Source organism: Kryptolebias marmoratus, linkage group LG14, assembly GCF_001649575.2.
Source record: "Kryptolebias marmoratus isolate JLee-2015 linkage group LG14, ASM164957v2, whole genome shotgun sequence".
Lineage (NCBI taxonomy): Eukaryota > Metazoa > Chordata > Actinopteri > Cyprinodontiformes > Rivulidae > Kryptolebias > Kryptolebias marmoratus.
In genome coordinates, this window is record NC_051443.1 from 13,420,372 (window position 1) to 13,561,051 (window position 140,680).

Genomic DNA, 140,680 nt, shown 5'->3' on the forward strand with positions numbered 1-140,680 from the left:
TGTACCATGGAGGGGAACTGGTCCGTACACTTCCCTCCTTCACCCAGGGTGACACCATCACCTGCATCCTGGACATGGAGGCTCACACCATATCATTTGCTAAAAATGACAAGGTTTGACCAGATATTTAGGCAATGATTGTGGCTTTCCTCAAATTAACTGGTGTTTTCAAACAATTTAAATATTGTTCTTAATTTTTTTTCTTTTTAGGAGCCAAAGTTGGCATTTGAAGGTGTGGTTGCCTCTGAATTGTACCCATGTGTGTTATTCTATAGCAGCAATCCTGGAGAGAAGGTGCTTTATATCCTCTGCAAATAAACATATATGTTTTCAAACTCAAATAATGTGTCATGGGAAAACCGTAACATCCCTTTTAGTAATAACATTTGTGCTCGCAAGCTTTGCACACACACCCTGACTTAATTACGGCACTGTTTACAGTGAAACAAGTTCATAATGATTGTGTGGAAAGATTACCAACAGCGATGTCTTTTACAGGTGGCACTGCGTGACCTGCAAATGAGGGGCATGCCCAGTAATCTCCTTCCTGGGGAGCCTCTCTGCAGCCCTCAGACCACTGTGCTGCTGGAGTCAACAGTGCAGCTCCTGCGGAGGCTCCATCAGTGTGAAAACTGGTCCTCACATATTAACCAGCACATCCTTTCCCACCTGGAGCTCCTTGGTGTTCTGCTGAGAGGAGATGATTCGGGAAGCCTTAAGGACTCAGGTCAAAGACACAGACATTTGTCACTGTGACATGTTTAACCTATTGTTTTAAAAGTTTTTAAACAAATGACTAGTTTTAAAATATTTATTTATTCTTGCAATGATTTTTTTGCTAGTCATCATTAATATTCTAGGATTAAGATACAAAAGAGAAACAAGGCAGAAAGAAAAATGCATCAACTATATCTTACCAGATTTACCTGATCAAGTGTGGCTTAAATCTGATATTTACCTGGTCAGATTGGCACTTTTGTCTGTTTTAAGCTTATCCAGCTTCACGGGCAAAAGTACAATCATATGAAACTGTTAAATTATACTCTATGGACATTGCTGATTTTTTTCCCCAACTTATTTGAACAAGTAAATATTCAGTACTTTGTACCACTAGATAAAGGTAGTATACTCAGACAGCGATAAGAAAAATTGCAACAGAAAGCAAAATGTCAGTGAAAGTGTGACATTTAAATACAAATTTATTATTTTGAAAAAGTTTTTTTTTATTTATAGACTCCCTAGATAATTGTCTAACTGTCTGTAACATTGACTTCCTGAAATTTCTTAAATCTGCCTTGACTTCAGCAAGGAACTTGATGTGAATGGTTGTCTGTCTTGTTTCACTCTGTGATGGAGATAATTGGTCAGTGGTTCTTCTCAGCCTAATGTCAAACGCTCCACTAAAAGAAGCCATCTGCTGTCAAACCTAAAGTCTATGCTGATGTGCCTTTGAGTGCAATACCACCAATAGCCACAAGGGGGTAGTTCTGAAACATTTCTGCTTTCAAAACCCGAGTTTGAATGATCAGTTAGATTCACTCCCTCTAATTAGTGTGGTGATGATTCTTCTGAAATTAGTTTAATAGATGAATCTTGTAAAAAAAAAAAAGCACTTTTGTCAAGTAAGCTTTTAACTATCCCTCTTAAGCTCAATCCTCTTGCATAAGCATGTCTTCTGGCTCCAGAAAAGCTGAAAAAAATTAAAAATTAATAGTTTCAAACAGAGTTTGTTGAGTTGTTTATATACTGTACAGGAATATTAATAATTAAACCTAAATTAGAATGAATTTTGTCTCGTAATTCCCTGTGAAAATTAAGCTTCAGAATATAAACAGCTGGCACAAAAAACAGATGGAGGAAACAGACGGTGACTAAGGTCTAAATATTACACCTTATTTAGATGTAGTATACTGAGTCCTGATGTGTCATTTGAAAATAAAACAGATAACTAGTAATATTTAGAAAACACATTCTTAAGATCCTAGTCTTTTTAAATAGATAAATTAATATTTTTCTTTGGTTTTCACTTTTAAATCCACCTGCAGGCCTTGGTCCTCCACACGCTGAGAAGGAAGACAAAGACAAGGAGATGTCCGGGGAAGAAACCAGGGAGCTGCTGGCTCACTGTCAGTCCCTGTCAGATGCTAAGCTGGCTGTTCTCTGCACTGAAGTGTGGCCGGTCCTGGCTCTCATCGGAGGAGTTGACAGTGGTCTCCGTGCCGGAGGTGTGTGCCGGCACAAGCCCAGTGGGCGTCGGGCCATTCTGCTCGGGGTCCTGAAGGAAGGAAGCTCTTTGGCCAAGCTTCAGTGGGAGGAGCCGGATCTCTCTGTCAGGTATCATAAACTTACATACATCTACTCCTAATTTCAAATGTCCTTGCATTTGTTTCTTAAATTACTATTCTCATTAACCCCCATCAAACTATTCTATATTTCAAATTTTCTCATCTCGGTCTTTTCAGCATGGAATTACTCTAATTCGTTTCTGTTAATGTTTTTAATTTTTTCTGTGATTTTTTTTTTTTTCTAACATTTTGCTTTATTTTCATCATTCACCCTCCTGATCTTGCTTTCTTCTTGCTTCTTCCTCTTCATTCTCGAATCCATAAACCCTCGTTGAATTCTCCCCCGATGTCACTCCATGCTGTATCTGTGGGTTCTTCCCATCATTCCCAATAACTAAGCTCCATGAATTCTTGGTCACCCAGCGACACGCCGATCGTCTCACTGGAGCCCTGGGACACTTCCTGCTGTGATGTCACCCGCCTCGGAGGCCTCAAGCCAGCGGTGCTGTTAGATCTGATTTATTTGATGGGGCTGCTGGAGGAGGAGGGCTGGGTGGGGGCTCACCCACCTCCCAGAAGAAAATACTCTGAAGAGATTCTGAAAGAGGATGAGAAACAGTGCTGCCTGGATGAAGCTGTAGCAGATGATGGAAGGTGGCTGTCTGAAGATGAAAGAAAGAAGGTGAAGGATCAGAAAGTTGAGACGGACCAGTTTCCATCGGCTCCATCACCCCACAACGCCTCAAAAACAGCTGACTCTCAGGAGTTGCACCCTCCCCAAACATCCCAGACCTCCAAAATAGATGCCCTTGCACTTGAAATGAGAGCAGTTAGGGTCTCGTATCTTCTTACTGGAGGTTTGAAAACTCTGACTGTCATTTTTACCTGTGAGAAGCTTTCCGATTTGCTTTTAGTGCCTAAACATGATCCTCCAGTCCCGTCAGCGAATCCCCTTTCCAGCCCCACTCCTGACCAGGTAAAGAACAATGGAAAGCAATGGGATGAAAATGCTGAGCTGCGGTCAGTGCTGCAGTATGTGGTGCAGAGCATGGTGAAATGGGCAGTGAGACCCTGTCCCATCAAACAAACTGTGACTCTTCCTGACTTGGAGAGAGCTCAAGTCATGATATACAAGGGAGCCCTGAAGAGACTGCAGGTGGACAAAGAGCAAAAAGGTAACAAGATTGTTTAATATTCTATAAACACTTTATTTTAGTTTAGTCTCCATGTTGCAAAGAGAAAGTTGGACTTTTTAAGCTGCAAATATGTAAGTATTTATTTATTAAACATTACTAAAAGAAGTTGACATGCAGAATTTAAATGTTTTGTTTCTAGACTCAGAATTTGCTTTTTAACTACAGAGTCACCAAGACTGCTCTAAGATGCATCAATCCACTTTGCTTTGCAGAATCAGGCCGTCACTTGTCCTCTCAGTCCATTTCCAAGTCCTCCAGCTCAGTGTCCTTGTACAGTGCAGGATCAGAAGGCACTGCCATCTTTGGCCAATCGAACAGAGTCTCTGCCTCGTCCTCTAACACCGACTTGGCATCCTCTCTGCCAACAAACCTGCAGGCGGATGGTCTTGAGAATTTTAACCCCTTTCTTCCCATCAGCCTCCTACAGTGAGTATACAATGAAGACTGTAAATTATTTTGATATGATTTAATGTTTGAGGATTTTAGACCATAATGGTGGTCCAGTGCATTTTGAGAAACATATTGAATGGCCACAAAAGCATCACTTAGTTATCACTGTTACTGATTGCTACAGATCTAAATCTATTGGCAGCAGTGGCAATTCTGAAGTCCAGGGAATGGGTGAGTTAGGAATCACTGTATATCAAAACAGAGTGAAAAAGGTTTAACTCTGTCTTTAACTTGGGCTGCAGCCATCTGCTTGTATTTCTAACCCAGCCATCTGACTTTAATGTCAGTTAGTGTCTTTTCTCTTTTTGTCATAAAATTGACATGGACAGATGCCTTCAAGGGAGGAGGTTTAATCCCTGTGTGACCAGGAACGTAGCTTCACTTGCTTGTTACATTTAATTTTTTTAATCATACCTGTTGAATATGAACAGGCTCAGAACAAGAATAAACTTTATAGATGATATCTCCGCACCAAAATTGATTTAACTTATAGAGATACCTGCTTGGAATTTTGGAAATTTTAAGCAATAAATCAGATCAAAATTGAACATCTGACTATTCAGTATCTCACGTTTTATGAGAATAAAAACACAACAATGTTGAATGGTCCCGCTTTCATTGTGTTATTACTTTATACAACTTTATCTCCACCTCCTTTAGGCACATGGTGCTAACTCGGTTCCCTACACTTACGGGCCTGGTTAGCGCTCCCCCAGTGTTGCACCCTTGCTTCAGCTTTGCCAGCTCTGCTTCTTGCGATGCCTTCACAGAACAGCAGACTAGCTTCATGGAACCGGGTCCGAGCAGCACACAGGCCAGAAGCAGCCTGGGTAAGAGCAAGGCCAGAAGTTTTAATAAGAAAGGTGGAGGGCATGCCAGAAACACACAAGGACTTAAGGAAACTAAAATAAAAAATCTTCCATCATAATAAATACATCCTGATTTAATGGTATTTATACACTGTTTAGTGTCTTGAAGAGAATAACCTTGCTAGTGACTTCATTTGTTTAGGTAGGCTCAGCATTTAACAACCTTTTGCTCCATGCTGGCTTCAGTCTGAAATTTCGATAAATTTAAACTGAAAATCAAACTAATTGTGTTCTGCATTACAGTAAGATATTAGGTAGATGAAAAGTAACTGAATGAAAATTGACTCCTGCATGATCTTAAATGTTAAATCACAGGAAGTCTGCCACTCAAAACAGCATGTGTTTTGATCTGCTGTTGACACAAATGCATGCGTACAATCAGATGCTTGAATGGCACAGTTTTTGTCGTTAATTAAGTTGGTGTCACTTTGAATCATTTTAGAAAATTCACAGAATTAAAAATCTCTGTTTATTAAAATAACATAGGAGTAATAGGCTACTTAACTTGTTTTTGATTGTTTATTGAGAATTAAAAGCTAAATTGAAGTGATTGGAGGCTCAAAATAATTTCAGACTTATTAAAAATAACCATAAATATTGGCAATAAATGGTATTAAATATTATATCTTATTTATCTCCTAAATTCTGTAATAGCAAACATTTCAAACTGGAATTGTGGACTTGGTTTTGTTTGTTTCTTGGTTTTTGTGTACATTTTTATTTTCTCCTTAACCACCAGAACGGACACAAATGTTTGTCACCAGTCGCTTGCTAGAAATGGGATTCACTATGAGACATATCTACTGGGCCATGGAGGTGGCAGGTACTGCTTTATGTGTTGTATCTGTTGCCACTTTTTGCTTCATGTGCTTTATTTTTTTTTTACATTTCCTATCCATTGTGTTCATACATTCCAGTACAATTTGGAAAAATTAAAGGTTTTGTATTTATTAGTTTTCAGACTTCAGCTCCGAGTTGTCGACTGTAGAACAAAGAATAAGTTGTGCTGAATATTTTGAAAATATCTTAGATCGATATAATTAGTCGTACATGTTTTTACAAATTTATAAGCCAGCTGACTTGTCAAATCAAGTATATAATCTTACTATTTCACAGCATGTCCAAAATAAGAATAAAGTGCATGTAAATTGGTGAAAATATGTGATTTTTAATTTTTTTTAAAAATGCTTACACATTATGATGATACAAACAGGCTATGTCTTGGTATCATCTTTTTTTGTACAAATCTCAGCCCGGTCCTCTGGGGGTGATGATTTAAAAACATCCCACTTCCTGATCCATCTTTTACCTTTGAACTCTTCCCTGTGGTCCCTCCCAGATGTAGCAGGTGATTTGGACTCTCAAACCATCGAGGTGTTAGCCAGCTGGATGCTGGAGCACCCCCTGACCGATGACCAGCAGGCAGCAGAGTTACCGAGACCCGAGGGTGCTGCTGAGACCCCATCCCCAGACGGACCGGAGACGGTGCAATGTCCTGAACGCCCCACAAGCCAAACAAATGAAAGGTTTCAGAAGCAGCTTATATGTTATATTTATGTTTTACATTTCTACACTGTAGTTATTTTTGATGCTTTAATTACGCTGATGGTCTGTTTTGTTTACAGCCTGTTGCCAGGACTCGACTGGATAGAGAGGGAGAACTTCTTGGATGTCCACCTCACTAGAAACAGACCTCCCCCAGCACGGCGGCGGCGCTCGGGACCTACTCAGAGGACCTCCTTCAGAAGAGCAGGTCAGTCTCTACACAGAGACGGGAACAAAACAAACAAAAAGAACTCAGTTCTTGTTGAAAATAATCCATTAAATACACGTTCTCGTTTGGAACTATCAGACCTGCCATCGCCCAACCCCCTCCCTCAGCTGTTCCAGCAGCACACATCAGTCAGTGATTGGCCAGAGCAGGTGGAGTTCCATCCCTTCTCTGCTGAGGAGGAGTCAGAGTTGGGCTACATGGACGACCCGTACCATGAAGAAACGTACGAGGACCTGCTCACCCCTTCGTTCTTCAGTTTGGAGAGAGACACACTTCAGATTGTGGAGGTATCTAAATTTGATTACCCTAATGAATACATGTTGTAGCTTCAGCAAATGACTTCTGACAAGAAGCTTGCAGGCCTTATATATTTTAGGGCTTGCTTTGCTCATAGTCAGGTTTTTTAAATTATGTTCGGCACACACTTTTTCCTTCAGGCTGGAGAAGAACACAGTCAGATGGTGAAATGTGAGCTGTGCAACACCTTCACCCTGCAGTTTAACAATCACATAAAGCGGCGACACCCAGGCTGTGGACAGAGTGCTGCTCGCAAAGGCTACGACAGTACCGGTGCTTACGTGGACGTCTGGTTCAAAGGAGAGTGTGGCTCCAACTTCCCATTCTACCTCCTCTGCAGCTCCTGCCGGGAAAAGTATCTGGCTGCTAATACGAGCGATCCAAATTCCAAACATGAAAGGTACAGGAGATATACAGAGTGTTAGAAATACTGCAAGTAAAAGAAAATCAAGCGGCTAAGCTGTTTTTTTTCCCCCCCACATTTAAAATTTTTTTTTATCACTGTTGCATCCTGGTTTTGTTGCAGGATCAAAGGTCTGACATCTGATTTGATTGGCCAAATTGATAACACTTCAGATGGTAGGGAGGATCATATCAAAATTATTCAGTTTTTGTGCAGATGAGTCTTAAAGATTATTTTATATCATATTTTATGCTTCTACTCACCCAGACGACTGGGAAATGAGCCACCATGATCAGGAGGACACAGACAAATTGACAGGACTGGAGGATTTTGGGGTCCTACTGAGACCACTGGGGCTGACGGAAAAAAAGCTGATACCAGATCCCATTTTCTTCACTGAACCCGATCCACTTGGTGCTCTAGTTTACAGCTCATCCTGTCCTACAAGAGCTGCTTCCAAAGGTATTATTAATTTCTTTTTTTTGAAGTAACTATTTTTTTTATTATTGTTTTCTGAATGACATGCACAAAAAAATGTAAATATTTAAAATGGTTTGTTTTGTGTTTATAAAAAATCACATTAACTTAATTGTGAAGAAAGCATATTTTGACAGACATGTTTTTGTCACTAGGTGGTGCCCATGCTGACCAGAAGACTTGTCTGAGCCTCGGGCAGCAGGCGGTATCTTTGAGGGATTCACATGATCGACTGAAAGCTTTGCGGAGAGTCACGTCCACAGCGCAGATTCTGCTGGCGTACAGCATGGTGATGAGAGCTCTGTCTCAGACCGCCTCAAGGTGAATATTTGTACCACAATATCTGATTTATTTTTGTTCCAGCTGGTGGTTTAAGCCGTTCTCTTCCGTCTTCTTTTTCAGCGCATCAGTATGCAGCCAGTCTAACGGACTGGAGTCCTTGGGGCTGGCAGATATCCGTATCCTGGTGCGTCTGATGACTTTAGCTGCAGGGGGCAGAGCGCACACCTGTGTGGACAATCAGTCAGGCTGGAAGGGACTGGTGACGGAACGCAACAGCTCTACCTGCCTCAGCTTTCTGACTTCAGCCATCGGCAGCGTGGTGTCCCAAAATCCTGCTGCTTACAGGCAACTGGTGGAGATATGTACTCAGGTTAGGTTTCTTCTGTCAAAATGCAGATATTTTGGTTTTTGTAAGAACTTGATAGTGCAAGCTAAAATGTACATTAAAACCACAGTTAAAACATTTGACTTTTGGTTTAAAATTTGGGTAAAAAATGGTCATTTGTAACTTAGACTGTGTACTTGTATGGGGCCCAGAGTAACTATTACAGGCATTTAGCTGCTTTCCTCCTCAGGATATTGTAAATAGCAAATAAACTGATGTAAATTTAAGGTGACTGATCAGTGAGGCCTTACTTTAACATCTCAGGAACAAAACAGTTCGTTCATTCAAACAAAACAAAAAATGTGGTGCTTTTGGTGCAACAAATTCATTTTTTTCCCTCCGGTTATTATAAACAAAATGCAGTAGATGCAAAGTCTGAGTAAGTCGTTATATATAAACAAATTATCCTTTGTTCTCTTTGCATTTGAAGCAATGAGTAACTTTTTCCTGTCGTGTCCCACTTCAGATGCTGAACGTGCAGGAAAACAGATATGCATTTTAAAATTTTATTCTGTCATTCCATTATTTTACCTTTAGGACTTAATGACAGCAGCTACAGGGGTGAACATCGGAGCTATCACTGAACCGCCACAGAGAACAACTTTAACAACTGCGACTCAGGGAGTTATGCAGCAGAGAGGCTCCAGTGACCAGACGCCTCCAACGTTCCTGGTCACACAGCGTCTGGTGTCCCTGCTCACTGAGAAGAGCATTCACTGTTACAGCCCTGACAGAGCCGAACAAGAAACTAATGGTGAGAGTGACATACTTGGCTCATTTCATTATGCATAGTCGTTAATTTAAGTGTCATTGATCATTTGGCAATGTGTCTGTTTGGCCTAGATGAAGGAAACCAAGGCAGGTGTTCCTCATCTTTGCCTCCTTCCCCTTCACCTCATCTGAGTGCCAGAGTGGGCCCTCTGGAGCTGGCGAATGCATTAGCAGCATGCGTCCTGTCTGCAAGACTTACCAGTAAGCACCGACAATGGGCAGCACAGCAGCTGTTGAAAGCCTTGGCTGCTGCAGGGAGAGAAACTCTTAATCGGCCTCAAACATATAGCGACCTGGCTGGTGATTTGCGGAAATGTCCTCTTAAGAGACTCGAAGGACATTATAACAAAGTGAGTTTTCTTCGTCATGCCAAGAATTTGACCAATGGCTCATTTTTAATGGTTGACTTTTTCCTTTTCAATCACAAGTAATATAATACAAATTTAGCTTTTTTTTGTTGTTTGTGCAGGTTGCCAGCTGTTCCTGGAACAGTGAGCAGAGTTTGCTTGCAACATGCTCTCAGGATAAGGTGGTGCAGTTGTGGAGAATCAGCCAAAACACCGTAGAGTTACAGACCACCTTCTCCTGCATTGCCAGGTTATATCTGCATTATTTAGTATTGCTTTATACTTGCTTTACTGTTATGCTTGTTGTTAAATGATCTGATGTATCTGCTCACCATAAAAAATATGTTATAAAAAGTAAACAACACATTTCTGCGTTCTTGTAGTGAAAGTAACAAACATTAATGATTGTCTGGCAGAGTATTTGATATAACTAGTAATACATAGTTGTACGTGCAGTTGGAAATTCATTCATTTTCTCCTGTTGGTGCTTTGCAGCAAGGCGGACAGATCGAGCAGTGAAAGAGCTGCCAGATGTCAGCACATGTCTCCTGTGTACTGGAGCAGTGGGGGAAACTTTTTGGCTGCCCCTGAAAACAAACATATCAACATCATGAACATCAGAGGTCAGTTTGTTCATCTGTTAAAATTTTAGATTTGTCTTTGCTTTGTAGAGCGGAGAGGTCTTATTACATATCAGGTGTACAGTGGTTGTTATTATTATTGACGTTGTCACCTTTTATTTGCTTGCCTGTCAGGCTTTGTGGCAAAATTTAGAAGAAAAAGTACCTAATTATACTGAAACGTATATGGAACCTAAAATGTCAACTTCAGTTTTTAACAGCAAAACACCATGCATAGTAAATTAGTAACATTACCATTGGTAGTTAAAATTTGTGCAATTTGCATGCTGATGAGAACTTGTTCTGCGTTCTTCCTACCACGTTTCAGGGACTCTCTGTCACGTGGAAGCTCAGAGTTCTTGTGTCACAGCCCTTTGCTGGGCGCAGAGCTTTAGCTTGTATCTGTTGGACCAGTCTGCGGCCTACAAGGACAGAACTGCCGAGAGCCTGCTGGTGGGGCGGCTGGACGGCTCTCTCTGCTGGCTGCAAGTCACAGTGCAAGATCTGGACCTGCTGGTGAAGAGAACTGAGCTGAGCCACTGTTACAGGGAAGAGGGTGAGGAGACAGCTGCACACTCGTTAAAACCAAGCTGTTTATGTAAATTAGATAATGAACAATGTCGGAATAAACAAATTTGCTTCCTTGTTCAGTTAGAAGATTGGTAGGACTTATATCTGCTGCTTTTTTCTTGTATTTATACTAAAATAACTGCTTGCAAGGTCTAATTTTAGATTAACTATTAGGATAAAAGGCTCCTAAAGAAAGGGGAAAAATAGTATTGACTTGGATTGATCTCTTCAATTACTCAGCCCCCTACTGCGTAGCTTGGCACACAGAGGACAAGCCTTTTGCAGTGGGTTACACCAGTGGGAAGATCCTTCTGGCCACAGCTGAGACGTATGAGAACACACAGCCTGTAATTCTGTCACTCTTCCAGGTTTGTCACACACTTCACATTCACCGTAACTGCACTTTATCAAAAATCACTAACAACAACAAATAAACTATACTGATAGAAAGTTATCTAACAACTTAAAAATAAAATAAAAAATATTTACATGCAGTATGTACTCCAATCATTTAATTACTGTAGTACTTCCATAAAGCTACAACAGTAGTCTCAGGTCTTTTTGGGAATGACCACAAACTCTGGAAGTTTCTCTCATTCTTTTTCCCAACATTTTTCAAGCTTAAACAAGTTAATGAGATTTTCTTTGAATCCACTCAGGGGAAAAGGCTTAAAAAGATCTTAGTCTTTTCTTTTTGTTAAACAAAAATCATCTTTAATAAGTCACAGATATTTTGGAAGCTTAAGTGTTTGAAGATTTTCCATCAGCTTTTTATGAATTTCACACTATTAGGTCAACATGTTGTGAATTATCTTTCCTCAGCACAATGCTCTGTTATCTCTCATGTTTTATCCACCTTCTGAACCACATGGCATCATTTTGTTTTGACAGCGTACCTGTCCTTTGCTTCACTTTATAGGACAGTGTGAGTTCCCTAAAATGGGACCCCACTGGACACTTGCTGCTATGTTTGGGGAGGTCAGAGGTGGTGAAGATACTGGGACGCTCTGGGGGCACCTGGGTGACCCTGCACTCTCTTTACCACACCAGCACTGTTAATATTGCAGAATGGTGCCCACTAGCTGGCAGAGTGCCTAATCCTAGGCTTATGATGGCTGCGTGAGTTTAATTACCTCCTTTTTTTATTCTCACTCTGAATGGACAACCATTTTTTTGAAAAAATACTTGTAGCATTAAAATAAAAACCCCACCCTCTTATTATTCACACTAAAGTCTCTTTTTTTCACGTGTTTGTTGCATCTTCCTTTCTCTTCCTGTGTCTGTAGAGGTTGTCAGAATGGCTCTGTGTATGTTTGGACACTACCACAGGGTGGAACTACCGTATCTCTCCCAAACATACTGAACAGCCCCCCAAGCCAGGATAAAAACGAAGTCCACGTAGGTTTGGCTTTTCTGGTTGACATTTTCTTGCAGCCTTAATGCCACAAAAATCTTCAAACGTAGCTAGATTCATTCTCCAAGTTACTGTTGAAAATGTACTGATTTATAGGATCAAAAATAACCAATGAAATTACTTACTTCCTCTTTTTTTTCCAACAGGATGGGGCAAAGTGTGTCTTCGTACTTCATAGCCATATCACAGCAGTGAAGTCGCTTTCATTTTGTTCCAGTGGCCTGGCTCTGGTTTCTGGGGGGATAGGGGGGCTGCTCAACATTTGGTCTCTGCAGGTAGGAATATAACTTCACTGCTGCTGCACATCCTCACATAAAAATACACCAGTCACCACCTGTAATCATGTTCTGACTCTAGTGTGTGATAGTCAAAGGATTCGACTGTAATCTAACACACAAACTGTCCATGTTTCTGTTTCATACAGGATGGTTCAGTGTTACAGACAGCGACTGGACTGGGTTCAGTAGTCAGCGCTACCTGGATACCAAACTTAGGTGTAGCTGCTTGTTTTGGGAGGTCCAAGGTAACTTTAACCATTTATAGACCTAATATATATTTGTACTATTGCTTATTTATATGGCCATTGTCTTCCAGGATGTTTTGCTGATCTGCTGCACCCCTGACTGGATCAGTCAGAACCACGTGTTGGCCTCCTGCCGTATGGTCCTCAGAAGCCAGAACATCTTGGGCCTGAATCTGGCACCTTGTTTGGCCGTCTTCCTGGAGAGGCTGCCCTTGTTGTTGCAGGAGCAGTACAGCTATGAGCGGGTCATTACTGAGACTAAGTTTTAACATGGATTTAGATCTGCTTCGGGTTTCTTAGCTTAGACGTATTTGTGTGTGTTCTGTAAATGCAGAGCCACGTGGCAGCCGGCGATCAGCTCGTCCACAGTGCCTTCCTGCAGAGTCTGGCCTCCCTGGCTGTTGGTCTGTCCTTAGAGAAACATCTGTGCTCCTACCCACGACCCCCACACCACACCTGTCCTGATGCACAGTCCTGCCTGTCAGAGTGGAGCTGGCTACTCACCTATGCCACTACTGTCCGCAGTGCAGAGGCTATTGCCAATGGTTCTGCCTTCCCCGAATCCTTCGTTGTTTCTGAGTTCCAGGAGGAAGAAGACTGTAATGTCGTCAAAGCACTGGTGAGGGTTGATGTTTTGTAACTAATTTAATATATTAAAAACTATTCAGTTGTTTTAAACATGTAACTTGTCTTCCAGGACAATAGTAAGTGGAGTTTCAAGATGGATGAACAGCTGATGTCATGGGCCACGAGCAGGCCAGAGGTAAAAGCGACCGATTTCCCACAGTGATTTAAAAATGTTACATTAACTTTAATTTTCACATAAGTGTCTGTGTTTCCTAGGACTGGCAAGAGGGAGGTAAGAGTGAGGTGTACTTTTGGGGGAACGGGCGATATGGGCAGCTGGCAGGAATGGGAACAAACCTCATGATGCCTACATTGGCTCCATCTCTGTTACAGACGCAACAGGTACTTACTTTCTCACTCAGGATAATGTCTTTACAATAGCCACTGTTTTGTAATATTTATGTCCTTTTTAAGGTTGTGTGTGGTCAGAACTGTACATTTCTAGTCCAGTCCAATGGAACCGTTTTGGCTGTAGGCGAAGGACAATATGGTAGACTGGGCCAGGGAAACTCTGATGACCTCTTTGTTCCCACAATTATTTCTGCGTTTCAAGGTACATATTCATCAAAGGACTAAGAACGCAGCTAGTTGGTTATTCAGAATTATTTTTATTGTTTTCACTGACTTTGTGAATAAAAGAAAGGAACTTTTTTTTTTAAATTTTCACATAATTTAATCTGGTTGTGTCTATCGAATTAAGTCTAATTTTATTTTCTCCTTTTCTATTTAAATTGTGATTAACTGTCTGTCAAACCTGTGGGCAGGGTATGTGGTGACCCAGCTGGTGACATCTTGTGGTTCGGATGGACACTCGATGGCCCTGACTGAAACTGGGGAGGTGTTCAGTTGGGGAGACGGAGATTTTGGCAAACTGGGCCACGGCAACAGTGAAAGACAAAGAAGACCCAAACAGATCGAGGCCTTACAGGGAGAGGAGGTCATCCAGGTAAATTTCAGATTGGTGTTAAAACTTATTTTTAACTTCTTATCATAAACTGCTGGACCACAAAAGTCAAAAGTTTATTCCGTTAAAGGTTATCTATTTTGGTTGTTAAGTTTATCAGGTTTTGTAAAAATTTGGCTTGGATCAAAAGTCACATTTGTCTGCAGCAGATAAAGCAGTTCAGTGGCACTGTGCATGCAGTTTCAAACACTGATTCGCAACATGCTGCAGGGGGAAATTAAATCACTAAAATGATTTAACAAAGCAAAGCTGAATATAGTTTTATTGTTGTTACAAGTAGGGATGCCTCAAGTATAAAAAGTTGGAAATCACTACATTTATGTGCTCAACATCCAGCTGAATTATATTTTTTTGGTATTAGTCAGTTTTAGCTTCATGAGTTTTCTAAAAAAGAAAAAGTTTTTAACCCTTTATTTGCATCTCCAACATTTTTCAAATGAAAACAAATCAAGAGATCCAGGCACTATTGCTGCTTTAGTTTTTATTTAATTAGAGTTTGAAATATACTGTATATGAATATAACACTACTTTGATTATGCTTTGCCTTCTCTGCCCAGCTCGCTTGTGGCTTTCGGCACTCCGCTGTGGTCACAGCAGATGGGAAACTGTTCACCTTCGGCAGTGGCGAGTCGGGTCGTCTGGGTCTAAGGTCAACGTCTAACAAGATGCTGCCTGAAAGGGTGACTGCACTGGAGGGATATCATGTTGGACAAGTAGGCAATGAACATTCTGTGTTTTACATTTTAATAAATATTCTAGTGTTCCTCAGAGGGGAAAAAAATTAAAAATTACTTCCATTTCTCAGGTGTCGTGTGGTCTCAACCACACATTAGTGGTATCTTTGGATGGCATGTTTGTGTGGGCTTTTGGAGATGGGGATTATGGCAAATTAGGAACTGGTTCATCCACAGCAAAATACTACCCTCAGGTACGTTAACACTAACAAAGACTCACCCAGGAATCCCTAAAAGGAAATAGAGTTTGTTTATGTTAGTTTGTATCTAAATGCTAACCTGTAAGTGAAATTTAAAAAAAAAACACTGGAGAGTTTAATAGCCAACCTAATATAAACCCAATGCCTTTCTTTAGTAGAGCTTATGTTATACGTCGGTGAAGATGGAATGTTGTGTTTGGTTGTATTTATTTTTAGAAAGTGGAACAGCTTTGCAACAAGGGAATTAAGAAAGTTTGTTGCGGGACTCAGTTTTCTGTGGCTCTGGCCTGCGATGGACATGTTTACACGTTTGGACAAGGTACGTTTTATTGTGGAAAAAAAAAAGAAAATACGCAATTAGAATAAACATCATTAGACAACATTAGATGTTAAATAAAAGATTTACTCATTTTTAAACTGTAATTGAAATATTAGTCAAAAAATTTAATGTTTATTTGACTGAAGCAAAACATAAAAGCCATTCTATATATATGATAAATATTCAGCTGCTGAAATGTGGGAAGCACTTCTAGCTATGAGTAGAGCTTGTGCTTTGTTTGGCTTAAAAATACTATATATATTTTAAAAGTTATTAACACAAGGGTTTTTCTGAGTAAGCTCGGCTGGGAAAACTGAAAACTAAGTTTTTGTATATTGGTTATAAAAGTTTTCAGGTATTTTAAACAAAGCTTTGGGTCATAATGGGTTACGAAGCAAAGAATAATTTCAGTGGAATTTATAAAATCGCCTCATCGAAAAGGTTCTTGAAGACATTTGTGTACATTTAAAACTTATTAAATGCTTTGGCATACTTGTACAGACATTCTTTTTTTGTCTGCCACCAGATTCTTAATTTTTTTTTATTTTACCAACAAGACATTAAGACACATGAGTCAAAATCCTTTTACAGTTTTTTTTGACATCATTTTAAAATCTGCATACAGTCAATAAAATGTGATTATATTTTGTCTTTATTTTGTTGATCCTTTAGAGCGTCTGATTGGTCTGCCGGATTCCATGCTGAAGAATAAATCCACCCCCCAGGTGGTGCCGTCACTGGAGGGGTTGTTCATCGAGGACATCGCCGTTGGTTGTGAACACGTGCTGGCTCTGTCCGCCACTGGAGATGTTTACGCGTGGGGCTGCAACAGCGAGGGACAGGTAAGCTGCACGTTATCAGAAGATGAAGCGCTGAGGTGTTTTCTTGACTTGTGCGTCAGTGGGGCTTTTTTGACTGCATAGATTTATTTATTTTTGGTGTGTATTTCAGCTTGGTCTGGGGCACTCCAATCCAGTGAAGGAGCCGACACTCATCACTGCCCTCCAGGGTAAAAACATTCGGCAGATCTCAGCTGGCCGCTGCCACAGCTCAGCGTGGACAACCCCCACTACACTGATAAAAAGCTCAGGTACGGTCTTACAGTAACTGTGCACAAAAAAAACAAAACAAAACACTACGATCAATAAAAATGACAAACCTGTGGTTCTGTGTTTCCTTTCACTGACAGGTTGCTCTGGTCATATGCAGCTTGGCCTTCCCCAGGCCGTCCCTCCCCAGTACAACACTCTGAAAGACTGCAGCCCTGATGTCCTCAGCGTGCGTCTCAGGGTGCTCTACCACTTCTCTGATCTCATGTACAAATCCTGGAGGCTGCTCAACCTGGACACCAAGAACTCGGCATGTTTAATCTCATTGCTCTTCTTTAAATATAAACTCTTATTTGCTGCTTGGTAGTTTTTATTTTTCATCATTCTCCTCCCTTTTTTCATTCCTTTTCCCCCCTCTGTCCAGATGTCCACTTCACGCTATAGTTTAGGGACTGCAGCCATCATCCGAGGTGAACTCAGAGGGCTACTGTCACCCAAGGTCAACACTCTGCCTCTTGTGCGCTCAATCGGGAGGACAATGACCCAGGGCAAAACATATGGGCCGCAAATCACTGTGAAACGCATTTCCACCAGGTAAAGATCATGTTAGGTCTGTTGGCAATAAGGAATATCAAGCTTTTCTCGTGGCATTGTCATTTCCTCTCCTTGCGATATTTCTTTACGATTGAAATGTAATTTTAGTATTTTTGTTTTCTCCTCGGTTGATGTGTGCACCTTTAAAATCTACTCCCACAGAGGGCGTTCGAGCAAGCCCATCTTTGTGCAGATCGCGAAGCAAGTGGTGAACCTGAACCCCCTGGAGCTGCGGCTGCCGTCAAGAGCCTGGAAGGTGAAGCTGTTGGGGGAGGGAGCTGACGATGCTGGAGGAGTGTTTGATGACACTATTACTGAGATGTGTCAGGTAGGATTAAAAAGCACACCTCTGAGAGCCTCTGAGAGCATCACACTTTGCACTTTGGGTAAAGTGACCTGTTCTGATGTGTTTTGCTCCAGGAGCTGCAGTCTGGGGTGGTGGATCTCCTCATTCATACTCCCAATAGCTTTGCAGATGTGGGCTGCAACACTGACAGGTGTACCATTTTTAGTTCCTTTTCATAGTATCGAGCTTTCAACAATAATTATCCCCTCTAATGATATCTACATACCCTTTTAAGGTTCTTGCTTAATCCGGCGGCACACTCAGAGGATCACATGATCCAGTTTCGCTTTTTGGGTATCCTCATGGCGGTGGCCATACGCACCAAGAAGCCTTTGGACTTGCATCTTGCTCCGTGGGTGTGGAAACAGCTTTGTTCTATGCCACTGGGAGGACCTGACCTAGAAGAGGTGGACCTGCTCACCTACCGCACGCTTCAAGGCATTCTTCACCTGGAAAACAGTGGAATCACTGAAGATAATTTCCATGTGGTGAGAAGCTCTTAGAACTGAATTCTTGCATGCTCAATTAATTTTTTCCCCTTGTTTTTTCTTAACCTCACCTCCTTTTCTGTATTACCCCTCCACAGATGATCCCGTTGGATTCATTCATGGCCCACAGTGCCGATGGAAGGCTGGTACCTGTGGTTTCTGGAGGTCAGAACATCTCCCTAACCTTTACCAACCGGACTGAATACGTAGAGAGAGCTCTGGACTACAGACTACATGAGATGGATGCACAGGTTTGAGCAGCTTAAAGTTGTGGAACAATTTAAATGTAGTTAAAAACCATTTGAAGTAAGAACGTATAAAGCCTATGGAATACATTTAGAAGGGATCATTATTAACAAACTAAAAATTTTAATTTTACCAAATCAGATTTTTTGTTTGGTTGTTAAAAAAAAAAGCTAAATTATTCTGCTATGAAGCTCCATTATAACATTTATCCAAACTGACAATCAATTAGTTATTCAATAGATGCAGGTAGATCTGCAAAAAATACAAAAATTACAAAAAAGAAACAATAATATCAGATACGGTATGACAAATACATTTTCAGTACAAGTGTAACAAAAAAAGAAAAAAAGTAAGATTTGAAAAGTGTTGACATCATGCTACATGGGAAAAAAAATTACATTTTTAAAAATATTAGAGTATCACAAAAAAACTGTACTTAGCCCCCTTTTCCTCAGGTCTGATGGAAAGTGTTCAGATCCTTTAAGGTTCACTCAATTTAGTTTATTAAAATTGATTATAGTCATTTCTTTTATGACGGGGCACTAGTTATTCGCGATAACGAAACAAAAACAGTTGTTTGGAGTGGGCTGTTTATAAAGAAACAAAACCAGCAGATTTTCATATTCAGTTAAATAAGTGCTAAGATACTTTATTAGACCACTTTAACTAAACTGAGAACTCATGCTTCCTGTTTAGCCTGGTTAGGATGAAGTGTCCCAGTATCATCTGAGGCTGCTGTTGACAAAAGTTCACCAGCGATGTATTTAGTCAAGTATTTAAACACTTCTGTTAAAGGTACAGTTCAGTCTTTTAATTTTATTAAATTAAAAATATATCATAAAACTTTCCACCTCTAAGCAAATAAACCAACATATTTAGGTATTGAATTTTTTTTTAGGCATTTTAATTTGGAGTTACTTTAAATAAATGAACCTGTCTCATGTAGACAAAATTATTTTAGGAGATTGATGTCTGATTGATGTTGTTGTCTTGTCCTCAGAGGTTTCCGGGCTGAGCTTGTTCTGTTCTGTCCAGGTGGATGCAGTCCGAGAGGGCATGTCCACCATCATCCCCGTGCCCCTCCTCTCCCTGCTGACGGCGCAGCAGCTGGAGCAGCTGGTCTGCGGGCTGCCTGAGGTCTCTGTGGACATGCTGAAGAAGCTGGTGCGTTACCGCGACATCACCGAGAACCACCAGCTAATCGCCTGGTTCTGGCAGAGCCTGGAGGAGTTCACCAACGAGGAGCGGGTGCTTTTCCTGCGCTTTGTTTCTGGCAGGTCCCGGCTGCCTACCAACCCGGCTGATATCACACAGAAGTTCCAAATCATCAAGGTTGACAGGGTGAGCTCATCACAGAGATGCACGAATCCACATCTGTTTGGTTCTCATCCAGTTTCTGAATTTAACCGTTAGCACGGTTAGCATCTGTAACAGCAGACTCTGTGTGTCTTTCTTAGTTTGTACAGCCTATCTTGGCTTGAAGTTTCCCAACAGTATTCTAATATTTTAAATTCAACATGTTCCACTACAGATAAAAGGATAAAACAGAACAACTTTGCTGTAATCCCTTCCTTGTTGTCTGCAGAAGCTCCTTGTTGCTCCTCGATAGGCAGCCAGTCTCAGTTCTCATGAGTTCTCTCCTCAACTGTTTCATCCATGTCTCTAAATGTTTGCATTACACACATTACAATCTTGTTTTTCTCTGTCAACATTAAAACACTTTTAAAAGAGGACATCCTGAGCAAGCAGACTGCTCAGACTGAGCTGTATATCTGTCTGCAGGCTCAGGGATAAAAGCTCTGCCTGACTGTTTAAAGTAACTGGTAAACAAATACATCCGTTCATGTCGAGAAAACTACACAATATGTTTTCAATATCTGGTTGTGTCACATTGTTTTGGCTGTAAGCTTTACCATCTACTCTAAAATCAGTCCAAAATACAAACTGCAGCATCACAGGAGCCTGGAGTCTGGATCAGGGGTTGGATCAGTGACCTCGGCCAGATATCTCATCCAAGAATGACGTCATTATCAGGAGCCGATACCAATAATCCATCAGACCAGTCCCAACTCTAACCACAATGTGATACAACCATATAGGTGCTGTGCTGATAAATGCTATTAGTAAAATTGATTTTATTTTTGTCTTTGCTGCTGAACTTTAGCCCATCAATGGACTCCCTACTGCTCAGACCTGCTTCTTCCTGCTTCGCCTGCCCCCCTACACAAGCCAGGCCATCCTCTCTGAGCGTCTGCGGTACTCAATCCACAACTGTCCCTCCATTGATATGGACAACTACATGCTGACTCACAACACGGACCCAGCAGACAGCTCGGGCACGGAGGACTAACGCTACAGACGATACAGGGGTGATGAATGTATCTTTACTGATGCCATACACATTTTTGCACTGAACAGATTTTTATTTGCCAAACTTGTATGTTAGGGTACTGTTTATACGTTGGTCTATTTAAAGACATATTGTTTGATTTTTTTTTTTTTTCCAATCGCGCACGGGTGTTGTAATTATTGGAGTGCTACTACAGGGAAAAATAATTAGATTTTAAAATTATAGGCCACCGAGCTACAATAACAGTTTCTGTGCCTGTTTGTTTGAAAATATTTAATAAGTTATTGACTCACTTACTGTGGTCATTATTATTGTAAAATAAAGAGTGTTTAAATAAGGACTTTGGGAGGCGTTTACTCTTTATTTCTTCTTTTTTTTTGTCATACTGCAACATTTAGGTAAAGGAGTATTTAAACAAATTGTTCAGACCTATTAATTAAGCTTCATGCTGTTCGGTAATGGCCAATTATGTCATTATTATGTCCAGTTTAGCTAATACAGATATTCTTTTCTTCTACCTTGATAAAAAGCATCCCAGATTTTCTTTCAGTAATTTACTGTTTTCTGTAGTTCTGTTTTTGGTTTAGACCAGCAAAACTGTAGGTCAGCTATTACTCAAACTGAACTTAGATCTCTAAAACTGATGTCTAATGCAGGTAGGATACTGACTACAAAAATGTATTTATTCTTTATGTAACTTTTATTTTACCAGGCAAGACATTAAGAACAATTTCTTATTTACAGTGTCTTCTAAAACTACAAATACAAAAGGCTGAGCTTCAAGAACATACAGGAAAACTAACAGTAAAGCAGTAAAATGTATATACACACATAAAATGCTACAAAAACTGTATGAACAAGAGACATTTGCTCATCCAGGAGTTTTCAGTTTTACACTAGTTTACCCCTCAGATCCTGCCTTGGTCATTATTGAAACAAGCTTGTTTTTTGTTTTCTTATATTTGTTGAGTGAAGGCTTAGATTCTCATTCACAGAACTGGAAATTCTGATTATTTCTGAACTGAGGTCAGGCGTTAAACATCCCCCAAATAATAACCCTGCCCCGACTGATTCAGATCTTAAATATATTATCTAACTGGAAACCAAAGGTTTATTGTTTCGTTTATTTGTCTAGTTAAGTGAGTGTCATTTTAGGAGCCTGCAATAAGGGATAAGGGATCATTTTAAGAACATCTATTACAAAAATATATGAACCGTATAAATTCTTTATTCCAGTTCTATTTGAATATTTTCTTATTTCTTTAGATCACCTTAGCTAAATATCATTAGGTAGTTCTCCAAAAACAAACAATATTATCACTGAAAAACACTGAACTAGAATAAAATAGTGATAATAACCTGTTTGAGTCCCTCGTGCAGCATTTGTTTCTTGTACTGTTAGACTCAGCTGTTAATGAGATATCAAACTGTCCCTACAATGCCCTACAAGTGTTCATGTTTAGTTTTACTGAACTTCAGATCAGTAAGGACAAAGAAAAAAAAGATTGTAAAACTGTAGAAGACGCCTTCAGTCAGATGAAGAGTTCACATCTCGATGTGGAAATGGAAATAAAAGAACAAAAATAAATCTCTGAGCTTTCACGACTGTTACAACATTTCCAAAGCTGGTCAAAAATAGATTTTTATTAGCTCCAATTCGAGACGAAAGAGAAATTAACAACAGCTACAACTTCTCTATCATACAGAAAAGAGATCCTAACTCAAATCCCCGGAGTTTAATGTTGTCCTGAGTCAGCACAGCTGGTGTGTCTGCAATTTGTCGGCGCTGCTGAGACGTCTGCTGTGACCTTATTACCCATCTGCTTCGCTCTGAGCTTGTGTGACCAGTGAGGCAGAATTCAGCTTGCCGTCAGCAGCCTCGCAGCTTCTCCCGAGAAGCCTTTCCAGGTATAAATATAACGTCCATCTATCAACCTAACGGGTACACAAATGTGGGAAGGCAATAGCAGAAATAAAAAGTAAAAACAAAAAAAAAAAGAAAAGCCAGAGATGTTGGGGATTTGTTTCACAAATCTGGAGCAGCTTTATTTTATTTAGAGCCTGGAGTCTACAGGATGTGAAGCAGGTGTGAAGCTGGTATGTTGCATTAAATCCCATTCGTAGGCACAGGTGTCATTCAGGCAAGGGGGTGGACATGAGCACACGCAGAAATGTAATTAAGAACATCCCACATGGGAAAAAAAAATATCCAGACTGGAATTATACATCTGCTCAATTCAGGGTTCTTAATCTGGTCTAGATCTCGTTGCCTTAAAGGGATTATGCTGGGAAAAAAAGTCTTTACAAGGAATTTTCTGTACCAGTGACTTGTTAGATAAAGAAAAAAAAATCAATGCAAAAACCATTGCTGCATTAAAGTTGTATGTGTTTTGTTTGGGGTTTTTTTTCACCTCTGGAACATTTTTGTAAGAAGTTTCACAGGTGTGAAAAAAGATCTATTAGTATCTTAAATTCAGTGGCATAAATCTAACAAATAAGTGTGTGAAATTTTTGAAAAAGGGATAATCAAAAGTCTGCATTCACACGGTTTTGCTCCTTAATAATTCAAAATGGCAGCTTTAGATTTTTAATCAAGGAGAACCATTTGTTTTTCAAATGTTAAAGCAGCAATATCCGCTAACGCCACAGGAGGGCGATCTGATCATTTCACCAAACATTTACACTGAACAAGTTCAGGAGCTCTGATCAGCAGACATCATTTACACACACACACACACACACTCATATAGCTGACAATGCATACCGCTGTCAGCTAATCTCTGTCGCTCAGCTGATTTGATTGGAACAAACAGAAAACAACATGCTGGATGTTAAACATTAGGTGGTCAAATTACTCCACTAATACACCTGTTTGAACCCAAGCAACGCTGATTGTTTCTGGACTGAGCTGCAGCTGTAGGAGTCCCATTAAGGACTTTATACCTCCACCACAATTTCAGCTGCAACAGGAAACCACCTGCACAGAAAAAAAATCCCTGCTTGTCCTTTAAATAGGGCACTTCTATTAGTTTCAACTAATTCAGGGGGAAATTAAAGGAAAAGAATCAAAATTCAGAGAAACTTTTGGATCACTGATAAAGCATTCATTTATAGTTTTAGTCTTTATGTAGTTTCAATAAACTTCAGTTTGAATATGTCATTAAATGATTTAACAAACGTTAAGAAGTTAAAATGAGAAGGCAGGAGCACCGCTTACTTTAATCAGCATATCTGCGTTTGAGACGATCAGCTTATTTATTTTTGTAAATCACATTTTTCGATCACTTTCAGCCGTGTAATGTTGTGTTGTTTTGCCGTCATACAGCGTAGTATTTTAATGCAACAAATCTGAATTTCAAAGCAGGTTGCCTTTTGCTCCTCCAGTTGTTTTAAATGTGCATAAAAACTCATTTGAATTGACAGTGACGTAAAGATTTGTAAAATAGCGTTGACATGAACTGCTTTGACACTTTTTTAAAAATTGGAATGCTTTTAAGGCAGCAAGAATTGACTGTTTTCTTGGCCCTGCTCAGACTAGCCATTAGCTCATCAGAATCAAACTCTATTTCTCCAATCTGACATTAGAAAGAGCTACCTGTAGCAGGTAATTTCTTTTTTCTAGCCTGTCCTTTTCTTTATTTGATAGAGTGTTTAATATTACTTTTATTCACACAGAAAATAAATGTGTTTAATTTGTTTCCTTAGACTCCAAAACCTTCATGTTGATTGTCTCAAATTGACTTTTTAAATGAAAAAGTTACAATTTTACAAATCCTTTTTTTATGGGTTTTTGTTCTTATAGTTCTTCCTAGTTTAGGATCCTTGAACACAACAGGGTCTGAAAGAGAAATCTAAAGGTAAATATTTTAGCAAAACACTTGAGGCTGTATTTTTGGTTAGGAGAGCAGTTTATTTTTCATGGTTCTGGGGAGTGAGCCAGGTCTTTCCTTCCTACATTTTTAATTAGTCAAAGGAGGGTGTGACCTACATAGTCTCAATGAGGCAGAACAGGAATGTGACCGGTCACCTGATTCCCCTCCCACCACCCTCCACCACACTCCACCTGCTCGCATCCCGTACATCACCTCCACCGTCCTCCTCCCAAAATCAGAGAAGCTCATTCGGCCCGGGCGCAGAGTGGATGAGAGCAACTGTCGAAACAAGGGCACTCGGATGCGGGTCAGTGGACTGCAGGGATGCGATGTGTGCCCGGACTGTAAAAAAGGGTGGATTGTTTGAGTAAACTGGCTGCCACTGGCTCATCTCTTGTTACAGAGCAGGACAGCCTGGTGTTTGACCCATGTACCTGAGGCACACTTAAGACTCTGGTTTCAGGGGCTGATGTCATGCGGACGCCAGATGCGTGAGAGGCTGCTGTGACAGGGCGGCAGACAGGAAACAGGATGAACTGGAGGACGGGCGCACAGAATGTGTCTGATGGTCGAAATTATAGTGTCGGGCACCACGGAAAATTGGCATCTGGGCAAACACAGCTAAGCTTTTTTTGAAAAGAAATATTCTTATAATGTCATATACAAAAAAATAAAATAAAATCACCTTGATCTATTTTGATATTTCGTGGATAATTTTGCTCCCTCCCATGGCATGTCTTTGTACACTAAATTGATGAATTGCATTTAAAAAATGAAAACCCACTCAATCTACAAACCAAACATTTTTAAAATTGGAAATTGCCCACAGCCATGAAAGGCATGTGTGTTTGTTTTCTGTCTGTTAGCAAAATATCTCACAAACCACTGGATGGATTTTAGTAAAACTCTTAGTCAATAATCATTGAATAGACAACTAAAATTGATTAACTTTTGGAGTCCACCCATATTAAAATGGCTGGCACAGCTTCTCAACCTTAAAAAAAACCCATAAAACTGTCTAAAACTCAGTAAAGTTTACAGATATTGAGCTAAGATTTGCTGTGGTAGTAGGTGAGCATTGTCCCCAACATATACTCAGAGCACTACTTGTTGCATAGTATCTATGCTTAAAACTTTGGCATTACCTGTAGGTGTCAATCCTGTCTGGCTGTTAGCAAAATATCTCACAAACCACTGGATAGATTTTAATAAAAGTTGTAGTCAATAATCATCTAAAATTAATTAGCCTTTGGAAAAAAATGGGTGCCACAGCTAATCAGCTACCTTGTTGGTGTCAATCCTGTCTGGCTGTTAACAAAACATCTTGTGACCCACTGGGTGAAATTTAATGAACCTCTCAGAAAGTAATTATTGAATGGATATCTACAGCTCTTTAACTTTTGGTGTGGTAGTAGCTGAGAATCCCCCCAATACATTAGAGTCAGCCTTATCTATTTGTTAGCAAAATATCTTGTGAACCACTGGATGGATTTTAATAAAACTCTCAGAAAAGATACGGACATCTACAACTGATTAACTTTTGGACTCAACCTGATTGAAGATGGCCGCCACAGTTAACTGACCTTAGCCTACACAAAAATATTGTTTTTATACAATGAAAAATTATTTTACTGAACAAATTCTAGCAAGTTGTTTCCCTCCCATATTTATTTTAATAAATTCTACACATCAGCAGCTTTTATTAAAACCAAACGTTTCAGATTTTCTTCCTTATCAAAGATTTTTTTTTGAATCTTTTCAGTATATATATAGTTCTACTTCTACTTCTTAAACTCGAGGATTCTGGGCTTAGAAAAACATGTTCCTTAATGGCGGTTTTCCTTGAACAGCCCGAGGAATAAACAGCTGAGGTGTACAATGTGACTTACGGAGGATTTAAGTGGAAACCTGATCGGATAAATAATGCAACGGTGTCTGAGGAGCCAACGCAAGCTCTCGGGAATGATTGAAACGACGACTCTAACACTTCTATCAATATCAGGTGGACCTGTTTAATTTATCACATCAGGTAAATCCTTCTCTGCTTAGACATTTGGTTTAGTGTGGCTCAGGCTGTCCCCTCACAGCTTTGATCCTGACTGAAATATATCAACCGACCTGTTAGCTTCTAATAAACAAAGATTCAAGTCCAACACTTCGGTGCATAGCTAAATACTTACATGTATATCCCCACATGTTGTTCCTTTTGAGTGCTTTTGTTTTAAACAATGCAACAAAAATGTGCATTAAATTAAATACAACTCATGGGGAAAAATATCATTATATGTCAAGGACATCGTCTTAAACTATTTCCACCTATTGTAACTGAAGTTTGCATCATTGTAGAGCAGAATTAGAGCTTATTTTTAAAAAATAAATTTATCTGCACAGTAACATTTTAACCTGTGTATATAAGTTTTATAAACTTTATCCTTGGGAACATGGTGGCTCTATCACTGTACAAAAATACCTTGTCCTCATATTCCATGCAAAACTTGTCTATCAAAAAAAAATCAAAACAAATAACATCCCTGTTTACTAAATAAACTTTTCTCTGCAGATGTAAGGCTAGGATCAAGGCCATGGGAAGCAGGGGTCCTGAGGGTGCTGCTGCAATCTGATGGATGCATGTCCGAACGCACAGGTAATGAATTAAGGAAAAAAAAAGAAGATTAACAGATTTCTTTAGTGTTGCAGATGTTTACATTCCAAAGATACTTTGTTAATTTTGCTGATTTGCAGATCTGGTGTTTAAACCGGCGCTGGTTTCATGCATCTGTGGGCAAAACTTAACAACCGCCTAAAAAAGTGAGCAGATTAGCATTAGGTCATGATTTCAGTTTTATAGATACAGTCTGTCTTAATGATACGGCATATTATTCATTTCTATATTTAAATAGGACATGCTCTTCCAGTGGGCCTACCACTGCATATGTTTGGTATTATTATTATTGTATAAGGTCACACACGCTCAAAGCACCCTCCTCGGCTATGGACACTCTTAAAAGCATGAAGCATGTCGTAGTTATGTGTCATTTCAGACCAGAGGTGACATTTTTCTTTGACATCCACATTGTGATCAGGACGAGACGTGATCCAGCTGTAAGCTCAGCCCTCACCTGCTCCCTCATCGTTTTCTCGTGTTCTCTCGGATGAACTTGAACGCATCATCGTGTTCGTCGCGAGATTCGCTCAATGCCATTACCTCTGCGACACACTCATTTCTGCATGTGGGTCATCGGACAAATAATCCCATCTGAGGAGTGATTTTCAATCCGGTCTGGCTGTTGTATCGCGTGCAGAAGCAGATACAAAAACACCAGATGTTTTTTTTTTTGCCCCCCTTCTTTTCTTAATTTTTTTTTTTTTTTTAAATTTTACCTGCAGTCAGCCTCCTGAGAGTAAAAAGACTGGGACGTACAGTCAATTGGAACACAAAGCTACTCTTGTGTCTATTTTTTAAAAAAAGTTGTTGCAATTTCAAATGTGTTTCTGTCATAAACCCGAGGGTTTCTGTCCATAGAGCGAGACCAAGACCAAACACGGAGACAAGGATAACGGTAAGTGCATTTATTTACAGGTGGAGCCAAACCCAGATCCTCACAGTTTCGTGTATTTGGACACATGAAAAAAAAAAAGTTGTAATATAGCAGCACGTATTTACACAAACTAGTTTATAATATCAGTACAGAACAACGAAAGTGACAACTTGTCCCTGTTCGTAGGAGTAAAACCATCCTGGTTAAATTTTCCAACAAAAGGCTCTAAAGATTTCTGTGGAACTGTCAGAAAATGCTCTTTAAGTCTTTGTGTGGATGTCTAACATGTTTCTGGCTTACAACCCCTGCATTAGTTCTTCTGCTTACAGACAGTTTATTATCAATAGCTGGGTTTTTACCTCCCGTAGCTGGCAAACAGGCTCAGCATCCCGCAGCCAAAAGCCTGGCTGGCTGCTTCCAGAGGTGGGAAGCCAGTTCCAAACAACAGAGCTTTCATTTTCAATGAGTTATTGGTCAAGAACATCTGTGCAAGAGACCTCGGAGGAGCAGGGATTTCTTTCACCCCCCTCCCTCCTTCTCTCTGTCTCTCTCTTTTCTTGATTTTTTTTGTTAATGATGTTGAAATTGGGAATAATTTTGCATTCACTGTAAATACGAACATCTGTAAGGAGCCATCTGGCCATGCTGCTATCACATGGGGTTGACCATAATAAAACAAAGACCTAACACATAAAGAATATAGAGCAAACATGATTTAAGAACATTTCCAAATGCAAGAGGAGGGGTAAAATCTAAACACTAAGAAAAATCGCTTCCCGTCTGCGGCTCGCTTATCTCTAAAAAGAATGCCTTGATGCGTCTCAGAATATTATCTAGCGTTAGCTTTGAGGTGCTCAGATATATACTTTCTGGGACACCAAAAGCCCATAAATCTCCAGCATAAACACTGAACCAGAGAACTGATGACACAGGGGAAAGAGACCTAGTTAAACTCCGTGCGAGCCTAAAATACCAAACAAAGTAGGCCTGTATCATACAGTACAAGGCAGGCACCTGGGCTAGTTCACAAACTGTATGTTTCACACAAACATGAATGAACTTACAACTTCAGCTGTCGAGCAGCTTTCAGACGGAGTCTGCAGGGTAATTATTACACAGATCAAAACAGCTGCATGTCAGCTGTTTGAAGTCATTTATAAACCTTTGTAAATCTACACAACCTAAAGCTCCTTGTGAGCACGCTGCTTGAGCCTTTTAAAACAGCATACATTATAAAAAAGTCCATCTTTCACTCACTAAGCTAAGATATTCTCCAGATGTTCAAGGTAAAACAGAAACAAAAGGTAAACACACAAGAAATGGAATAAAAATCAGAGAGAACCGTTTCAAAAAATAACCAATTTCTCCAAACTGAGGTTGTTAAAAAAGCAGCACAAAAGATATTAATTGTTATAAACTTTCTGACAGGACCCCTCTTCAAATGATCTGAACTTCAAATGATCTGCCCTTTCAGGCAGTGACATTTAAAATGAATTATATACCTCAGCATTTTATTTCTAATATTCAACAGCTTTAAATGTAAACCTTTAGGGCCCTTGCAATATCACAAAATGTCACACTCAGAGTATGTGTTGAGGATGACTCTCAGCTAGTACCCCGTCAAATTTGAGCTTAATATCTGTGAAACGGACTAAATTATCACCATTTCGGTTTTTGCTAAAGTCAGGTGACGACGCTGGGAGCTGAAGACAGTTTTGGCCCAAAGAGCTGGAAAAATCCACGCTGAGCTGAGATTTGCTGAGAGATTTTCCTCTACCTATCAAATCTTGTGAATGTTTTTGCTTCCAGTTGAAATGAGGCCTGGAGTACAGAGAGCGTGCCAGAAATAAACTTTTAGTTCCGTTTTTTTATTTTTAAGCTTTCCAGGTGGGGTCTGACCGAGTGGCTGAAAGTCACTGCTAAATATTTCAGTTTTATTACACTAAATAAAATCCATATTACTGGATCTGTCTGTGAAAATACAATTTATCAGGCTGACCCACATAAGGCAACTTTGCATGCAGTTGTGCTGACATCATGATTCGATGGTGATATTTTAGGAAGGGTCTGTGATTTATCTCTAGCTGCCTGAGTAACTTCAGGATTAATCATTCAGTGAACTGTGCCTGGTGCACATCTAAAATCTGCAAGTGCAACAGCCTTTCTCCGTCCGTTCATGTTTATGTTCTGCTGGATGAAGGCAGAAATGGTGAAAAGTTCTTCAATCTGATAATTTTATTTCAGTTCAGTTGCACATATTTCTGGGATTGCCTTGATTCGGTTTATCACCATTTGAAGCTTCAGACTCCAAATAATAACTGTATGACTAGTGCTGATCAAAATCTAAGAATAATACAATTACAGTGCACAGAAAAAATATAAATAATAACTAGAGAAATCAAATTTTTGGCAAAAGTGCACTATGAATGCTGAGTGCTGAATGACTGATGAAATTTGCAGAAGAAGCTGAAACTCAGATGTTAAAGCTAAAAGAAGCAGAAGACCAGCTAAAATCTACAAGGAGCAAAATGCTAGCTATACATAGCAAAACACTAGCTAAAAGCAGCAAAAGGCCAGCTAAAAGTAACAAAACATCAGGACAAAGCACTGGGTAAAGCAGCAAAGGGCTACCTAAGAGCCAAAACCAACATAAAAATACAAAAGCAGAGTAAGTGTGCAAAAACAGATTTCAAAGAGAACATTGTTTTTGAAGGAACTGAAGAGACCTCAGTGAGGAAACTGTTTGTAAATAAAGTAAAATATTCTGATAAGTTTAAAAGTTACCCAGAAGTCATAGCACCCTCTGAATGAGCTGAACATATTGATATATGAATGTGTGTGAGTATGCAGGAGTAGTTCTATTGTAAATGAACCATATTAAAAAACTTTAAAACAGGTAAACAATAGTGTGAGTGCTGAATCAGCATTTACACAAGAAATGAGGTGCATTTATCTGACTGTGTTCAGACTGTGTCGTAATCTCTGAGATTTCGTCTCAGCTCAGATGGACTGTCCTTCCGCTGCACTTGAAGTGTCCGTGATCAAATCTTCTCCTGCTGCAGTGTTGCTCTGAGTGCTGTTCTAGGTTTACGCACAAGTGTCAGATGCACACAGATGCAAACTTAAGAGCTGCGGATAACACTTTTCCAAGGAGAATCCAGGTAATTTGGGCCTTAACGAGTTATTTACACTCAAGGAGACAGAGATGTGGGAACTATGAGATACTGTAATTATCACCACACACACAAAAAGAACCTGAAGAACGATGCATCATCAAAATGCAAATTTTTCTACTCACATCAAGAATTATGTAACACTGTACATGGAGCTGCAGTGGTAAATGAGAGCAGTTACTGGATTACCACGTAAAAATAAATGCAAATGCTTCACATGTCCAGCAGCGTCCCTCGGGATACGAACCCCTGTCTCTGCCTTCTAACCTGTTGTGACCTCTGACCCCAGCAGAGCCTCCCTGATTCATTATTATTGCCAACAGTCCTGTGTCCGTTCGCAGAAAAAAACTCACAAACCACTGAACGGGTCTTAATGAAACTCTCAGTTAGTCACCACTGGATGTACACCTAAGTGATGAACTTTTGAACTCAATCCAGTTCAAAATGGCTGCCAAATCTAATCAACCTTAGCAAACACAAAAATGGCTCAGTCAGTTCTATAGACAATGAGCTAAAATAGAGCATAAAAAACATGTTTCTCTTGTTGGAATCACACCAATTAGCTACAATTTACATAGTGCTTAAATATTTGCACATCTGTCTAAAAGTGTCTCTATCCTGAATGCATTTATGCACTTTATTATGTAAATTTTCCCAATGCATACACTTCAGTTTATGCACTTTGTCACATAATGTCTGAATGTTAATTTGAATGTTTCACATAAAGGACAATCTCTTGGAATGAAAGGACACCTCACTAATGAATATAAATTTTTGATCGACCGGAAACTGCAGGCTGTTTCAGATAAAAATCTTAGCCTCTAGCTGACCTCCGTGAATGCTTGCTGATGTATTGCTCAGCATGCTTTCTCCTGAATGACAGAAAATAAAGAACACAACCTCGGAAAATTAGGTTTTGCCAGCATAACAAAGTCCTATGATTCAATTTCTGTCCCTGCCTTTCTGTGTTGAGACAGGCACAGTTATCTAATAAAGTCAGGGCACGAAGAAAACATCATAAGATCACAAAAACAGTCAATACAACAAATTAGGTGCTCCAAAGTAGCTCCAATTATCAGCAATCAAAGTCATAAGAAGTATCAGATCAACAGATTTCTTGGAAAAATCTGAGCTCACATCAAAACCTATTCGTAAAAAAAAAAAAAAATCAAAACATTTTTGAGCCAAAAAAAGAAATATATATATTGCATATATTGCATAATGAGATAAAAAGTCATAGTACACAGCTGACCTTCCGGAGTAAAGATGCAGGCAGACAGACAGTGGATGGACCAGCAGCTGTACCAGATGTTACGCCACCTGCGTTATTAGTAGCATGGCAGAGACAAATAAAACATCGTGACATGCACCCTGTGTCCTTGTGTCGTTGTGTAAGTGTTAGTTAGCGGCATGAAGGAAGTTTGCTGAGACGGTGGACAGAAAGGCTTTCAGAAAGCAAATAGATTAGAGTGCCTTTGAGAAACGTGTACGACGCTCATCCGAGCGTGACGTGTGTAGCGATGTGTTTGTATAGATTTGTGTCAAAGTGATATGTCTGGCTGGCACAGTGTCACCAATTAATGTGATGTACGTGTGTATCAATCATGATATGTGTAGTGGTGGCTCTGTAACACGGCCCAGCCAGTTGTTTTTGTTTTCTTGTCCTGCAGGTTCTGCTGCACTCTGCAGAAAAATAAGATGCTTTAATTGTAGGGTTCCATCCCTACTTGAAGAGATAGTTCACATCTTTTGAAGGGTTATGAACAATTACTATCTTACCTGTTTTAGATCCTTGAACAACCTGAATTCTGAGAAACAATTTTTATTTTGTCCAAATGTCAGATTTCATTTATTTCCTTGTTTGTTTTTGTTGGAATTTGTGAGAAAAACTTAGTTTTCTTGTTTGGGAATTTGTTTAACATTTATATGCAGAGTATTTAATCACTGTGAGCGTTCTTTGATATATATTTATAGGGCTAACTATAGCACTATAATGCTGCTAGTAGCACTCCCAAATAACCCCAGAATTCAATGTAAATACCTGTGTAATGCAAAATTAACAGAGATTTCAAGACATAAAATAGTGTTTTCAGTTTTGATTCAATAAAACAATAGACTGACCTTCTGAAGAATCCACTTGTCTGCTAAGTGATGGATCCATAATACCTACAAACTTTAGATCCATCAGCTGCATGTTCTGGCTCTGAAACCTCATTTTCTCTAACCCTAACCCTAAGCCTCCTCATGGTTATAACATCAGTCAGTGTCTGTGTGCAGCTATGTTCCTCGCCCTCTCTGTCTCTGATGTACAGAGACAGTTTGCGTCCTCTGGAGCTGCAGCCCATTGGTATGAATTGATAGCTTTCTGCTGGTTGGGTTTTAGCTGCAGAGCTAAAGGTTTTTTTCACATGTGCTGTGCGGTCGTGTCGCCTCGCAGCAAGAAGGTGGAAGGTTCGCTTCCCGGCCTTTCTGGGTGGAGTTTGCACGTTCTCCCTGTGCACGAGTGGGTTTACTAAGGGTATTCTGGTGTCTTCCCACAGACCAAAACCATTTATGTTAGAATGATTGGTAACTCTAAATTGTCCCTAGGTGTGAGTGAGCGTGTGAACGGTCATTTGTCTTGTTTGTCTCTATGTGGCGCTGCGATGGACTGTTCAGGGTGTCCCCCGCCTCTCGCACAGTGACTGCTGGAAATAGACACCAGCTGCCCCATGAGCAGGAACGGAAAAAACGTGTAAAAGAAAATGAATGGATGGATGGATACACGGCTGCGTGTACTAAAGCAGGTGACTTTCTCCGAGGGCAGAGGCTGATCGACCAAAGAGATTTATTACAACCCTGCGAGAATAATGGATGATAGGATCATCTGCTGACCGAGAAGCTATCCACTCTTCTCAACAAACCGATGCATGTAAATTAAACATAAATATGCCTACAACATATCGGGTCGTTTTACTCAAAACAAAATGACCCATTTGGTTAAAACATTTATAAAAGCATAATACTGTCCTTCGAATGCTACATGTATTTTCATATTACAGACAAAGCTGAGGTATTATCACAGTTTTTGGCTGACAGCCTGCAGACTTCTGCGTGACCTTAGACAGCACCAGATGTAGCTCTGACATCTGACTCCTCCACATAACAGGACCTCATCAGTGAGTAGTCACCTCCCCCTCAGAAGCCAGGCAGATTAATTATCAAAATGGCCATTGCTTTGTACCAGTGAACAGATTAAAGCAATTTCCATAACTCACCCAGTTCTGTAAACATGGAATAACAGCTTTGTTGTCCCTGCAGGGAAAAGGTCTGAAAGCACTTATGTGTTACACTGAAAGCAGATCTACATCCTCTTGCAGTGTAAAAATATAACTAAAGTGAGAAAAGTTAAAACAGGTTTACTTTAACCCTCTAATTTATTTTAAGATGAATTTGAAAATGAAGCAGAATATCATGACTTGAATTACTGTGTCTCCAGCACATTTGACAAAAAAAAAAAGCATCAATTTTAAAATAAATAAATGAGAGAGCTGGTACTCAGCAAGAGCTTGTAATTATCCATACACTGATTAAAGTAGTTTTGATTATAAAGCAGTTCAGAACAAAGCTGGAAATGTGTTTATGTAGATCGAGGCTGATGATGTCTAATAGCTATCCAAATATTTAGCTGGGAGAATATCTACACAATGAATATTTTATCAAGCAAACAGGTGAAACAACTCCCAATGACCTGATGCAAAACCCTGATAAAGTCTAATAATCCACAAAAATAATTGAAGGGGGTGTGAAAAAGTCAAAGTCTGGCACCACTGCCTGTAATATTGGGCGAAACTGCTGAGGAGCAATGTCTGACACTTTTTCCAAGCCAGATATTCTACAATCCTGGCCAGCGCTGTGTCTGAGTGTCTGTGTGTGTCTGTGTGTGTTGGAGTCCTGCCATCTTGTCCTGTCCAGGTGTATAATCAGCTTGATTATGTTTGAAGGCCCAACAGTGCTGCTCACAGTCGATAAAGAATGACGACCTGAAACCAAACAGCCGCCTCTCAGAAGGCGTTTGCTCCGACCAGCTCCAGAAGCAAACTGGATTTATCATTTTTCACTTATTTATTAAAAAAAAAAAAAAAAAAAAAAATCTCAGCCATCGATCCATTTTTTATACAGCATCAAAAACAATATTGACCAATGCTAATAATTTTGATATCAATATTTGAGTCCTGGTTGATTTGTATAGCATGTAGCTTTGCAATGCATGAAAAAGAAGCATCTGTAGTTGACTCAATGAGTTATTGCTGATTATATATAGTTTATTTTTACTTCTGAACTAAAATTAAACAGATTTAAACATCTAATTATTTCATTGTCAATACATGTGTGCTTATGCTTACTGTGAGAAAGTGTAAAAAAGACTCAAATTAAAGAAACAAAGGTTTTGTTTTCAGCTTTATTTTCATTTTAAGGACATTGCTTGTAAGGAAAAAGAAATTCTTCCACAGAAATTTTTAATTTCCGGATTATTTTTATGCTTTATTTACACACCCAGGTTGCTCTGACGGTTGTTGGTTCCAGGTAAGTTACTGCAAAAACGGTGTGATCACATCATTTGATTTTAAAGACCATAGAGACCATCTTTGGTTTATTATTAGTGCATCAATCACAAGTATTTTTTACTCAGTAATGATTTGGCAGCTGTTCTCAAAGGTGATCTAAACTTGTTTAAACTGGCTAAACCTGCTTCACATAATGGATATGTTCACATCACAACCAATTCAACAACTTTTTCCCAGCTCATGCCAAATTGATGGCAATTTAATTAAATTTGTCCAGTAATCAAGGTAACAGACTACACCCCAGCTCATAATATAAGCTGGGATGTAAACATCTTATCAAGGGATTCCTAAACTACTCCCACAATAAAAAATCAGGCAGCTTGAGTGTTTTATTTGTAGACTGACAGCACCCACATGAATAGGAAAACACAGAGTCATTAAAATCCATTAAAACCAGATGTTCTAACAGTCACCCTGTAAACACAAACACTGAATCCTAAACACAGACTAAAGTGTTCTTCTCCTGTCGCACTATCTAGGGAAATAAGAGAATCTTGGATCCGAGACAAGACGAGAGGAACTTCGACACCTTGAGCCAACACTTGAAGTTAGCCGAATCGCACCGAAGTGTTGTAAAATGTTGGGCCTACTGATGTCACACCTCATGAGCTAAGTGACTCATTAGTGATGGAATCGTTAACTTGAGATCGAACTGAGGCACCCTGCCATCGTGAACCAATTAATTATTTATGAGGATGAGCTCAAAGGACTTAAACTTGGATTTAAAGCTTAGTGTAGTGCTTTTTCTTGCTCTAATGAGCACTGAAAAGGTACAGAATCAATGTAAACCACTGTTGCTTAATGTCACTATAATGTATTTTTACCAGCAGCAGCTTCTGTCCTTTTTTTAGATTTGATTTTCCAGCATTTTCTACCTTGGAGACACCCTACTGTGAACTGACACTTCACTCAAGAACAAGTGTTGCATTTAGTGGATCTTTAGCTGTGGGAATTCAAATTGAAGCACGATTTTCTTGCGGCTGCATCTGATCAAAACCACAACCTTTTGACTAAATTCTAATGTTCTCCCCCCGCAGAGATATTTCATTTCAATCATCAAAAGATCCAAGAAGCCCAAATCTGTTAAGCAGAAATTACATGTTTAATTGGGGACAGCTCCTTAAACTGGACACCACGTACTTTAAAAACCTGATTCTCACAGGTCAATTAAACTTTAAAGGATACTGATTGGATGGCCGTCACCAGGAGGTTCTTATCTCACCTCCTGAAAGACAGAGAACATCATAAATATTACATCCATTTAGACCGCTGCGACTTTCTAAACCAGGCTGGTGCACAAGTCTTCAACTGTTTTTAAATGGATTCGGTTTACAAATAAATAAACGAACAAACCCCTAGTCTACAAATAAAATAAAAGGGTTAGCGTTTCATGAAGGACTGAATATTGCCCACCATCTTTCATGCCAGAGTTTTAAAGTAAGATACTCTTATGTTCAGAAATAAAGGAGTTTTTAGCTGTTTTGGTCAAACCTTGGAAATAAAGTTATGTGAGATCTCACTCAATATAGTGAGATCTCACACGATGTTAGTTGGAACATTTGTTGCGACTAACTCTCAGCTACTATCACATCACACTCGGCTGAATTAGAGATGTTATTGTGTTGATAGAGCTGCAGTGGCCAGTTTGAATTGGGGTTACTTCAAAAGTTAATCAGTTGTAGACGAACATCCAGTGACTATTTTTAAATGTTTTATTAACATAATAAGAAGATAATTTGCCTTCATCACAGCCACAGGAAAAAACATTATAACCCGCCTTTTGCTTTTTCTTGGCAACCGAAATTGTTATTTTTCTTTATGCCCACAAGGATGTAAATTAGAAAAAAAAAAAAGTCTTGTTTTGTTTTCTTCCTGTGTCAGGTCCTCAAAAAGGTTTTTTGCTTAGTGCCAAACCAGATAAATTCAAGTCTATACTCAAAGATATGATCTTTGTGAAATCAAATATGACGATTTTATCGCATAAAAGTGCAAATATTCCAGGTAGTTTTATTAAACTCAGCTAATATTGCTACAGCGAGGTGGTAATTATCAAGGCACCTTGTTACTGCGACATATTTCTGAGCTTTGGCTCAATCTGCAAATTAGAAAAATGGCACATAATAAAGCAATAATGGTGAGCCTGAAGAGATAACCCTAAATGAGACACTCAAATCAATTTAAAACACAACTTGACAGCTCTGAGGTGACTCTTATTCATCTGTGAGCGTGTCTCTTGTCTCTTAATACGTTTCTCACAGTGGACATTTTGACATGTTGGAGCAGGAAAAGCACAGGTGTGACTAACAGTAATGATCCACTCAGCGGCTCCTCTAAGCTGCAGAGCAACTGGGGACCTGATCTGGATTGTGCAGAGCAACTAATGCTATTTAATTTTTTTTTTTTTTTTTTTTACAGTTTCAGCATTTTAAAATTAAACCTTATGGGAAAAGTACAGTTCTAAGACAGCATTGTCTTAGCCCACTATTACATGGAAGTTCTGCTCAGACGTTTGCAGTGGTGCGTGCTCGTTTCTATGCCTCCTCTTTGCTCACGTGTGAAATATATAATCAAACCTGAATGCTGTCGCTCTTCCAAGGTGAGGGCGCTGCGTGTGGTGGTGGGTAAAGCTGCAGGGAGCCTTTTTTTTCTCTTTGGGGAGCTTTAACCTTGCTGCTCTGCTGAGGCAGCAGAGCAAATCTCAAGGAAGCCTTGCTGCTATATGACAGGGCTGAGCTGCAGTCGCTGAGGAGGTAGCGGGAGGTTGGAAACTAAAAAAGGCATATATGGAAGGGGCCGCAGTGTCGCTGTTAAAATACAAGGCAAAAAAGAGGGGGGGATGGGGCAGATGATGGGAGAGGAAGAGGTGACGTCACAGGTTACACTCTGTGCTGCACTGCAACTTTTGACTTTATTTACCCAACTGTGGACAAGGAACACAGTGTATCCTCTTACCCTAAAACATTTGGATTTCATCCAGAGTAATTTATTCTTTTTTGTTCATTGCTCACACACACTCACACACACAAAAGCATGCAAACACACAGATGTAGTCCTGTCCGACTGCTTGACTGCAGCTGGCTGTTTTCTGTGCAGCCCGGTACTTCAGATCACCATGGATTACTAATGGATTTTCCCTCCAGCCATGAAAATCTCTGGCTTTCAACGTTTAGGCGATTTGACTTTTTGAAGCCTTAAATAAACATTTCGACTCCTCTTGTACTCAGCCAGTCAGGACATTGCCATTGTTTTACTCTGGTGTTTTAAATTGATAATAGCATGAACATGCAGCAATGCACACAATGTGATTTAAAACTTACTTCTGAAATAGTTATTTATATATTTTTTATTTATCCTAAGACTAAGTTGTTGTTTTTTTAAACAAAACAAGTCTATCTTGTCTATCTGTCCAAAATTTTAGAGAAGTATATATCAAATCCAATCAAACACCATACATACTATATATACACACACACACACACACTCACACACACACATATATATCAATGTTGATCTGCTAAGTGAATCTCTCAGGCAGCAGAAACCCAATGTGGAAGAGGACAAAGAGGAACCCTCATGGAAAAGATAAGCCCCTGCACGGCATGTACCACTGGCAGATTGAGGAAGTTGCTGATATCAACAAATCCTACCAGTGGCTAAAAAGGGCTGGACTGAAGGACAGCACAGAGGCTCTAATCATGGCAGCACAAGAGCAATAGAGGCCGGGGTTAATCATACCAGGCAGGACCCAGGATGCAGGCTGTGTAAAGATGCCCCTGAGACAGTCCAGCACATAATAGCAGGATGTGAGATACAGGTAGGCAAAGCATACATGGAACACCATAACCAAGTGTCTGGAATAGTATACAGGAACAACTGTCCTGAGTATGGACTGGAAATCCCACAGTCAAAGTGGGAGACTCCCCCTAAGGTGGGGGAGAATAGCAGGGCTGAGATACTGTGGGACTTCCAGATCCAGACTGACAAACAGGTGATGGCTAACCAACCGGGCATTGTGGTGATAGATAAGATACAGAAGAAAGCAGTGATGATAGATGTAGCAGTCCCAAGCAACTGTAACATCAGGAAGGAGGAGCACAAAAAGCTTGAGAGATACCAAGGGTTGAAAGAGGAAATAGAGAAGCTGCGGAAAGTCAAGGCCTCAGTGGTGCCAGTGGTCACCAGAGCACTCGGTGCTGTGACCCCCCAAACTGGATCTGTGGCTCCAACAGATCCCAGGAACAACCTCAGAGATCTCCTTCCAGAAGAGTGCAGTGTAGGAACAGCTAAGATACTGAATAGAACCCTCAAGCTCTCAGGCCTTGAGGGTTCTACACGCACACATACACACAATATATGCATATATCAAATCAAACATATATCAATTCAAATAGATGTTGGCAACAAACCTTTTCCTTTCACTTTTAAAGAATAGTTCAGATTATGAAGTGGGGTTCTGTGGAAAAGTAATGAACTACTATTATCTTACCTGTTGCAGATAGCTCTTTGAACAGCCTCAGTTTGGAGAAACAGAGTTTAATTGACAAGCCTTTGACTTGTCTGAGTCTGAGCTGACCATAGTCCAAAGTAGATTGTTGCCATTTTAAAATAATTCCATTGTCAAACATTTCAAGCAAAGACTAGTTTATAAACTTTTATGTGGCTGTCAGTTCAGCATTACACAGTTATTCTGGCAAAAAATATATAGAATTCCTGCAAGAAGATCCCCAGGCATATGTCGTACAACCAGCAGCTGCTGCCACTTTTTTACACTTGCAAATATTCAGAGAATTTGATCTAAATAAATCTGAAATGCAAAATTGACAGTGATGTAAAGGTTTGTACTTCAGGACTATTTAGTCAAAAACATATCAGTAAATAGGAGAATGCTAGAAGTAACTCTTTCAGTCTAGAACGAATACATGTTAACTTTTTATTATTGTTATTTTTGGTTCTGTAACTGAAAATTGTTTCCAAAGATTCAGAGGTGAAAAGCACTGTGACGATACATAGAACAGAGATTCTATCACCTAATACTATAGATATAAGTGCACTGGCAAAAGTACTTAAAAAAAATCATTCTTAAAGTGGGTATGTGTAGATAGTGTTGGTTATCTTTAAATGATGTTTTCTATTACTTAAAAAAAAAACACTTAGCAGGATTTTTATCTTGTTGAATAAAATAGTGAGTTTCTTGTCTGGTATTCATCTTAATAAAACATTAGGTCAATAAACAATCCTTCTTTATTTGAACCCAGCAACTAAATGGCTTTGAAGTCTATATGCAGATAAACACACACTAACACACACACACACTAGTCAAACACTTTGTTCAGCAAGGCTTTGGCGGCTCACTCCACGATGACTGTTCTGAAAGACGCTCCCCATCAAGGGATCAACCGACGTCAGTAAATCCATTACTAAAAATACTTACCAATCCTTTGGGATTACTACGCTTAGCAAGTGGACATTGTGCATGGCGCAAATCTGGAATTAGGCAGTGAAAGGCTGTCAGTGGTCCATCAACACCTGATACACTGTGCAGGCATATGTTCTCCCTGGGCAAAGGTGCCTGAAACTGTGAAAACAGATCTGACCTGAGCCCTGCAGGTGCACTGAATTTTTGTTGCTTAGAAGCTTTATTCACTGTGCGCCTCAGTACTACATTGTGGAATTAAAAAGTCCTGTTTGGCGTGAAACAAACATTAACGTGCCTTTTATCTAAAGCTCTTGTATGTGATTAGATAACCTTTTCTGAAGCAGGGACTGGAAGGCAACGATGAAAGAAGTTTTAAGGATTTCTCCTCCAAAACTTTTTGGAATGATCAGCCCTGAAATCAGTCCTCAAGCTAATTATACCCAGGTGTTTGTTTGCTCTGTTAAACTCTGGGTGGCATCCAGTTCGGGCTGGCAGCCCGGTGAAGTATTAGAGCTGACTGTATCCTGCTGTGTGTTACTTCCACAGTGAATTATACCTGCAGGTTACTCTTTTCTCTCTCTATCTGCATAACAATAATGCCAGCATGAATTCTCAGTAATTTCAGCATTTTTTTTTTCATTCATTTACCCATTTTTTGTTTGCAACTGAGATATTTATCCAAAACAACCAGGCAGAAGTCATCCAGTGTCATTTTGTACAAATGGTTTAAAAATGACTCCCAACACAAACCGGTTTCTGATGTGCATGATAAATGACCAGCGAGGCCAGATTAAAAGCCATGATTATGACTGAGACATTTATGAGATAAGGGGTTTAAACTGCTTTGACCTAACCTTAATGCTTGGAAGAATAAAAAATACAACTATTTCTTTAGGCTTTATCAGCTATTGGATTTGAATCTGAATTGGTTTTGAAATTAATTTGGAATTATATGACTGGGACTTTCATTTTGTATACTGCCTTCAGGTGACTTTTGTTGTGAATTGGTGCTATATAAACTGAACTGAATTCAATCCAATATGAGTTCTTCTTTCTGGTTGTTCTCCATCACTTCCTCTTTTCCTGTGATGTCAAAATACTTCTATCCTCCATTTTATGTCACCACTTTCATCCAATAAATAATTTTCTTCTGCAGAGATAAAGAGAATGATTCATATCAACCCCTAGTCTTTATCCTTTAAGGGCTGGTAATTCTTTCACTCTGCCTTTTAAATTGTCTTGTGGAGAATCTTCTTCCTACTCATCACAGCCTCATCTCCTTCAGTTAAAAGTTTAAGCTCAACCTCTGACAGAAAAAGGGAAACACAAATCTTCTCGTCTGTAACCCAGCTCAACCATCTCCTAACTGCTCTGCAGCCACAATAATTTGGATGCATCATATACCAAATATCATTTTCCTCCAAAATATTGTCCCACATTGAAATACATCCTAAACTTAATGATTGCTGGTTGTTTTCCGGATGTTTCTGAGGTTAGATTTAGTATCTTTTATAGTTTTGGATTGTTTGGGGGAAAACATCTGTGTCAGAGGTTTTATTATTATTATTATTGTTATTAATTTTATTCTTAAGCATTTTTTACACAAACAAGAAATTACTACCAGAATGTAAATGCCAGAAAATTCAGTAATGCTACAAATCTTAGGTACTCTTTTGTCTTACAATAAGAAGGTCGTAGATTTGAATGTCTGTGTTTCTGTATGGAGTTTGTATGTTTGGTTTTTTTTTTTTTCAGTTTCCCCTGACTCTAAAACCCACCATATTAGGATAATTGTCAATTCTAAACTGACCTTAGGTGTGAATGTGTGTGTCCTTGAAGCAGACTGCCGATCGATCCAGGATGAACCTATCGCTGCCATGCAACTCAGAGATGATCTACAACCTTAATGTGCTGATCAGTGACTGATGTGACTGTCAGGATTTGGGGTTTTCGATTCACGTTTCAGTTTGAGTTTATTGTTTATTTTATTCAGTTATCTTTGTTTAGTCTTGTCTTAGTTCAGGTGTTGTTCCTCGTGTCTTTGTTTCCTGTCATCATTCACTTCTCCTCAGTCAGTATCTTGTTTTCCTGCCACGCCCATCTTCACCTGATCCTAGTTGTAATCATCTCACCTGTGCCCACTTCCCCTAATTACCCTCTGTTTTAAAACCTGGTCATTTCCTCCACTGACTGCTGGTTTATTGTCGCTTCATGTGCTATCTGGTTTGATGCTTGTCTTGCCTCCTGCTTTGCTTGTGTTTTGGTTATGTTTAGTTTTGCTGCCTCGTCAGCCTTTGTTTGTGGTTATCTTTTATTGTAATAAATTAGTTCTTTTCTGAAGAGAGTCTGCGCTCTGGGTTCACTTCTCTCTCCTGCCAACCTGATACTGACATTCCAGTTATCACGGAAAAAAATTAAACTTTTTATTTTATAAGCTGATATAAATAAATGTATTAACCTCTTATCTTGAGATGAGATAAAATAACTTGATATCTTGAGATAACAAGAGAAGTCATGGAAACACATTTTAAAGTGTATCCTCTCTTGGGTTGTTTATCTTTGTCTAGTCTGGACAAATCAAAATTTTGAAAAATGATGAAGCAGCCTGACCCACCCAATATAACATTATGTACCAGAATCCAAAACTTTTTCTGTCTGTCTCACTTCTTCTTGATCATGTCACCACGGAACTGTAATTGTGAGCTGAAAAGGTTAATAAACTGAGAGGAAACTGTCAGAAAAAACAAAAAGTTACAATTAGTTTGGGAGAATTTTTGTATTTCAATATGTGGACTTTCTCACCCCTTTTTTGTGGAGCATTTCAGTCATTTTGCATGGAAACAAAAAAAAAAATCTGTTTTCCATTTAGTGTAGACAGAAATATAGCTGAGATGACTTTGTTAGCCCTAAATACATCTATCTACACATTTCTAATTTCAGGTTGTTTTCTTTAATTTTTTACAAATTTGTGTTACATTTTCAGCTGATTTGGTTCTTGGCCTTAATAATCACTTTATTGGTTTTCTCAAGTTGTCCAAATATCACTTTTGCTACTCTGATGCTTTTAGCATGCTGTAAGGGTTGTTCAAATAATAAACAGAAAATACAAGTTTTCCAGCCTCCCTTTTACTTTTTACTCCAATAGATGCGTGCTTTCTTTTCTCAGCTCTGCCCTTTACCCATTTCTCTTGATCTCCAGCCTCTTAAAAGGGCAGCGTCACAAGACCTAATGAGCCTCAAGATTGATGGATTCTTTTCAGCTGTGTTGATAACACATAGATACTATCATTCATCATATCAGCTTAAAGGTTAAGTGCAGCTGTAGCCTTGTAGCTGGGTAATCTGTAAAGGTTAAAAAAATAGCTCATTTAGAGTATGCGGGTCTTCGGTAATGCCTACAATAACATTAACCCCACTGACACAAAACTGGTTTATTTATATGATTGATGCAGTCTCGCCCTACTTATCATATTCTGCTGCAACAAGAAAAACAAATGGGGTTGGTTTTTTTTCATTACATTTGTATTTTAACCAATAAAAGACCATGTCCTATCACCCTCATCATCTCTTTGGTTGATAACGCTCTTTGTTTGTTCAAGTCCGTTTGCTGATTAAGTAAGCCCTGGTCCTCGTCCAACGCATCACCCATTATCCATCAGCTTCATGATACCCTGCTAGACACTGTTGGAGGCAGACCAAAGCCCACAATCCTATTACAACACTACCATCCTCCCAGCCCCAATCAAGGTTTAATTAAAGTCGTTGGTCCTGGGAAAAGAGTATAAAGAGGACGAGTGAATCAGCAGTTGTGAGTCAGCCATTAAGCTATATTTTTAATGTCTGATCAGCAATTCATAACTTATACATTAAAAATAAACTTTATACTTCACACAAAAGTTGCATTCTAAGTCTTGACTGGAATGAAAATGTGAGTTGTAGACAAAATACCTCCATCAAAACTGACTATATAATGTATGACTTGGAGAAAAGAAAGCAGGTCCAAGGGGGCACTGTAACACAATGCTGCCATCCTTTGTGGTGCAGGCATTGCCCGGCAAAGCAGGGGTACATAATGTTTCACGTCCAGATGAGATATTGACTGTAAGAAGAGATGACTGGATGTAATCTCAGACACACAATGCAATTTCAGAAGAGGCCAATGAGGCCATCAGAAGAATCAAGGACACATTTTACAATGCTAGAAGCAGGATATTAGCTCATTATCTGGATATTCTGTATGATAATATAAAGCAACATTAAATTTATCTGCAATTATCTTAAATTTGCAACCTAAACTACAAAATGCAGCAAATAAAAGTAAAGCATTTGAATAGAAATCTTGAAAATATGATTTTTTTCATGGTTCTCATCATACATTCTTGGTCAATATCAGCATCTCTTACCATCACAATGAATGTTATGCAATGTTCTTTTTTTTGGTGTTTTTTTTTTTTCTTTCTGTCCCTCCCAGCTTTGTGGAGGGGAAACAGTTGGTGTTCCAGCTAATCCAACCCAAATCAGCTGAGAGACAAAACGCATTAAAAAAAATTAAGGAATGTCTGTTTCAATTACGATAACATTTGGATCATTACATCATAATCCGCATCGTAACAGATGAATAAAAAGCAATCTGAGCTAATGCCCTCTCTTGTGATGCACACACAGCCAGCTGTGGCTGCTGTGTGTAGCCATGAAAAGATCAATTGCACCAGTATGGGTAAGTCATGCCCCTGTGTGGAAAAAAGCACCTGCAGTGGCTGCCATGCTCCGAACAGAAAGGCTTGGATACCATGGCCTTCCCCAAAGTGTTGCCTCACAGTTGGAAGCATAACATTGTCCTAAACATCTTAAAGCATTAAGATTGTATCATTGGAGATAAGGGGGAGTAGCTCAAATCCTGAACGAAACATCTGAATTCAACAATTAAGAAGTATGGAAATACGTTTGTGCATATGGTGTATCCTAAATGTTGTTTTCTGCACAACCCTGCCATTGTTAATTGCCTAAAGCTTATTTTTGGTCCCTTTCAACCAATCCCCATCCTTCATTTGTTTTTCCTTTTCTTAGTCTTAGTTTATGTTATTCTGTATTCACGAGATGTTTAATCAAAACAATCATGAGCATCTTGATTACATTAAACTGTCAGTCAAAAACAATCCTTGAAGACACTATTTTGATTTACTAAAGTTTGTAGGTTAGTGAAAAATGTTTCAGAAGAGCAGAACAGTTGATTATGTCTTGAAAGAAGGTCTTAATGGAGTTTTCAGATACTTTTAACCATTTGAATGATGCAGCTGTGCTTTTGTTTCTTAACAGCTCAAGTTGCAATTTAAGCAATCCATCTAATTGTGTTAATGCAGATGTCACCACATCTGCAACACATTAAAAATACTCATTGCAAAATGGGAAATGAAACATTAAAAAAACCAAGCGGAGAAGACGTTTAGGTAAAAGTGTACGAGTGAAAACAGGAAAGACAAGAAAAAGATCAAGGAAGACAACTGTCAAGGATAAATATTGGGGATTAGGCAGTGTGGTGGAGAACCGTACAGCTCAGCGTTCAAACATACAAGGCTTTTGCAAACCCTCTGCTAGACCTGTAAGTATAACATTTTACCTATTTTCATTGACGACTGCAGTCATTAGTTGTTTTTTTTGCCTTTGCATGAGTAGATGAATAGCTGTAACTATGGTGGATTGCAGAGTGCTGTATGGGCTGCTCACTATTTTCAATTTATCAAAGCTTCTGACATGGAACATGTATGTGCTACAGCACTGCCTGGGTCAGCAGCATTTCTCAGATTCTACAAAAACAGAACGAGCCTGTGACTGTTTTCAGGCTCAAGGCTGAAGTGTCTGCCATCGAAATCCAAAAGCCACAGTGCCAGGTAGTGACCTGGCATGAAAACTATTGAGGATTCATTTTTTTTGCTGTTTCATCCTAACAGCGATTGCGATCACAGTGTTGCCGTGTGGATTTGTAACATTTTTAACAATCAATATTGGAAAATCTATAACGTTTCCCGAAGATCGTTCACGTCTTACTGTATTCCATCTAATTTATAGCCAAAAAACAAAAACTAAAAACAAAACAGGCCGCACAGTTTTAAAGATTTCAAAAAAAAAAGAAAAGACTTTCCTGTTTTTCATCATCTCCACAGCTGAATGACTGCTGGTCAGCAAGCTAAGTTACTGGTGTAGCCTAGTTGGACTGTACCAACTCCAAACTGTGGGGGGATATAGGAGGTAGCAGTTGTTTTTTAATATGCTTTATATTAGTTTGTAACTAAGAAAGTTAAACTAGACTGGAGCATTACATGGTTTGCCTTAGCTGGTAGTGATAAACATGTTTTCATGTCAACAATGAAGAAAAAAAACATACAAAGTTTGCCTCCCAGTTTAGAAAATGGGGGAGCAGCTGCTCCATTGACAGTTGTCTCAATTTTTGCATACAGATTTTTGATGTAAGGACACATTACCCATTGCTATATATATATATATATATATATATATATATATATATATATACACACACACACACACACATATATATATATATATATATATATATATATATATATATATAACGTATATATATTTGTCCAGTCTTCATGACTTGTAATGAGTGCCTTTAAATGTGTGATTTGCTCAAGATGTTCTGGTCGTTTGCTCCTATAGAAAACTTGACTTTGCAGGCTGCATACGGGCTTCCATTACAGTGTGAGAAGAAAACACAATAAAATTTAAAAATCCATATCATGTCTGGCATATATTTGATCTGCCCGTGCTGACCTTTCCCTACCATGTGTGATAGATGCTGACAGAGGCGGGGTGGAGGAGGGAGGGGGAGATAACGTGAGAACGGAACAGGAGGAGGACTTCTCGGGCCACATTTATATTATGTAAATAAGGAGCGGGGAGCATGTGGCAGTGAAACCGCAGTGCCACGCGGAGTGAGACGAGGCACGCGCCGCGCACGGCACAAAGCCGGGGCCGTCGGTAGATGGCGGTAACCCAAGAAAAGCCGATCCAGCGGGCTCCCTCCCGTGCACTCCGGCTCAGCTCGCAGCACTCGCGCTGAAGACGCGGAGGAGCTGAACAGTTTGAAGGACGTCAAAACAGAGAAGAGCCGAGCTCGCGCCGGGGTCCTCTCTCCAGCTCAACGCGCAGCTCTCGCGAGCAGGAGGCGCACGCACGCACACACACACTCACAGAGAACCGAACACCATGGAAGACAAATCCAACTCGTTCTCCAGCAACAAGGAGGAGAAGGCGGACGGGAATAATGTTTTCCAGAGGCAAGACTCGATCCAGAAAAACAACACGGGGAGCCAGAACACGAAGGAGCACGGCAACTCCGTGGGCTTCAAGGGGGAGCGGGAAGAGGCCATGGTCGGCTTTGACGACCTGGACGGGGCGTCCAGGCAGTACGGCTTCATGCAGAGGCAGTTCGGGGCGATGATGCAGCCCGGAGTCAATAAGTTCTCCTTGCGCATGTTCGGCAGTCAGAAAGCCGTGGAGAAGGAGCAAGAACGGGTCCAGACGGCCGGGTACTGGATTATTCACCCATATAGCGATTTTAGGTAAGGGCTGGTACAGACACCTGCTCACCCTCAATCTCCCTCCCCTCTTTTCATCCCCATCACCCGAGGGGTCTGTGAGCTATAGCCGACACTTTCACACACACACACACACACACACACACACACACACACACACACACACTGCCTGCTCCTAAGCGCATTCAGTAATCTACCTCTATTTATCCGGCTTCCGCTGGTCCAGACGCTTCCTCTTTTCCAACACTGTCTCATTGCGGCATTTTAAAATCAGCAGGCTATTAGGGGGGGGAGGAAAAAAAGAGACACGTTCAGGGCTATAGGATGCATTGGGGAGAGGGGTGGTGGTGGGGGGGGGATGCCCTTGGAAAAAGAATGGTGAATGTCATCCCAAAAACAGCACACGGGCAGTGTCAGTCTTTGCGACACATTCTCCCTGCCTGGGCACAACGTGACAATGCCACTGCACCACCTCGGTTGTAAACATTTCATTGTAGGCGGTGGTAGCCTATAGGATGAAGGGCCTGCCTGACTGGAAAAAAAAAAGAAAAAAAATGTACAGAATGCGGTAAAATTATAAAAGGGGAGGGGGGGGGGGGATGGGGGGTGTCAGATGTGCAAGTGATAGCCGAATCAATTTATAGACTTTTAATTACTTGATATGTCAGAGATGGGTTTTAAATTGTGGGAATGTGATGGAATGCTGCACAAGAAGCACGCCATACTTCTTATTTCCTTGGTTGAAAGAGTATCATAATTATTGAGATCGATCCTGTCAGATATGGGGAGGCCTCTTGGCCCCAGACAGTGAACTACAGTTCTAAAACTGCCCAGACTGTTTAGACCCCCCTCCCCTCGGCCCCAAATTTGCTTAATATTTGCAGCGCAGTGTGTTGAAATGCTGAGATGGCGTGCAAGTAGAACTGGATCCTCACAAGATGCATGTTTACAGTTCACTACTTGACCAGTCAGACATCTTATCCGGCCCTGTTCTTTTCACAGTTTGGCTCAGGGTCGATGCTCTTTTATGCTGGAGCTGTCCATGGTCCTGATCTCAGAGCAGGTCTTTGAACACAGCACTGCCCTTCAGAGCTGCTAGTTCTCAGGCACGGACCAAGGAACACTGAGCCTTTCAGTGGCCTCCATGACTGTGTCGCCTTATTGATTGATAGATAAGTTTATATTGATTACAGCGCAACAGTCTGGTACCATGCAGATGATAGTTCTAAACTTTACAGAGCACCGGCATTTACCCTTCCTCCTCCTCCTCCCAGCATTAACTTGGTTAGAATGAAGCTAACCAAGTAATCCTGCGCTCGAACACACAGACAGAGTCATATGCACATGTGCACACACAGATGTACAACCATGGTGGGCAAGGATTAGCGCAACAGTCAATGAGCTTAGTAGACTCTAAAAACAATTACGTAAGAAGATTGACCCCTTCTAAAGATGGCTAAAGAGTATGACCTGAACAATGAAATGAAATTCATACCTCTTCCTTTTTTTTAGAAACTAAGCTGCATTAATCAGGCTGCATTTGAATTTTGTCAGGGAGGTGGATTTTAGCTGCAGTAAAACAGCAAAAAAAAAAAAAAACCTTAATAGGAGCATATGTGTATCTGCTCAAGCAGACTGACCCTTTTATTTCTGCACTATCAGAAGAGGGTTTTTCTAACTCAGGCTGGTAAAGGCTCCTCCTTTAAGTTATCATCCTGTGACATTTTCCGAAGAATGATTTGTCAGAAGTTCTTTTCTTTTAGCTGATATAAAGACAGAAAATGCTGTGCTTAGGGATTACCTCCTGTCTTGAAAGCGGTGGGGGTTGGTGAATGTATTCCAGCTCTTTGAGCTACCTCTCATATTTGATAAATAATCATTTCAAACGATCAGAAAACTGCTAACTTTGGTGCATCATAACAGGACCTTGCATGACCAAAAAAGAAAAACGTTTTACGTAATGCGGCGCATGAATGATGCCACTACTCACACAGGTTTTATCCTGCTTCATGGGAGTGTTTGAAACTCAATATCTAGTATTCTTTGTACACAGTGGCTGTTTAAATATTAATAGCAGGTTAGTAATATTTATTATTCATAGTTTTTTTAGACAGGCTTCATGCATGACCACAAACACCCGTGGTTATGCTGTTGTTCTGTCGGACTCTTTGACATGTTTTAAATCAGTCTGTTTTAAAGAGGCAGCCTACCAATCCATTTCAAGACATTTCAAAATTGTTAAAACACTATTTCTTTTAACATAAGAAGTCCTTTTTTTTGGATATAAGCTGGGGCTGCATTACTCCTTTACTAAAAACAAACCTCATTACAGATTAAACAATAGTGGCCCGCTTACATTATGTGAATCAATACATGAAGACAGCATATATTATTTGATAAGCAATCTTTATTTGAGCATCAGACCGTATTTTGCTGTCTGTGTACACCACCACCACCGTGTGACCTCTTGTGCTGCTGTACCTGTTACACTGCAGACTGGATTGGGCCGTTCTCTGCTGAGTAAGATCATGTGGGGTTTCCTCTGTTGCTTGGCAGGATTGGTCTGGCACTGATTATGATGGATCGCTTGTTGTAAAGAGGAAATCTACAGGAGGAAAAAAAAAAGTGCTGGCTTGATTTGAAGCAGGATTAGCTCCACGAGTGTTTCCTCTGCCTCAGATTGATAGTTGGAGGTGCGCGTCTTTCAGCTCTGGTTTTAGGAGACACATTTTCTCTCAATTTTTTTTTTTTTTTCAAGATAGGTGCTCATTTGATCTACATTCGTAAAGGCTGCAGTCATTTGACAGAAGATGAAGGAATGTTGTCTCTGCAGTGTTACTGCAGACACTACGATGACTAATCAGAGTCTCCCACCTGAATCGATGACAGCAGTTACTTGTTTTGTGTTCAGGCTGAGTTTACAATGTAAAGCTGGAATTGAAAACTGTCTGACTGCATAGCCGGTGCAGCACAGGAGCAACAGCAGTGAAAGGGAAGGAAACGCCATGTCCACTGCTTGATGCATTAAACCTGAAGGACACAAACTAAGGACTGAATGTGCTGCTAGTCTTAGGGGTGCAGTTGTTTGAACTCCGCTTTGCTACCGGTTCAGCTGGGGCTGGATGCATTCTGAGAACTGGAGCATTTAAATAAGAGCTTAATGCAATGATGTATGAAGAGAATGTCGTTTTTAATTCAGGAGGCAAAAAACTGTTTTTGTCATCCTCTAAATAGATGTGTTAGAGGTCATCCACAGCAAGAATACCAGCTAAGTCACCTCATGAAAAAAATAAGTAAAACATTTGATGTCAGTGAACTTTTATTTTTTATAGAGTTCTTTCCTTGACATTAATATGAGTGGAAAACATCTAACCTTTCTTTGACTGAAAACTTAACCTTTTAAACTGTTGTGTTTTGTTCGTATTCTATTTCCTTCTAAGAAGACTCAGCTTTCACCACAAGCACAGGATATCTCAATCCCCATGATTTCATCTTTATCATGCTTCTCAATCCCCTCCAGAGATGAAATATTCTCTTTTTTGTGTGTCTCGGGGAACAGAAAAGATGAGTCAAAGTGGATGACTTCATTGCAGCTTCTTATTAGACATTTCAAATTAAAAAAATAAACAAAAAAACAAGAGGAATAACTCATGCCACTCACACACGCACGCTGATACGTGCTCTGTATCCTAACTGTTCAGCTGAGCAGCTGACATTTAAGCAACCAAAAAGTTAATTCTGAATGTAAATTTTAAGTTTTAGGATTGAAAAAACATGTGTAATGTCATTAGCTTAAATAAGTATCTTGAAATAATGTACTTCCGAGATGAGTGTTAGACTAAAAAAATTAAACCTCAAGTGCATCACGTACGATTCTTAAACATCCACTTTGAGGTAATGGTGTAAAAATACCTTCATTGCGTTTTATTAGCCACCTAGAAGACCACTCTTTAGCTGAAGTGAGGACAATTATCGGACACATGATCTGTGGATATTTATAAAGCCGAGGCCTTGGTTTAATTTGTTCACACAGATCCATTACTGAGTGGCCAGTTTTCCAGCCAGACAGGCAGCCTGCCAAGCAGCCAGCAAGTGCATTTCCACCTTCGATGGATGGCCGGCAAGTAGGAGCAAACAGGCAGCAAGGATGGCATCAGTAGAGGGATTTTAGGATGAGATAGGATTCCTGAAAGCATCTATTTTCATTTGTGGTTGCTTGACCATTATTGGGGCCCGGGACGCTTGGCGAATAGAGCGCGGAACTGATGAATCACTCCTGCCTTTTTTTTTTTTCGTGGCGCAGCAGAGGGCAGGGACATTAACGCAGCAGTGAAGGATGAGAGGGTCTCAGTCTAGAGGGCCCTGAAAACATGCAGTAAGTGGTGGCAGTAGATAACACGGTGTCCTTGAATCATAGTTAACTTTCATCCCAAGAGATTTTGTAATAACTCAGGTATGTGCGCTCGTGTTTCCACCCTCTGTTCGCTTCCACGTAAAAGCTTCTGCACATCCATCTTCAGATATTCTCTGCTGATTATTCTCAGTTGACAAGATGCATTAAGTTGGGGTTTGTGTGATTGTCGGTAAAGTGGTCTAACAATTATTGGAAAAGTCATCATGAAAATTGATGCAGACATTTATTTGTCCCAGCAGAAAGAACTGTAATAACTTTAGTCCTTGTCTAGAGTTAAACTTGTTTAACTTAAGCCATTTTTCCTCCTCTTTGACTGACAGTTTAAATAGCTGAGGCGTTTGTCTCCCTTGCTATACTAATCTGCCTGTGTTTGTTCTGCAGGTTCTACTGGGACTTGATAATGCTCATCATGATGATGGGGAATCTAATCATCATTCCTGTGGGAATAACCTTCTTCTCAGAGCAGACTACCACCACCTGGCTGGTCTTCAACGTTGCCTCGGACACCATCTTCTTGGTGGACCTGGTCATGAACTTTAGGACGGGGATTGTCAACGAGGAAAGCTCCGAGATCATCCTCGATCCCAAGGTCATCAAGATGAATTACCTGAAGAGCTGGTTTGTTGTGGACTTTCTGTCCTCCATTCCAGTGGATTATATCTTTTTAATAGTGGAGAAAGGCTTTGACTCAGAGGTATATAAAACAGCACGAGCGCTGCGCATCGTCCGCTTTACCAAGATCCTCAGTCTTCTGCGTCTGCTAAGATTATCCCGGCTCATCAGATACATACATCAGTGGGAGGAGGTGTGTATGTTGCTGTTTTTGACAAGAAAGTGCTATAATCCTGAAAATGGCAAAAAAAAGAAGGTTTTGAATGAATATTATGCACCTATTTTGCTGATATTTGTTGGGCTTTTTGTTTTCCCCAGAAGCATTGTCACAACTTTGAAGGGTTTTTGATTAAGGATAAATTAACAATTTTAAATTTTAATAGGTGGTTTTGATCACTAATGTAAAGGATTATCACCTTATAGTAGCAGTACACTCAAAGAAACAACAAAGACACATGTTTGATTGAATTACAGCAAATATTAACAACTATAGGTTTACCAAATAGTTTATTCTTGTTAGTTGTATGTACATTTACCAATTTTCCACACAATTTTATCAATTCCTTCAGATTTATGAATTCATATTAAAGGTTTTATGCCTTTTGACAAACCAAGAGTAATACATTATTACCTCAGGCTGACTCTCTGGCCTTCCTGACTATTTATCTAAGCTCCAGTGTGCTCTATCTTGTGGTAATGATTTGATTAGGCTGACTGAAAGATAGCGCTGCTCCATATCATGACAAAAGCATTCCAGCCAACAGATGTGTTTCAAGCTATTGTAAAAGCACCTAAATTACTGTCTGACCAGAAAGGCTGTTTGGTTAGGATATAAAAAGCGAAACGTAATAATGCGTATATTTTTAGCCCCTCTGATGCCAAATATCCTTGGAGGTATTGTGTCTGTTTTATGTTGTGATGCTGGCTGAAGTAAGAACAAACCGACTTCAGATTCTTTTGAGTCTATCTGTGAACATCAGATACATAAAAAAGCATCAGGAATGCAAAAAGAGTTATTTCTGTTTATGTTTACATATCACACACCGTCTCAACTTTTCTGAGCCGTTAAAGTTGTAGTTTGGATCCTTTAAAGTTGGGTTTGTGGAAAGTGTACGGACAAATAATATTGTTTTAGTTGTTCTGAACGACCTCAGATTTGAGAAAAAGAGTTTATTTCTGACTGGACTGACAAGCTAAGGGCTAATTGGAGTGGGGCCAAGACCAAAGTGGACCAAAGTGGACTTCTTTCATCTTAAAACCACTCTAACCTGAAACATTTTATAGAATTCACAAAAAAACATATTTTGACAAGATTTTTCAGGTTATATGGACTCATTGAATATGAAAAATATCACAAGCAAGATACATTTAATCAATAATGTATTTACGATTATTGAAAATGATAATTTGTTGACTTTGGAATCACATGTTCTTTATTGCACTTAAAGAACACTGAATTTCCTTAAATCTACAAATGACCTAGATGCCTTCCTGTTGAACTTTCCTTTGAAATAACTGAAAGTATTTATTCAAATGTAGGCTGCTTTATAAAGTAATAAACACAAATAAATAAAATCAGGAATATGATGCACTTTCAATATATTGTCGGACCCCGTAAAATCTAACACCCACCCTTTTTTATTACGTTAGAACATTTTTTCACCTAAAAAGTGTCTTATCACATAGTGGATTAATGAAATTTCCATAATTAAGTGAGAAATTACCCCAATTTTCATGAATATTGACAAATTTCCACAAAAATACACCAAAAACTCCTTCAGTTCAACATAATGTTCAGTGATTTAGTAAGGCGCTTCAAAAAATCTGCCTGTAAATAATTTATAAATAAATAAATGCAACTTTTTGTAAAGTAGTTAAACAGATGTTTGTTTCACATGAGAGAAAAGAAAGTCCTTCCATTTGTAAAATTAGTGCTTCACAGACGAACTTCAGATTCTTCATTTGAAAGCAGAATACTTGATTCAATGCATGCGGCTTTAATGAATGTTTCTCACTTTATTAGCTGTGAGGAGGCGAACCAAGATGAGAACATGCTCGTAAAGTGGAATATGGCAAAACATGTTTTAAATATTGTTCTTTTTTATGTCGATTTTACTGCTTCTGTGATGGTTTGGAGCAAAAATTGAAACTACAAATTCAATTACTTGCACAGTCCTACTGTCAGCCCCCGCTAGGCTCACTTTCTGCAGGAAGAGCACAATATTTTCACCAGAATTACTCTGCGTCGCAGAACTGACAAAACTGACTGATGTTGGAGTTGTAAGACACTAACAATCTACTTGACTTTGGCTCCAATCCGACTAAACCGCTCATCAGTTTGGTCAGAACTAAACTTCCTTTCTCCAAACTGAGGCCGTTCATACTGCTGTCTATTACAGGCAAGATATTAATTGTTCATAACCTTTCCACAGAACCCCATTCGAAAGAATTTGAACTATTACTTTTAACATTGAAAGTGAGCTGTCAGTTCAGTGACAAGTTCCTATCTTATAAACATTTAACTTTTTCCCAACCAGGACATTATCATCTTTGTATATGTAACAGTATGACAGCTGACTTTAACAGTGTTTGATATTTATTAACTTAGTGTATATTTTGCTATTTTATGTTCGCTTGTCTCTGTAATGTGACATTTAAAAAAGACAAGTTTCATCTGTTTATTATTCAGGGTTTGACAAACACCATATGTAGTAAGAATTCACACACACAATCATTCATTACAGACCATGTTCTGATATTAAGTGAGGTATAATTATATACAGGCCCCGCATGTTGTTATTGTCTTGGTGGGCTCATTAAAAATTCAGATTGGACAGCAGGTTGCAGAGCTGCAAGTGTTGTGTGGCTGGATCAGGTTAGGAGCATGGCTATTTGGTGCCGCAAGGTTAATGAAATTCTGCAGTGAGCTTGCAGACCGGCAGTGCAGTATATAGGGATTTGTCATAGTGCCTGAATGCAACAACAGTGCTTACAGCGCCGCACTACTCTCGGTTCATCTCTGTCATGTCACTCCGTTTTTCTATCCAATTGTCTTTCTGCTCAGCTGTCCCCTTCTTCCCTTCCCTCACTTCCGTGCTGTCATTTCTCATTAGCACCTTGTCTGTCTTTTGGTGTTGCGAAATGTGGTCAAAAAATACAGATTTATTTTTTTTCTGGTGTAGAATTTCAAATAAAGTTATTCCTGCAACCACAGACACGCCGAATAATTAAAGAAAAGCCGATCAGTCACATCTGCAGGATGCGTGAGCAGAAAGAAAAGCGGCTAAGTGGAAAAATTCCAACCTGTCGCAACATATTAGGTGTAGGCATCAGGATTAGAGCGTTAATGGAGGGACAAATGCAGTCCCTGCTATCATAATGGGTTTCAAGCAGTGCACCATCACCACATCAGCTCAGGAATGGACTTAGTTATGCAGGCTTTCTGCAATAAGTCATCCTCCAGCCTCCGAGTGCATCCATCACTCCATCATCTGTCGTGTGCTGGCCGCCTCCTTCTTCACTTTGTCACATCTCTCTCCTCCATCTGCGGAGGAACCGAGCCTGTTGTTTCGTCATCGCAGGCTGGACAGTCAGAGCTGAGCAAATTCTGATTTGTCCCTTTGTCATTTCTGTGTTTGATCTCCCATAAAACCTCACACCAGTCGGCAATGTGCTGTAAAAGACACATACCATATTAATATGTTGGCCATATTTAATGTCTCCTTTTTACACATCTTGCACTTCTTTATTTTTAGCCACAGGCGCGGAGTTTATTTTTACTTTGTGTGATAGATGCTGGACATGCATCTTAAAAATGAGTCTGCAGTCGGCTGCAGGTGTGTTGAAGCTCTTTGCCTTATATTTCTCCGTAAATGTGCATCTTTCCTTTGTTAAGTGTGCTCGTGCTAAAGCAGGAACATCTTACAGACAGAACTGCTGCAAAGTGTATGTTGGGTTTTAAATAAAACAGCTGAGTCGCCACATTTTTATTATTCAGACGAACTGCCTTGACCACCGCCCAACAGAGACGGGTGCACTATTAGCTGGAAAATAATGCATACGCAGTCAAGTATTAATCTGTCAGAAGTGACTGGGTGGTTGACTTGCTGCTACACACTCGCGCTTACTTTATTTTTGTGCTGCCGTTGTTGTTAATGCGCGATTTGTTGCTTGTGTTTGTTCAGTCATTCATCCGTGTGTTTACTCTCACATAATTACTGCAATGTGCAGAGCTATGGGAAATTATAGCATACTGTGTGAAGGTCACGCAGAGCAGCAAATATGGTCTGTGCTCAAACACGACAATTTAAACAATTACCAGCCACTTGGAAGCTGGTGGACTGTTTGCACATCTGAAAGTAACTCTTTATGTGGTGAGCAGAGCAGGTTGGAGCTTTGTCGGCGTCGCCATGTTGTCACTGCACGTGCTTCTTGGTAAGTTGATTATTTGAGCTGTTCTCACAGAAAAAAAACAAATCAGAAGTTTAACAAACGTGCAGATTAAGTAATACTCCAGAACTTTTCTAATTTACTCACTTCATCATGGTGCCCATACCCCTGCACCACACAGCAGACAGATGTTACAGACTGAGGTAAAGCTGCAGCTGGTGAATTGTTTATGTTATGAACACTAATATCGTACCTGTTGTAAACATGTTTTTGTACTAAGAAATAGGAGAATTACAGTTTAATTCTGACCTGACTGATGAGCAACCGGCTTGTTGGAGGGAGGCCTAGACTAATATGGATTGCTGCCATCTTCTCTCAGACTAGCTGTTAGCCTATCAACGTGGTCAGAATTCACCACCATTTCTTCCTACTTAGATTCATAACCTTTCCACAAAACCCTATTAATAAAACCGAAACTATTCCTTTAATTTGTTAAATGCTCATTTGTAAGGGGTCAAATGCAAGCTTTATTGCCTTAGATTTAGGGTTCTGTTTGACACCCGTTTATAAAATAAAGCATACATACAGCTATTCCCTAGCGTTGACACTCCACTTCCTTTAGATTTAAGTCATTTATACAACTTTATTTGATTTCAAAGAGGATTGTGGCCAAAGTACAAACCAACAGTATAGCGTCTAAATTGGCTCCACTCATATAATGAAATTTAGAGCTGACTGCAAAGTATGAAATTATTTAACAAGTTTAGGTTTGCATTACCTTTTAAAACCAAAAACATGATTTTAAAACTGTAAAGTGAAGCATCTAAATGTTTGTCACTCTACACTCACAGCTATAATCGAGTCAGAGTCAAGAAGTGTTAGAGAAGACCAGGTGCAGGTTAAAATATCCACATTTTATGCAGATACAGCAGTTCTGCAGTCATTTTTATTTCTAATGCAGGACAAAAATACTTTTTTGTCTTTAAACTATCATTATGGAACAGTTGTCATTAAAACACACCTTCTTTTGCTTGAGCTGCTCTGATCTTTTATGACCTTTTTATCAACATATTTTTTTATTTTCTATGTACCATCCACCCTCCCGTTATGTCCTGTTGTGTCATTACAACATTTTTAAAATAGGGGAAATGACTTCCTGACTCATCCAGTCACACGCTTTTCATTTATGTCAGTGACTGCAGTTATTTGCGTCCGTAAACGTCACCACTGTCTAAGTGTGAGACTAAATTACTGAATGTACCATTGAAGATAATTACAACAACATATTCACAACTGGACAAATATGCATCAAGAAATGGTACTTTAGGCAATTATTGTGGAGATTTATTTATTTTCATAAGAAAAAACTAAAATCTGGCAAATAAAAGTAAATAAATGTGCCTTTAAAATCTAAAAGTATGAGGAAATACTGTTTTCCAGGTACTCCAGCTCTTTTCCACAGTCCAAAACCATGCATCTTAAGTTACCTTTTGATTTGAAATTGAAATATAAGTGTGGGTTTTCTTGTATTTTTTATTTTTTTGTAGGGAAGTAAGGTGCATTTTTGCTGCTAGGTATAGAACTACATTGTCAAAAGTACTGACAATAAAAAGTATTAGCTTGTAAGGTACAATGCAGTTCAAGGGTACAGCTAAATAAAGGTTGTGCAGCTTTTGGAAGCGTTCCTGCATCTTGATTTTCTGGTCTGTGTGTTGACCCACATTTTCGCCCTTTTATCCTTAATTTCACCAGCATTTTTTTTCCTTTCCAGAACTTTTTTGCCTTCGGTTCCTATTTATTTCCAACCCGACAGCATGTATGTTTCTCTTATTATTTTATGCCCTCAGACACAGAACTAATTATCCCAACGACCTTAGAGTCATTGCCACCGATTTTTATTTTCCTTTCTAAGTTATGCTTTTACCATTTCTGATTTAGCTTTATTGTTCTTTATATAAAAGGAAAAAAAATGCACACGCACACTGAAGGGATAACATTTTTAAACTGCTGTGGAAAATCCCCAAGGCTCCCAGTGCCACATCTGGCTCATCATGGCCACCAGGCCTCCTGCCAGCATCTGGCTCGTGTCGCAGGGCTCAGGTTGGGCTTGTGGCAGGACAGCCGCCCTCAGGGGGGGCTTTACTCAGTCTGAGGCTTCAGGCTGAATTTGTCTGCCTTTGCATTGCAGGTTCAAACGTGAAATAACAACACCAAATCTTATACACTCATAAAACTGCATTTTGTATTTTGATTAGATAAATTTGTAAATGTTATCCTAAAGCAAATGAACCTTGTTCAGTGTTGATCACGAGAGAATTGAGAGCCACAGATAAGACATATGTTCTGATGTTACTGTGATGCTTAATTAAATGTTTTTTTTAAACATGACAATAACTGCCTGCAGGCTAATTTAGTACAGCTGGATAACTTCAGAGAATTTTTTTTTTTTTAACACTATACTCTGTAAACGCCATTGCTTTAATGATAAAATCAACAAGGGAAGCTTTGTTTATTCAGCACATTTTCAAAACCAGAATAAGTTGTTGCAGTGAGAGTCTGATCAAAATGAGACGAGTCCATGAAGTAGATCTGGTAACTGAGTAAAACAAAATGTCAAATCAATAACCATTATCAAATGATACTCCAAAGGACTCATCTTATAGACAATTAACTTAGATCTTTACCAACTGAATGGACTGCTGTAATATACTGTAACTTTGTCTAAACCAAATACTAAATTGCAGTGAATATACAGTCCTTATGTCTTTTGATAGATGTTATTATACAAACATTTGCGTCAGAGCATTTCTCGAACAAGTAGACCGTCTGCTGCAGGTAACAGACAAACGTTCAGCAACCGATCTGTTTCATCGGAGTCTGTCGGCACAGATCTGTTGTCCAAAACTCAGGTGCTGGACTCCTAATTCGGTAAATTGATCCGAAAAGGGGAAATTGTGAGGCAGCTGACTGGGGTATCAAATTCATTTTATAGGAGTGAAGGAGGAGAATAAGACTACCTAAAAAAAAACAAGCCACTGTCCTCCAAATAACCTAATGTGTTGAGTGACAGTCTGACAGCTGAACTTTTACTTTTCTTCGTTATTATAGACACATTTTACCAACAGACTGACAGTCGGGGTCTCACCATATTTTCCCTGTTTAGGAAAATCTCCTAACACTCTAAGTTTTTCTCACAACTTTGCTAAAAATAAGCTAGATCAATTTGGAACTTAGTAACAATTTGGAATAACATACTGTATGAAAAATAAACCAATTTATTTGTTGGAAGGAGACGTTTAAAGTTAAATTTGCTCATTCTCTTTGCATAGTGCCTTGCAGTAACTTCCGTTATAAATTGAAGTAAAATAACCTCATATAGAATAATTTAATTACAACAGAAAGTCCTTTAAAACACCTGACCAGGTGATGGTATAAGTTAATAATAGCATTTTATGATAAACGCCGATGTTAAAATTGAAAATGTGTTCAAAGATGAGGGGCCTGAAGTAAAACATCTAACACATTTGTTTTTAATTGTGGATATTTCCTCTGAATTTGAGGTTGACAGGCCAACACACAAGTAGGAGATATGAAAACTGATCATTTGATCATGCTTTTCACAAGATTTCAGAGGACACAGAGGTCAGAACCCATTGATTTAATCTGTATATATTGCTCCTTAAATATAGTTTTATTAGTTTTAAATAATTAGTGTTTAAAGTTTTCTTTAAAAGTAGATTACTGTCCAACCACTGGTCAGTTAAGCAGCCTTTTCAGATCTACTTTAAATTGAGCTGTGGCTCTTAATGAAACTAAAGTGCAGTGTATCCCATATAAAAAATGAAAAAGGTCATTATGGCGAAGCAATCGGCGTCTCATTAACAGATAGTTTGGAGCCAAATCAGATTGGTGAGCGTTACAGTGTCCCGCGGCCGTGGTTCACTTGTCTCAGGAAAGACTAAACCAGGTGCTGGGAGCCACGAGGACATCGTCCCAGAATCAGACGAGGACACAGGTGCATAACCACACACACAGACACACAAGATGTGCTGACTCATGACATACTGAATCATGTGTTAGATTAAAGGAGAGAAGAAAGCGAGGCAACAAAGGAAGGGAGCAGTGTGTGTTTCTTTTTATCTGTGTGTCATACAGCAATGCCCGCAGCACGAGTGCCTTATATATTTCAGAGACCCTTCTTTGGGCTGTTATTACAGCATATAAGATCAAGTTGGGTTTGTTTCTTCTTTGTTTACCTCAGCACATGCAAATAATTGTTTCTCCTTTTCCTCAGTCGGGGATGTATATCAGTGACACCAGCACTATCTCAGACTGGAATATACAGCGCAGATATCCAATCTGTTTCTCACAGAGAACAGCAAATGGCATTTATAGGAGGATAATTAAAAGGTTCTCATTACCATGTTCTATCAAATGGCATTTAGTTGTCGGACACACAAACAGACGTGGGCAGCAGGAGTGTGCGTGGCTGTAGGACTCCTGTGTGGAGCAGAGCCGTTGGCGCATGACTGCGTGCAACTGCTTCCTGTTATGTGCTGTGATGTGATGCGCTTTGAGAGGCCGAGGATTGTTGTCATGTCTGCTTGTGCGTGCGTCAGCCTGTGGCCTCGAAGCGACACGTAGCAGCTTGATCACACAACTAAATGTTTTTGTTCCAACTCAATGGGTAATATCGATCCACAATTGAAAGCTTTTCCGTCGCAAACACAGGTTATGAAACTCATGTTACAGTGAATGAAACAGGTAAATAAAAACGTGTAAGCAAATCACATCGGCTCATAAATGAGATCGTCTTTGTGAGTTTTTCGAAATGTATTACACAGAGATCCCCTATAATTTACTGACTCGGCTGCTCTAAACTGAGTGCCCCGAATGTCCCAACTTTAGAGAAAGTGTGTTTTATCTTAGAAAAACACCCGTATAATTAAGGCATCACAAGTAGTTTCTTCCTAATGAGTCAGAAAATCAATAGCCTTTGTTTTTCTGTGCTCCTGACGGTCTGGTTTTACTTAATGCTCTGAACAATGCTGAGGTACAAAAAGACTTTTGGAGACACCTGTGTTGTTATTGCCTGCTTCCCAAAGAGAAAGGCAGAGAAATAATATTTATGCCCGTGTCTGTCTGTTACCAAAATATCTTGTGAATCACTGAACACATTTTAATGAAACTTGCAGAAAGTAATCACCAGAAATAACTTATTAACTTTTAAGCCAACCTGATTCAAGATAGTAGCCTCCGCCAAGTGACTTTAAAAAAACACATCAATGGCTATAATTCATTCAATTTTACAGATACTGATTTAAAAGTTGTTGTGGTAGCTTACAGTCATTCACAACGCATACTCTGAGCATGACATCTGTGGCATTTCATGAGATTGTGCATAACGTTGTTTCAAGGTTGACCCAAAACAGCTACAGTTCTGCTGTTTCTCACCATAAGATGATCTTGGTCTAAAGCCTTGGCATGAAAGGGGGCGGGTGATATGCAAGCCTTCAAGGAATGCTGGGCTTTTAATTCATTGTAGAGATGAAGCCTGGAGGCAGCTTGTGCGTAATGAGGGAGGTAGAAAAATGAAAGGTGAAGTTATAACTGTGGTTGATTAATTGCACCGTCACATGATGGTGAATAAAGAGGGAAAGTTATGCAGGTCTGAGTGAAAGTCCAACCCATCCTCTGAAAAGGTTCAAATATTACAGCTGTAAATGTCCAGTGCATTATGGCGTCTCTAGTGTGCACTGGAATGCAATAACATCAGAGACAAGGGAGAAATCAGACCCCTTTTGTGATTTCCTGCTGGAGCATTTTGCTCTGGTAGAAGCATTTGATGCTTCGGCTTTTATTCGAGTGACTTTTTTTTTTTATTCACTTTACGTCTCTATGGAATGTGTTGCACTTTCTATTTCTCCCTGTGAATCTGCATTACTATGGTTTCATGGGTTAGAATAGATTGCAGATTCTCCAGACATGTGGAGTTTGTAAGTTGTGTCGCTGCTCAAATCCCATCTGAAAAGACAACTTAAAAACAAGTTATAGTACATGGCAGATGGATATAAAAGGTTTAAATATTTGTAAAAAATATATTTTTTTTAGTGCAGAGCTAATCAGCTAGTGAAGTGAGAATGTAAAATGTAAAGATGTTCCACTTTACATCTTCTAAATATGGGACTATTTCATCTGTAAAAACCTTACACAAATTTCACTAAATGCTATAAGACTTTACTCTTATATCTACTTTTTTAAACTTATGTGTGTAAAGAAAAATATGTCCATGAACATGCATCAACAGATGATGTTTTGTGATACTTCTGCACAGTGTTGGCTCACTTGCACTTCACATTATAATTAATATATAGGCTTTGACTAAATTAAATGCATATTTAATAGAACCTGCAGCCCTACCAGTAACATGAAATTGGTCTAAAATATTAGTTTAGGAAATGAAATAAAAAATGGGAAGGAATTTAAATTATTTAAAGATAAACTATAAGTTGATTTTCCATAACATAATAAATGATAGAGGCATTTCATCACTAAAGCATGCATTTAGTAGAAGGACGTTTCTTTTTGAAAGACTTTGGTCACAAAATGGAAATTCAATATTTCATCCTCTTTGCATTTTAAATGACTGTTTGGGCTCCACATTGTTTGTGCATGCTTTGTTGCTTTCGCTTAGGCAAGTCCTATAACAGCAGCCCTTCTTTTTACAGAAAAAAAATAACAGTAATTAGCGTTCTCACTGCAAATTTTACTTTCAGAAAAAGCGTGTAAATTCCTTACTTCACCTCCAGATCACTGCACTCACTGTAAGATGATTGATGTAAAAGAATTTGGCACTTTGGAGGTCCTGGTATGAACAGATTTATTATCTTCCCCCTGAACATGCCCCTGCAAAGCATGGCCGCACGGCTTGTTAGAGGCGAAGCAGGCCTTTCTTGTCTTGTGTGTGGGAGTTGAAGCCTGCAGGCAGATAAAGAGCTCCGTCACGTGTCTCTATGTGTGACAATTTGACTGTCACACATTTGACTTTTTTTTATAAGAGGGGGAGACTTCACTCTACAATGAGAGTTCCTGTCATGTAAAATAAATTAATGAAAGTATATTTTAACAGTTTTGATATTTTGACAATTGTACAACTAATGCTACAAACCAAAACTGTATATGTTTTTATCCTTCTACCTCGTATTTTACTGTTAATTTCTTTCAATACACAAATGAATTTGTGTCCAAACCCTCTGCACGAGCAAGCAGAGCACTACACAGAAACCAACTGACTTCATCCTTCCAATTTTGTCAAGGGAAGAAAAACGAAGGACGCTGCTCTTCCCCTCTCGAGCTGTCTGCATTCGTGTCCTCTCTGTTTTAAGACCCGGCTCTCTGACGATGAGCGTAATGCGCCGTGAATTCTGCTCTTGCTCAGCTCGCTGAGGGAAGCTCACGCTTGGCCCAGGGGAAGGAAAATCCCCGACTCCACAGCCTGAAAGAACAAGTTCTTCTCCTTGTTCCACGCTGATTATCTCATTTTTCTTTGCCAAGCGGCTCAGTGCTCCTTCTGCTGCTAGTCACTCGCGTTAACTGCAATAGAGAGTGCTAATTGCTCGACCGTATGCCTAAGAGTGCAGAGTCAAAGGTCATATCAGCGATGGTAAGGCAGAGGAAGATTCATTTCTTTTAAAAAGTGTGGTTTGAGGTTTCAGTCGCTTCAAAGATCGGTGCTCAATTTGTATTTCTACACAAGTACCACAACATTTTGCAGTAATGTCGGTGCACCACTTACTATCGGCTTAAAACTAAAAAGATAAAATAATGAATGTGTGCCAGCATCATTCTCACTGTGTCAAATACTGAATAAAATCATCTACAGAGCGTCTCTGAGATCTCTCTCCAGAAATAGAACAGGAGGAGGAAGATGGAGATCAGAAAGCACAGATGTGAGATAAAAATAGGCCACAGATGGAACACTGAATCAAAAAAAAAGTACACAAATAAATAAATATATACTGTGGTTTATCAGACACTTCATCTTATTTCATAAAACTGTTTGAAAAGTTTGGGAGGTGCGGCATTTTATATTTTGTATTACAACACTATTTAATGAATAAAATTTGTAAAAAAGAAGAATAAATAAATAAATGTCATTTTTTTAAAGTAAAAACTTCCTTATTGTGTTTAGAAGGACAGTCTTTATGAAGGCCTGCTAATGTCCAATCCTACAAATGTATCTCTGGCTCCATGGATTTAGACAAAAATAAAACCTGTGCAGCTTTTTTTATCAATCTTCCTAAAAAGCATTTGATACTGTAGCTTATCTTCTACTAGTAAAATAGAGAGGGGAAAAAAAAGATTTGCAATATGGCACTTAATGATAATGCTTATAATCAGGGTTTAAACTGGGTTCTCTGCGACTCAGCTCTGTCACACAGTACGCTTAAGTTCATATCTCGTCGTCAGTGATAACCCTTTTTTTCTTCAGGATTAAAAGCATAAAACACGAATCATTTAACACATAATACTGAATCTCAGCCCCTCACTATCGGCTCTGCCAGTTTTCAACCCTGTATGAAAGATTTTAGTCTTTGTAGGATGAATGTGGTCATTTCTCTCGTTGAAGTGTGCATTATTCAACCAGTTGTTCTATAGCTGATAGATATTATTGGTTAATAAGACAACAACAGCAAGTGGTAAAGGAGAACCATAAGACAGAAAAAAGAAATCAAAACAAAACCATATCCACAGCTCTGCACAACTCCGCATAATCCCTTTTCTCCATCCATGGAAGCCCAGACAGGAAGCTCTGTACGTGAAAGCCAAACAGGCAGATGAGTGATTATTTGCAAAGATTGCATTTGTTTGATTTTGTTTTATTCTTACAGATGAAAAATTAAGATAACTTACATTCGATCAAGTCGACAGCTGCAATCTTGTTGTCTGAGAATCAATAAAAAGTTGAGCTGAGATGCTTGTCTGCCTTTACCAGCAGCTGCTGCCGGTTTAGGTCATTTTGGATCATTATGTTACTGTGCGCTCCTTCGCTGGGGGTACCTTTATTCATCACTCTGTCCGTCTCACTCTCTTTGTCTCCGACTGTCGCTGTCCGTCCGTCTCTCAGCTCAGCTCTTGATTTGATCTTAGATTCAAACAGACGTGTCTGCAGAGTGAAGACAGTTAGACAGACAGGGAGGCAGAAAGGTAGTGACACTGAAAGGAAGTAATTGTGGAAAACAGGGTGGATAGTTTGTCTGCAGAGGAGGCCTAATCTTAGCCACCGAAGGTTAATGATATACAAATATGTGACCCGTGCTGGCAAAATGAGTCAGAATGACCACAGGCAAACGAGGGGAGAATATTGATTTTTGCCGTAATTCAGATTTGCATAAAAATTAGTCCATAAACACACAATCTAGCAAGCCCAGTAACTAAAATAGCATATAATCTTCCTAATCTACCTTTAAAGTGAAGTTGTGAAGCCTAAGCACTACCCTTTTAAAACATAGGGCTGGAATTCCTGATTTCATCAATCCAGACCAATAAACATTGAGTCTAATTAACAGAACTAGCTTGTTGCCAGGCCAGGTGACAGATTGCCAAATTTCAGCGAACTACGTATCATTTTGAAGCTTTTGAGATGAATAATTTGAAAATATTAATATCTCAGTATTGAAACATTCCTCATTGGGACTCATTTTGCCACCATAGGTCACATATAGTAATCACACAGAATAAATAAAGTGTTATGAATGATGGATTTTGTTTGTTCATTTCGTTCTGCTTTGTGTTTTGGGGGTTCAGTATGAGGGTTTCTTGAGACCACATTGGTTTTTCTGTTATAGTGTTTTTCCATATTTGTTTTCTTGGTCTTTTCGGTTTATTTATTTTTGTTGTTGTTGTTCTTTTATAAGTCAGTCTTGCTTTTAGATTTCCAAAACTGTCCTGTGTCATTCATTACATCCATCACAAAATGGCCAAAATGGCTGTCATAGCTAATCAACCGAAGAATACTATATTTACACGGTACTGTAAATGGCTTTAACTCTGTTATGCTGAGAGGTGTGGTGTGGAAGAAACGCCATCAGTCAGTCTTGGCTGTACAGCAAACGAAGCAGGTTTATTCATCCTCACATATCACAGCAGAGTTCAAAATGGCCGCCCTCTCATCAGTCACCCCTGATTCATCTAGCAGTTATATATACAGGTTAGACCCCGCCTTCTCAATTCAATTCAGCCAATCACCTCAGCCTTCCAGAGAGGGAAAAAAAGGAAACAGTTAACTTTCACAAACATAATGTAAACAATTATTTTTCAATGATAACATTTTAAGCAAACATCTTATGTGTGCAAATACAGCAGCTTACAAACTGTTGTTATTTTTGTTACTTTGAGTTCTAACCAATCAAACCCCAGGTCTTATCACTGCACTTCCTATAAAAGAGCTGGTTTGAGGCGGGCCTGCTCTTTAACAGGGACCCAAGATGGCTGCCACAAAGACAACAAGGTAAAACATTTCATACTCACTCAGCATACTGACACACAGAATGCTCACATCCACACACTCAAGAACCAGAAAGGAAAAGCTAAAGAAAAACTTAGTGCTTTGTAACAAACTTGATAAGCCCTAGTTTTATTGTCTTATTATATTCTCCATGTGTTTCTGTTTTTGCTTCAGAATCATTTTCAGGCCTGACCCTCCTATTTTGGATTTATGTTTTATGGTTTTGTTTCTTTTGGAGAACAATTTGTTAATTATAAATGTTTTTTTTTTTATTTCCTACCTCCCTAATACTCAGGCTGCATTTAGGTCCTCATCAACAGACAGATGCAACTTAAATGGGTTATATAATAAATTTATAAACAGAAGTTACAAATATGTTGTTATTTTACTTTACAGGCAATGCTCTAAACCATCCAGCTTCATCTCCTGACCCTGACATATAGACATTAAAATGTCAAATCACCCAACAAAATTGAGATGGCTTGCTGTGGATTTTCAATTCACATTCCGTTTTGCCGCAGCGTTTTTTTTTTCCTTGAAGTTCATTACCTCCCTCCAGAGTTGTGTGTAGAAAAAAACAGACATTAACATCAGCTTTGATCTTTTATCCATCCCCATAGGAAATCCCCCGGTGAAGACAAGTCTCCCTCCTCTAAGTGAGCACAGAGCAGGAAGCAGGCAGAAGACACATAAATCTTTCATGTGTATGGTATATATAATATTAGGGGGGAAATGTTTAGCATTAGGCACGTCAGTGCGTGTGTGTTTGTGTGTGTGGGAGGGGAAGTACCACAGAGGGGTTGAGAGTTTTGGTCACAGTGTTGCCAACTTAACAAATTTATTGCTACATTTAGCTATTTAGCAACCCTCAAGCAGCTCTTTTTCACAAAGCAACTAGCGGCAGATATAGTGACTTTTTCTGGTGATAACTTTTTGGAGGCCGTGATCGCTGAAAACACACCGGGAACGCCAGAGTGCGTCTTAACGCCACTAAAACACATAGGATGCTTCGAGCTAAAGCCAAAAGCACAAAAAATAGGTGCTTCTACGGCACTGGCACTGCTTCAAAAAAGGACAGCGTCGAGAAATATCGCTGGACGCAGCGTTAGACAGTGCCAGTCAGTGGTGTGGGGCTCATAATGAACAAAAAAAAAAGGTGTAGTTAGAGTAAATAACTGCAATAACCTGCAGACTCTTACATGGAGTAACACTCTCATTTGGCTGCTCAGATTTGGAAAAACATGCTTTATATTCCCTGAGCCAAGCCATTATCAGACAGTTTAAATAATGTAGCCAGTAAAATCCAAGGTTCAGTGTTTTTTGCTTGAAAAACAACCTATTTATTATTAGTCCAGGGTGTTATTATGTCCATCAGCTAACTGAATATTGGACCAATCAGTGCAGGTCTGATTGACTGATTCTCCGTGAGGCACATAAAGTAATGATCCCCTGAGTAATTAGACTGAAGCACCACCATTCATCCCAGGCATCTTGAAATGATGCCTTGTGCAAATGAATTAATTAGTAACTAGTGAAGCATTAAGATTTCTCCTTCTTTCACTTCCCAGGAGTTAATGTTGCTCTGAATGAATGTAGTGAAGGACCCTTTGTCATGCTGCCATGACGACAGCTGTTTTTTTTTGTTTTTTTTAAACAGCGCGTCATTATCAGAGCTGCAGCGTTACAGACAGACAGACAGGATTATAAAGAACATCAGCTGTAGTCACGATGCAACAGTTAGCAGAGATAAGTGAGGCTGCTGACTGTGCTGATGCTCCTCTCTGACTCATAATACCAGGTAGCTTTCGTAGGCGTTAGCGTTTACGCTGCTATTTTCTAGCTGTCTTTGCACAACATCTCAGGCTAAGATGACGTGACTATCATCTCAGGTATCATAGGTGGGGTTTCAGAAAGGATCAACTTTGAGTGTCTCCCAGCACACAGGGAAGAGTTGTTCTCACTTTACTTTGTAGTCGGAAGGGTCCATCTCTGCTGATGTTTACAAGAGCACAGCAGGTCACCCTGTGCAATCCAGTCAAATCCTCCTGCTCTCACATGGGCACTAATCTTCCATGACTGCTTTCTACAGCATGACTACAACTCTGCTTACAAGGCTGGACCACTCTGTCCTCTCTGTCACTCCTCCGTCCGGCTGTTGAGTTTTTTTTTCTCCTTCTGTCTTTGTTGATTTCTATTTTTGACTCTTTCCCTCCTTTTTGCCTTTCCTTTACCCTTTGTTTTCAGTCCGTTGTCTCTTTTTCCTTTATTTCCTCATTGCTTCAGTCCTTTTTTATTTATTTATTATTTCTTCATATTACTCCTATTCTTTGTTTTCACCTGTTTTTCTTCTTTTTTTTCTTCCATATCTACTCCTTTCTACATTTCTTCATTTTTCCAAGTATCCTTCCCTCAATCTTTTTTCCTGGTTTACTTTGATCCTTTATTTTGTTGTGTGATAACTGTATAGCTGCACCTGACATAAAAAACCCCTTCATTTCTTTTATTTTGAGGAACTCAAATAAAATGTAAAAACAATCTAACGGATGTAACAGACACCGCTTGTGATAATGTTAATAACCTCTCCCTCTACATACAAAATACTTAAAAAACAAACTTAAATGTATTTGAAGGCGAGGTAAAAACTAAAGGTAGCAAAATCGTTACTAGAAGCTGCAAGCAGCACAAGGTTGACTAAAAGTTAAAAGTTGGTAAAGGCTAGCTAAAAGCTAAAAGTAGCAGAATAGTAGATAAATGGTAAACAAAAATAAAGCTTTAAACTGAAGCAGAAGAGAAAATGTGTTTTTTTAAGGAATAGAAGAGATCTGAATGCATTTTAATAGAAAGAAAATATTTGTCAGTAAAGTTAAATATTTCTAAAAGTATTAAAGTTATAGAAACCAAACATCATAGTACCCTTGAATGAGCTGAATGTTTTAATATATGAATGGCTCAAACAGCACAATGTATACAGAAGTACTTAGCCTGCAAAAAATGTACGGGAAAACTAAAAAGAGGTAAACATTGTACTGTGTATATTTGAGTTGGTTTTATCTTGAGATTTCTAGAGGTTTGTTTTCAGGTTTAAAACTGATGAGGCGCTTTGCAGAACTTATTTAATCCAGGGTGAAGTAATGTTTCTGTTATTTACAGCTTTCTGATTCCATTTCAACCTGCTGTTTTTGTCCTTTCTCTCCTCACCAGTTCTTTCATAAACGAACCGACCGAGGACAATTACTGTATTTAAAACCCTCAATAATAATAATTCCATAATTAGACAAACAGAAGGAAAAAGGAGCCATGTGGTGGCACAGTTATTCTTGAGGGTACACACATGTTTTTGGACAGTATGTCCACACATGCTATGCATCAGCCTCATTTCCCCGTCATGCTGAGTCCACTGAAGTCGCAGGCGGCGCCGTCTGAACTCTGTGGGTTTGGAGAGTTGCATCTACATGATATATTGGACCTCAGCTGGCATTGTTTTGCATCCACTGCTCGGGTTACAGGTACAAATCAATAAAACATCCATCCATAAATATGTTTACTTGTTCCCCTGATGCACTGAGCCTGTTCTTTTTTTTTTTTAGCTTTAAAAGAAACATCTTAATGATTTAGCATAAATTACCTTCCTTTGCATTTAACAATTCCTTCTTTCACTGAGAATAAGTAATAAAATGCATATTGCCTGCCACCTTGTACGCCAAAGTTTGAAACAAAGATCTTGTGCTCTGTTAGCACTTGGAGTGTGTGATGGGGGTGACCCTCATCTACTAACACACCATATTTTAGCTTAATATCTAAAAAAAATTGACCAAGTTATAGGCATTTTTGAGTTTGGTAAGTTTTATCAGCAGAGGTAGCCATCTTGAATTGAGTTGATTCCAGTTGTAGACGAACATCCACTGGTTTGTGAGATGTCTCTGCTAACAAACAAGCAGACACATGTAATTATCACACACCTTTTATGGCGGGGGCAAAAGAGAAGATTTAGCATGGATCAGCGTTAACAAAACAGAAGAAGTGCAGGAAACTTGAATTACATATAGCATTTTTTTTTTTTTTTCAATTTTGAAGCTTTTTTTTTTTACTGTGAGCTTGTGTCCCAGTTGATGCTGCTGTCAGTGCAGCCCTGGATGGGAAAGCACAGATTAAGGCAGAACAGAAGTGTTGAGGTTATCACGCTCACACGACCAAAATAGACGCAGAGCGGGTGAAACGGCGGCCACGGCAGCCAGTTGAGGAAGGACAGCGTGATGTGTGTTCAGGAAAGAACAAAAGGAAAACAGACAGATACAAAAAGAAAAGAAAAGAAAATGAACAAGAGCAACGGTGTTCCCACAGGAAAAAAAAAAGTATTTGCTTTCATGACAGACCTGCTTCGGAGGGGTGAAAGCATTGAACAAAGGCATTGATTTATTGGTGCTGTCGTGGAAAGAAGTTTTTGAACTCAGCACGTACATTTTTATCCCATTTTTATTTGCTCGCTGGTAATTTCCACTATGATTTCACAGTTTAGTGCGATAATTAAATATTGCATTTTCTAATGTCATGAGGTTACCATTACACATTAATTAGACTAACTGTGCCGCACATATTATACCCCTCTCACAGACACACACACACTCACATACACACATAAATATTCGAGCATTTGTAACTCTAGAGCTCAGAAACAGGCATCTTCTTCATTTCTTGTTTAGTGATCTGAGAATTAGAGGACTGATTTGACAAAGAACAACAAAAAAACAACAAAAAAACAAAGCAACAAAGGGTAAGAGCTCATTCTGCATCTCAGTCCAACGTGTTTGAGCTACAAATGTCTTCATATGAACTCCCTTATTTTGGTTCTTGTCTTTTTTGGCTCATTAGCGCTGAATATGATTTTAGAGAGCTGTCCCAGTGAAAAAACATCTGTGGTTGTTTTATGTAAAACTGTCTGGGTCTGCTGAGCGTAGCACAGCTTTGTGTTGGGAGTTCAAATGTGTAGCTTCAAAGTAAATCAGGAGGAGTGCCGACGACTGTGATTTATTTATTTTTTCTTCTTTTTTTTGTTTACTGTATTGATAATCCTTTTGTTCTTTTTCATGAGCACAATTCCGAATGCAGGACCGAGATGTTCAGAGTGATATTTACAGATACTTGTTACTCTGCCAGAGAAAGACAAGAGCCTCCAATGAGGAAGTAACTTTTAATGTATGTGTGCTTTGCTGTAATAATAGACTACTTGCCGTTTCCTGCTATAATAAAGATGCTATTGATCGCTTGCTGCAGGAAAGCAAAGGCATATATCTGTCTGTTAGCAAAATATCTCACGATTTTAATAAAAACCTGGATGTACATCTACGACTGACTATCTTTTGGAGCCAACTCAGTTCAACAAGCGCCTGAATAAGAGCTATTTATGCAAAATTTCAGCCACTGACTGTACAAGACATTGCTTCTTCCCTCCTTCTGTGCGGTCTAGTCTACTCTTTGAGTGTTTTTTAAACAGATCTGCACACTGATGAGGTTTCCAGAGTATACAATGTACTGCCTGAAGCCCTGAAGTGATGCCAACTGCACTTATGTCTATTTATTGCTGAACTATAGTTACATCAACATGATTACACACTCCACACAATGGTCACGTGAATCATAATTACAGCAAGCTGCTTTTCCTTGAAGGAGAGAAGGGCTTTGGAAATGTTTCTCTGTTCAAAGTTATATTTCGTTGCCTCTTCATCAGTTAATTAAATGGAACAGTAAATGAAAATAACTAAAGTAGTATTAATTCTTGTTACATATGATTTCTTTTTTAACAAATCCATGTTCAGCTGTCCTTTTTGTAATTAAGAAGAACTAAGCGAGATCCAAATGGAGATTTTACAAGATGATGTTAAGCAGGAGAGTTCCAGAGTTCCTGGAAGCAGTTTTGTTAGCCCTCCATGTAATGGCCAGTGGTGGATTTAATCCACTCAAATTAGTCCCCTGCTAATCCTCGCTGACCCCAGACAGAGGTCACTCATGTCCAATTTAAACATGCATAAAGGCCACTTTGTTGGTGCGTGTTTAGGGCTCTCAGCTTGATGACATGTAATTCTCCTGCCTGCTCTTTTCTCCGCACATTTGTTTTAAAAGGTCAGCCAACCATAAATATAACAAACTGATGGCAGCTGTAGAAAGTCTGTAAAAATAAAAAAACAAGTTTTTTTGTGAAATACATTATGAATGGCACTGATTTAAGAAAAAAAGCAATCCTGTTTATATGTGTGTTTGCATATGTAAAACCAAAAGACCAAAAAATGTTCATGTCTAAGTATTTAGTGCATGTGGACAGATGTGAATGATCTTGTTGGCTGACACAACCAGCATGTGACTTTGTGTCACTATCATATCACATCTTGGCTGTTTGTCTCTACAGTATTAGAGGATTATACTGACCAGCAGCTCGCTCCCCAGTGAAATTTAGGCTTCATGAACTTAATTCTTAGCCAGTTTTTTGTCAATGCCATCTGTGAACATTGATGGTGGTTTGAGCTCATTGTTGGTTCTACCTTTGCTGTAGATTTAAACTGAAACTTTGTTTTTGGCACAATGGGATGGGATAGAAAAATTACTGATTTTGATACAGATAAATGAAGTTGTTAAAGTCTACTATTATAAGCAGGTGATTCAGTCCACTTGACAAAATAGTGATTGTTCACTTGTTTACGAACCAGGATACTCTGTAGCCAGTGTCTAAAAATAGCATGAAGTGGCCACGAAAGCTTAGTTAAAACAGCAGGTATCTTGTTCGTGTTATATGTTCCTTAAAGAACCTAAATGTCTGTAATGGTAGAACTTTTGCAAATTAAAAAAAAGTTTAAAAAAAATTAAAATAAGAACAAATCTGTCAAAATGCATTTTTTACCATCATAGCCTTTTTCTGTGCTGTGGCCATTAAAGTGGAAGTGGAGGTTTTTTTTTTTTTTTTTTTCCAAAACAAGAAAAAAAAATTACGTTGTGAAGGTGGTGGGTCTCAACATGGATGAAGAGGCAGAAACAGAGCTGAGTGATTATTGTAGAAACCCTCTGATGCCAAAAAGATAATGATCCCCTCCTCAGGTAGGACTCTAACATCTGCTTTCCCTTTCTCATACTTAAACATGAATGTGCTGCTAATTTCAAGCAAAAACCTTTAGATTCAAGATTCTGAATTTGATTCTGTAACATTATGAATCTTCATGATTCACTTCCTATAGATGTATTATTTGTTCCATAATAAACTTGCTAGAAAAATAAAATTCAGTCTTTGATCAAGTTTCATAATAGAAGCCTTAATTCCCAAATGACTTGAAGTACAAATACAATATCAAAAAAATTGTAGTCAGATGGTAATATTGAATCCTAATTTAAAGAAGATATATAGGTATTATGAACTGATTATTATCTGGTTCCAGTCTTTGAACAATGTCAAAGTAGAAAGTAGATGAATGAATGTTGTCATCGCACTGTTTTCTCACAAGGGAATTAAAATGGAAAATCTACCTCTGAAAAAAAAAACCTGAATATTGCTGTTGGCTTGTTTGTAAACTAAATGCAAACACTTTAAAAGCTCAAGGTCATCATGTCTTCTGGACCATTTGTTAAGAAAAAAGTGGTCTTTGTTGTCTATGGACACAACATGACAACGGTGTTTAAACCATCAAGATATATTAGACCTAAAGACGGGACCTGAAGCCAGAAGTTGAAGCCTCAAAGGATGGCTGGCTGCAGTACAATTTTTAAGACTCGCCCCTCCATGTAAACAAATGGAACATTTGTCTGAATAAAAAAAAAAAACACTTCCGATCATTTTTTCCAGGTGTTGAGTTTTGTTGACTCTTGTACCTCTTACCTTGCTGCCATTTGTTCAAACATGTATTTTTCTAACACATTTGGTTTAAATTAATTATTTGAGTCTTGTTTGTGAGTTGGGAGGGTTTTGTAGGCTCTGGTTCTTAAAATACAACATGGCAGCACCCCAAAACAATGGGCATTTTGGCTTCAATACTGAACAACAGGAGAAGCCTAGTCCATCTTTATTAATGCTGATGGTTTAAACCACCAACCTGCTGATGGGAAATGAGTAAGAACGCTTTTGGGGATAGGATTAGGTTAGCTTTATCCCATGTGTGCTCAGTCAGATTGGAATGCAGGGAAACCACAAAGAAATCCTGAGCTATCTTTGCTGCACCCTCTGACTCAGTAAGGGAGTCTTCTGATACTCAGGAGTACCACTGCCACAGGAAGCTGTGTTTAGTGAATAGTACTGTCATCATTCTCCTCTAGGGTTGTGGATCTGAGTTTAGCTTGCTGTTGCTTTAAGCTACTGATAGACATTTACTCTGGCTCATTTTGCATTTGGTCACTGTGACAATGTTCTCGTCTTTTAAACCCACAAACTCAGAACAAAACCAATATTTCCACATCACTAGAGGCGAATCACTCTGCTGTGTAACTAACTAAGCAACACATGGAGTTCTGTGCACATGTTTTAAACCCTCCCTCGTTATTTTGGACGGGTTTAAACTGGACTTGATCAGCGGTTCTCAATGCTTTTTGAAAATCTTTCCAAGATTTTTTTCTGTCGACTTTGGCCGCTTTTCACTCATTTTCTGTCCAGTCATTTTCACTCCAGTTGATTTATTTTTGTCTTGTTTTGTTGAAACAAAAGAAACCATAAGATACAGTTTTTATAGGACTACAGGCAATATTCTAAAAATGTATTAAATAAAGCACTTGAAATGCAAATCTATTGGACAATAGTTTGTTATAGGAAAAAAACGTAATTCCAGTTTTACCAGTTCATTTGGAAAGATTCAGTTACCAGCTATACTGTTGTCAAGTGTAAGATAGACTTTATTATCCCTAGGGTGAGCACATGCAGCTAGGAGACTGTTGTGGGTAAAAATGGATCATTTGAATACAATACAAAGAATAATTTAGAAAATTCGTCAATATAAAAGATCCGAGCTTGTGAGATTATCTCTTTGAAAGTTCAGTGTGTAAACTGATTATTTTTAAGGAGGAAAAAAAAAAGAAATTTTGAGGTATATAGATACATTTTAGTGTGTTTAATCAAACTCAGGTGGAGGAGTTTGGGGTTATCTCTTTGCAAGATGACAAAACCATGATATGACAAGCAAAACAATTAAAATCCAAAGACAGGATGCATGGCATTGACTGTGGTTAAGTAAAAATAGTGATTATTTTAGGAGTCTTCTATTGGTAATGTAACAAAAACAAACTCCTGGACAAAGATTGGAAAATTTGGTTCTTTGTGTTAGCAGTGTCATGATATTTGACAACTGTGTACATAACCTTCTTTCTGTTTTACTTGATTTATGTTCATTTTTATTGAAATGATCTAATTTATCACGAGTTCAGATTCATTCTCATATCATTGTACAGCCCAGTAAATGCATTTTGTTTTAAAATATCATAATCTGAACGGAACGTTTGATTATAAACTGATTTTCTCTGGCTACCTACTGCTCCCAGCAGGGCTTCTCGAAGTGACGTCCTCTGAAATGTGAACCCAGACCAACTCCCCTCTGTGTTAATGACTTTCTGCATCTTTCCCTTCTGTCCTTTGTGACGCAGCACAACCCAAAGGTCACAGAAACTTCCCAGCAAAGTGAGACGGTCCTTGGGAATTTGGAAAACCTTGTTCCAACCTTCACACAGAGCACCTTCTCACCCTTCAATCACCCTCTCTCTCGCTCTTTTTTTCTCTTTTGTTGTGTTTTCTGACTATGCAGTTGGAGTAAAGTGCACAAAAGCTATCAACCCTTGACTGTTATTGTCTAGCTATTTCTAATTAAAAAAGGGACCAAAGGGATACTTCCAGTTGTACTCATTTTTTTAGTAAATTATAACTTCAGATGTAGTTATAGTGTGTGTCATCTAGTTTTTGTTTTGTCTCACCATTTTCCTCTGAGTGTTGTGTTTTCCCCTTTTGTCATCAAACTATAATTGATGCTAAATGAGGAGAACAAATGTAGGTAGCAGAGGAGACGTTAGGTGCACTGAGACAGCCACCCTGTGAGCTAATTTTAGCCTTTCAGGCCAATGCACTGTGTCTCCCTGTGGATGAGTTGAACCATAGAGGGATCTGAGCATCAGCTCAGGCCCTTTTTTCCTCTCCTCTCTTCTGTTTGTGGACGCCGTTCTTTGTGCGGGAAGGTTACAGGACAACCACATCAGACTGAAGTGGAGAGATACAAAGCGCTTTTGCAGCACCTGGGGGTTTGGTCAGACTGATTGGGAATAGGGAGAGAATTATCACAGTGCACAGCACATCAGCACAGCCTGTTCATATTTGAACGCTTCTTTCTGAAGGCAGAATCTGTGAGAAGAGAATAGAAAGCTGACATCTGATACGAGGTGCCTTTTTCCGAAATCACAAGCATAAAACAGATTTAAAGAGAGAAACAAAAGTTAATGACACTCCAAGATTAAAGTCAAACATGAAAAAAGACTAAATTAAAAAAAGTAATCATAAATTAACCAAACATTTCTTATAAAAGTTTACTTTTTTAAACTTTTGGATGACACAGTGAACCAATTAAATAGTAAGGCCAAAGATAAATTTATGTGGAGTGGAAAGCTATCAGTTTAAAATAGATAATAATTACCTGCAAATCATATTCTTTCTATTCAGCAAAGTGAGAAATGGGGCAGGTTTATTATGCAAAACGAACCAATCAGCAGCCACGCTTCTTCTTTTTCAAGTTTTTTTTTTTTTGGGCGGGGGGGAAGGACAAATTAAGCCTCAGTACAAGGAAGACTGTGGAATAACTAACCTGGAAATAAGTAATGGGCTTTTCATGCTAATGATGGTTTTTCATGCTAATGAGTAACTCTGAATGAGCGCTGTAGTCATCCAGGCGTGAGTCAATTCACTACGTCCAGATCGGATGGAAATGAAGCAGCTTCTCCCTGCAGATGTGCATGCTCAAACCCCCTCCCACCCCCCAGATGACTTTCTATTTTGAAACTTTCTTGCTCTGATTAAATAGCCACACCAGCGGTAGCACTCGTCCCAACTTATTGCATTTGAACACACTAACTGGCTAATTATTTCAGTGGCCTGCACTCTCTTTATCATTCAAGACCTTTGCTTAGTATTACCTGCACTACCCCATGCTGTATGTGGGCTTCCTCCACTGCTCCATTTGTTGTGGAAAGTATCCATGTTGAATGGTGAACGCAAAGTCTAAATCTTTGTGGATAAACAGGCACAACATGCCCTCAGCTTCAAAGGTGACTTTTTACTTCTGTGAACATTGTTTTTTAATCTTTTTGTATTTTTGCAAAAGTGGTCCAAGAGCAGTTTAGAGTCACTGCACATAATCCATCTAAATCTGGACTCTGATTTTGATGTATGAATGTCAGAATTCTGATGAGGTCTAACCGAGGTCCCTGTCTCTCCCTCCTCCTGTCTCTCTTCTGCAGATTTTCCATATGACCTATGACCTGGCGAGTGCAGTGGTAAGAATATTCAATTTGATAGGGATGATGCTGCTTCTGTGTCACTGGGATGGCTGTCTACAATATCTGGTGCCTCTCCTTCAAGACTTTCCCCCTGACTGCTGGGTGTCCCTAAATGGTATGGTTGTAAGTATTAAACATTTTTTTCTTTTGTATTAAATAAACAGCATAAAGTTTCTTTTACCTTAGCCACTGTGCCTCCCTACACTTGTTGGAGTTTTCTGAAGGGATGAGGACAGGAGTTTTGGTTTTTGCAGATTATCTCATTTTGTTTGGCAGGACTTATTAGCTTTAAGGTGGTGTCTCACTATGCCGCGACTATTTGGTGAACAGCATTCATGAGGGAGTCTCCTGAATGTCTCACAACGTTCACGGTGGTTCTCAATTTTCTTGTGCGAGTCCCTAAGGTAGCAGTCCTGTCACTTGAGTTTTAAAAATGTTCAAAACATTTTGTAACAAATTTTCTCTGAAAATAGTCACAGAGTTGATGTGGGTGCCTCAAGCTTGCCTTGAACCCACCTAAATTTTCTCGTTGGGATCTCTAACCTGTCTCAAGAGTGCTTTAGCTGTGTTTTGACACCTGCACAGGAGTTCTCCTCCAACAGAAGACATCCGGGGCAAATGTCCAAGACCAAAACCCTTGCTGATCATAAATAATGATTTTTTAAAAACTGTTCCAAAACTGTTTCAAGTGTACTCCGGCAGATTAATTCATAGTTGTGGGGACGGCTGTCAAGCTGGGTACAAAACAATGGGTATAATGACAATGTGGACAAAGTAATGTGCACGGCCATGACTACAGTTTTGCAAGTAGTGGACACAAAAATGGGCTGTGATTTGGTTGCAAACACTCAGAATTCAGTGGGACTGTAATGGAAAATTTGCCTATTTTCTTTAAAGTTTTCCACAATTTGAGTTGCCAACCAGTCCCCAACAGTTGCAGCCCAGTGAGATACTACCTTTACCTCATGTGGACTGCTGGAATTTTCTTAAAAATGCCCAAATTTCCTAAATTTGTAATGCTATTCAGATGTTTTAATGACATCCGGAGCTCACAACAGTGTTGCAGCTTGTAATTCCAGTAAGTTTAGTCAAAGACACCTGGACTTATTTTTCTTTTCATTTCACTTCTCATCTGAGGAGCTTTCTTAGTTCAATCTGAAAAATGCTGAATTCCAAGCTTTAAAACTGCGATGAGCTAATCCATTTTTTGCTAGCTGAACCCACAGGCAAATCCTCTCCTTCCCATCCATCCTCGGGGTCATTAGGGTTTACAGTTTAAAAGCTCGGAACTCCACATTTTTCTGTTTTACTTGAGATGAAAAGATAAGAAGCAAAATGTCTCCAGAACTCAAAAAGATGTCCGCTTGCCTTTGATGAAACTTGCGCTGACGAACGCTGCCAAAGTGGCTTTCCTCTGTTTTCTTTGCTAAGGGACAATTTTGTACTCATCAGGTTGAAAACCTCAAAAGGAGCATGAGTAACATTAATGCCTCACCAAAAAGTGCAGAAAGTTTTTTTGCAGGGTGCTCAGAGAGGCCACAGAAGAAAGGAAATGTTCTTGTTCTGTTGGTGCCCATGAGCAGCTGCATATGCTTGTTTAAAAATGCCTCTGATGTTTATGTCATGCTAATAACGAGGCCACTTGTCCCAGGAAAAAAAAAATGGTCAGCATCTCTGCTGCTAAATGATTATTGTGGAAAATGTAGAAAATAATGATAAAACAGAATAACAATTTAGTTTTAATGGTAACACCGAGAATGTTAATAGAGTTTTAAATAAACTAGTGCAGCTTGCTTAAACTTTTGCAGTCCAGGTTTCCCATTATTTTGAGAAAACGGAGTCATATTCTGTGTGTGCGCTGCAAACGAAGCCTCTTGGTTTTGTATTCTGGTCCGGCTGCCTGGTGATGAATACAAGTGTCTTCTTTTTTTTCCTGTTCTATTACATGGTTCGGTACAGTACAGTGCAGTTCTGTTCGCCTCTTTCCTGCTTCATTTTCCACAGCGACACTGTCCTCTGAATGTGGGTAGAATCAGCTATTCATCATCGCAGGACGTGAAGCTGCGATGACACAGATACACAACTTCCCTTTGTGTGTGTTTATGACTTTAAAGGGATTTCACATACACTCTTAGTCAAAGCAACTCACAATTGAAGACAATAGACTAGTAGTTTCTGAAGTGAAGTTTTTACAACTGAAAAGTCTGAATCTATTTTAGGAGGAATTGATATGGACTGAGTGCAGCTCAGGCCAAGAAAGTAAATGTGTATCTTTTTGTAAATGCATACTTGCAATGAATAAATATGCTCCTACTTTATTATTCAGATATATAATATGTGATCTGAGTGTACAAATATCTGGGATTCATGTTGCAAATTGTGTATCAGACTTTCAAACTTCATACAACAAGAAAGTATATTGTGCATGGACTGTAGTTTTAGGTTCACAAATAATGATTCTTTCTGACCAGTCCACAGTCTGCATCATTTCGTACCTACTTGGCTCACTGGAAAGCTTACTGGAGATGGTCCACATTATTACTTCCTGTCATGGAAAATCATAAAAGATTGAGCTGTACTGTACCATGAAATGATACATTCAAAACTGTTCATGTTTGAAGACACTGAAGCTGAAAATACACAAAAGAGTCCTGCTATTTAATACCAAAGTGGGTTGTGGAATCTTAACAAAATATTTGTTTTCATCAGCCTTTCTTTTAGCAATAAATATTAGTTTAAAATTTCAGTTCATCAAGATACCCACTTCTTAAACTTCTTTTTTTTTAACAGCTCTCAATAGAGAGTATACATGTCCTGATTGTAGTGAAATTATTTGGAGTTGTATACAACACTGCAAAAGTCTTATATTATACCCCATTTGTTTCTGCTAAGAAGATTTTGGCTTCTTTTTCCTTCATTTTCTGTCCCCTACCTGTTTGTTCCAACAAGAAGTTTTTGAATGTTTGTTCAGCTCAGACCTATTAATCCTTCAACCATAAGCAGGCTCCTAAATTCAATGGATGAGCTGATATAGTGTCAATACATAACAAAATTTAACCTAAACCTGACTTTGTTTGGGATCTTTAGACATTTTTGTGTTTAGCTTGTCACAAAAATGTAATTTGTTCCCATTTGTTTAGTTAAATCTATGGAAAATACCAAAGGTAGTACAGTTTCACAGACAAAAAAATAATATTTAGCACCAAGAAGGGGATTCCCAAAAAGCTATTAGTTGAAAGTTTTATGCACAATGGATGATCAACTAAAGAATCAATCCTTCTCTCATGTCCTTTCACGTTTTTCCTGTTTCTTGCAGAAATAATTTTCACATCCTGTTCATTGCTTTAGACACTTTTTTAGGCCAACACGTTCATTTTGTCTTTCCCTTAGCTCCCGTTAAAATAAATGTTAAATAGAAAAATGTTTTAGATTCTTTAGATCCACATTTACCTTTTTTTATTTCATTGCCTTCTGCCACTCAGAGTGAACATCCCTTTTGCACCTAACAGCATTCCTCTGTTCACTATCATGAGAGACTAATTATGAGCATTTTAGGTAGAAACATGGGAGGCTTTAACCTGTTTCATGTGTAAGAAGTGTGTAATAGACCCACTGGTTCCCTGTGGAGCTGTTTTCACACATTAATACCAAAGATATTCAGAAAATTCTGGTTCAAACTTTTTTTTGGGAGCTGCCTTTCGCAGGTTTTTCTCAGTGGGAGTTTCTCTGATTGAGATGTTCTCTCTGTATGAACTGTGAGCTAAAAGAATGAGGCTTCATGGTTGCTTTTTTTGTAGTATAGAGCATAGAAATACCACATGTGTTTGAACGTATACACAATATCAATGAGCAGGTGTAACATCCAGATCTGTAACCAAAAGCTATCTGGCACCAACTTTTAGTAGACGGTGCATTTGCTATAAAAGCATCAAAGTATCCGATGCTACATTAAGACAAAGTCCAACCTGCTGATCTTAAGGAGTGCATGCTTCAAATATTTAACATCTTGTATGCTAACTTTCTAGACCATTTTAATGCCAAAGTACCTGTTAAAAAAGAGACAAGAAAAATCTATCAGCATTTGTTTTTTATATAATCATTATGGGGTTTATGTGTGTGGGGGGCAAAGGTCAAACGGTATTTCTCTGAAGTGGTTTTGACCAAATAAATGAGGCAAAGATTTGTCAGGTTGCTGGCAACAAGTAGAACAGTATGGTGTTTGATTACTAGAAAAAAGAGAAGAAAAAAAGTCACTTTGACCCAAAATAATACAAAAGACAGGACTTTTTTTTATTTTAATCAGTCGTCTAGTGGCTAAATTAGTTTTTGTGATGGGTTGTTTAAATAAAAAGAATTAAAGGGGTTCTATGGAAAGGTTATGAACAATTAACATGTTACCTGTTACAGATAACTCTTTGAATGACCTGTGTTTTTAAGAAATAGTTTCATTTTACTGACTGATGATGTAACGGCCAGCCGGAGTGAGCTGAAGAACAAAATGGATCACTGCCATAAATTCAAAACTAAAAAAAATTATTGTGATTCATGTGAAGGCTGTTTTTTATAACCTTTACATCACGGTTCGTTTCACATTACATGGCTATTCTGGCAGAAAAAAATACAATATACCTGCCAGACCACACCAAAAGTGCTACAGCTAGCTGCTGCTGTTATTTGCACTGACCGCTAACCACAGAACTACATGTAAATAGCTGTGTAATGCCAAACGAATGGTGTAAAAGATGGAAAAAAAACAGCGTTTGTTTAAATTGCTATGACTTTTTTGAAATTATAGTTGCGTTAGGATGGCAACAGTCCACTAACTCGCCATTAGCTTGTCAATCCAGCCCAAATTAAACATTATTTCTTTAATAAGTTGTTCAAAGAGCTATCTACAACAGGTAAGATATGATTGTTCACAATATTTTCACAACACCCCTCTTAAAAATTCTGAACAATCCTGTAGGGTTTTAAAATGACTTTTCCTGATTTTACGTAGATATGTTTAGGTGACTCAAAATGCACACTATTTTGTAGTGAATGGCCAGGTCTTTTGTATTCTTTGTTGTGTTACTGAGCTGGAGTTTTGTAAAAGATTAATTCTGTCTCGTTGGGAATTCTAGGTGTAGTGAAAATCGACAGATGGAGATGTACAACAGCAGCTCTGCAGCTCTGCTTTTGTTTTTTCAAGCCCCCTTCTTTGTGTGATTTTTCTTTTACGATATTCTGCATCTTTCATCTTCTTGTTCTGCCTCTTAAGTCGGGGGTCAAGCATTGCTGCTCCTCTCAGAGCAATCTGATTGTTGGAGTAGAGTGTACATGCCTACTGGGTAACACTGTGACTGCCTGCCTGTGGCGCTCTTCTGCCTTCTCTTCTCCCTCTATGTGACAAACATTTTTGTGCTTCACATGCACGCTGGCTGCTCCGAGGCACCAGACCGGGGGTGCGAATGTCAGCTCGCCTCAACGTCACGACTCTGTTTCCCACTCTCGTTTTTACTCCGAGGCCACGAGTTGCCCGAGCGAGATCAATACCAGCTTAAACGTGTTACTCATGCAAACAGATGGAACACGCAGATCCATTTCTGTTTGTGCCCAAAGATTTTACACCGATATAATTCCCCACAAAAATGTTACATGTCCACCTTAGTAATAGTTTGTTAAAAAATGGACAAAAAGCATTTTTACTAACCCAAGTTTTTACATTTATTTTAATAAGCAACACACTGGAATCACATTTAGTTAATGGCAAACAGCTCCTGAATTTTTACTGCACGTTGTTGTCCTTGCTCAGTATGAATCAGATACCTACCCCTTCTTAAATGCAAATCACTGTGAAAGGAGCTCGTGTAAAAGGTTAATTTGCTGCCCCCTGTGTGGCAGAATCATTTGCCTGGTGAAAAATGATGGCAGAAGCTCTGACTGCAATAAAGTTTGCGAAACAAAGAGAGCACGGGTGTGCTGGAGGCTTGGGTAACCTCAAATCTCTCTGTGGTGCCACAAAACTGCTGGGAAATTTCCACGCGGATCATGATTTTACATTTGACTAAATTACATTCATCAAGATTCTTACCGTTGTAGCTAAAATACAGAGAATCTAGTTTTCTTCCTCTGTTCTAAAAAAAAGGTTTACATGTTAATTTTAATCAAGAACAAGTTGAAAACAACGCAGCTGTCTTAACAATGAAAGATATTAGAGCTCCTCAAGGTTTCAAGAGCTTCAAATGTTTCAAAATCTGTCCCAGTGTTGAACTTTTGGAGCGATTCTATTTTCATGACATTCTGCACATTTGTTTTCATGCTTTTTCTTGCGGCAACTAATAAGTCCTAGTTCAGCTTCATTAGTCCACTTGACTTGTTTCCAAAATGCCTCAGGGTTCCTTTATATTTTTAATAGGAAGCGTCTGATGCAGACTTTTTGTGATGGGAAGGCAGGTTTGCTGCTTCTTTCTGTTTTTTTCCTCCTACACGAAGGTCAGTAGAACAATGCACGATCGCTGCCGAACGTTCTTGTTTTTTGTTGGGTTTTGTTAGATTTTTCTGGCAGTTCTCTTTGAAACTTAACCTTGTCTTTATGAACTCCTTCAACCCTCAACATTTGTGTTAGAAGTCAAGACATGTATGGTACAGAAAACGTTTTTCTCCCATCAAACAAAAGAACTTTATGTGATCTGATGTGATTGTGAACAGCATCTGAAAAGAAACTATGGCTGCTGTTTTTCATAAGGCTTTATTAAGCTTTAAAGTTCAGCTAGTATCTCACTCTGTGTGACAAATTGAAGACAAAATCACAATACAATGTCCAAGATTTTACTTGGATTCACACTGAATTAACTATTTAAGTATGGTGCACAGATGTCACTCAAACTTCGAGCAAAATTTGGACTAAACTGCATGACTTTCTTACAACAAAGCTGCAGATTTTCCACATAAAGGTCATTTGCCATTTGTCACCAACAGTCACAGCCCAGAGAAAAACAAACTTTAGCACTGCCTGGCCTTCACAGTGATCATTGTGACAATAGAAGAATGTTCAAATAATTTAGTGAAACACATATGACAGCTTAAATGTTTCAGTGTCTAGACAACAACAAAAGTTTAAATTTGACCGAACTGCTTTCTAGAGATCGGTTTTGCTCACTCAGCTGTTCAAACATGATTGATGGATGAGAAAACTTTTATAAGAATGACATACTTTTTTATTAATAATAAAGTAGACTATTGGATTATTGAACTAATATTCATGTACAATAAAAAAATAATACATTTTCTTTACATATGTGAATCAAACATTTATTAAGTCATCACTAGTTCTGAGGCAAATTTCTTGTCAATTTAAAAGACCAAAAATGTTGCAATGTTTTTATCTAATACCCAAAAATCCAAATGTTGCATTTGTATTACTTTCTCTTTTTCGATCTTTATGAAATGTTGTCATGCTTGTCCGTCATGTTCCAAGTACCACAAATCGTAATTTGGGGGTAAATTGTCTATAAGTCAGCAGTAGTGTGAGGTTTGTGCTCATGAGCTGCTGGCATCATGTCACTGACTGTGATCTGAGCAGATTGTGGAATCTCTTCCCTGTGGATCTCTGCAGAAGTAATGGCCTGTGTGCTGACTGCGGCCTGGCAAATCCAAAGTGATAAGTCCCACCCACGTGTGGGATCCTTCTTCTCACACCGTCACGATGCATTAGCATACAAAGGCTAAATATCTTCATATCTACCTCTCTGTTTTCTGACTTTTTTATTTGGTATACTGCAGGTGTAGGTGTATCCTACAGTTCTTAGACTGGCACTTGAATCAATCTCAAAACATGTTATCTTAAAGCTGCATCTGTTCCAGACTGATGGCATTAAATTAATCATTTATATGTATATATATGGTTTGTTTCTGTTCTTGGCTTGCACTTTGTTTTCAGCTGGGTCTAGAAGAGTGAGGCCGGTTTGGACTGCAGATACTGCTGAGTGTTGCAGTACAGCATGTAGGGCTGTTATCTTCTTGACTAATGGCCTTAGAGTACCTTCTTACTCTTTAGAGGCTGCATTTACTTAATCACCAGACAAGATAATGCTGCTGTCACTGTGCTGGCTCTGGTTAGAGGGTGATGGGCTGTTGCATTTGTTTGCATGCATAGCACAAGAATGTGTTTAGGAGCATATGTGCTATGTGAATGCATATGTGCTCATAAGGGTTAGGGTTAGGGTTTGTAAGATACAAACAGCCAAGCTGCAGACACCTAAATATTCATGTCTCAGGGTCAGAGGCAGATGGACAGGCAGAAACACTAGGTGGACACACACACACAAATATCCAGAAAGGACTGGCTGGCCATGCATAACCGTCCATCATTCATCTTGTTTTTTTTCTTCTTTTTCTCCTGGATCACCCACTTGTTTTCTTTTATTCCCCTCCAAACCCCTGAATGAGTCATTTCCAGCAGTTCAGAGTTTATAAATTAATCACTTTTCTTCTCTTTCTTCAACAGGAACACACATTGATTTCCTTTTTCGAAATTCTAAAACTGTTTTCGTACTGAACTCCTTCTGGTCCCTTGTCATGCATCTTGGGAGCTGTGAGCCTATTTTAGGAAGTTTTCCCATTTCAAAACATAAACAAGTTGCTTCCTTGATTAAACAAAAGAAGACACCTTTCCACATCTGTTGCAGATCTTCATCAAAACAGCCAGAAAATACAAGGAAAGCTTTATCTGCATCGTCCACTAAACCTGACTTAAATATCCAAACCTGCTTATATATGTACCAAACATTAATTGACAATTTTACTCAAAAAATAGAGCTTTCAGTTTCATGTCAAAATAGCCACAGACTTTTGAGGGTACAAATTTGCTTTTGACCTTGTGAGATGATGAACAGAATATATATATTTTATTTCTGAATTTTTGTTGGACAAAGCTAGATTCTGAAAGAATAAAATAGTACCTTATTAATTAATTTGCCTAGATGAATGGTTAAAAAAATAAACCCAATTTTAACTGAACAAATCAATCCTGGAGTGAAAATGCTTCATGGCAACTTTAAGACAGATAACTCTGCATTTCTTTGGCTACAAATGATAACAACAAAACTTCAGAGACGATGAGAAACATGACCTTTACAGTACAGAGATCATGAGTCCATTTGGCATGTTTTTCCTTGACAGAAGAAACTGTAGTTTGGTTCATTTGTAGGCCTGAAGACTGTATTCAAAGATTGTTGTGCCATTTTTATCATTTAACTGTGTCATTGGAAACTGAAAGTTGTTTTCTCAAAACAGGAAAAGATTGCTGGGATTTAGAGAATTACATGATTGAGTAATTTAAGCCACTATTTAGAGTTTTTGGACAAGAATGAGCGAAGATAACGCAAGGATGGCAAGACTTACTGATTTGCACATGCGGACTCTGAAATGTGAAGTATGTTGCTGTGAAACATGGATGATATTTGCCCTTTGAGCACATTGGTACCGAGGGGATGAATTGTGTTCTTCGTAGCAGTGCATTACATCCTTTTAGGCTCATAGTTATTCATCAGTATCAACAACAACCAACGCCTCTGGGTGACTCTCAGCACTGGGGCGATGGTGAATCAGTGACTGCCTACAGCTCACATAACCGGTTACGTCTTGTGTAAGGGAACTGTTGGAGACGAGATTGTGACTAATGAGCTGAAATCCTGGCAAGCTGTTACATACACAGGCACTCTGTTAAACACATGGCAACATCAAATTATAGAAACTTTGAAACAGCCAATACTTAAATTATAAAGTGGATAGGCATTTATTTTGGATTGTATTGCTCTACGGACCTGCTGAAAAGTAAATATATACGCTATCTGATGCCACTTATTCTGCTGGATGCAAAATGTTATTACATTTAGAATGAAGTAAATACAATACATAGCCAGATTTATTATTGTTGAAGGGACTGTATAGTAAATCAGTAGAAACATTATGGCGAAAAATGCATTAGCAGCACAATGACTCACTCTTTCCTAAGAGAGGCCATATACAGGCGCAACAAATTAAATAATTTGTCATTTGAGTAGATTTCTGCATGTAATCACTTTTTATGAGAAATATATACGGTAGTGTCAGAGTTTTGATGATTACTGTAAGTGATAAAAAGCATCCATTTGGTGTTACGAATGACTACATGTTGTAATCATGTCAGCCTGCCTTATATCTAACTCTCCATCCATCCATTTTCTGTACTTGTTTTTATTCCTTTTTCCACAGTCATGGGAGCTGGTACCTAGTCTCGAAACTACAAAGTAGCTTATCTTAAAGACAGCAGAAACTTAAATTAAAGCAGACAAACAATCAAACAGCAGTGAGCAAAAAAACAGCAATGTAAAAAAAAAAAGTTGCTGCATTGCTCCTGCTTTAGCTTCTTTAATGTCAGTGTTGTACCCAGTGAGCTCTTGTGAAAGGATGTTATTATCACAAGAGTCTGGAACAACAAACTCCTGCTTCATCGCTGAAACATGACACATAATTACGTATTATAAAAGTTACAGCTGCGTCTCCTACGTGTGAAATCATGATGACACTACTGCCTGTGCCACATTTGCCAATTACAAATGATTCACAAGTTACAGCTATAAGTAGGGCTGCAGCTGTAGAATATTTTCTTTATAAGGCACTCTATCGAATAATCTATCAATTAATCGATTAAATGGTTATGCACATACTATGTCGGTGTTTTCAACCTTTTATCCTGAAAGCCCCCAACTTGTAACTACAGTAAAAATAGTATCTCTCCTTTTGGCTGGCAGAACTGCATACTATTTTGTGCATATGCCGGTGCACCACAAAAAAAAACAAAAAAAAACAATTCAGTTATTTACTATTTATTAATTAAAAGCCTTTTATAGAACATTTACTTATATTTATATTATATGTATGTTAAGTTGTCTGCCCATCCATGAATGTCTGGTTTCAATAGTCTATTTCTCATCAGAATCTCCTGTTTCTCCAACATCTGATGTGAACCTTGTTAATCCAGATGATGTCCAAGCTGGCATGGCATCTTTTGTGCGTCTCTTTCACATTATACACTACAGGTGGATACCCATTCCCAAGGCGTGCCACAATACCACTAACTCCCCACCCCTCATACATGCATAAAACCCTTTATGCTATGTAAGGTAGCATAAAGCAAGTTGTCCGACAGCAATAATTGTCCATGTGAAACACAGTGACCACAGAGCCTTACGGTATTATGTGGCTTAAGCATCAAATCAAAGCTCCGTGCCTCCATATTTTTTTCTTTCAGTTATTCAAGTAACTGGGTGAATCATTTCAGCCCTAGATGTAACAGCACTGTGCTCGCATCTCCCTACCATAGACTTTACATTATTCCTTTTCAACAGCTTTCATTGTTAACTCAGTCGCACACAACATGAAATGACAACTCTACCTCTGACTTATCAACAAACAAGTCTTTAGAAAATCAGTCCCTACATTGGCGTAATAAAGCTTTAACAAGTGTAATCCTAAAAGGTTAGAATATGGAAGGTCAGCATGTTTGCTGTGCTCTTTTGTCATATTTGTTATGAGTCAAAAGTGCAAGAAAATGTATTTTCTTGTCTACAGGGGTTTGAGCTCTGGAAATAGATCATGGAGCACATGTCTTGGGTTATTTCTGCAGATAAAATGGCTATAATTGTGTCAAACCCTGTGGATGTTGGCAGGGAAACATTTATTTATTTATATGTACATACCTGGAGGTAGTGTTGTGTTGGCTCTTTTAAGAGAATTTTCATTATGCATGAACTAAACCCTATTTTGTTTATCGAACTAAAAGGAGCTAATTATCACCAGTCTGATCAGTCGGTGGAAGAAACAAATAATCACATGGAGATGAATGTTTATGACTCAGTCACAGAAAATGATTAGCTGTCAATTTACTCATTTGCCAAATGCCGGCTGATGAACTGTGAGGAGTGAAGCAGAACCAACAAAAAGAGATGCAGCACGATGGGATGTGTGCCATATACATTATATTAGAGTCAAGTGTCAATTCAAAACATGTCATAGCAACATTCCACCCAGCACAAAACTTGTCTGGTGTCACATTAAAAGATCAAATATTAAGAGATGGAACTATTTTCAGTTACCTTCTGTTTTAGTGTTGATATACCTACCTTCTTATAACTTTTTTTGACGTTAAATGTGGCAAACATGAGTTCTCACAGAATTTAGAATGCCTGGATTTCTAAAGGTATGTGGAACAAGAACGATAAAAGTGTAGTTATTTTATAATGTCAGACTGTTATATTTTGCTCCCTGGACCAATGTAGCTATTACACATGTCACCAGCTCATACATCTCTCATTTGCACCCTAAGTATGAAGTGCTAAACAAAACATGTCTAAGAAAGTGTCCAACTGAGCTGCAAGTTTCCTACTGAGGCTTGAGGAAGAGGTAGCCAAGTGAGTCGCTCCTCTCTCAGTCATTTTCCAGCTCAACACAACAATAATCTCTGGCTCTTAAATCTCTGTTTTTTTCTAGTTTCTGAGTATTTTGTCTCACTTTGCAGTGCTCTCACGGCATATTCACAGTTGTTTGCTGACCATATTAAAGGAAAGACGCAGCTTTGAAGGCAAATGAAAGAAGATCTGTCATAAAGAGTACATAAAAGATAGAAGTAATCTTCATCTTGTGTCAGAAAAGAGTCAAAATGTCATGTATGTGCTCAACTGTTTGCTTTTGAAATCCGGACCACAATAATGGGGTTCCTACTGAACTGTGAACTATGTTTAACCTTTAACATTTCTGGCTTATATATATTTGTGTGAACCAAATCCTCAGTATTTTGTTATTGTGGGGGTTTAGGATATTGGAGGAGTCAGCAGTTTGGCTGTAGCTCCAAGGCCTGTACTGGTGAGCTGTCACATTTGTTTTCAGACAGGGAACTTATAGGTTCTCGCAACCTCACAGGACTTGTTCAGATGCACACTGGAAGCTCTGCACGCCTCGAGGGAAAAAGGCACATTTTCACATTAGATATGTGCTGTATTAATGAGAGTCCTGCTGCTTTCATGGCTGAGACCAATTCAAGCAGGGGAACAAAAGATATTTGAGTCAACTGAACTGCAACTAGTAAGGCTTTCAAGCCTATTATTATACTACCTGATAATGTTGGTGCATTAACAAATTTTAATGGCTTTTACATCCTCGTCTCTATGGGAGGTCATTCTTAATGAGATTACTCATGGTAAAAGGGCTTTTTTTTCCCAAAATGGAACAAAACCCCCGTGCCTAAAGGCCAAAGCATGACGCTGTAATAAACATCAACCTTCAAATGTCTGACATTATCGAAAGAGGTGCAAAGTAATAATCATTTAAATAATATCCAAACTGATGCATATTCAAGATTCTGCCTTACAGTTATTTTCATACCCATTTGTGCACATAAAAATGATGAAGAAAAGACAAGTTTAAGAACAAGATCTAAATCCTGACGACCTAGTGAGCTTATCCATAAAGTAAATGCAGCAGGTTTGGACTGATGCTCTTTCATAAAATGACATGCACTGTGATTAAACAAGTCTTAAAATTTTACTCTTTGACGTTTGACCAACAAATTATCACTGCCTGTTTATCCCCTGGGATTAAATATTTCAATGTACCTAATTTTCTATGCATGCTGTATAATTCCTTTTCACAAAAATCATTTGAGCCAGCAAAGGTGTACATTGCATATTGTCTAAAACTAGTAAGAGATGAGCCTTTAACCCTCCTGTGGCCTTTGGGAGGGACCCAAAGTTACAAGGGCTTCTCTTCCTCTCTTCAGCTACGAGGGCTTCAGGAGGGTTAAGACATTTAAAAACATCCAACCAGCAAGTTTCACCAGTCATTAAGCAGAGCTGTAAACCTTGACCAGATTCTAAGAGGTCTGTGGGTACTTGCAGGTCATATAAGCCACATTATGCCTGCAGTAAAAGAGGGTATGCAGTGCTCTGGTTGATTATATGCTAGTTTTTTCCAACATAACAAACACATACGTTCATTTTTTTCTAGAGAATACCGCCAAACCTGTGAGTTTTAATAAGCTCATGTTTATTCCACTTTCTCCACTCCAAGAGTATGGCATATAATGGATAGAAGGGGGCAAAAGGGCTGTGCTTCTGTAATAATCTTAATTAGTTTAACTAACGACCCTTTCATGTACAGACTATTAAAAGTAGCAGACTATCAATTGTTAAGCAAGCACCATTTAAGTTTATACTTAGTCAACAAAAACTAATCAGGTTGTTTTCCAAAGTTGTGGTCATTAAAAACAAATCACTACTGCTCTAAAACCCAGCTGAGTACAAAAATAAATAACAGGCAGCTCACAAACTCTACTCAAGATAATATTGGAAAAATAAGAGAGGTGTGCAAGATAAAGAGCACCTTTTGCCATGAACGATTAAAGAAGTCACTATTCCTCTTTTTTTGTTTTTGAGTTCCTGATAAACAGAACAATGAAGGTCAAGTAGGTCTCAGCTCAGTAAGAGCATGGATGGAAAGCTAATCAAAAGGTAGAATGAGGCCATTAAGCTCTCAGACATGAAGTGTATGTTGGCAGAATGTTTGGCTAAGATTCAGTGATCCATCAAAGAGAAGCCTTCTTTTCTGCCCTGCTTTGCCTTGCAGTAACTCGCCCCAACCCTTCTCCATCCCTCCCTCTTTCTCTCTGTCCTTGCAGAATGTTTCTTGGGGGAAGCAGTACTCTTATGCCCTCTTCAAAGCCATGAGCCACATGCTGTGCATTGGGTATGGTGCCCGGGCTCCCGTCAGCATGTCTGACCTGTGGATCACCATGCTGAGCATGATTGTAGGCGCCACGTGCTACGCTATGTTTGTGGGCCATGCTACCGCTCTGATCCAGTCACTGGACTCCTCACGCAGGCAGTACCAAGAGAAGGTAAGAATCGTGCAGCAGCATGCAGAAAATCCAATATTTGAGATTTTAAAGGACATTGATTGTGCTTGATTTAAGTGATAGCCAAAGTTGGTAATCCAACTATCTAAATCATGTATTTCAAGGTAAGTAGAGCCAATTATTATGTATTTTTCTAAAGGGGTTTGCTCTTTTGAACAGCTTAAAATCTTGCTGATTGCAGCTAGAATCTAAATGAGCTCTTCTCTCAGTCTCAATCGAGTTGAGCTCTCACATATCACAATAGTCATGATGATGACTTAGAGAGAAGATTTTCTCCCCCTCCAAAGCAGATCAAGTAAAACCAACAGGGTGAGGAAGGATGTGGCATCACCTCATTATTTGAGTTCTGCCACAAGTTGACTTATTGATTTTTTTTCCCTTCCTGCTCATTTCACTTCATAGTACAGCTTTTCTTTTTTTTTCTTTTTTTTCTCATATGGGTAGTGATTATCCAGCATTTCACCCAGTCACCATCTGTGATCCTGCCGAGGGGCCTGGGCATTTCCCAGCACAGCCGGCCATCACCATTGGGCTTTGTGATTGCACGCAATAAACCACATTTAACTTTCAAACTTTGCTCGATGCAGTACAAATCCATTTATAGTATATATAACACTGTAGTACAGGAGGATTAAAGTCTTCTGTCTTGTGTCATGTCAGGACATGCTTATGATTGAAACAAAAGCACAGATGTCAACTTAGACGGATTTGCCCACAATCTACATATAACTTAACTATTTTAAACAGTTTGTACAAGACCAATGTTTATTTTAAAGGATAATCAGATAAATGAAAGCTCAATTAACTGGAATCTTACCATGTAAATTGTTATATACTTTTTTAAAATTGAGGTTTATTTAAACAGGGACTATATACCAAGAGATGTTGCTTCGTTAATGAGACTTCTAGCCACAGACTGATTAAATTAGTTGATAAATTTGGAGCTGTGCACATTTTAGCTTTTAATTAAGAAGGCTCCTTGGATAAGACTCACAAGCGAAGTCTAGTTGTTTTTGTTTTTATTTAACTTGCTAAGATTACCAACTTCTTGATGACTGTAAGCTTTTAGCATTTAGCTAATGCTTAATTGTTGCATTAAAAAAAATAACTTCTAAAATTACTATTACAAAAGTACAATATTCTAAAACATATAGTAAAGGAAACATAAAAATTATATATGGAGTTGAAATTAGGTTTGAGAAAACTAACCTGCAACAGAATAAAATTATAAAAAGATGTTCATTCAGTCGACTGCAAGCCTTGTTTTGTTTCATTGCGCATATACTTAAACACAAAACAAAGCATGTTATTTATCCTATAGGGCGTCGTTTCCATAATTCTTATCAGTGAATCGACAGTGTCACCTTGGCTGTAACTATAACAGGACATGCTAAAATACCAGTTTATTAATTCACACCTTGCTTGTAAAAGCATTTAGATGGTCTCAATTTATTCAAGCACGATGGGCTGACCTTGCCAGCTCCTTTCATGGTCGATGCAATCTAGAGAAAGCGCTCCTTGTTGCTTTTTGCACAGCTCTGCAGAGCTGTTTAGCATGACACTTAAACCTCATCATTACTGTCTGATTACAGTCTCTAAGAGTTCTTCCACTGGAGCATCGTTTTTATACTAAGTTAGTCTCAATTTGCAAAGCTACCCTCCATACAATAGGCTTGGAAGATGCAAATGAACAATATTCCAGGAAAAATATTAACATATGTGGGTACAACCATGATGAAGAAGAAGCAGGTCACAGCATAGGCCAACAATAAGTTATCACAGGTTGAAGTCATGTGTCTCCCACTCGGCATCCGAACTACATCTGCCTTTACAGCAAATATTCTTCATTTGCAGCTTTTGTTTCCCCCTTCAACAAACCTTCAGGCATTTAAGTGCCAGATTTAAGCCTATGCATGCTATGTTTATGGTAACAGAGCTCCAGTGTGTAGCTAGGTTCATCCGGGGCTGATTTGCTGCATGGCTGTGCACATCAGCGAAGCAGGATAAGGAGCAGCAGGGATGAGTTCAGGGTGCTGGGCCTCTAGTCATTGTGTCTATCTCTGCCACAGCTGGGGGGGGGTTGGAAACGGGGACGGAAAGATGGATGTGGGAGTGTGCTTATAAGCAAGTTGAGGGAAGAGGATGTTCCTTACAAGGAAGGGGTGATGAAAAAAGAAGACACAGCTAATCATTGCTGTGTGTAGGTTTTAGTTACAATACAACATGTTTGTTGCTAAATTGATTTCTTTATATATATTTAAACACAGCAAAAAAGAAAAAAGTAATACAACTGTAAATTATTTGTGTAAAAAAGGCAGAAGAAAAATACACAGAGAGGGGAGAAGTTAGTTTGAGGGAAGAGAAGGAAACAAGGAAGCAAAGTATGCATGATATCAACGCATCCCTGCTGTGATGCCATGGTGCTGAATCACTGCAAGCCAGAGGACAGCTGTGTGTCATTCAGCAGAGGAAGACTTCCAGCTCTTTATAGCTGCTTTTCAGAATTTCTGCCCAAACATTTCATTTTTGCATTCTTTAAGCCCTTTCTTACAAATCTAACAATGTTTTAGGTCATTGTTAATTCAAACTAAATAGGTCTGACTATTCTTATCTTAAACCCAAGAAAAAAAACATGAACTTAAAGGGATAGTTTAAAATTTTTTTACATGGATTTCTGTGGACAGCCTATGGGTAGTCAATATCTTATCTGAAGTAGACAACAGTCAGAGTGATCTCAGTTTGAAGAAACAGGGAGAAGTTTTCATTTCAGTCAAGCTAATGACTAGTCTACCCAGTACCTATTCCAGACAGGATGTCAGTAAAAAAACAAAAAAAACAACTCAAACCCTAAAAATGTCATGGTCCAAGCAACAGCTATGTTATAGTTTTTTACACTACTATTTTTTGCATCAGATAATTATGTGAACTAGATTTAACACGTTCTGTTCTGCAGCGAGTTTGAAACAAAATTTGCAACGGCTAATTGTGTTTCAACATAAACAGTCTTTTATGTAACTAACTGTAGTTTTTTTATGTAAATAACCATCTAATACATAAGGTACATGATGTAAAAGTGTACAAAAGAGGATTAACATAATTTGCTATGAAATCTTTGAGGTTTAAGTTGTTATAAAAGGCTGAAATCTGCCCCTAATTAGACCCTGTCTAAGTAGCCTTAAGCTTGACTCCTCCAAATTGAGATTGTTTTGACTGCTGTCTACTGCAGGTAAGTTACAGACTGCTATAAAACCCATTGGAAAAATCCAAACTACCTCTTTAATGATGAAATGAATGATGTAGTGAAATGAGGAGGGTAATCAGCAATGCATCTAAATTACTCCATTAGAAAGTCTCGTTAGCCAAGAAATAAGGAGCACAAATTAGGATTTTATATGAGAATTTGGTTAATTTTTGTGTATTTTAGGGATTTATATGAGTATGGAAGAAGTCATAATGCAATCGTGTTGAAAGAGAACTCATTAAATTCAGATTTGTCACTTTTGCCTGTGGCCCACCCTGACCGCTCGAGCCAAAATGGCCTGGTTGAGCCACAGTGGACCCTCTCCAGGATCAACTGTGTGAACTCACAACAAATCAATTTCCCACAAACAAAACCTGGGTCCCTTATCACCTTTCTGCAGCTGGGAGAGGAATCAATAAAAGGAGCATAGTGAGTTAAGTGTCTTCTCTCTCACTGACAAATTTCATTTTGTGGGGCTGGTTGTGCCACGCCGGTCAAAGAGTTTGCCACTGGCCTGAGCTACCAACCTCACAGCTGCTGTCTGCTCTCCACTGCTGCCTCACTATGATTACCCAAGGGAGTGTGAGAGACACTGTTTATTTCCAACTGTCTGGACTGGATGAGAAGATTGGGTTCTCCGCCTTGTCTGTCTCAAATCTGTGAGGAAACTGAGACTGATCAAAATGGATCAGCTAAACTTTCTTTTGCCCTTTCTTTCTTTTCTTCTGCTTCGAGCTTAGTACTTTTATTCAGGTTAGAGTGACCAGAATTTAAACTGCTGCAAAGATGACAATAATTGACAATAATAATGACAATAATAATGACAATAATAACACCAGAGCTCACATTTGCACAGAAACAAAAATGTTTAACCATAAATAAACAAATAGATTTGCAAGTTACATAATTGTCATTTTCCAAACATTTATTATCTTCCAAATATATTGTAGGAAGAAAATGATTATTGTTTCAGCAGTCTTGTTGACCAGTTAATAGTCACATTCAAGACTGTGTTTCAGCTAAAACCACAATACTTTTTTAACTATAATCAAGTAGCGGTACTGCCTAAAACCAATGGGTGATTTTTTTAAGAGACTGACAGTTTATGGTCATCTTACATATTAGTCTCAAATTTGTCTTCTATAGCTGAAAGTCCAACATTTATGGGAGATGTTCCGTTGTGGAAATGCACATAGAGTGCCCAGTGCCTATCAAAAGTATTTTTTTTTAAAAAGTCATGCAGGTTTTATGCTTTTATTGCTGTCATAAATCAATCATGGTCAACATAAATTGACCATCTTTATAAAAACAAATTTTCAAAGAGCCTTCAGTGGCAGACTTCTACCAATTAAATAAAATATGTAATGTAAAATAAGGGATTGCATAAATATTCACCCCCTTTAAAGTGACTGTCCTAATTCAGCTCAGAGAAAATATTTTTTAAAACCACTAGTCAGGGGATGGATACAAAACGATTTCCATGGTCCTAAACATCATGCAAGAAGCAGAATAGTAAGAGAGGCCACCAAGACACCTGTGAGCTCTCTGAAGGAGTTCCACCTTCAGCAGGTGAGATGGGAAAGACTGAGCAACGACAACTGTTGTCTGGTTTCTTCACCAGTCTGAGCTTTATGGGAGAGTGGCAAACAGTAAGCCACTGATGAAGAAAACTCAGATTAAATCTCCACTAGAGCTTGTTTCCAAAATGCACCAAGCTTTTTTAAGATGTCATTTGCAAACTTCTGATGCTAAATTTTGCAGTGGGGACACAGGAAAGCTTCTCTTCCGATGACTCTTTAATGAAAGTTTGCAGAAGTTCTGCTTTATCTTCTCGACTGTCTATTAAAGTTTGATGGATGTCGCACATATACACAAACAATGGAATCAACTGAATGGATTATATGAATTTCATAACAAGAAGTGATAAGAAGGTTTTTTGCAGTTTGATGTGTTTTTCTAGCAATTCTTCAGACCAGTTTCTTTTTCACCAGATCTCATTTTGACTCCTTCCATTACTGTTAACTTCTTACCATCAACCTGATGAAGAAATAATTCTCCTTGTATGTTCTAGATCATTTTGAGATGTTTTCCTGCTTTGGGATTATTGTTTTGTATAATTTTCAGAGGAATCAATGGCTGCCAGTCACTGGGAGGTTTGACATTAGCTGTACTTGACATTTTTTTTAATGATTGTAAAACAAACTCTCATACCCAAAACGAGTCAGGAAACAAATGGATAATGGCAATCTGAGACAAAAAAAAAAAGAAACAAACTTGATTTAGGATGACTTCAAATCCTTGGCAGACACCAATACTTAGTGCTCTCCTTACAAAAACTCACAGACAAAATATTATTTGGGATGAAACCAAACAATTTTTCCCTTGAGTTTGTTGTTGTTTTGTTGGTTAGTAGTCTATCCTTTCTCCCTCCAAGGTGTCAGGTGTAGCATGTTAATTCACATTAGGACTGCGTGATCACAACCGCTACCTTGGCTTGACATAGCCCTGGGCCCGTTCTTGTTTTTACTTCCCTTCACCACCTGCCTCTCTCATTGTGCCTCTCCCTCCACACACACACAACCAGGACATGGCACCGTGACTGTGTGAGCACAACTTGTCCTCATTACAGAAACACCAATGTACACTCCGGGACAACCACATTTTTTTCATTTTTATGCTGCGGTGCAGTTTACTTAAGATGTACTCTGAAAATAACAGATTTTACTTTATGTATATATTATGACGGCTACTGAAAAATATCTAACAATCTGCAGAATAATATACAAAGAGCTGATGAATGTTAAATCTATCTGAATTGATGCATTTGCTTTTGTTTTTCCTTTTTGGTCTTTTCCAGTACAAACAAGTGGAGCAATACATGTCCTTCCACAAGCTCCCAGCAGATATGCGGCAGAAAATCCACGACTACTACGAACACCGCTACCAAGGCAAAATATTTGATGAAGACAACATCCTGAGTGAACTGAACGACCCGCTCAAAGAGGTGAGACAGCTTCTCTCAAAAGTGGATTCAAGCATTGACTGAATAGCTCAGACTGTTTCTGACTGGTTGATGTCACGTAGCTTTAGTTTTTAAAACATGAATCGGTGAATGTCCATTTGTTAATATCAAACTTGAAGGACAAGAATCTGAAAAACCAATACTGTCACCTCTTTTTACAAGGTCAAGCAGAAAGAAAAATTACTACTTTGAGTCCCCTTAGCATGATGTGAACTCAGAGTTGAAAAATGGAAAAAAATCCTTGACAGAATTGTTACATAAAAAGCAGCCATGTTTTTGACATAGACTTTGTGTCATAGACATGCTTTGTCAGACTGTATCGTGTTGAATCTCTGTGTGTTGAATCGAACCCATACTGGATCACACATCATGATTAGGGAGTGAATATCGGGAGTGTCATATCGGTTTTTGCTGCTCAGGTATCTTTAATGAAGCAGTGTATTGAGATACTTACTGTATCAGCTACAAACCAGGGATGCACAACCCCAGTCCGAAGTGTCACAGAAACACAAGGCTACAGTTCCAACCACATCTTTTTCATTTCGTTATTTATCCAAACATAAATAACGAGAATTATTAACTGAGAGACCACATCACGGTTCAGCTTTTCATGTAGCATGCAGCAGTGCTGGAAAGAGGAGAAATAAACAGCATAGCAAGCAAAGGCCCTCACAGCCATCCTTCATGTAGCCCCATTAAGTCACCTCGCAGAGCCGAATGTCGCTGCGTGGTGCAGGTATATGTTTCCAGATATTTTCAAAGAAGGCACAAGGATTTAACACAGAAAGCTCCACCGGCTTAGTTCAGTTTGTGCTGCAAGCTCAGTTCAAATCTGCCTATAGACAGCACAGAGCAACTAAAGCTGTTCAAACAAGGCTGACAAGCTGAAGCAAACTTAGACCCACCAAAAAAAGAATACCCTCACAAAGACGTAAGTAAAAATTGAAGGTATTCATGATGACCTAATGAAGATGCAATTCCATGTTCAGAACTGTTTTCATTTGTGTCAAACTGGATAAAAATGGGAATGCCAGGGTGTTCATCAACTTTGAAAGAGCTGTTTATCTTGAAAAATGCATAGTTTTGTTACCATGTTAGCCCAGTAGCTCCAGAAAAGACAAACCAAACTACATATCTCATTTGAATATCTAGCTGAATGATGACTCCTGCTTTTCAGCTGCTAATTCTAAAAGGATTCATTGTTTCTGGCATGACAAATGGGCTGCCTGAATGAAAGTGTTTATAGGGATGACTGAGTAATGTGCCCATAATCACTCTGATAGGAGCATGTATAATTGATGAAGTAGTTTAAGCAAAGCTTTGCTTAGAATGTGTCGGAAGACCACGGTGAAGTGCATTGTATGAAGAACATGCCAAACTCTTTGACCTTGAAAAATAATTTAACTTTTAATTCAGCACTAACAGAGATGATCTGTGAGCTGTATTGTTACCTCGAAGTTTAAGTTTGCAATTTTCTTATTTTGCAAAGCCACATCAAGGAATATGAGTCCTCAAGTGTGCCCTTTTTAAAGTCATCTTTGCCAAACTCTATTTTAATCCTCACAGAATGGGAGAAACTGTGCATTTTAAAATCAGCACGAAATTGGGCTGATTGACACAAAGAGTCGACTAGTTTCGGTGCAACTCGAATTCAAGTTTGCTCTCTTGTCTTAAAACTTCAAAGTGAGGAAGAAGTGGACCCTCTTGTTGGCACTGAAAACTCAGCAGAACAAGAAGTTACTTCTCTAAGTTGCTAAATCTTCTTTGCAGTACAAGTTAGCAGTTTTGGAAAGCTGACTCACACAGGCAAACGTGAACAGAATTAAGGAGGGGGTGGGGGGGGTCTCTTTGAATTTTCTTGCTTTTGAAAGATTCATGGTTCAGACAGATTTCAAACTCTTAAAGGTCGAATGCACCGTATGACTCTGTGCAAGAGTTAATGTAATGTCTGAGTGCTTTTCCTTTTTAAGCCTAATGTGATTATGATGACAACATTCTGAGGACATGCAACTAAAGATTTTCTCACAAACTGAGTGTTAGAGGCTTAATGTGTCAAAATTTTTAATTCATCTTTTTCTTTTCTGAGTCAGGGGCAATGACCCCAGTCTCTTAAAAACCCCATCTGTCTCTGGGAAGAAGAAAAAAAAGACCAAACAAAATAGAAAACATCTCTGTGCTCTTTCTTGGACCATAATTAGATCTTTAGGTGCATACAGTAAAATATACATATATCCACTCTGTTCTGCTGCGGTGTTTCCCTAAACGTCACCACCACCTTTTTTCATTGCCTCTGTTTCACTGCCATATGACAAATCTTTAAATAGGCAAAGCCAAAGATTGTTTCACCAGGACAAATCCTGGCTGGGTATAAAAACTTCTTACAGTCTGATTCATTAGTTCTGGTGCATGATTGAGGTCAGAACCCTGTGGCATTTGCTGACAAACACATCTGAGGCTGCGCTAACATTCTTTCGCGTCACCCTCATGCAGCCAACAAACATGGCCGAGATTGGTTATCTTTCTGTTAATGTCCTGTTGTCACTGGAGGAGAGTTATCGCTCATGTGGGGTCAACAACACGCCACTGCAGTTGCCAAGTGCTCCGGCTTTCCATCTGCACAGCAACAGAGACGCATGGACAAACAGACAACAAGCTCCTAATCTCCTGCAGCGAACGAGGGGACAGGATGAGACCAGAGAGATGGCTTGTAGCCGGCACCAGAGGGCAAACTCATCAGGATGTGATTTGTGTGCCAAAAAGTTTCCTCTCAGGAGAGATATGGGGAGTGCTTTAGAAGTATTAGGACTAAAGCAGCACTATGCATCCAATTCATTTGTGTTTGCACATAGCAGCAGCGGAGAAAAAAAAAAAAAGAAGCTTGGTGAGGGTATTTTGTCTCAGACCACCTAACCGCTGCTCTTCTCTCAGGGTTTAGGTGGGAACGAGTGAATTATTTATGCCGTTTCAACAAACACTTTTCCTTTTCCTCCACCAGGAAATTGTCAACTTCAACTGCCGCAAGCTGGTGGCCACCATGCCTCTGTTTGCCAATGCAGACCCCAACTTTGTGACTGGGATGCTGAGCAAGCTGAAGTTTGAGGTTTTTCAGCCCAATGACTACATCATCAGGGAAGGCACAGTCGGGAAGAAGATGTACTTTATTCAGCATGGCGTCGTAAGCGTCATTACCAAATTCAACAAGGAAATGAAGCTGACCGATGGATCCTACTTCGGAGGTAAGAAGATGCACACACAACAGAATTAACATAAATATGTTGATCCTGCAAGGCCACAAAGAACATGTTTGCATGGCAACAGCATGAGGCATGAAATCCTCCCGCGGCCTTGAGTTTGATGCTGTTGGAAGTTATTGTAAATTCTCAGTAACTAGTGTTAGACATTAGTCAGCTTCTTTGGTTACATAACCTCTCATCTGGTTGCTGGAGTGGGCCAAGGCACGGATCAGGCATCCCTTAGGACACACAGAGGTCCCTCCCCCTCTCTCACCCTCACATTCAAGAACTCTTCGCCCCCTCCGTTCGTTCTCACTGCATTTACTTGGCACTACCCGTGAGCAGCCTGAGTGGACGCCTTTTCCGTGGAAAGTCAGGAGCAATTTGCTTGTTCTGTTCCTCCAGTGTGCTTTTACTTTCTGCTCTTCCTCTCAGCTCAGTTCTGTCTCCGAGACATTGCAGATATCATAAATTTTTAGTTGTTGCTTGTTTACTTCGACAAAATCCACATGCAGCTGTTGTTGCGCCTCTCAGAAAGAAAAGAAAAGCCTCCTTTTTCCGGGCTTCCTGCATATTTTATGTCTTGAGTTCATCTTTCCTATGCAGAAAAGCAAAGGAGTCTAAGAATACCTTCACTTTAGTGTGTCTGTTGAATTCACTGTGTGCCTCACAGGCGAACAAAGGAGGATGTGGAAATCAAAATGGGAAAAAGTGTCTCTCTCCTACCATATATCATCGAACCGCATGACCCTCTGCAAATTTCTGCACCACCTCTCAGAATGAGAAAAGGCTAGAGAGAATAGTTTGTATTATTTTATACTTTTCATATGCATATTTTACAGTTAACAAGTAAAAGAAAGCTAAAGATCACTTTTACATCATAAGGGACTTTGTCCATATAGAATTAAATATTGCTTTTAAAAACTGATTAACACCATAAGGAACCAATCCTTACATTTAAAATGCAGAAAATAAAGCTTTGATATTGATGCTTTAAGGTAGATAAATTGTTGTTTTTGTTTGTTTGTTTTTAACTAATTTAGGATCAGTGTTCTTTTCTGCCTTAACCTGGAGTTTGATGGAATCACATTGAGAATATGACGGTTAATTAGATCAGTAACTCAACAGTTCTCCAGCAAGTGTTTAAACTCACTGCTCCCCTGAAAAATGCAGCTCATATTCCTCAAACTGGGATATGTGTTCAGGTAGAGTATTTTCAGGTGGTGTGTAAAACGTGCATGGGCAAAATATGGCATGTGGGTCTGAAGCGGACCCTGAATAATCCCCATCTGATCCGTAATATCCTTAAATAAAATAAAAACTAAGCTAACCAACCTTAGCAAACACAAAACTGGATATAACTCAGTCTCAGATTATGCAAGATGTTTGTTTAAAATGTTTTGCCTGCAAGGTGACAGGTGAGATGCATGCCTTCAACGAATGTTGCTTTTTTTAATTAGTGAATTGTTTAACTAATGCAAGAACTGTTCGTGCCCTTAACTGCTGTTTGTCTTCTGCTGTGCTGATGTATTTCTTTTCTTGCATTTGTATGGCATTAGTAGACAGTCACCCTTTCCCCTTTTCTCATATAATTTACTCTCCCCTTACAACCGGGCCACACCGTGACTAGAATGAAAAGTTAGTGTGGAGAACTGAGATGAAACAGGGCGAGGATGAAGAGCAGCAACAACGACGAGCAACAACGCCGAGCCGTAGGAAACTCTCAGCATAATAATGAGAAGGACATCTATGAAGACAATAGGTCACAAAGCACCAGCAGCCATGGTCAGCACCACACTTGCATGCTGAAATAAAAGCACCTCTGGGCTACGGTGGATGGGATTACAGATTAGTATCGTGCAGTCATGTTGTGAACTCGTCTTGTGGCTTCAGGACTAACGGAGTATGATGCTGGGACAATGACAAACAACAGATGAGAAACACTTTTGGGCTTGAATGTCTTAGTCATGAGAGACTCACACTCAGAGGGGAACAGGAGAGAGGGAGGCTGGTTGCTACGAGTGACACATGACGTGACGGTAAATTATACTCAAAGCTTCAGGACACAACAGTTGTGATAAGACAACAGGCAGGTGTCAAACCTGCATCATGAGAAGTGATAGCAGGGCCCCTGACTTACACACACACACACGCACACACACACACACACGCTCATAAACGCCTCAAGTTTTCCAGGTGACAGAGCAGATATTTCAAAAATGATTTATACCTGTTAGGTTTGCCACATGTCAGCATAAAAATGCAGATGAGCTTGTATGAGATGTATGTGTGTTTAGGATTAAAACAGTAGATATGCCAGATTTCATCTCAGGCCATGACTTGATCTATAGCAAATAGTTTTTTTCTGCTTTTCTGAAATGCCTTTTATAGCTTTTATAGTTGGTTAAGAGGTAATAAAATATGGGTTATTATTAATATGGGTCTAACATTTTGTAACTTGGTTATTTTAGCCAAAAATATATATATTTTGGAAATTTCCCTATTTTTTCAATATATAAAAAAGTAAAATTTTTAGTTATTTCATTCACTCAGTCATTCATTTTTGGCACCTAGATTTGTTTGACCTATTTTTATTAGCTGAGGATCTGAAATGCATTATTATTCTCAAATCCAAACATTTACTACCTCTCAAAATACAAAATGCCTATATTTATCCATAGCATGTTTCTAACTAAAAATTTTAAATCCCCTAAACTTATCTACCAATTTTGGTAGAAAATTATAAATCTTCTTTAAAAGTTGCTGTCACTAACTAATTAATGATAGCTCCAAAAAATGGCTCTAATTTTGGTGTTTTCTGCTTCTTATTTGTTAATTCATTTTCATCAAGAAAAAAAAAAATCTAAACTTCATAGAGAATGCCCCAGTTGTCTTATGATGGAAATACTCTGTTAAATACCTGAGAAAATGTACTTTCTTATAACCAGATAAAGGAAATTGTTCCTTTTCTAAACATTCAAATGTGAGCTTTGAATAGGATTCAAAGATGGGGACAGATATATTTTTTTTAAATTCTGCAACCACTTTCAAATTTGTTCAAGTTATGACTGTCATTAGTCCATATGGATAAATGTGATTTTCACCTCACCTGCTGTTGTCTACCTTTTTAGTCTAGAACTGGCTTCTCAGTGTCAATTAACACTTTTAATTTAGGATGTTACTGAAGGGTGCATCGTGCAAGCCTGTTAGAACAATGTGTTCACTTTAACGCAGATAGATTCTTGTTTTCTGTACACTTGCGAAACAACATGATGCGTTTTTCTCTGTTCCTCTGTACGTATTTGTGTTAACAGAGGTGCATAGCACTTACTGTAAAGGGGTGCATTTCCATTACAGCAGCAGTAATGCTTTCTTCACACCCACAGCTTGAGAGCGCCGCTCGCACATCCTGGACGTTCTGTGCTCTATTTTTACGGCAGCTCGTGGCAGAGCCAAGAAAGATCACACGATAACAAGTTACCATTTAACCATGTAAAAGGAAGTAGGCTGAGTGCAAATGTAAGTGAAGGTTAAGCTGTGGTAAAACAATGAAAGGAAATACTGGAGGAGGAAGATGATAAATGAATAGGTGGTTGCTGGGGGAAAACAAACTACACTGTGATGTTAGGTACAAAAACTACATGATGCATTTTTTTTTCTATAAAATACTTCAACTTGGCATGCATGACTATCAGTCCATTTGCTGACATAAAAATGTCAGTATTTAATTTTTTTATGACTGATTAAGTACATATTTTCAAACAGAATCGTTTTTGTCAAATCACTTCTCACATTTAGCACAACCGCACCTAATTAGTAGTACACCCCAGATGTTTCGCAAATTGATTGATCGCTGTAAGCGAGGCATTCAGAAAAATATTCAAAAAAATTCACTAAGCGCTACACAAGACCAACACTGCAGACTGATGAAGAGATTTATTTCTTGCCATAAAATCAAGTCAGCCAACATAAAGTCAGAACAAATTCTGGCCTGGTGTTTTGCTACTTGAGTGTAAAGTTTTGCTAAATGTGGAAAAATTGTTGTTTTAGCGTGTAAGCTAATGTAAAAAGCTGTAAGTAAAAGGCTTTTTTTTAACTTAACTCTTTCTCCTTTGTTTATTTATTTTTTTTATTTTGTTTGATGACGAAAATCAAATTGTGTAAAATCAAGTATCATTTTCGATTTAAAAATGTTTGTCTACGCAAGCTTCGCAATTTTATTTTATTTTTTTATGCTTCTGCTTCAGAGTAGGCGTTTTCTTGACTCAGTGGGGATGTGAATGGTTTGTATTGACTGGCCAAGCAAGTCGAAAGCTTTTTTAGCACCCTCATTTTTAAAACTGCATTTATCTTTTTCACTGTTGTCTGCTATTTTGTGCACATATGAAGGAAAAAGCAGATTGATCTTGGCTCCTTTTACACTTTCTTCTAAGTGTTTGTAGCACACTTTAAAACATTTAAACCAAATGCAATCGGCTCCGAGTGCAAAGTTCTTCATTTTTGTTGTCTCGGTTGAAGATGAATGTCACAGGTGGCATAGGTGAAACAATCGAGTTGACCATCAGCCAAGTGTTGTGCAGACAGTGTTCCCCTGGTGGTGCGAAAGCTAACATGTAAATCCTTATAACGCTACATATTAGGACTAAAAGTCCTTAGTGTCCTTAAAACTATTTGGTCTAAAAGCATCTACTGTGAGGAGAGTAGAAAGCTTTAATATTGTTGCGGATTGAAGTTTATTGTAGTCCAGAACGATCTGTATTGACAATAAATTTAACCAGGGACTACGAGGTGATTTTGTTGCTGACGCACCGTTCTCCTGTTGTCTTCATATCTTTTTACGTCAAAAACAGGAAGACGGGGATGCTCTGAAGTCCAGCCCCTCTTTAGTTACACATTACGTTTCAGAACTGATGCAGTGCTCTGAAGCCTGACAGCAAAGCTGAATACTGAATCATATTATGAGACTATTAGCCCTCTGCAGGATGATGAATTATTTTAACATAATACGTGTGACAATACAGCTTATAGACTTCTCATTTTATTTACATTCACATTAGCGCTTCTACCCCCAAACCCTATTGTTCTTACAGTTCATCTATATGATAATGTGTACATTAATTACTGGGATGAGTTTGTGTGTGACCTTCTGTTCTCGCTACTCCTGTTCCCGTTTCTTCATGTGTTTTCCTTTGTGTATTCCTGCCACACAGAGATCTGTCTGCTCACCAAGGGCAGACGAACAGCGAGCGTGCGTGCAGACACCTACTGTCGACTCTTCTCACTCTCCGTTGACCATTTCAATGAGGTGCTAGAAGAGTACCCCATGATGCGACGGGCTTTTGAAACCGTCGCCATCGACCGATTGGACCGCATCGGTAAGACCTTTGTCTCCCAGCCCTGTTTGATTGGTGGAATATCTTGCCTGTCATCATGCCTTGCTGTCTTGTCTTTATCAGAATTTGTTTGCCTCCTTTCCCTCATTAAAGCATTGTGTGTGCCATCTTGTGCTGCATGACCTGTGCGCATTTATTTTGTCTTTTTTTGTCTTAATTACCATTGAAGATGATTTTGATGTAACAGGCATTAATCCTACCAATAAAACCAAAGTAGCATTTTGTTGTTGGATTAATTGAAAGGCAGTGCATGTCGCTGTCCAGGAGGAAGTCAGGTCGGCAACTCTTTGGTTTTGTGTTGATCCAACCACCCACTGGAAGCCAGCGAGTGGATGAAAGCTAACCTCACATGCATGTGTGTCTGTCCCTCTTTAAACTCATCTGCACTCCTGGGTATGAGCAGCACCCCGCCCCATATTAGACTTTTCAAACAGAACAAAAAGCAGGTCCCCACATACATCCGGTCCGGCCCGTGAAGCAGGGCCTTATCAGTTTCATTAACTGTTATCTCATCCCCAAATGTATTTCTTCATCATGTAACAGAGAAATGCTTATAAAAGAGAAACTGTACCATGACAGATAATATAGTAATAATAATACTTCTCACTATATAAAGGGGCACATGTATGTCACACAAACTGGGTAATAATTGTTACTGAAGTAGCTAAAGTAGCTCCTTTTTTGTAAATAGGGTCAATCTGCTCTGGTGCTAGTGTAAAGGTTTGGCACACTGTTCAGCCAAGTTGCGACAACATTTAGAGACAATGCTATAAGTGTGTAATAAGGATTACTTTAAACAGCTGATGTCACTGATCTTGTGGTGCATCTTTCAAGATCTAGTAATGAACTAAATAACAAGATAACCTTGTGATTTGGATAATCCTATTAGTTACTCCCAGAAAGCTTCAATTAGTGTTTTTCTTCCCATCTCTCCCAGAACAGAATTAAAAACATATTAAAGTCAATATAAAAGTTTAAATAACACACAACTGCAGCCACAGGTAAACTTTAATTTATAAAGCTGAGCCTTTTGTTTTAAAGGATAGTTGAGATCTTTTAAAGTGGGGTTCTGTGGAAAAGGTATGAACAAGCAAGAGCATACCTGTTGTAGATAGCTCAGTTTGGAGAAATAGAGATTAATCCTGACAGGACTCGTGAGCTAAAAGCTAGTTTGAGTGGGGCCGAGACTAAAGTACATGGCTGCCATCTTAAAACAACTCTTATCTCCAAAGGTTTATAGTGGTTCAAGCAAACACTATTTTATAAACATTTTCACTGCCATCAATTTTACATGAGTTTTTTCAGGATGTACCAGATGTGCCCCAGGCTGCACAGGAAGTGCTACAGATATCACCTGCTGCTGCTATTTGTACCTTTAAATAAGTATAAAATTATATGTAATGTCATTGTATGTAAGGAAGCGTAATGCAAATTTGCTGGCAGTGTTAAGGTTTATAAATAGTGTTTACATAAACTACAATAGGATTTTTAATTTAAAGGTGTTTTAAGATGTCACCTGGATTTGGTTCCATTAGGACGAACTTTTAGCTCAATAATGTGGGGCAGAATTAAACTCTTCAAAGAGCTATCCACAACAGGTATAATAATTGTTCATAATTTTTACCCAGAGCACTTCTAAAACATCTGAATTAAAGTTTATATTATCTGTTGTCGCTGATGTCCTACAGGCTCAAACAACCTTTTATTCTCACTCTTAACCTCTGGTTTTGTCAACAAGTGTCCCATTTTATCTACAAAGACGCTCTAATGCTTGGTAGTTTGTTTCTGTTATTTTTTGTCAGGAACGGATGTAAATGAGTTAAAAAAAAATATTAAAAAAACAGTAGCTTTTGTAGAATGACAGTGTGCAAATGTTTCATGTCAGTTGTTCAGTTTGTAGTCTGTATTTATTTCTGCCAGTCACTGATGTTTTTCTTTGTCCTGGCTTCCTGTGTGTATAATTCTGCCAGGAACAGGACCATCTGTGTTACTTTCTGACACATGGTTGACTCAAAACACTAAATTGTGCATTCATGTACAACCACATCTGCAGCAGAGTGGACTGTTCTAAAATAGCTGAGAAAATTCAAAACTTACCATAAAAAATGTAATACTGAACATATTTGCAAAAACCTTAAATTGATTTTAATTTGGTTGCATATGACCATATTTAAAGGTGAAAGTATTTCTGTTTAGGTTGGAACAAAAAAATCTTTACACATCCTTTAAAGAAGTTTAAAGTTTTAGTTTCACTGTGCCCTTTTGTTGCCAACCGTTGTAATCTACATTTGCCCTTTTAAGAACTTCCAGCTGAGTTTACTTTTCACCATAACTGTGTTTCGGACAAAGTCATCCCCTTCTGACACCTCTCACAGTGCTGCAGAACAGATAACATCCTTTCAGATGAAACAAGAAAAGGGGTTTTGTCTCATACGATGGAAGATATTTTGTCATGTGATCAGTTCTGGTTTTATCATTTCTACATATGGACTGCATTTGGTTACATGCTTGTCTTGCTCTAAAAAAAAAAGGAAACAAAAAGGTAACCATGCTTTGAAAACAGTAACTTGTTGCCCATTTGACATTATCCTTTATCTATCTAAAAATTATTTGACCAGGAGTCCATCTTGAGACGAGCACATCTCGTTTTCAAGAGTGTCCTGGCCGACGAGTAGGCACCAGGTAAACACTTCATTCCAATATTTGAACAAGAGCAAATGAACCTGTTGAGGCTTGTTAAATGGATCCAGTCTCAGAATCATCCCAGCAGTTTGACTTGTTGCTGAAGGTTACATTTACGTGTTTAATTTCTGCATCCGTGACACATAACTCCAGCTACCCACACTAGAACTTCAGATACTTTCTTGAACATTACAAAGAAATGTCAACAGCAAAGACAATCAAGGAAACAAAGAGCTCTCATCTAGTCCTACATGTCATTTTTTATTTAACTTTCATTTTGTAACACAAAATTAATTAGTGTATAATTGTTTGGTTTGTAGACACAAACACAGCTCTGTTTAACATTTTTATTTATTTTTTAATGAATCCTTTTCTGAAAGTGTATTCACCAGAATTATATCTGCCAATTAGTAAAACCTTTACTAATGCAATGTCACGTACAGTTTATGTTACCTGCAAGGTCATTTCATTATTTATTCATGTTTTCACCAAAATGAACATTTGTTTCTGATTGTCTGACTTTAAATGTCGTTTTCTGACTTATATATAAAAAAGGATAAAATCATTAGAAAATTGGCAATGTTGTTTTGCCTAAAACCTAACTTTAAACATTTAGATTTTTAAAAAACACTGAAGATGGATTAATTTTAAAAGTTGATAAAATGTTAAACCTTCATTTTCTTATATATATTTTCTTATACTTTACAACAAATCTTTTTCCAAAAAGAAGTACTGGAAGGCTTTGTAAAATGTAACTCATTTAAAGCCTATATTTACTGAAATAATACGACAATACAATAATAATACTGGAAGTTATTACTTTGTACATGTTTGAGAACATTCCTTAATCTAATAATAATAATACTAAAAAACATAAAGGATAATATCTTCAAAATCTTTTTACAATTGAACCAGCTTTACTTTTTTCTTTTTAGTTCTAAAATATTTTACTAGCAGTGCATAATACAGCCTGGTAGTTATTGAGTACATATCTAGTACTTACTGGGTGCATACCTGGTACTTACTGGGTGCATACCTGGTACTTACTGGGTGCATACCTGGTACTTACTGGGTGCATACCTGGTACTTACTGGGTACATACCTGGTACGTACTGGGTACATACAGGGTCCTGGCTGTATCATGAAGTGGCTTGTTACACTAAAAAGGGATGTACCTCGTATTTACAACGTACTAAGCCAGTATGTACCCGACATGTACCTGGTAAGTAGCAGGTTGCTTTATGTATTGCTACCATGTTTTAATGATATCATTTGGCATGTTCTCCTTGAATTTATTAGGAATTAAATACTTTGATATGAAGAGTTTAAAAGTTCAGTATGTGTATTTTCTAGAAAAAGCCACTGATGCATTTGGCCTTGTTTTCTAAATTTAAGCACACTAGTCTTCATTATTTGTCATGTTTGTGAACACGATGTGTTTCATTTGCTTTATCTGTGTTTGGTGGATGTGTCGGTTGACTCTCATACAGTTTTAATCACGTTAATGTTCAAGATGAACTCAATCATAAAAATAGCGTACTAAAATTAAGCTACCTTCAATTTTTTGTTTGTTTGTTTTCATTTAGTTTTTAAGACATTATCCTTTCAGGAGTTTTTCTATCAAATTTATAAGCTAGCATGTAGTTGCATTAGTAGGACAAACATTTCCAAAACTGCTAAATATCTGCAAAATTTGAAATGTTACTGAGGTTGCGCGTGTGTGTCTTAATTCAATAAAAGGCTTATGCCTGTAAGTTTTCTTTCTAATAAGTAATGTGGCAAGTTTAACTATTTTTAGTCGCTAACATAAATAAAATAAGTTCTTTTTCCCCTTTAAGTGCTGTTTGGGTTGTGGGATATATAAATGTACAAAACTAACATGAACCTCTGCTTATGTACAGTAAATTCACCCACTGCTCAGCAGACTGTCACAGCCACTTGGATTCATCTTTGAGGTGGATTATTCCACTTCCTTTGCCTTGATTCTAGTACCAGCTTATTAAACTCTAAAAAATAATGTGAATATACATTATATATAAGTATATTTATGTGCATCTCCACAAATCATTACTGATACATTTGTACTCGTCTTTTGGACACTTAACTCAAAGACAAGAAGATTTCAAACCAAGAAAAATGGAGAAAGAGGTTGGAGGAGGGCAGCAGAGAATCAATAGATAAGTCAGAGGACACAATGAATTATTTATAAAATATTCTTATTGAAGTACAGGTAACACAACATAGATATATTGTAAATATTAGAAATATGTTTAAGTTTACAGTGTTTCTAGAATTTGAATAGTACAGTTCATTGTGTTGTCATTTTTTTCCTTTTTAAAAGATGTTATTAAGAACAGATTCTTATTGTTGTAAATATCATGCTGGCACATTCAGAAGTTGCCATTATGCCAGCACCCTCTTTTAAAGGTTTTGTGTTTTCATTCCAATTTCCAGCATTTGATCCGTTTGCCTTTAAACTTGCAATGTAAGCAACCTGTAAGTTACCAGTAGTTTGATCTGTGGTGCTTGTTTTAGCTCCTTAATCCCCGACCCCGCAGTGATTGTTGCAATCAAAGTGATCGACGTCAAACAGAAAGCTTGATTCTAAACAGAAAAGTGCTGAAAATCTTGACATCAGTTTTGTTTGTTAAAAGCTACGGCAGCAGCGACGCTGCTAAGCTGTGGAGAAATTTTCTGCCTTCAAGGACGAGTCTTAATGATTGATTGATTGACTGTAGCCAAAGCCTTCAGCACACTGAAAGTCCGCTCTGTCTTCTTTACGGACAATTCTTCACAGCTTGTCAATACGCAAGGACAGCAGTAATTACAGGAAACGCGTCTTATAAAGACAGCCGACATGGCCCCTTGCAGTAAATATGTTAAGTACATCTTTATTGTGAAATGTGGCAGCCTTCGAGACATATTGTATGCTTTTAGTACCCCTTAGCATTTTAACTCAGTTTTACTCCCAAAGCCACAAAAGCGTTTGGTGTTTAGAAAAACCATCTGTCACATTTATTATCGCGGCCATGTTTTGTTGTGACAGGCTGGGAAATGTTGTCCTTTCAGCACAAAATGTCCTTTGGAGTTCTTTTTAAACGCAGTTTGCTTACTGTATCAAAGAAGCACTGTACTATTAGATATAGTGTTCATTTATATTCCTAATATTCAAATTAAACATTGCAAGGAAAACAAAATGTCAAAAATGAACAGTACAGATAACATGTCATTCGCTGTTGAGTGACATTAAGTTATATCAACTTACAGTAAGTTTACTTTTATGCAACTGCATTAAAATACAGTAAAATATAAGTGCATGGAACTTAAATTTCTTGGATTACATATCTTTTACTTTTTATTAAATTTAAACAAAAAGCAGCAATTTTAGATGCCCTTGTGATGTGTTCTAGCAAGAGTTGAACATAATTTTTAGAGCTTAGATGTTTTGTCTTTATTTTCTTTAAAACAATGTCCAGTATTGTGATGTGTGGGTACAATCCATCAGTCTTCTTCTGTCTTTTAACATCTGCACCTTCATAGTTGATGCTATCATGTCACACCTTTAGTGATCTCTGTCTCCTGTGTCCTTCACTAGTGTCAAATTTCATATTTTCTCCATTAAATGTCCTTTTTAATCAGCTTAACAGTTTTTAGTGGATGTAAAGAGATGCAGCTTGTAGGACTGAATTCTGTGGGATAGTTTCAAAGTTTCTGATGATGCCCCCTCCTCTAAAGGAACAAAAAAAGCTTCAAAGCATTCACTAAAATTCAAATGTGCTTAGATCACATTTAAACATACAAGCTGCATCTTTATTACACTCCTCATTTGTTTCCAAAGTTTGCCACTAGTGCATGTGTTCACTGTCTTGATTGCGCCTCAACAGGGAAGAAGAACTCGTTGCTGCTGCAGAAGTTCCAGAAGGACCTGAACGCCGGCGTGTTCAACACACAGGAGAACGAGATATTGAAGCAGATTATCCGTCAGGACAGGGAGATGGTGATGATGGTGGACCGCAAGCAGTCGGTCACTGGGATGAACTCAACCCCGGTGTCAGGAAACTCCATCATTAACTCACCAGCTCAGCCTCCCTACTCGACTGCCTTTGGTACCACTCAGCTGCAGCAGTCCTCTGTACCCATGACCTATAGTGCTTCAGCTATTGCCAATGCCTCTGTTGCTCGCATGCTGCCAGTCGCTGCTGCTGCTGCGGCGGCAGCACAGGGTGGTTACCCAGTGCCCAGTGTTTCCCATGGTAACCTAAATTCTTCACAAATGCCACTGCAGCAGCAGGGGACGATCATGTCTCCTTGCTCCTTCACGGCTGCCATGTGCAGCCCTCCCGTGCAGACCCCCTTGGCCAGCCGGAGCTTCCAGTACGGCTCACCCACAGCTTCCCAGCTGTCGCTTATCCAGCAGCCCATTGGTCAACCATCTCTACCCTTGCAGCAACAACTCGGTCAGCAGCCGGCTGCGTCCGCTGCTGCTGCTGCAGCCTCGGCAGCACAGCAGCAGCAGGTCCCTTCACCTCAGCGGGGAGACATCCACAAGAGCACACAGGCTCTTCAGTCAGGCAGCTTGAGTCGAGACGTCCGACACCTGTCTGCCTCCCAACCGTCACTGCCACACGACACATCTCTGGGGCCCAGAGCTCATCCAGCCTCAGGAGACTCTCTGGCCTCCATTGTGCTACCGACGGCAGCAGCCATCCAGGGAATAAATCTACAAAGTGGCATCCGCACTACAGTGCCCCAACGGGTCAATTTGTTCCGGCAGATGTCGTCAGGAGCCTTGCCCCCGGTGCGCTCGGCTGCATCAGTGGCGGCAGCGGCGGCGGCGGCAGCAGCATCATCATCCTCAACCCAGCACAGGGAATCCCCCGGATCTAGGAGAGATTCTGTCCTCAGCAGTGCAGAAACTGAGCAAGACAAAATGCGCTTTTCTTCAAATTTATGATCCCATATTTCCCTTCCCTTTCTTTATTTTTTTAAATTAAATATGTTTTAATTCATTTTTAAGGTGGAGATGGAACAAAAGAGGTAAAAAGGAAAAATATCAGGTTTTTTTTTCCTCTCCCCAATTTTCCTCGAAAGTAACCTCACAGAAATCTTGTATATAAGACCTTGTATTATATTTTAGACAGTTTTGTCTCCCCATACATAAGAATGTATATTATACAGATACATCTGTATGGATGTGTGAGAGAGTGTGTGCAAGTGAAGAAGAGTGTAAAATCCAACTACAATATTGGCAATGGCAATTTAAAACTGTAGTATAAAACGAGTCTTCCTTTCTGAGAAATATAAGGAATTATATATCATGTATGACAATTTGTTTTTCATTATTTCCATTTATTTTACTTTTTTTGTTTGTTTTTTGTTTGTTTTTTTAAATGGAATGCAATGTGCTTCTTCTGTTGTTTTTTTTATTTACCTGGTTGAAGAAGAAAACCATCTTCTCCTACCAAGCAGCTTTAGGCATCACTGTGGAATTACAAATGCAACTCTGACAAAGAAATTCAAAAAGCACATACTCATGAAATGATTCTCCTAATAATTTACTGGATTCTTTGTTTCATTATTCTACATAAAAACTGTAACCGAGTATTAAGTTGTGTTTAGTGATGAGAAAACGTCCGCTGAGCCACTGTATCCCCACAGAGGCTCACATTCAAACCATGACAGTGTTATGGGTCCAAAGGGAATAGGTACTGAAAATGCTGCTTTTCTTTCTTTATTTGAGGAAGAAGATAGTGTGTGAGGTTATATATGGATGGATGCGATTGTTTTCTGTTTCTTTTTGTTTTTCAGATGGCTGAGATGTTAAGTAATGTTGCTTAAAAGTTGTGTGTATATTTATAATATTTATAAACTAAAGATTATCACCATTATGCAATAGACTGTGACATAACAATTACCTATATGTGTGCTGTAAATAGTTTTGTAGATCTAGAATTTACAGATACTGTGTTGTGCATTCTCTATCATAACAATGTCTTACTTCTATCATCTATACACAACAAAGGTTAAGTGACAAAATGTCTCATAAGAGATAAAGAAACCTTATTGCAAAATCTTTCAGTTTTTGATGCTGAGAAGCACCTGTTTGATGGACATTTATCGTTCCCTTGCACCTCTGTGGCTATTTGTATTTTTGGTTCTAGTTTAGTTTCTGATTTTGCAGCAGCTGAACCCACAGGGTTTAACATTTAACAACTTGATTTTGGTGTCATTCTACTCAAGATAAATTATGGCATCACCATCACCCTACTCCCTGAAACAAACCGGGGTTTTAATTAAGTGTGCTGCTTGTTTATGTAAGAGCAGAAATAAATTTTTGTCATTTCAGTTCATTGGGCATGTCCACAGAACTTCACCATAAATCCCCACAACTGCTGGTTCATCTTAAACCTGCACTGAACATTGTCATTCAGAAAAAAGACTATTCCCTGGCCCAGACTAGGCTCACACAAACTACAAAAAAAAAAAAAAAAGGACAGGTTGTAAGGCACTACTCTCTGATTACTCTACAATACCAGTCAAGTTCAGTCTCTATTAAAAGTTCAAAACATCCCGGACGAGCCCCCAATTTATTTTACGACCCGGCTTGCTGGGACACCACATATAATGGAGTCTGAGCTTTACAGTTTTATTTGTGGAAAAAAAAAAAGTCCCTCAGCAAACCATCACAACCAGAAGCCCCAATAGTGATCTGACTCAGGCCTCCAGAGGCTTTTCTTAAATCCATACATCTTGCTGATGCAGTGCCACTGCTTGGCCAGTGAGAATGCAGAAAGGCTTCACAATGTGTTTTTAATCAGGCTTGCCAATATGTGCTTTATTTAAAGCAGTATTGTAAGTTGTCATGTACTGTAACCGTTATTGTACCTGAAGAGCCTGGCACAACATTTTGATGCTGTTGAGAGCATGTACTTGGAATTTTGAAGTCACTGCCATCTCAAAAACTTTAAACACAGAGACACACTGTTACTTTGCTTTAGATGCTCTGTTCGAAAGTCTCACTTATTAGGTCATTTAGAATTGCACCAGGATAGTGCATAACTTCTCAAAATCAGCAATGAAAATTTGACTTTTGTAACAGATACGCAGGAGAAAGAACTCTCAGTGAAACCCTGGTTTTATGAAGCCGATACAAAAAGTATCACCTTCGTATATAGTGATTTATTAACCGCCCAGCTGATCAGTAACATTTCACAGCTTTTGTACCTGGGCCTTTCAGACACATTACTCACGTCAGGACTGTACCTAAAACATGGGTGACTGCTAGTTGTTTGTGGCTGAGCTGTAGACGATGGGTGTTTGAGAAAAGTGCTGGGTTTTTAATTTTGTTTTTTTTTGTTTGCTTGTTAGTTTGAGCTTCTTTGCTGTTGTGAACTGTCAAGCTGTATCCTTAAGGCTCTCCTCAATGGGTAGGATAATTTTTGTGTACACAACAGTCTTAAAGACAGATGCCCTGCAGAAAAAAGAGGAGTCGAGTTGAGTCTCGCTGTTCCCCCTGAATTATTTACAGAGAAAACAGTTTAAAAATAGGCTCCATATAAGGGTTTGGTACTGTAATCTTGTTGTCTTTTGACCAAAGCATATCACAGACATTTCATTAAGACCTCAGGAAAACGTGTCAACCTTTGAAAAAGCAGCGCCATATGTCTTGTTTAAAAATGTTGGATATCAAGCCACTGGTGTGGGAACATGTTCACCAAGCAGTGTGTTTGTGCAGCTTCAAAGTGACAGAAAAGAAATGCTGGTTTGCATTAAGGTTTTTGTCTCATGTAAATCCATAATGTGGGGCTTAGGTACTCTAAACTGACCTGGACATTATGTATAAAGTCATCTGTAATTTCATAAAAAAAATAAAAATAAAAAAAAAGTTTCCCCCCCAAACATTATTTAATGGCTCAAGTAAAATAAGCTGCCGTCATGGCTTACAGGTTCTTTTCATGCATATACAGTAGGTTTTACATCGTGCTCAAGGCCTTACTGCAGTCTCCTTAATCAAATGTGACAAATTCTCAGTCGTGCACAATTTCTATTTAGAGCCACAGTTTTCATGGCCCCAAATATCCCATCAGTTCACAGTGACTAAGCCCTTTGAGATGCTGTTTTAAAAAAAGAAATTACACCACAGATCTTGTCGGTAGTTTACTAATACAGTCAACCCACCACTGTCATAAAAGCATGCGTTGTCACAAATACTTAATAGACACTATCTCAAAAATGTTAAATGTAATGTTCTATTTTGTTCATTGTCTCTCTCTCTCTGCCTAGATGTTATCTGTGTGTGAACAGAAGCATTGACTTTTTACATGAACAAGTCTAAAGTATTTGTGCCTAAACTATCGCCATGTTCCATTCTTTTGTTATATGTGTGTGTGTGTGTGTGTGTGTGTGTGTGTGTGTGAGCTTGGTGCACACGGACGTCACTCCTGCACACAATGTTCATTTTTACTATACTCTATGTTTTCTATGTCTGTGTTTTTAGACAAGAAAGGAGTTATCAATGACGATGGCCAAATGTCTCCGTTTATCCAGTTGGTACCTTTACTCACAAAGTAAACTGCTTGAAGCTGTTTTTTTGTTTGTTTGTTTGTTGCTGGGTTTTATTTTTTCTTAAACTCTCAGGCCCTGTCTACACTAAACCAGATATTTTAAAAAACAGATATATACATTTTTTTTGTTTGTTTTACTACATTTGCACCTCCTGTCTAAAAACAAACAAAGGTTTTGGTGAGAAAAAACGAGACTTTTAAAAATACTTTCCAAAGTGGAGATTTTCTCCCTTTTTAATGTTTTTATGTAAACTCAAAATACATAGCTTTTGAGGAATTATATCATAGCAGCCTAAATCGCACTTACTCACTATCATTTTGTGCCCCAGGAACCAAAACAACAACGTAGACCATTTAAAAAAAAATTTTTTTCTTTACGTGTCTCAATTTATCCTGATTCTGTTGCGGTTAAACTTTAATATTCTACTGAAAAGTTTCAAAATTCAGAGAAAATAGTAAACACTAGTAAAGAAAAATAAAATCAGCTGCAAATGTTTTGGAAAAACCTGTAGCCAAGCTAAGCATGTTCTATCTCTATTTTGTTTTTGTGAGCAGTCTCGCCACCTAGTGGCACGACATGGGTGTTACAGCGTTTTTGTTAGAATTTTGCAGACAGAGTTTTGTTTTTAAACAGAGAAGATAAAATATGTGGTGTAGTGTAAACGGGGCCTTAGTTGAGCTATAAAGAATATGTCAGGAGGTCATGTACAGTTTTAAAAAAAAGTGCAATACTGTATTTAGACTTGCAGTGATATCACAGACTTGAGACATTGTACAAATTTGGAGCACCTTTATACCTTTCTTTGTAGCTAGTCACTGATGTGTAGGGTTGAATACTGATGTGTGAGAAGAAACTGGCCAAAGCAAAGCATTCAAAGTCATTGTCTTTGTTTTAAATTGCACTTTCTGACTTAATAACGAGAGGGCAGAGATTCCTTCTACGAGGCTAGATGTTGGATGAGCTAGAAAGGGAGCAATATCCCTAAATTTTTGTGCTGCCCTCATCTTGTTTTGAGTTTCTAAATGATTGGGGGAGATGCTCCATTTGCAACAAAGAGCGCTTAATCGTGAATATGCCATAGTGTATAGGAACTAGTACACAGTCGAGATGGATTGCAGCACTGTTGGTTTGTGCTGTTTTTTGATACTTGCCTTTGGAGGGAGAGCTTCCCAACTATGTGCTTTTTTTCCTCACAATCGCAACTAACATACAGGAAAGGGCATTAATGGAGATGTATAACAAAATATTGAGCTTACACATTAGCAGTTTAGAGACTGTCAACAAACCAGCACATATATTTATATATTTCTTTTTGAGGGTTTTGTTTAGGGGGAAACTAAAGAGATGCAAAAAGGTCCGCTGATGTTCTTAAGGGATGAACCAGACGTCAATTTGGTTTAGACGATCGCATGTTTCATATGTTTACTGACGATGTGCACGGTGGAAGGAGGGGCAGCAGCAACGCCGAAGTGCTCGGTCCCTCTTAAACCCCGCTCACACGATCACTGTTTCAGCTCATTCGTGTAATCCAAGGCCTAGAGGAAACAAGCTGTCAGCTAGTTACTGAAGACAGAGGAGAAGAAAGATAAATGTAAACTTTCTTACAATAATATGCAGACAAACGGTGTTTGTCAAAAACTCTTTTTTGATTTTTCTTTTCTTTTGTTTTATTTTGTTTGTAAATACTAAACCTTGAAAATATAGAAAATAAACGACATATTGTCATTTACAGCGAGTGTGTGTCATTCTGTTGCCTTTCAGGCAGAATGTTCTTTTCACATTGTGATTAAGGGAGAAGATGCAAACACTGTTGGAGGGACTCAGAGAGGGTATAGAGTGTGTCAGCGCTTAGAGACGAGGTGAAGAGGAAAAACTGGCCTTTGTGGCCATCAGGGGTTTCTGTTCATTACCCACAAATCCTTACCTTGACAAGCAGCTGGAGTCTCTTGAGGTCTAGAACACTCATGAAAGAATCCATCAGGTCAGCTTCTGCAGATGTTAGCACAGATGTCTTTTCTTCTAGATGGAAGAAAAACAAGTGTTTTATTCTTTTTTTTCTAAATCCATCTTTGGAAAACTTTTTACCAACTTGCGCAAATAAATCCAGATTTCTAGAAAGCTAATAACTGCAAGGCTTGTTTTATTTTAAAATTCTAAAATGAGAACATTTGCATTCTCAGTGAAACCGCAGTCAGCATTTCTAGCAACTTGTTATGAATTATATTATAGGAAATATCTTACCATCTTCTTCTGAGAGACAAGTTTGTCAACCCAGGCTAGCATTTCAACAACACATTTTAGTTTGTTACAGCAACAACAACTCAAACACTTAGAAAGTAGGATGTTTTAGGGCCTTTCTTTTACAAAATGTTGTGTTTTCAAGCAAAAATGCTGAAAACTTTGCTGTTAACAATCTAAAATCAAACATGTAAATTAGATTTTTCCAGGGTAATAGAAGGAAAAGACTTTGATCTTAAAAATAAAGCCTTTTAAAACAGACAATTATTTTAATTTCATGATAGTTGAGGTCCAAACAATTGTTATTTTCACTATATAAACAATTTTAGAATAATCAGTAAAACTTAACATTTCATCGGTCCAAAAAAAGTTCACATAAATTAAATAAAGAGGTTAAGGACCTTATGCAAAAGTTGTGTGTTCTCACACATTGTATAATAACGAGCTTCTTTCAGTTGATTAGTGTGTCATCACTTACAGGAATAGATATTTGCAATAAATTGGTATTTATGCAACTTTTCTTAAATATAATACAATCAACAAGCTTTACAAACACAAATATGGTTAAAAGGGTTATCAAACAAGAACGAGGGACATCCATTTATCCCCCCGTTCAGCATTGTTTAAGTTCTCATTTAATTATACAGATCCTCAGACCTAATCAGCTGAAAGAGGAGCCTGATCAGCATGTTTAAAATGCTGGTAATGGAGTTGCACCCAACATTATCGGCCATTTTCAAAAAGAAATAAAGGAACTGACTGTCGCTGTGATGGGGAGCATTGCATCTATTCAGCACCAGCTTCTGCAGTTAGAACAACAGCTGTGCAGGAGCTTCAAGTGCAATTTCCAACAACACGGACTCCCTCACTAATCTGTGGAGCTATTTCTGTCTTAATATTTTCATCTTTAACAGCCCTTTTATTTTCAAATGTAAGAGAAACAACATTAATGCTTATTTATTCTGATTTAGTCATATAAAGGATTGTTTTGCAGTTTACTTTAATAATTATGCTGTTTGTGTTACCTGAACAAAGTGATTTAAGGAAGCTTATAGATCTTTGAAATTAAGGACAGTGAGCTCAAAGTGCAGTCACAAGACAACAGGGGTCCATGCAAGGAACAGAAAGAAACAGCAAATCACTCTTACAATCCCAAACCAGAGACTGTTTTACAGAAGATTTAGACTCAAAAGGAAGAATTAAAATAGGCAATTACGTCAACAAATATACAAGATTGAACATTCATAGCTTAAAAAACAATTTGTGATATTTTGATAAAAAACTAATTTAAGAAACTGTATTCCCTAAAGGAATGCATATCACCCACTGCCCTGTATGTCAGAGTTTTAATAAAGATGTTACATGTTCTGCTAGTGCTCAAAGTATGCGTTGGAGATGACTCTCAGCTACCACCACACCAAATTTTAGCTAAATTTTTGTAAAATTGACCAAGTTACAGCTCTTTTATGTCTAGCTGTGGTGGTCATCATGAATCAGATTGATTTCAAAAGTTAGTCAGTTGTACATGCAAGGATTATTTTCTGAAAGGGTCAATATAATGAAGGATATTCTGCAAACAGACAGATGAGGGCACACATATACATACAGGCAATTAGATTATCTCCTGCCTTTCATGGTAGCAGGTAATAAAAATGTAAACCTTATCGCCCTGCCTGGGGCTCCACTTGTTCCAATTAGTGTGACTGTATACGCTGAGTACAATTGGATTTGAGAGAAGCATTGGACTTTCTTCAAGTGACTCCTTATCAAAGTTTCAATTAGTGGTCAGTGAATTAGGAGCAGCAGCACACCTGGGTCGTGTTGTTTATTCATGACTACAAAGTCAGTGTGAAGGGGCCTTACGATTGCACGGCCCTGTTATTAGGCCGCAGTAATTAATGTGAGGTAAACTTGTTTACCTGAACCTTTTCCATTTTTGAAACAATTATTTTTAGACACCAGTAACATTAAGACCTGGGTGACTCCCTGGGTTCATATGCAAGGTCAAATCCACGTCCACGGGGTGGTTTTGAGGAGTTCTAAATTATTTTTGCACTTGTTCATTGATGTCACCTCTATTTGTCCCAATTTACAACCCTTCTTTTTCTTTTATACTTCCCATCTGTTTTGAGTCAGACTCTATTTCCTGGGTTGTTGTGCGTGTTTGCACCCTGCAAGCACTGAGATGCACAATGTCCCGGCCTGCTGAGAGAGAACCTCCTGGAGCCAAAACAGGACACTGTGATTCAGATACAGAAGCTTCCCTGCTGTTGTTTCACCTTCTCCTCTGCTGCTCCATCTCTGTGTGCATCTGGATCAGCTAATTTTTAAAAGGTACGAAAAACAAAATGTTGGGTGATTATTAACTGACCTTAAAGACTATTTTCTATTTATTATAGAAAGGTGAACATTATTATGTGCCATCTTCTCTGTGATGAAAAATGTGCTTTTTGTTGAAAAATCTGACAAAGTCAAGAACAATACAGAGAAATAGGTGATTAAATGTCAATAAATCAGATTTATAAATATATATATATATATTTTATATATGTAACCAGTCTGGACAAGCAAAATGTAAAAATGAAGTCTTTGTCAGAAAGGACACAGCAGGAAGATCTGCTCACTATTGAAGTTTGGAACAAGAGAAAAGTCTTGAAAGATTAACTCTGTGAGGTGTTTCTCTGTCGATGTGGGGGGTCTTTTCCAATTTGAGCAGCCATGCAAAAATTTCAAAACTGCTACTCTCAGTTCTCATCTCAAATTGTTTAACTTGTTTCCTATAATTACCATGATCAGAGTAGGATCACGTCTAGTCCACACTGTTGGTTGAGCTCTGTCAGCCTGTGGGAGCTCAGAGTGGAGCCACTGTTCCTCCTGAGGTGGTTCAGCCATATGATTAAGATGTCTGCAATTTTACAGAAACAGACAATCAGACTTGGGATACCTTATATGCTTCATGAAAAGTGATTAAAGGTCTTAAAGCTAATCAAGTGCAGCCACAAAAGGTTAAAAAGAAAAAGATACTTTCCCAAATATATGTGTTTCATTTCCTCATTATTTAAAGAAGTACTTAAAAAAGTTCTTTAAAACTGTTCAGATAATCTGCAGACCATACATTGATTACCACTTTGGCAGTCTAATCAGAATGACCATTAATCTTTTGAAACTGTCAGTAACTTTCTACATCCGTGGTGATCCATCACACTAATGGGGGGTCTAGGAACTAATCATTAAACACATCCTCTCTAAAGTTAAATGGAAGCTCATTAAACTCTGAAAAGGCCAGTAAGGACAATCCTAATGAGCAGAGTGTCAACAGTTGTGTGTTACGTTATCTCAGGACTGGACAGAGACACAAAAAAAGTCATATTTTCCTGTCTTCATATACTCGAACATCAGCCTCACCCTGAACTTCCTAACCTCTACCAAACACAACTCAGCTGGACTGAGTCCCAAATCTCTTCACATAATGGGAAAAGTCTGCTCCTGATGGAAGTTAAAGGTCTCCTTGATTGGTCGCAAGCCCATTGATAGTTTTGTTAGACCTCCTGCCTAGCTTATCCTTTTTGCACTCTAGTGAAGAGGACTTTGTAGTTTTTTCAGCAGCCAAAGATTAGACCATCAAGGCTTCTGTCTCAGACTGCTGCATCACCTATCTGGGATGGCATGAAAGCATGACACAATGTCCTTATTTTCATTCATGTGTCAAAATAAACATAGCACATAAATGTTTTTAAATTAGGCAAAGATTTTGGTATTTACCCTGCTCAACGAACTTTCCATTACCAACACAAGACAATGAGGTATTTTGCTTCTGTGCAGAGAAACCAAAGCAAATGATTGGTGAGAAGTTAATTTAATATATATATTTTATTCAATAACATCCCTCACCACTGATATTGGTTTGCCAGCAGCTAGTTTACAGAACTCATTCCTGCATATTGCAAAGCTCAACTAGACTGAGGCAACCCTGGAGTGGTTTCTTTAATGGCTTTAATTCAAATTAAATGAATGCAGAAGTTGTGGAAATTACATTTTTCCGTATATTGTGTAGATAAAAATAAAAGAAAGAGGTTGAGTCTGTCAGTATTTTCTTTTTAAAATTTTTAACACATGCATGGTTATTTTTCTTTCTCCAAATCAACATTTTGGATTATTTTTGCGTCTGTGGAGAGACTTGTTTCAGGTTGTGCAGGGTGAAAGTAATTTGCTATGGACTGCCAGGCAGCGTTATTAATAAATCCAATCCTGTTTCAAAACACTTCTTGCCTTTGCATACGTTCTTGCTGTTTTGCCTCCGTGACTCAGAATTTGCAAATACATTTGTAGCTGCAGGCCAGGTCAAGGGAGGGAAAATGAATTTGCACGAATGAGCTTGAGAGCAGGGAAATCCTCCAGGTGGAATTGATGAAAAGATGTGTTGCATGAAGGCGATGACAAACACTGTGTGCTGACACTTCATCAATAGGTCTTTGAGTGGTGAAAGCAAGGCAAGTGAAACAGAACAAAATTCATTTTCTTTCCAGTTTCTCTCCTTCTGTAGAATTTACCTCTTAGATCTTCTTTTAAATAACCCATTCTCTGGGTAAGCTGCCACATTAACACTTTTTTTTTACTCAAAAGTGGAATTCAGATTTTAGAAATTACTATTTTTTTTTCAAGAGAAAAACAGAATTATGCATGTGTTCTGCATGTGCATGTCAGACACTGGTACGTGACTTCCAAGATTTTTTTTTAAAAAGCCTCTAGCCTCGACTATGAGGTCAGCGTAGAAGTCCAGCTGTCAAACCTGAGGTTAAACGCTACAAGAAGGCAAGGTCCTTCAGAAAGGGTAGAGCAACTCAGCACACATCTGATGATCACAAAGAGAAAAATATGTTTGCAAAAGGAGGAAATGTCTTGTCTTTAGTGTTATAATTACTAATAAACCAGGATAAGTACAAACAGTGCTGATTTATGAGATTGTTCTCTTCAGCATACTTGCTCTGTTTTTGTCTTGTTATGCTAATGTTAGCTTTAAGCTATAGTTTTGCCAATTTTAGCTACTGTTGTGCTGATTTTCATTTAACAATTCAATCACTTCAAAATTCAGTCAGTTCAACAAATCAGTTTTCACACTCCATTCTCAGAAAATGTATTATCTCCAGTTATTTTGTCTGTTGTGTTTTATCAGAAAATCTGCAGTAACCATGCAGTTAACTGTGTTCACGTCTGCTGCTGTGAATCAGATTGTCTTAAAATATTAACTCAGTACTTAACAACCCTTTTAGCTCTCCTTTCATCATTTTAGTTGCTGGTTCTAAAACATGATGAGAATTTTAAAAAAATAATTTAATTAAATTATCTCAGTTTCGATAATCAGTATGTTTGTTTCCACCATTTACTGTGAGTCAGAAAGCCCAGATCACAAACAGATAATTAGAAACAGGTTTATGATTTATAATGAGAAGATTTGACTCTGATACTTTTTTCTACTCATAATAATCAATAGGATGTTCCAACCTATTCAGAATGCAAGGGTCATATTTATTTATGTATTTATTTGAAGATTAATTGGTGCTTTAACTTATATAATATCTGAACATGTTTAAAAATCTATAAAAATAAGAATCTATTGTATTGCTCCTGTATTACTGGAATCAATTTTCTGCTGCTGACCTGAGGTCAAATCCAACTGTGTCTACATTCAAACGCAAACTCAAAGCTTTTATATGCCTGCATGCAGTGATTTAACTTGTGGTGTGTGTGTTTGTGTGTGTGTGTGTTTGTGTGTGAGTAAGTGGCTATGTTATATCATCGAGCCAATGAATGGATTTACTGTATGTGAAGCCGATCACAGCTGACATCTGGTCAGAGGTAGGCTACACTCTGGATATGTACCAGTAAGCTTAATATTTGTGTCTTTAAACTATGGGAGGAAATTGAGCACAAAAAATCTTCAAAATGTAAAGTCCACACATGACTGAAACAAATGTAAAGTACTGTTTGATTCAATAAAGCTACTGGAATACTGCAAGTCAATCTCTTGCTAAAAATACACATTTTAGCATGTGAAGTTTCCATTTATTTAAAGGGTATAGTGTTTTTTTATTGTATTAATATGAAATTACATAAGCTTACATAACTGTACCGCAGACCATGATGTAGATGAGTGATATCAACTATCTCCAAAGGCAAAAAGAAAAAAAAAGACAGAAACACTGTCAGATTTTAAAACTGCTGAGGGAAAAATCTTTTCTGCTGTGTTAGGGAACAGCTGACAACAATTAATAGCTTCAGTGCTGGATTATATTTGATCTGAGGATATGACGTCTGATGTTGTGTTCAAGCATGAATGAACTGAATCCAGTCTGACAATCCTTCACGTGTGTGGGCACCAATGAGAGGTCAAATTCTTTTGGTAATCTGAAAGGTTACATTCATTTACATCGTAGGTTCATATATATGTTGAGACTGGTAAAACAGAACAGCAAGAAAAACGTATCTTTACTTTCCCTTCCACCTTTTCTGATTTGGTGTACTACACGTGTGTGAGTTAAAAATTGTATTTGTCTGTGATCTAATATCTTCAGGGAAAGAAAAAAAAACTTGAATAGGAATTTCAATGCATATAGCACTACCATCATGTTAGCAAAAATGATGCTATCAATGAAATGAAAATGCACCGGAATAGCCAACCACAGAACAGTTTATGGTGAGACAAGAATTCATGCCGCCATCTTGGTAGGTGCTTCTTTGTGTCGTTACTCACAGAATAACAGCATCCATGAATATCTGAGGGGAAAATTTAACTCAGCCAAGAGGCCTGGTGTTTTGCCATTAATTTTTGTAATTATCAGAGCTTGAACATTGAAGAATGTGCTATTACTTTAATCATTTTTAGTTAAGAAATACTAGTCTAATAAGCTGTATCATCATACCTAAATAATAACAAATAGTCTTCCAACTTGGGTCGTAGTTTTGCCCGCCAATGCTTGACCGGGCTTGGTAGGAGTCTCATTACAAAATACTCCTGTTCCCTGGTTTTACAATATGCATGATATATGTTCATTTAAGTACAATAAGGCTATTTCTATGCTATTTTGGACTGATGACACAGCAGGTGTTAACAATGTGTGACTTTCACATCTAAACAGTATGCAGTGATGGGCATAGCACCTAGAAATAGGCAGCTACAGTGAGCAGCGTCAGTGGCCATCAGTGCATTTTTATTGCAGTGGATGTTACATCAGGAAGCATGAACTTCAAGTGTCTGGATTGTGCGCCTGACCATGTTTATTCTTCAGATGGACTAAAATCCTGGTCGGTCGGTGTCCATCATCTCTAAAGAGAGCTGATCTGGTCATTCAATTGGAGGGCAAAGGGATGTTGGAGGTTCCCCTCTGATGTGGAGGCCTGTCCCTGTCCTAGACGCCGTGGACATGTGACACCTAAAGCTTCCTGCCTCACAGTAAGTAATCCTTCCATCATTAAGCCCAGCCAGATTAGAGCAAATCCCTTCTGACTTGACCGTTTGTTGTAGTTTCCATAACCATATAAATGGTAATATTACGACTCTCCCATCATTTTGTCATGTCAGCACAAGAGTGGGAAAAACTGCTGTGGTCAATGTAAGCAGAGGAAAGTCAGAAATATGTTCATGGCTACATAGGGAAACAAATAACTCCGGTTAGAAACAAAATAGTTTTGCAGAGCATGCTCAGATATTCAAAATATGGATGTGTAATTTAGGGGATTAAGGAGTGAGCGACCTCTGCAGCCTGGTAAATCTGAGCTGTGGAATCCTGAACCGTCTGTTAGACGACATAAGCTTTTTTTTTTTTTTATGTCCCCTAAATAAAATTTAAAAGGAATTTGTAATTCTTTCATGGCACTGCTCGTTCTTTGGCATGTGCTACATCTGTTACATCAATGTCATTAGGACCACTATCATCGCTACTATATTTTGTACAACTTTTCTATGAATTTCTGATATGACCTGCCATGACATTGAAGATTATCTTTTTTGTGTCTTGTCTAGTCTCTATAATGAATAGCAGTGTCAGACAGCAGTATCGTTTCAGTCAGAAGTGTGAAGCCAAATTATTTGTTATGCTGAAGCTATAGTTTCACTTCGAGAAGCTCCAAGGTTTTTTTTTTACTTTCATTATCACAAATCTAAAAAGTCTAAAATGTCCTGCTCTGCTGCTCAGGTCAAAGGATTAAATTTCTCATCTGTGACATTCACATATTGTGCAGTTTAGTCAGCTCCTTGCATGACAGATGTTTGATAAAATCCTGACATAATCTGGCTTTAAGATCGGAGGAAAAGACTTTGTCCCTTCTTTTTAAGTTAGTAATATCTTTACTCTTGTAAAGAATGGATTTTTATGCCCGATACAGGCAAATTATAGATTCTGATAAATGAAGTGCAAATTTCTGATATTTACTGAAGACTCCAAACTGTAAGATAATGATGTTTACTCATCATTAAGCAGCAATCTGTCCAATAGTGATTACAAAAGTGTAAATTGGATGAAAAAGTAAAGGAATGAAATGATGGTGTATGAAATGTATCAGGCATTTTTATATAAAACTCAAGATTAAGGGAAAGCCTCTAAGCTCAAAACATGAGCATGTCAAAACAATATGTTTAAAAAACCCAGCAATCTGTGTGACCTGATATCACCCTCACACAGCAGGACCTGGCTATGCTGCTCTGGCAGAAGCCATGTGTTAATGAAATGGTTTTCCGTTTTATCATAAGGAAGTGTTACATCACCAAATGAATGGACATGCAGCACAGATGTGATTTAAAGTGGCCAACCAGACGCTTATAATAAGCCTAAAGTAATAATGTGGTGAGCACACAGAACAGCCATGTGGCTGTTATGTAGTCAGTAATGCCACATCAGCAAACTTGCATCCTTAATGCAATTTTAAAATATGTATAGCTGTGAAATAAAGTTCCTTCACCCAGCACATAAAGCTGCTTTATTCTCATTCATCTGTATCCTGAGAAGTGTTTGTGAATGTGTTTTTATGTATTTTCATCACATTTGAGCTGGTTTGTACCATTATTATTATCCCGGACGAGCCCCCAATTTATGTTTCAACCTAGCTCATTGAGGCACACTGTAAAATGGAGACTGAACACTTTGTTCAGTAGTTCAGTAGTAACATTTTTATGAATAGAAACAGCCACCAATGATAAAAAAAGTCTCTAGCAACCAACAGAATCAAGCAATCATCAGCTCTAGTGGCAATCTGTTCAAACCTCAACAGGCATGTCTTAAATCCACACCCTCGCAGGCGCAGACAGTCAGTACAGTCAAGCAGAGCAGAACTGTTTGTGTCACTGCTTGACCAGAGAAGATGCAGAGAGGAGTAACACAGCAACATACAAAAGGATCCATTTGTTGTTTAGAGAAGTGTATCTTGATGCTGTTGTAACTTATGGGTCTCCTGATTTGCATTCCCTCAATGAGCAAAACTTCTCAATCTAGTTCAAAAAATGCCCTGGAACTGGTGGCATTAATCCTAATGAAATTTTATTAAAATAATATTTCAGTTTAGTAAACATACCTAGCTAATGACCAATAAAATGAGAATGATAACATGAACTTATTTTTGACCCACCCTATAGTCCTAAACTGCAACAAACAAATGCAGAGACTCATATCATGTTTTTGCCTTTATCTCTGAACAAAATGAAGTTAGATTCTGTAGCACATTGGTGTCTGTTGATTGGTTATAAAGTCATAAATGTCATTCCTGCAGTAAATGGATTACAGTGTTACGTGAACTCCTGTAGGTTCTTGTAAACCCTGACCTTTACCAAGTATGGCACCATTTAATTTACACCCTTTACATCATGCAACCAAGTGTGCCTTGGTGATTTGCGTAGCTGACACGTGGTAACATTGATCAGTTTTATGCTCATGGCTGGGGTTTGTGATGAATCAGTGTTTGAGCACCAGAAAGGGTGGCACATACAGTATGAGAAAACTTTTCAATAGTTGTGTCTTATCTGTGGCTGCTCTGAAAACCTAGATTCATGACCTTCTGTTGACCTTGATGTTGAATCTTTGTTCATTTTTTTTTATTGCAAATGAAACTACCTCTCAATGTTTTACATAAGATGGCACATTTTAGTTGGTCATCATATTGATTTTAACAACTTAATGTAATTGTTGATCATCATTTTCAAATACAGCAGCTGATTATACTGTGGACTAACCTAAAAATTATGTTGTTTTATTTATCTAACTTTTCTAATTGTATCTTTGTTTGAGATCTTTACCATTTTACAAGATACATTGTATTGTGACAATAGTAAAGATAAGGCAGCAGAAAAGAGTTGGCCTTATTGTGTGCCTAAAACACACATGAGCATCTTGCGGCCCACAGGGCATATCTGGCCTGTTAACCATTCCCATCTGGCCTGAGGGAAGGTCAATGAAAAATCAGAAATTATATACAAATCATTCTGCAGCAAATCCAAAACCTCTGCTTTTGTGTTGCTTTAATTTTGAAGGCCAGTGGTTCTTTACCAAAGATTGAATATTTAAAAACTGGGCCCAATACAGGATACTAAAAGTTGAAACCAGAAGAGAACCGGTGTTCTGATAGGCTGGTTCCAGTACAAGTTTTAGGACCCACCCCTCCTTGACTTTTGTTGGTTCGTCTAGTTCTTAGTTTTTCACCTTTTTTTCTGGAAAACCAACACAACTTCTTGTTTTGGAAAAATCCCTGCATTGTGAAAGGCCCTAAACAATGGAACAGCAATATATAGAATAAATAAATTAATGCTGAAATGCACATTCAAGCTTCAGTAGTGAGAACATCAACATTAATGAAGCATCAAAATACAGAAAAAGAACATTTACAATTTCATCACAGTTATTAACCTCAACTGAGCACAGCTGATAACATCAGCACAAAGCAAGCCGGTGACAAGCAGCTATAACAGCCTTTGTCAGATCGGTGCAACTCGACCACCAACAGTTTGGTCGGATATGTGAGTTATTACTCCTGTAGGGGTGAATGTTGCCTCCTGTTGACAGCCTCAAACAGAAATCAGGATCAGACTGCAGGGAGCGGATAGTCTCTTTCATTTTTAAACTTGACATCTCAGAGGAATTAATCCAAAAAATATTAAAGCTGGACACACTGTTACAAGCAAATTAAATCTGTAAAGGAAGCTTGAAAAAAAATTTGATCAAAGTTCTCGAGGAAATAAAAAAAAACAATCCTGCTATTTAAAACCCCAAATCAATCTAAGGAAGAAACCCCTGTTTCACATTTTACCTTACAGTGGGTTTCTGTATTCTAATGATTTTCCATGTTGGGTTAAGAGAAATGTCATCGGATCCATGTGCTATTGATGCCACAAGTCAAGTTATAATAAAATTTTGATGAAGAAGTAATTTTTTTTCCCCCAGCAGTCCTGAGAGGAAAATCAAATTAAACTTTTGGTAGCTGATTCCTGTAGATCTCTCTGCTGCTTTTATACTTCCACTTTGTGCAACACAACACAGCTAGAATTTGTAGTTCATGAAGTTAGTTAGTGTCGCAGTGGATTTGGGTCCTTTTGTATGTGTGCAACGTGTGTGAACAGGGAGAGAGATTTAGATGCCTCTGGCTGAAGCTGCAGAGGACTAAAGGTGGCAACATCTCCAGCGGCCCGCCTGCAGGAGCCTCATCCATCCATGCCGATGCCACATTTACCTCCACCGTCTCCCAGCCTTGACCTAAAAGTTTCTGCATTTGAATAAGCCATAAGAGCTTCAAGTGTTCCGAGCAGCATAGACAGTACAGCAGACTATGGAAAAGGTTTATTTAATGTTTCATCAGCGTGCAAAAATGCACACAGCCTCATTAGCTCCTGCACTTTGGAGGATTTTTTAATTAAAATAAAAGGATGCTGACTAGCACATTCTTGCACAAAGTATCCACGGAAAAACAATGCATGAAATGTGAAAATGATTTCAAATTGTTGTTTATGTGCTTCAAGTTTTCTGTAAGTGTGCCTTTCTCTTTATAACTAAAGTAATGACTACTGTGGTGGCCTTCAGTACAATGAGTTGTGGAAATGTTAGGAGCTGCTCTGCTCTTTCTCTGCATTCTCATCCAGTTTATTCAAAACTGCTGGATTTTTGTTACTTATAAAACATCACCTATTACTGTTCAGATTAGGTTGTTTTTCCATAATTGTCCTTTTCCCAAAGAAGTTATATACACAGAATCTTTATTTCATAAAAGGTTAACAGTTTATTTGACAAGCTGCTAATATTTTCAAACCTGTTTCCTTTGGTGAGAGTATCTCAAAGAGCTGCACTGCTTAGTTTCAAACAGGTGTAAGAGATTAGTTTGCAGCTTAAATATTCTCAAAACGTGTTTTTCCTCATTTATTTACAACCTTATGAGAGGAGTAGATTAAATGTTTTCAACAGAACTAATAAATCAGGACACAGGTTCGTATGATTTGTTTATAAACCTGACATGGTAAAAAGTGGTGGTTCTGCACTTTGGGATCCTGCCCTCCTTCATGATGCTCCATGCAATATTTATTCTGATTGTGGGCTTCAGAAGGCTAAAACACAGCTGGAAAGAGTCACATACTGAAAAAATGTCGAGCCGTTCCCTCCACCTACACAATCAGCATGTTGTTTGTCATCCTCCAACTGTTGCCTTAACATTTAAAAATTATGATTAACCAATAAGTGCCATTTTTTGAGGCCAGATTCATAAAACAAAGAAAGTGTGAAGGTTTTGGCCGGCTGTGGTTGATGACTGACAACTTGGCCAGAGGCAGGAAATATAATCCAGTCTACAGGCAACGTCTCAGACGAGTCAGCTGGACAGTGCAGCAGTGATCTGCATAATAAATCTGACTGAGCAGAGAGTTATTAGGCCAGAGCCAAAACACCTGATGAGCAAAAATGTAAATTCTTAGATGTTGTTGAGTTCAGACCTGTCAAAAGCTTGTGGAGGTAAATGTGATTTGAAGTGTTGATGAAAGCTGCCGTTCAGCTGCACTGAAAGGGTTCTACAAGAGCAGTGATGGTATTTGGCTTTTTGTGCCATTTCAGCATTTATCCTAGAGTTTGATGATAACAGTAAAAAATGTTTTATTTAAGAAACACAATGGGTCATTTGTGCCCAAGAACATCTCAGCAAATAGTTGGAACTTGCATACACTCAGTGCAAACAGTGCTTTCTGATAATAAGTAATGTGAAATTGCTTTTAAATTGTTTTTTCTTATTTGTTTTAAACAACCAAATAATTTACATATATAGTCATTAGGTTATGTTTTTTGTATTATGGACAAACAAGAAAAGGCTAGATAATGTAAGACAATGCTGAAAACTTGCATGAAAGTAAAAATAGCATCTGGTGAAAATAAATTCTGTTTAGTTTGTTCAGTCGTTAGTAGAAAAACGGATTGTCTGTGTTTCTGATTATTGGTTGTTCATTCAGTTACACTTACAGGGGATCAGCACTGACTGTACACACTAAAGTCTGCTTTCAGGTTCTACTGTGGAGAAAAAACTGTGAAAGCTTTTTAAAGCTCCAGATAAAACTGGAACTCTGGGATGAACTGACACTAATTGTTATGAAGCGTTAGATGGAATCATTAGCTTGTCTAGATTTAAAGTAAGAAAATAAATAATTTTTAAAAAACGTGCAAATTATTAGAGTTTTTAAACATCCTTATCAACAATAACATACTTTAATGCATTAATAATAGGAAGAAAAAACTGATGAACTGGGTTGCAGCCTGTGGGAACAGCTTCTATATGTTTGTTGAAGCTACGCACCTGCATCCTACCTCCTCCACACATTCCAGCCTCCAACTACCCACAACCCTTAGCAAGATGGATCTAACACACATACAGACCTGTTTTCTACATGGTATAATTTAAGCCACTGCTGGGTTTTCATCTTTTATTTTTTTAAGTTTTGTAACTTTTCTAATGCCCTTGAATAATGCACCAGTTAATGCTGAGAATAAATAAACCAAAAAAAAAAAAATACATGTATTAAATGCACACAGGGCACACATTTCTGGGCACTGGAAAGTAGATAGCCAAAATAGTTTTTTTCTGGAGACTGTACAACCTCACCACACTATTCTGAAAACAAAAGTAACTATCAGTCCTCTTTATACATGGTGAACCCATCATTGTTTATCATTATTGTGATGTGGATATTAAAATGTAAACATGGATGAACTTTGGAGAACTCCACAAAAAAACACTTTGATGTTATTGATTGGATAATTTGCATTTTTGTTCCTAAAATGTTTTCTTTATCTGACCTCAATACGAACATCCCTACCGAAAATGATAGGAGTCAAGGTTTCTAAGCAAAAGTTTAAATTTAAAGTATTGGTAAATTAGTCTTTTAGTGAGCTTATTAAAGTGTTATTATAGTTATATATATAGTTGAGTTGAGTCATGATAATTTGAAGGCTGGGGCCTTTCTGTGTTGAGACAGCATGGTTTTCCTGTGCATGGGTGAGTTTTCCCTGAGTACTTCAGTTTCCTCCCACAATCTAAAAACATGCATGCAGGGTAATTGGGAATTCTAATATGACCTCAGATGTGAGTGTGAAGGTTGTTCATCTCATGTGTCTCTGCCATGGCCCTGCGATGGACTGTAGATACACAGCTGCTCCCTGCAACCCTGAAAAGGAACAAGCAGATACAGATAATGGATGGCTGCATGGTCATTTGATTATTATCTACAGTTAACTGCTAGCGAAGCCTAGCTACTTTAAATATTACATTTTTAAACAGACAACCGTCAAACGCAAAGCACTACTGAATCTGCATGGCAAAATTAATCCATACAGAGTTTAGGAGTTGTTTTGTTTTGTGTGTGCAAACAGTAGTTTTACATTCTAACACTTGAAGCTTTAGTATGCACTGCAGTGTTTTATAGCAAAAAGTCCACTAAAAACAGTTTTGACACATACTGAACAGCACAGAGGAGGAGGTAATTTGGTCTAGAGGCCACTTCCATACTTTTGAGTTTACAGCTTGTTGTGAATGGTAATTCCTAGAGGAGCACCTCATCTCTGTGTGGAAACTGAACTTTACATGCAGGTCAAACTGAAACCCTCCTCACAAATACTAAAACTCTATTGTGTTAAAAAACAACAACTGTATCTCTGAAAGTAACAGCTGCTGGAAAATAAAAATCAGTGAAGTCTGTCACGCTTCTCTAAATGTATTTATCTTGTGGTAATAAAACAGAAACTAGTAGGGATGGTAATAGCTCCACCATAAAACAGCGGGACTTGGTGTTTAGTGGTGCATATTGCCACAACTGGGTCATAAATTCACTGCAGGGCCAAAGAAATAATGTCAAAAATAAATAAATACAATTAAATGATGACAAGGAGTCATATCACGAAACCTGAGTTGGTTTTAAGCAACACATCTCCCATTAGCTTTAATAATGCTCTGTTGTAAAAGTTCTTGACACTTCTTTTCATATAATAAAATTTATAGGTCTGATTTTATTCTAATGTGTGTATTCATGGGCATTTTATATTAGTTTTTCCTGTTAATCAATTTGAAACATTTTATTCAAATATGGGTTTAATGATTAATCCATCTGCACAGCCAGTTGGAATGTTATTATTCTTGATTATTAATGTTATTCAGTTTTTCTGTTTGGCAAATTAATTTTAAATGAAGCTTCAGAGTTATGACTTATAAAAATTCAAGTGGAACTAGAGTTGAAATAATGTTCTGGGATCAAATGTGTTTTTGAACGTCATGAATCATCTAAGAACTGCTGGGACTGGATGCTTTAAAACACGGATCATTTAGGTACAATTATTATTTTGTTAGAAAAACAAACAGTACTTTGAATGTCACATTGATATTAGCTGCCTGCTGAAGAAATCTAATACCCTAATATTACTCTTTCTGCATGGTTTGAAACAGTCCGACCATGTAATCATCTGACTTTAAATTTTAGAACAGCCATATAAAATGGGCTCTGCCAGCCATGCTGTTACTGAAATTTTAACTCAACTGATATTTTCTTTTTTTATTTTATCCACTACCAAAAGGAGAGTGGAAGGCAATAATATTTCTGTTTGTGTCTGTGTGTGCAAGTGTTTGTCAGCAAAATATCTTGTGGACCACTAGTCAAAATTTAATGAAAGAATGTAATTATTAGATGTGCATCTACTGCTGATTAATTTTTTGGTGGTTAGATGGCAGCCACAGCTAATCAATGTTAGCCAATACAGAATACTAGCTCTGCCAATTGTACAGATATTGACCTAAAATTTGGTGTGGGAGTAGTTGAAAGTCATCCTCAACTCTTACCTCACGGGCTAACAGATCAAGCAAGATCTTGCAAAATTACATAATTTGCAAAGTTTGACCAAAAAGGCTATAATTCCACCTTATCATAAAATGATCTTAGTGCAAAAAATGGTATGCCGTGCCTTTAATTTTTTGTTATTCAATGCATGCACACATTCTCTCTTACGCACAACTCTGCAACAGGGCAGTGCAAAGACAAGATAAAATATTCCTTTATCAGCCAGTATTTGAGTTAAGCAGGTAGATAAAGATTAAAAATTCCTCCAAAGAGGGATGTAATGCACATGCATGTGTGTCTGGGTGGTACAATGAGTCAGGAGAAGCAGAGGAGGGTTTGGGGGGGAGGCATGGGGGGTGACATAATGGCTGGGAAGGACAGTGAAATGTGGCTATTTCAAGGACAATACACTGAGGTTATATTTATTGATTGCAGCTCCATTTAGGGGGACATGTGCAGTGAAATGTACTGCAGTCCGTTTCCCCCTCTCTCTGATTGTTCATGTTGTTTCTCATATGATGTTTTGGAAGTGGATCAAATCAGCTTACAGTAGCCCAGATTTTGATTGATTTTTCAGTGAGCATGTAAGACTGAACTTTTGGAACCTTTGCAAATGATTTCTTTTTAATGCTTTTATTTTTAAATAAGAAAACAGTATTTTCATGGTGGTATTTAAGTCTGATCCTTTTGGCAAAGGATAACCATGCTTTTCTTTTTATAATCATAAAGAGACTACAGGTGCTGGTCATAAAATTAGAATATCATGAAAAAGTAGATTGATTTCAGTAATTCCATTTAAAAAGTGAAACTTGTATATTATATTCATACATTACATACAAACTCATATATTTCAAATGTTTATTTCGTTTAATTTTGATGA

At 38.5% G+C, this 140,680-nt stretch overlaps 2 protein-coding genes across 8 annotated transcripts in view; both read left to right on the plus strand.

Moving 5' to 3' along the window:
- LOC108230994 (probable E3 ubiquitin-protein ligase HERC1) overlaps window positions 1-20,920 on the plus strand; it is a 45,337-nt gene extending 24,417 nt beyond the window's left edge. The window contains exons 36-80 of one of the 7 annotated variants that reach the window (XM_017407699.3): window positions 1-113; window positions 211-294; window positions 499-727; window positions 2,046-2,334; window positions 2,685-3,460; window positions 3,694-3,907; window positions 4,056-4,102; window positions 5,540-5,623; window positions 6,140-6,326; window positions 6,426-6,553; window positions 6,653-6,861; window positions 7,012-7,271; window positions 7,398-7,450; window positions 7,542-7,736; window positions 7,907-8,072; window positions 8,154-8,403; window positions 8,956-9,172; window positions 9,262-9,539; window positions 9,659-9,786; window positions 10,032-10,159; window positions 10,485-10,712; window positions 10,967-11,094; window positions 11,646-11,845; window positions 12,013-12,124; window positions 12,287-12,415; window positions 12,565-12,663; window positions 12,735-12,908; window positions 12,998-13,282; window positions 13,361-13,426; window positions 13,507-13,632; window positions 13,705-13,843; window positions 14,055-14,236; window positions 14,812-14,967; window positions 15,060-15,182; window positions 15,405-15,507; window positions 16,180-16,349; window positions 16,459-16,597; window positions 16,697-16,866; window positions 16,981-17,150; window positions 17,313-17,478; window positions 17,571-17,647; window positions 17,732-17,984; window positions 18,083-18,235; window positions 19,266-19,571; window positions 20,395-20,920. The exon at window positions 1-113 is cut by the window's left edge and continues 127 nt beyond it. In XM_017407699.3, coding sequence (XP_017263188.1) covers window positions 1-113; window positions 211-294; window positions 499-727; window positions 2,046-2,334; window positions 2,685-3,460; window positions 3,694-3,907; window positions 4,056-4,102; window positions 5,540-5,623; window positions 6,140-6,326; window positions 6,426-6,553; window positions 6,653-6,861; window positions 7,012-7,271; window positions 7,398-7,450; window positions 7,542-7,736; window positions 7,907-8,072; window positions 8,154-8,403; window positions 8,956-9,172; window positions 9,262-9,539; window positions 9,659-9,786; window positions 10,032-10,159; window positions 10,485-10,712; window positions 10,967-11,094; window positions 11,646-11,845; window positions 12,013-12,124; window positions 12,287-12,415; window positions 12,565-12,663; window positions 12,735-12,908; window positions 12,998-13,282; window positions 13,361-13,426; window positions 13,507-13,632; window positions 13,705-13,843; window positions 14,055-14,236; window positions 14,812-14,967; window positions 15,060-15,182; window positions 15,405-15,507; window positions 16,180-16,349; window positions 16,459-16,597; window positions 16,697-16,866; window positions 16,981-17,150; window positions 17,313-17,478; window positions 17,571-17,647; window positions 17,732-17,984; window positions 18,083-18,235; window positions 19,266-19,571; window positions 20,395-20,580 — 8,075 coding nt within the window. In that variant the 3' untranslated portion in view covers window positions 20,581-20,920. Of the gene's footprint in view, window positions 114-210; window positions 295-498; window positions 728-2,045; window positions 2,335-2,684; window positions 3,461-3,693; window positions 3,908-4,055; window positions 4,103-4,591; window positions 4,762-5,539; window positions 5,624-6,139; window positions 6,327-6,425; window positions 6,554-6,652; window positions 6,862-7,011; window positions 7,272-7,397; window positions 7,451-7,541; window positions 7,737-7,906; window positions 8,073-8,153; window positions 8,404-8,955; window positions 9,173-9,261; window positions 9,540-9,658; window positions 9,787-10,031; window positions 10,160-10,484; window positions 10,713-10,966; window positions 11,095-11,645; window positions 11,846-12,012; window positions 12,125-12,286; window positions 12,416-12,564; window positions 12,664-12,734; window positions 12,909-12,997; window positions 13,283-13,360; window positions 13,427-13,506; window positions 13,633-13,704; window positions 13,844-14,054; window positions 14,237-14,811; window positions 14,968-15,059; window positions 15,183-15,404; window positions 15,508-16,179; window positions 16,350-16,458; window positions 16,598-16,696; window positions 16,867-16,980; window positions 17,151-17,312; window positions 17,479-17,570; window positions 17,650-17,731; window positions 17,985-18,082; window positions 18,236-19,265; window positions 19,572-20,394 lie in introns of those variants that run through there. The other 6 variants (XM_017407695.3, XM_017407697.3, XM_017407696.3 and 3 more) reach the window with 6 other exon arrangements.
- Window positions 20,921-48,414: 27,494 nt separating this feature from the next.
- LOC108231037 (potassium/sodium hyperpolarization-activated cyclic nucleotide-gated channel 1) lies at window positions 48,415-119,343 on the plus strand. Its single transcript, XM_017407846.2, has 8 exons — window positions 48,415-48,770; window positions 53,542-53,965; window positions 80,126-80,287; window positions 94,860-95,078; window positions 101,195-101,341; window positions 104,355-104,595; window positions 109,803-109,967; window positions 116,552-119,343. The coding sequence occupies exons 1-8, from the start codon at window positions 48,415-48,417 to the stop codon at window positions 117,619-117,621; spliced, it is 2,784 nt and encodes a 927-aa protein (XP_017263335.1). The 3' UTR covers window positions 117,622-119,343.
- The last annotated feature ends 21,337 nt before the right edge of the window (window positions 119,344-140,680 follow it).

Coding starts and splice junctions, on each gene's coding strand:
- LOC108231037 (XM_017407846.2), top strand. CDS start 48,415: ATGGAAGACAAATCCAACTCGTTCTCCAGCAACAAGGAGGAGAAGGCG. Junction 80,288..94,859: donor TGTCCCTAAATGGTATGGTT/GTAAGTATTAAA, acceptor CTGTCCTTGCAG/AATGTTTCTTGGGGGAAGCA. Junction 104,596..109,802: donor CGATGGATCCTACTTCGGAG/GTAAGAAGATGC, acceptor CCTGCCACACAG/AGATCTGTCTGCTCACCAAG.